The 102,084-nt window shown below is 36.2% G+C and overlaps 4 protein-coding genes, 1 long non-coding RNA gene and 2 pseudogenes across 10 annotated transcripts; 4 read left to right on the forward strand and 3 right to left on the reverse strand.

Annotated features, from left to right (window-relative positions):
* The first annotated feature begins 4,227 nt into the window (after positions 1–4,227).
* LOC133868868 (G-type lectin S-receptor-like serine/threonine-protein kinase At1g11410) lies at positions 4,228–9,188 on the forward strand (annotated as a pseudogene).
* A 6,123-nt stretch (positions 9,189–15,311) lies between these two features.
* LOC133868330 (G-type lectin S-receptor-like serine/threonine-protein kinase RKS1) lies at positions 15,312–18,911 on the forward strand. Of its 3 annotated transcripts, XM_062305178.1 has the most exons (7): positions 15,312–16,723; positions 16,993–17,121; positions 17,263–17,324; positions 17,449–17,659; positions 17,800–18,037; positions 18,236–18,386; positions 18,467–18,911. In XM_062305178.1, the coding sequence occupies exons 1-7, from the start codon at positions 15,445–15,447 to the stop codon at positions 18,767–18,769; spliced, it is 2,373 nt and encodes a 790-aa protein (XP_062161162.1). In that variant the 5' UTR covers positions 15,312–15,444; the 3' UTR covers positions 18,770–18,911. The 3 variants fall into 3 exon arrangements, with proteins under 3 accessions (XP_062161162.1, XP_062161161.1, XP_062161164.1); XM_062305177.1 differs by having other exon boundaries at positions 16,993–17,324; XM_062305180.1 differs by lacking the exons at positions 15,312–16,723; positions 16,993–17,121; positions 17,263–17,324; positions 17,800–18,037 and having other exon boundaries at positions 17,573–17,659.
* A 902-nt stretch (positions 18,912–19,813) lies between these two features.
* On the forward strand, positions 19,814–24,593 carry LOC133868869 (G-type lectin S-receptor-like serine/threonine-protein kinase At1g11410; annotated as a pseudogene).
* Positions 24,594–35,980: 11,387 nt separating this feature from the next.
* LOC133868331 (G-type lectin S-receptor-like serine/threonine-protein kinase RKS1) lies at positions 35,981–39,837 on the forward strand. Of its 4 annotated transcripts, none has more exons than XM_062305182.1 (7): positions 35,981–37,356; positions 37,636–37,764; positions 38,107–38,297; positions 38,414–38,624; positions 38,930–38,999; positions 39,205–39,355; positions 39,433–39,837. In XM_062305182.1, exons 1-7 carry the CDS (start codon positions 36,075–36,077, stop codon positions 39,730–39,732), a joined length of 2,334 nt encoding a protein of 777 aa, XP_062161166.1. In that variant the 5' UTR covers positions 35,981–36,074; the 3' UTR covers positions 39,733–39,837. The 4 variants fall into 4 exon arrangements, with proteins under 4 accessions (XP_062161166.1, XP_062161165.1, XP_062161167.1 ...); XM_062305181.1 differs by having other exon boundaries at positions 35,982–37,356; positions 38,762–38,999; XM_062305183.1 differs by lacking the exons at positions 38,107–38,297; positions 38,414–38,624 and having other exon boundaries at positions 35,982–37,356; positions 38,762–38,999.
* A 10,246-nt stretch (positions 39,838–50,083) lies between these two features.
* LOC133868870 (uncharacterized) lies at positions 50,084–70,802 on the reverse strand. The gene is made up of 14 exons (XM_062305879.1): positions 69,296–70,802; positions 68,602–68,712; positions 68,241–68,476; positions 67,936–68,146; positions 67,580–67,817; positions 67,334–67,481; positions 66,915–67,230; positions 55,670–56,956; positions 51,889–52,056; positions 51,609–51,799; positions 51,298–51,508; positions 50,953–51,190; positions 50,710–50,860; positions 50,084–50,623 (listed from the first exon to the last, which is right to left on the reverse strand). Exons 1-14 carry the CDS (start codon positions 70,575–70,577, stop codon positions 50,312–50,314), a joined length of 5,100 nt encoding a protein of 1,699 aa, XP_062161863.1. The 5' UTR covers positions 70,578–70,802; the 3' UTR covers positions 50,084–50,311.
* Positions 63,700–66,395, reverse strand: LOC133868629 (uncharacterized). The gene is made up of 3 exons (XR_009900368.1): positions 66,212–66,395; positions 65,246–65,302; positions 63,700–64,099 (listed from the first exon to the last, which is right to left on the reverse strand). It is a non-coding gene; the product is annotated as an uncharacterized LOC133868629 (long non-coding RNA).
* An 11,185-nt stretch (positions 70,803–81,987) lies between the features above and the next one.
* Positions 81,988–82,476, reverse strand: LOC133868871 (S-locus-specific glycoprotein S13-like). Its single transcript, XM_062305880.1, has one exon. It carries the CDS (start codon positions 82,474–82,476, stop codon positions 81,988–81,990), a length of 489 nt encoding a protein of 162 aa, XP_062161864.1.
* Between the last annotated feature and the right edge of the window lie 19,608 nt (positions 82,477–102,084).

Consider the following 102,084-nt stretch of genomic DNA (forward strand, 5'->3'; position numbering starts at 1 on the left):
GAGAAACTTCGAACTGCTCCAGCTTGCATCCGTTAGGACGTTTTAGCAGTACGTCCGAACGCCACTCAGTGTTCGATTAGCTATGAGATTTCTTTCCAAAATACAGATATGGGAAGATCGCTGCAACAGTCCGGACGATGTCGATTCCCGTCCGGACGCGTTCATCCATAAGGCAAGTCGCACATTCAAAATTCAGACGTCCGGACGCCAGTCCTCATGGTCCAGACACGTGAGCCACATTTATGGAAATTGCTTGCATTAGATCAACCGTTCGGACGATCATTCCTATGGTCCGAACGGGCAAAGCCTTAATATAGAAATTGCGTGCAGTGAAGGTGGGACCATCCGGACGACAGGCAACACCGTCGGGAAGCAACACCGTCCAGACGCGGCTTAATTTAGGAAAGAATTTCAGTGAAATTTTGGAAAGCAGATGGCATAGTTGTCCGTCCGGACGCCTTATGTCTATCGTCCGGACAGCACCTAGGTTTTTCAAGCGAGACACTCATTTGACTCTGCAGCCTATAAAAAATAGAGGTCCCTAAGCTTGAGAACTGCAAGAATTTGGTATTGAATTCCTTAGTGCTTAGAGAATTATATTTTAGAGTTGTTGTACTGAGTTAGTCTCTCTTAAGCTGTTGTTGTTGTTGTGTGCTATTGCTGCGCTGAATTGAAGTCTATCTTAGGGGTTAGCCCTAAGGTAAAGGATGCCATTGATGACCCCTTCAGATAGGAAACCCGGTTGGGAGGTGTTTATATTGGGTTACACGTTAGAGTTCAAAGGTATGTGAGTGCTACTGCTTTGTAACTAGTCTTGTCTTTTGAATAGTGGATATCCTAAGTTTGGCTGCCCCATAGTGGTTTTTCTCTTGACTGAGTTTCCACTTTGTTAACAAAATATCTGTCTCCTTTAATTCCGCATTTTAATATTTTGTTGCACACATTTTTGCACACACTTGTTTATATTAGAAGTCATTTGTTTCAAACAATAATGTTTATGTGATTTAAGGTGATTTGAGATATGAGTATGAAATATGTTTGATGTTTTGAGATATGATTTGAAGTGTTTTATTGCCTGCTGCGGTTGTGAATTAAATGTATGTAATTGATGATGTTTTGAGTAGTTTTAATTATGTTGAAATATGATAATAATGTTTATGTGATTTAAGGTGATTTGAGATATGTGTATGAATATGTTTGATGTTTTGAGATATGATTTGAAGTGTTTTATTGCCTGTTGCGGTTGTGAATTAAATGTATGTAATCGATGATGTTTTGAGTAGTTTTAATTATGCTAAAATATGATAATAATGTTTATGTGATTGAAGATGATTTGAGATGTGAGTATGAAATATGTTTGATGTTTTGAGATATGATTTGAAGTATTTTATTGCTTGCTGTGGTTGAGAATTAAATGTATGTAATCGATGCCTCCTGCAATTGGAAATTTAAGTTATACAAATTGTTGAGAAAATAAAAGGTCGAACTGTTTATGTTTTATGAATAAAGCATGTGTTAAAGGCATGACCATGAAATTAAATATATAATATTTGAGTATGAGCATAGAGCATGAAACAGGAAAATGCAATAATTAAGTGGGGCTTCACTTCCCATGGTACCTGGCAACATGGAGTAAATGAACTAATTAATGGTACTTGGCAACAAGGAGTAAATGAACTAATTAGGTGGGGGTTCACGTCTCACGGTACCTGACAATAGGGAGTAAATGAACGGAAACTAGCACGAGTATGCATGGCATTGTCTTTATGAGTGTGATGTTTTCATGACATAATGTATAGTAGTTTTATGCTAGACATATTAGTATGCATATAAGTTTTAATGGACAAGAGCATTTATATATTTCTATCGACGGGTTGCATAATTTAAAAGCATCGAGTTTCAATGTACTTAGATATTGACAAAAAGAAGTCGATTCTTTGCGAAAACTCAGTGAATAGTATACCTCTGAGGTCTTAGTGTATTTATTTATGCTAAGACGGTGGGCTCATAATTCAACCTATGCGGATGCGGCAACCCCCGCAACCGTATAGATATTAATGCATTGGTTGCAGGTTTTACGAATATAGGCATTGACTCTTCCACCGAGCGCATGGGATGCTATAATTGGAGCACATTGCGACAGTCATAAGTCACAAACTCATGGGTAGTTCCTTTTTTGGGTATTTAATTTATGGCTCGTGTCCTACGTGGCATATGTATTTGTTGAACCTGTGTTTTAGTATGTAATTAGTGTAATATGTTTTATAAGCCTTAAATAGATAGACTTATAAATGTCTCTTGTTGTAATTAACTGTTATGTATTAGATGTATTTCCGCTTATGATATGTGTTCTGTTGCACATTAATTATTATATTCTGCTATTCGATGTGACTCTGATAATCAGGTACATTTTATGGGGCATGTACCATATGTTGGCTAAGCGACACGTAGTCGTGCCACTATGAAAATCGGTTTGTATGTTTTTAAAAAAAAAAAAAAAAAAAAAAAGGGTCGTTACATGGATTGCATGAATTTCAGTGGGAATGGGAGGTAACTGGTGTGACTGGGTTTGTGGAAGAGGCCATTTGTGCAGCTGGGGTGTTTGGAAAAAGATGTCAAAGAAGAAAGAGCAGAAAACTAGAGGCTTCAAGAAAGGAGGAATGTTGGGAAAAAAAAAAATGACGTGTGTCGCTTGTTACAGCTCTGATACCATATAGAATAGAGGAAAAAAGTAATTCGAAGAATACGTTTCGTTGCTTTTCATTCTATTGATAGTTGGTATTTATACACATTTTTGATATTTTACAAATGGAAATAAATCATGTGATTACACAGAAAATAATATTGCTAGCCGTTGTGTTGATTTCCTTCTTGAGATTGCTAGTCGTTGGTGTTGATTGAGTTTCCTTCTTTAGATGTTGCCTGTTGTGGGTTGATTTGGTTTCCTTGTGTAGTTGCTAGCTGTTGTGTGTTGGTGTGATTTCCTTGTTGGTTGTTTTCCTTAGATGGTTTATTACTTTGTTGATATTTATTATTTTACATGGAGGAATGAAGGATTTTACAAAAGCTTGTACAACATTCCAGAGACTATCTTAACACCGCCAATCATAACAATGCAACTTATGCAAGAAACAAACCTTCTCTCAGGCGTTTCATCAAACTTGCTTCACGCTAACTGCATCATCTAGAACTCATCCCATCAAAGAACTCGAAAAGCCGTATTTGACCTATACATCTCGATAAAGTACTTTTCTCACAAAGAAATATTGAAATTGTTCAATTTGATTAGTCTTCGAAGAGAAACAGAACGTGATGGAAGCAATGAAAGTGAGAGGTTGGATTGGTATAAGGACTAACTTAATTAGGAGCCTTTAGATGTCGTTTCCTATAATGATATATAATCACGAATAGATCAATATCATTGACTGCCCATTAACGTTATCGGGTTAATTAGTCCTCAATGGTGACTAAAGATTTGGTTAAATTCAACGCAAGCATATTTCTTCTCGTTGTGTGTTTAGACATCAGTAGACAACTTTCGCAGGCATAACTTTTTTTTTTTTGGTAAGTAACTTTCGCAGGCATATCAATATTGTTTGACTCGTTCTAATCCTTCGCATGCTTGGATCATTTTGGTCTAACAGTGGTTGCCTATGAATATCCGTCTTTATATTAAAACTTTTCAAACAAGCTTCTTTCACAAATTTGTTTCGCAATTGTCAATTTAAAACCATTCTTTGGACGTTCCAATGTTCAAGTCTCTGATTCTAGTCGTTCTTTTCTTCTTCCCATTTTGCATGTCCATTGACACCTTAACACTAAACCAATCCATCAAGGACGGCCAATCTTTGGTGTCCAAAGAGAAGAAATTCGGGGTAGGCTTCTTCAGCCCCGGCAACTCTAGATATCGGTATCTGGGTATTTGGTTTTTCAGTGTGTCAGAACAAAATAAGGTGGAATTTTACATTTGGGTTATAAGGATCCATGGGTATTTCTACAATAATAAACTAAACCAACGACTTTGTCATGCAAAAAGTGAGAAATATGGGTAGATGCTATTTATCTACCGACATTGCAATTGATACTTGGCCACCCCCAATGGGACTAATCAGAGACTCCGTCAACGGGTGCCGGGGGGGGGGGGGGGGGGGGGGGGGGGGGGGGGGGGGGTGATGTTCATTAGTTGATGATGAAACATAGTATATATATCAATGTAGATATGATTAAATGAGAGTATCAACATATACTTCTTGCATCAACCAAGTCTGCCTGCAACCTCACTTGCCATGATCGTGTATTGTGCAAAGAGGTTTCTCTTTCTGCAAACGTTGCTTCACTTCCTCCTCCGGTTTGGCACATCATTGGACACCATAACTACCAGCCAAAACATTAGAGATGGACCAGACGGTGGTCAGGTTTTAGTCTCCAGCGGAGAAATCTTTGCGCTTGGTTTCTTTACTCCCGGTAAGTCCACCCACTGCTATGTTGGGATTTGGTATTATAGGCCTCCAGGAAAAACAATGGTGTGGGTTGCAAACAGAGACACTCTTATTAACGACACTTCTGGCGTTTTCTCAATTGATGTTCTTGGAAACCTGGTACTCCATGCTAGCAATTGGAGCACACCCATCTGGCCCACAAATCTTGTTTCGGAATCAAGAAACAATAGTACTCTCGCTCGGCTCAAGGACTCGGGAAATCTAGCCTTGATCAGTGACAATGGAACATGGGAGGTACTATGGGAAAGCTTTGACCATCCAACAAACACCCAGCTTCCAAAATGAAAATCGAGATTGACCGGAGGACGGATCTGAACCGGGTCCTAACATCTTGGAAGTCCAGAGATGACCCGGGGACTGGAAAATGGTCGTACAAGATCCACATCAACGGCACCCCTCAGTTGTTCTTGTACAACGAAGACATTCTGCGATGGCGTTCAGGTCATTGGACTGGCCTTGGATAGAGCGGCGTACCCACCTTGGAAGGCATTGTTCTCTTCAATTTCAGCTTGGTGGACAACCAGAGTTAGACTACCACGGCCTGGAGCATCGCCACGCGCTACTATGTAATCTTATCAATGTTAGTCTTAAATTACTCCAGTGGTCATTGCTCCGGGAAGGAGAGAATACCTGGACTCCTCTGGGATCAGTGCCTTATTCTGATGGTTGCGACACTTACGGCGAGTGTGGTGCGTTCAGTAACTGCAATTTTAGCGTTGCTAACGAGTCCAAGTGCTGTTGTCTACCAGGGTTCCTGAGAAATGCATCAGGTGGGTGTGTGAGGAAATGTGGAGAGGTGTCCCTATGCTGGAGCAGTGAAGGTTTTGTGAGGGTAGCCGGCTTGAAGGTTTCGGATACTTCAGTAGCAAGAGTTAATCTGAGTGTAAGTTTTGGAGATTGTCTAGAGGTGTGCTTGCAGAATTGTTCTTGCTTGGCTTACGCAAGTGTGGATGGTGCATAACATGGCATGGAGCTTTGATAGATACAAGAATGTTTAAGGATGGGGGCCAAAACTTGTACGTACGTGTGGATGTGCTCGAGTTAGGTACTGAGATCTCAATAATTTTCGGAGTAATTTTTTAGCTAACTTTTTCATTCCATGATCTTCTTTTTGTATGATTATTTGCACAACACTTACTGCTTTTGTTGCATGACAATGGAAGTTCTTCCAGTACTACAGGTACAGGAAAGAAGTCAGAGGGGTTATTTGCTAATAAGAGGAGGCTGGCAATTGTGGTGGTGGCCATACTTGTTACTTCAATGTTTCTTCTTCTACTCTTTGCCCACTGGTTGACAAGAAGAAGAGAAAAGGTTAGCAAGATTCTATTTTGGACAAAAATTTCCTATAACCCACATGTAAGATTGATATGTTTTCTTTAAACATGTGAGAAGCATATATTTTTTTTATTAATGCTTTTAAAAAAGTAAGTAAGAAGCACATGATATTTAAATAACATGTGCTTCTCACATGCTAAAACACATGTCATTGATGTCAATCTTATATGTGGGTTGTAAAAAATCTTCTACAAACCAGTTTGTAGAAAATTTCTGTCCTTTTATTTTATATTGGTTTTTTATTTTATTTTATTTTGCAGTGTTTTCTTTTTAGGGGTGATTGCTGAACTTCAAGTGCAAAACTGATGAAGGACAATTTGAGGAGACTCCTTGGACGGTTGACAAATGTTGTCTCGGACATCAGGATCGGCTCATAGCCGAGATGTGTCGGGATTTGTCTCAGTAACCTTGTCAAATAACTGAGATTCAGTTCGGTCCCCTCCAGAAAATAACCGAGACCCAGCTCGGTAAATCGAAGCGTAAGAATTCTGCGAAAGGAGCAGCTGAGCAGATTTTCTGGAAAGAAACAGCCGAGAGGATTTTCTGGAGATTTTGTGCGGAAATCGTGGAAGAGTTGTTGACTTCCATATTTTGTTTTGATAATCATTTTGTAGTACTTTTCCTTAAATCATGAAATTCCCCTTGTTCATCAAATCTCTCTCATTAATGAGGATTTGATGACTTCTTTTAATTATTATTTATTTCCTTTTACAATTCTTAAGGCTTCACTATAAAAAGAAAAAATGTAAGAATGATGGGGATTGATTATCATTGAATTGAAATTGTTTTCCTTTCAACTTGTGAGTTGATTGTTATGTTTGAGAACGAAGTTTCTCTTCACTGTTTACCTCTTCTACCTGCGCTACGTCAACAACATATGCACTCCCCCCCTTCACATCAGGGTGGGGTCCACACACTGGGCCCCACCCTCATGTGAGGGAAGGGAGTGCACATGTTGTGCACTTGAAGTGCAGCAAACATTTCCCTTTCTTTTTTTCGTCCATATCAAGCTGCTTGTGGGTGAACTAATACAAGTACTTTTAATAAATTGTAAGGAATCTAGGAACATGTCTATATTTGGTTGGAAATAAGAAAATAACATGATAGCTAGAATAAGATTTTAAGGGTCATAGATATCATTAATTAATCATTACACAAGACACAAGCCATATATATATATATATATATTAAAAAAACTAAATTCTTAATTTCTTAAAGCACTAGCAGCAACTTTCCTAAATCTCATTTTCTTCCTTACATGTAAAGAAAAGTCTTAGAAAACCTCATTTTCTCACCTCTTAACCTCGGAAAAAACTAGCCATTTCTTTTTCGTTCTCATACCTCATTTTGTCTTCTTAATTTATGACTGGATATTGAAAAGGAACATCATCCTTAACTATCCCTCTCCCATGTTTGTATTAACCATAAAGAAAAAAAAAAAGTTTAATTGAGTAGGTCATGTATTCTAGGTTTCCATATTCAATCATATTTTCAGTTTAATTTTCATGTAAATTAAGAAGGATGATAGCTTTTTTTTGTTTTTAATCCTAATTTTCTCTGCTGTTGAATAGGCTTCATATATAAATAATTGCTTAAAATTTTTACAACCACCATTTGTATATTGTAAATTATAATTAAGCATGTGCTTGTATGATTGGACAGGGAACAGAAGACAGTTCGCATTGTTTAATGATGTTATTAAGAAGGTTGATGAAACTGGTAGAAAACTAGATGTACAATTTTTCGATCTAAGCACCATAATTGCTGCCATAGACAATTTCTTCTTAGCTAATAGGCTTGGACAAGGTGGTTTTGGCCCGGTCTATAAGGTAATTAATAAGTTTAGTTTCTTCCTGTTATACATGATATGATGATAAGAATCTCAGAATTGTGAACTTATATTAAATGTAAATATTTACCAATATTACTATTCCTATTTCACTGCAAGTTTTATATATGTATATATATAATGAAAAAAAAAATTAATCAAATAATATATGTTAATTGGTGTAAGTCCCCATTATAAATTTATAATAAATGTCGGGTCAACTAGCCAATGGACAAGAAATAGCAATGAAAACACTCTCAAAAAGTTCATAACAGGGCACAGAAGAATTTAAAAACTAGGTTAACCTAATTGCAAAACTCCAACATAGGAATCTTGTGAAGCTTTTTGGTTGTAATTTTTGCATCAACAGACAAGAGAGAATGTTGATCTATGAATATATGCCAAACAAAAGCCTAGACTTTTTCATCTTTGGTAAATTTGATATTTTAGCATGCAACTGTTTTCAATATGTATTAATTATTGATTGAAGCTTAAATTCATGTTTGATGTTTCGATTTAGACGAAATAAGAAGGAAATTGCTAGACTGGAGGAAGCGATTTGAAATTATTTATGAAATTGCTCAAGGAGTCTTATGTCTTCACCGAGATTCAAGGCTAAAAATCATCCACAAAGATCTAATTAAAAGCGAATAATGTACTACTGGATGCAGAAATGAATCCAAAAATTTCATATTTTGGGTTGGCTAGAATGTTTGGTGATGATCAAAATGAAGCAAATACAAGAAAAGTTGTTGGCACATAGTATGTCTCTCTCTCTCTCTCTATGTGTTACAATTATATAAATTAAATTATTAAATTCATCTCTTCTTATAAACTTTTTTTTTTTTTTTTTTGGGAATGAGTAGTGATTTAACATTTTGCACACACATGAATGCACAATGCTAATTAAAAGCAAAACTTAGACGAGCTTCAATTTTTTTTTTTTTATTATTTATTTATTTTTTTTTTTTTTCAGTGGATACATGTCTCAAGAGTATGTAATGGAAGGGTTATATTCTATAAAATCAGATGTATTGAGCTATGGTGTCTTGACACTTGAGATAATTAGTGGCAAAAGAAACAATTATCATCACGTTGGAAGTGCCAGCCTAAATTTGATTGGATATGTAAGCAAAATATATTATCACTCTTCATTATGATTCAGTGATGAATTTCTCTAACATAATACTCTTCAATTTTTGAGGTATGGGACTTATGGATGGAAGGAAAAGCCTTGGAAATAGTCGATTCATTATTGGGTCAGGAATATCCTGCTTAAGAAGTATTTGAGATGTATTCAAATAGGGCTCTTATGTGTACAAGAACAAGCCATAGATCGGCCAACTATGCTTGAAAATCTCTTCATACTTGGAAATGAAGCAACTGTTCCATCTCATAACAAGCCAGCATTTATCAACATATCCATAAATTTTGATTTGGATTCCTCAGGTTCTAAAGGAGCACCTGCTTCTCTAAATGAGATGACAATCACCATGCTTGAAGGTCGTTCAAGTCTTCTCTCATGATCATTTTCATGCCTTAAACTTGTTGCAGTGTACGTGCTCTCATCAGATGAACTATATTTGACCCCTAGATTTGAAAAATTGGTCTATAAAATTATAAAAGTTGAGTACCATAGTGCTTCTAAGTTCTATCCTTCAAATGAATTATTCTACCTTGTGAGATATTTTTGCCATCTCGATCATGAGATCCTTCTTCTCCTTCGTGAGTGACTGAGGAAGTATGGAGCTTGTCTCCATTCTCCTCCCTTCCCCTTTCTTTCTCTTTTTTCCTTCCAATTTCCTAGTTTTCTTATCTTTCCTTTTTTTTTTTCCTCTTTTTTTTTTTTTTTTGTTGGTTAACAAAGTCTTAGAATTTTTCAAAATCTACAGAAGAATTGTGAGTTATTCCAAGGTTATGCTCCTCACCACGCCACGATGCAACATATGGGAATGGTCCTTTCAATGCCAATTAGTGCTAGTTTGGGGTTGTTTAGTTACAAAAATAATCTGCGATTTTAAAGAAAATTGTAAAATGTGTGGCATTTGGGAATTGCGATTTAAACTCGCATTTTTTAAAATCGTGAAAAAAAAAACCATGATCTCTAGTAGCAAGATAGGAGGTGCTTAACTGAAAAAAGTGCAAATTTAAACGAAAATCACTATTTCGCATAGCAAGCGGGAAAGAAAAATATTACAAGAATACCCACCTAAAATATGTCAAAACCCTTGTATTTTCTTCTTCTTTCTTTTTTTTTTTTTGGTTCTCCTCTTTGCCTCTCTTCTCTTTCTCATTGGCGTTGGACTGCTCTTGCCTGTTCTTGCACTTTCATTGACACTGCTCTTGCAAACTCTCTGGAGTTTTTGCTTTTGCAAAGTTGCACTTTCTTGCTTGTTTGTGTGATTTTGTATGAATAAATTAAAAGGCTTTGATAAACCTGTACACATAGTGAAAGAAGGGTAGAGAAGGGTAGTTCGTGAAAGAAAAGAGCAGATGAAAGTGCAGAAGTGTGTATATGCGTATATGTTGAAAAAGGGGAATGATTGATGCATTACTAGCATTGGGTTCCACTCCAATCTGTTTTGGAGTAATGTACAAATTGTTCTCTACTTATATTCCTAGCATTTTCCATTGAAAAATTACAGGTAAAAGGACAGATGAAAGTGCTTTAATATACGTGTAATTTGTGTTTTGCGAAAGTTGAAACTTGAATAGACAGATTTTCAGCGAACGTTGGACACATTTTTTACTGTCTTAATTTAAATTTGCAAACATCACTACAGTGCATAGTGATCAATCACTGAGCAATGCGGTGCACAGTGATAAATCATTGTGCAGTAAACAATGATCAATGCGAGTGAACAGTGACTAAAAAGATTTTTTTTTTTTTTGTCTATTTTAAAAATAAATGAAGAAAATGGAAGATTTTATTGCCAAACGCTACAAACAAAGCATAGAAAACCGTGTCTTACTAGTTTTATTTATTTATTTATACATAAAATGGTGGGTCCAAATCAATTCATCTTATTTTTGAGGTCTTAAGTGGACCGTGGGGTGGGGGTTATCTGTCTTTTGAGTCTCAGAGTTAGACTGCTCAGCTGCTATTGTCATACTCCTCTAAATGGGATGCCGACCGGCCAACAATGTTGGCAGTTATATGCACACTCGTTCTCTCAAATGGGTGGATCCCACAACACATGTGGGACCCACCCATGTGAGAAATGTGAGGATGCACATAGTGTGTAACTTGTATTTTTTTTTAACATTATTCTTATTTTATAACCACTAGAAATTTTTTATAAATTGGTTTATAATTTTTTTTTTTTTTACATGTTCACACAATAGGAGAAGGGAGAATTCAAACTAGTGACCTCCGCTTCATGAGGCGTGGTCCCTATCCAATTGAGTTACCCCTTTGAGACTATAAAATTTTTTTTTACAATTTACATATAAAATGGACATATTTTTTTAAATGTGTGAAAAACATATTTTTTTATTAATATTATTAAAAAAAAAAACATATAAAAAATACATATTATTTAAATAACATGTGCTTCTTTCCTAACACGTATGAAATTTTTGTCCCTTTCTAACTACCTAATGAGTTTTATGTTGTAACATTACACAACAATTTTTTTTTTTCTCTGTTTTTAACACAGCCATCAATGCTTCATTAAAATAGTTGTAATAACTATTCCCTTAATACCTATTCCTCAAAAAAATTAGATGAATAGTTATTCATAAAGAAATAAACTACATTTTTAAGATAAAATCACTCATTATTTTCTTAATTTGTTTCAATTTTTTATTTTTAAGAAACCCACATTTACATTGCTTGGCCGAGGCAACATATAAATCCAAGGGTGGTCACCACCCTTGGAGGATTTGTGGGAGGCACAGGCCACCCCACTCTTTTTTATTTTTTTTGTTTTTTTTTTATTAGTATTTAATTTTTTTTTTTTCAAAAAAAACTAATTATTTCATTCCACTCTCTTTTATTTTTGATAATAACTATTCAATATCTCAATAAAATACTCATTCCGTAAACCAAACGCGGATAATATTAAACACAATTATTTTCAAATCATTCCATAGTGAGTGATGGGGAGGGTGAAATAATATTTGCAATTCACAAATTTTTGTGCCATCAATTGTTGTCCATCATCCATTATAATTAAAGGGTTGTTCATTTAACTTTCATATTTTAAAATGTGTCATTTACGAAGGTAGACGTTATAATCTAATGCTAGAAGGTTGAGTGTCAAGACACTACAAAATAAGGGCATCTTGAGCCGTTTTAATTCGTTGGAGCTATTTTAACGAAAACGGCTCTAATTAGAGCCGAGATCGAGATCACTTAATCGCATTGTGTTAAATATTCCGGAGGGCACAAAATCAACCTTTAAAAAAAAAAAAAAAAAAAAAAAAAACATTTTTGCATAATTCTATAACATTGTAAGATCTTTCTTTGCTCTAATTTTATTTTATTTTTGTATTCTAATATTTTACTATTAATTTTTTAGATTAATATTATATATATAGTATCAACAAAAAAAAACTGCATCAACAAAATTAATTTTACAACATTTAACACTCGGTAAACAGCTAGCTGGAGGCCAGGAGCTTTTTCAGACGTAGTAACAATAAAAATAATTCATAGTACTTTCTCATTAATACCATCATATGTAATTAAATAGTTTTTTCCCTTGTGCAAATGAGGATACAAGGGGCAGTGACTCCACCAAAATTTTCAAAATTCCTTCAAAATTATAGGTTTTTATTATCACTATTTTTAATGAAATAAACCCTTTAAAATTTTGTTTTTCATTACTACTTAAAAAGTTTTTGTTTTTGTTTTGCCACGCTGCTGATATTCTGCTTGTCTATCACTTGAGGGTTGCTCGAGCAAAACTGTGCTAAATTTTTCACTCAATATCGTTGGTCGCTCAAGCGAGGTGTTGCGAGAGAGAAACAAAGCGTTCACTCGAGTGAATTTGTAATAACGTGAGTTTTGAAATTTTCTTTTCCAGTCTAAGTCCTTAAGTTATATTGGAGCACATTGAGGACGGCATGGTCTCCCGATTAGTGTTATTTCTCAATTTTATTAATAATAAATACATTTGAAAGAGTTTTTCTTTGTATGAAGTCCTCAAATTGCCTTTGAGTTGTCCTTATCACCTATAAATGATAAGGACAAAACTCCTACTTCTAATGCTGCACGTCGCCTTTATGTTTAATTGTCTTTTGACATTTCAAAGTTTATATAACTTTTAAATTCACAATTAAATCAATCAATCTTTTGAGTTAAAAAAAAAAAAAAAAAAAAAAAAAAAAAAAAAAGTGTAAGAATTAGAATTAGTATCGTGGGTGTTTCTGTGGCTGATATTAGATAAGTCATGAAAGACTCGGTACACATCATCTACAAAGCAGTTAATATCCCCCTGTAAATTGTTGTTCTATATATATATAAATTCTGTCAACTGCAAGAAAGCGTACAAAAGTTTTTTTTTTTTTTTTTTTTGACATGTCCACACAAGAGGAGAAGGAAAATTCGAACTAGTGACTTCCGCTTCATGAGGCGTAGTCTCTAGTCGATTGAGCTATCCTTTGGAGACGAAAGCGAACTAAAGTTGCTAAAGGTAAGGTGCTCCTGCCACACCAATTAATGGACCCTAGAGTCTACACATATACATGTGAGAGGGAGTCCTACATGAGTAAATGTCACGGGGTATTTTATTAAAATAAAGTGTCCCTTTTTCTTTACTAAATGCAAGTTCCTTTTGTACCCAAGTCTTTTTAACAAAATCTCAAGCCTCAATACAGTCTCCAAAGAGAGGCAAAGAGGAAAGAGGAGAGATAAATATTTTTTAATTTAAAAATTAAAATAATAAATAGGAAATCTATAGAGTATCTCATGCATGTGGCTTTTTTAATTTTTTTTTTTGAGATTTTTCTCTATATTTAGAAACATGAAGATATTTTGAAGAAGCTGTTGAGAGTGATCTAGCTACTTCCTAGATTTCAATGCTTGATTATTGAAAATAAAGAAGAGTATTAATTTTCAGCATTAGATGTAGCTTTTATTTCGTTATATATTAAGAAATGATTTGTTTTGAATTGGCAAATCAATAAATGGCTTTCAATGATATTTCCAAATGATAGAATTTTCTCTATTTTGGAAATGCACGGGATAATTACATGCATTTTAAGTACATGTCAATTTAACCGACTAAATTGTATGTGTGTGTGTGTATTGTGGGAGAAAAACCTTTATCCTCAAATAATTTGACTATTTTTCTCTTCACATCTTTTACCGAAATTCATCTTTGTCGATGAACTGTTTTTTGATCTTGTTTGTCATTGTCGATCTAGCTATGTTACTCAAACTGACAAAGTGGGCAACCTGAGTTAAAGAAAAATAAAATAAAATGATGGGCATCCCATTCTTAAATGCAACAATATTGCCCCTTTTTCAATCGTCGTCTAACTTCCATTGAACTCATACCATCAAGCTATGGGGGACCTTAATTTGTACCCTCATAATCAATTTTTGGTCTCATATTTAAATACCAAAATGCGCGCATTATCATACTCGATCAGTATGATTAGCCCACGACCTATATATATAATCTTCGTTAGGAAAACCATGGATCTTGCTAACGGGTTATTGAATTAAAGGGTTTTACAAGTAATCGAGTACATGAACAACAGTCCCTAAAAAAAATAAAAAATAAAAATAAAAAAGGGGGTAAAAATACAATTAATAAATGGTAAAAAATAAAAGTAAAAAAAGTGCATGATTTGGTCATCTCAATGGGCCGCATAATACGCTTACAAAAACAAAATTGATGCAGATAATGACAACCCTGTTTGAATCCTCGCATAGAAACTGCAACAGTCACCGAAAGACGGCCAAAGTTATAAAGTTACTGTCAAAGTTCAAATCAAGACCCAAAAAGAGAGAGCTAGATACCAACATAGAGATCAAATCAAAAGTTTACGCAACCCTCATGCATATTATTAATTTTTGGAAAATGATTGGGATTCCCCATGTGAGTACGAACAAAATAGAAAGAATTAAAGAGCTTGAGAGAAAAAAAAAAAAAAGAAAAAAAAAAAAAGAAAAAAAAGAGAGACAGACATGAGTTTGAGAAATGAGAAAATTGTAATTTAAAATTGTATTATTAAGTGTTTTAGTAAGTTTGATTACTATTCAAGTTCTATTGACGTATCACAATTAAATTAAAGAATATGAATTGCTATTTCATTATACATTCTTCTATTCTTAGTGATAGCTTTTTATTTTTCTAATGAAAACTCATTTCACTTACAAATATGGCTAGAAAGGGGGTAAACTTGAAAAAAGAAAAAAGAAAATAATACACATAATTCTTTACATTTCAACATATAATCAAGTTTTAAATTAATCTATAAATCTGATAGACTTAATATAAATTCCATAAATCAATAATAAATTTGAAAATGACATGTAACCGACTATAATGTGGTCTTAAATTTAAAAAAAAGTGATGTTGACATGACAACGCTAAAAGATTATCCTCAAGAGTAGGTTAGAAAGTTGAATGTGTTTCTACTATTTCCTCCCTCTTGCACCTTACTAATTAAAAACCTCGCCTACCTTTTGTCCTCCTAATTAAGATCTCGACCCCAGTGTCCCCCTATTCAAGTTGAGTTTGATCATAGATTCCTTCTCAACCCCAACACTGACACAAAGCAATCTCATTAGCAAACCAACCTATAATCTTCATCCGAAAAACCACCATGAATCCTGCCAAAGAGCTATTGAATACGTCGTTGCTTCTCTCCCTACTTGTTTTCCGATTTTGCATTTCCCTTGACACCATTTCGCCGAACGAGACCGTTAAAGACGGTGACTTCCTAGTTTCGAAAGGAGAAACTTTCGCCCTTGGGTTTTTCAGCCCGGGAAACTCTGGCCGCCACTACGTCGGAATATGGTATTACAAAGTTCCTGAACAAACCGTTGTGTGGGTAGCAAACAGAGACAACCCTCTCAATGATACCTCCGGAGTCCTCTCCATCAACAGCCATGGAAACCTCGTCCTCAACAGCAAAAACCGAAGCACTCCTATCTGGTCTACTAACGCTTCTGTCTCATCCACGAACAATTCTATGGCGGCTCAGCTCTTAGATTCTGGAAATCTTGTTTTGGTTGTACGAGACAGCCAAAGGGTTACATGGCAAAGCTTCGACTATCCCACGAATACTCTGTTTGGGTTCATGAAACTTGGGCTGGACCGGCGGACCGGGTTCAACTGGCACCTAACATCTTGGAAGTCTGAAGATGATCCGGCAACCGGCAACTGCTCATTAGAGATTGACCCAACTGGGTACCCACAATTGTTCTTAAACAAGGGTGGATCTCCATTGTGGCGGGGCGGACCTTGGACCGGCCAAAGATGGACCGGTATACCTGAAATGACTCAGCAGTTTAGTTTCAAAGATAGTTATGTGAATAATCAAGATGAGATCACGTGGGTATCTGCTGTAACCGACCCTAGAATTTTCACTAGACAGGTGATGAACGAAGCAGGAGTCCTTGCTCGGTCCACGTGGCACGAGAGTAGATGGCTCATGTTTGCGTATTTTCCGAAAGAGTTGTGTGATAAGTATGGAGAGTGCGGTCCAAATGGTTACTGCGACCCATACGATCCCATCAAGTTCCAGTGCACATGCTTACCCGGGTTTGAACCCAATTCTACCCGTGAATGGTACCTGAGAGACGGGTCGCGCGGGTGCGTGAGGAGTCAAGGAGTATCCACGTGCCACAGTGGAGAAGGGTTTGTGAAGCTGCCAGGTGTGAAGTTGCCGGATACTTCTATAGCACGTGTGGACATGAGTTTGAGTTTGAAGGAATGTGAGCAGGAATGCTTGAGGAACTGTTCTTGTACGGCTTACACAAGTGCAGATGAGACAAGGGGTGGGTTTGGGTGCTTGTCATGGCACGGGAACTTGGTGGACACCAGAACGTTTGCCAATGGGGGACAAGATTTGTATGTACGTGTGGATGCAACTACATTGGGTATTCTTCACATTTATGGCCTTTTCTTTTGTCACTGTTTGTTAAATTGGAAAATGTTATCTGAATTTAAATCAATAAAAAATAGTAAATTTAATCATTTAATTAATATTTAACATTTTATTCGTGTTTTGGCTCGAGCTCCCATGAACTCAAGACGTATGCTCTGATACCATGTTAAATCATCATACATCTTAAGAACTTAAGCTAATAAGAAATAATCAATTTAACCATTTAATCAATATAAGTTTCTTAAAATTTTTTTTTTTTAGCTCAATATTCAAAGAAAAATGACCTTATTCGGAACAAGAGGATGCTGGCAATTCTTGTGGTTTCTGTTGCTGTAACGTGGCTTCTTTTAGTCTCCATTGTGTATTGGCTGGTAATGAGGATGAAAAGAGGTAATGGGGATGAAAAGAGGATGAAAAATCTGTTTAGTAGTGTTTCCCCAACTTCAAAATACCATCAAGAAAGCTGGGAGTTTGATGAGAGTACAAGAAATACAGATTTACCATACGTTGATCTAAATATTATAGTTGCAGCCACAGATAATTTCTCTGATGCAAATAAGCTTGGAGAAGGTGGTTTTGGCCCAGTTTATAAGGTAGACTCCCTGAAAAAGTCCCAAAATTTGAGTAACTTCAGTTCATATATATATATATATGTGTTAATGAACTAGATTTGTTTCTATGCATTATGACTGAATGATATTTGTACTTTATTTTCAGGGTGTCTTAGATAATCAAAAGGAAATTGCAGTAAAAAGACTATCAAGGTATTCCGGACAAGGAGGAGAAGAATTCAAAAATGAAGTTGGAATAATTGCTAAACTCCAACACAGGAACCTTGTGAGGATTCTAGGTTATTGCGTTCAAGGAGAAGAGAAGATGTTAATCTATGAGTACTTGCCAAACAAAAGCTTGGACTTTTTCATTTTTGGTACGTATGTCTACTTTTCACATAAACTTCTTGCAGTACACCCAAAAATGGTCCTCCAACTACAAACATATGAATTAATTCCTAGTATGTAGCAAAAATACAGAAGCATATATATTCTAAGTTCTTATCTCTTCATTCAGACGAAACAAAAAGGTCATTGTTAGATTGGGGAAAACGCTTCAAAATTATTTGTGGAGTTGCTCGAGGGCTTCTATATCTTCATCAAGACTCAAGATTAAAAATTATTCACAGAGACTTAAAGGCCAGCAATATTCTACTTGACAATGCAATGAATCCAAAAATTGCTGATTTTGGTATGGCTAAAATTGTTGGAGGGAACCAAAATGAAGCAAATACAAATCGCGTCGTTGGAACATAGTAAGTGCATTACAAAATAAAGATAGTTTCCATCCTATTAGGTACCTTCCATTATTATATGTCTTTAAAGTACAAATTGAAGTGGTTTTTAAGCAAACCTTTGTAATTCTTTTTTCTATTGTGTTCTTGGAAAGTTTATATGTCACGTCAATGCACAAACATAAAGCTATCTTTGATCATTTTATTTTGCTACTGCAGTGGATATATGTCACCGGAGTATGCAATGCAAGGGCTATTTTCAGTAAAGTCTGATGTATATAGCTTTGGGGTTTTGATGCTAGAGCTCATTACTGGCAAAAAAAACAGTGCTTTTTATCATGATGGTCCCTCCTCAAACTTGATTGGGCATGTAAGAACATGGGCAAAGGGCTTATCAAATTAGCCTACTATTATTTTTTAAACCTAATATCATGAATATGTTGTTTGTAGGTTTGGGACCTATGGAGAGAAGATAAAGCCATGGAAATAGTTGATTCATCACTGGGTGAACAATATGCTAATGAAGTTTTGAGATGCATTCAAATTGGTCTTTTGTGCGTGCAAGAAGATGCAACAGATAGACCGACCATGTCAGTAGTTGTTTATATGTTGGGTAATCATGACACACATCTTTCTTATCCAAAACAACCTGCATTTATTCTGAAGAGCACTTACAAAAGTAAAGATAGATCAATTAGTGGAGGTGCTAGTTCTATAAATGAAGTAACATTTACTATGATTAATGCTCGCTAACCACATGTTGTTAGGTTTAGTGCACCAATTGCTATTACATGCAGCTGAAGCTTAGCTTCCTGTAAATCAATTGTACACTAATATATGTATATTTCTCTTTTATAGATGAATATAATATAAAACCATTACCAAGAGAATATAATTAATTATAATACTACTAATAAAATAACGGTAATTATACTTCTTTCTCCAAATTACCATCATATATATTTACAATCACCCATCAAACTTTGGAATTTGGTGATCACTCTAATTCTAAGTTTGAATTCAAAAGGTCCTTTCCATTAAAATCGATCATTCGTCAATTTGAGCGAAAAATGTGCTCCTTTGCTAAATAAAACGCCTTATAAAACTTATGTGAAAATCACATATTTTAAGGGCATATGTCAATTCGAAAGAATTTTTGTATCAACTTTAACACAAATCACTCTTGTACGTCAAGCTTCCACATAATTATCTCACTAATTAACAAAGTTCTGCAACGCAAAAGATCTACTGAAGCTAAAGTTTTAGATTGTAAAGCAGGCTATGATCAAGTTATTCTTGGCATGCTATTAATTAAACACTAAGCAATCAAGACAGCCACATATTCTAATTAATAAGGAGCCAGCCAACCGAGTCCCCAATCAAGAAACCTGGAATTGGTCTAGCGAGATAACAAGAAGGTGTTATGGCAAAGCTCTGACGATCCTACAGATACTTTACTTCCAGGCATTAAGTTTGGGTTGAATAAGAAAACAGGGTTGGACACGATCTTAAGATCTTGGAAGTCACAAGATGACCCCGGAGCAGGGGATTGCCTCTACAAGCTAAATCCTACCTGCTCCCCAAAGTTCTACTTGTATAAGGGCAGGACCCTGCATCGGCGGAGTTGGTCATGGCCATGGTGCTCATCAGTAGAAACAAGATTGATTGATTACAATATCAATTTTGTTTACAATCAAGACGAGACATCTTACTCTTACTTTTTTGATGAGCCCTCAATCATTACGAGATTATTCCTTAACAACTCTGGATCGATCCAGCTACTTACGTGGAATGATGATGGTCGTCAATGGAGCGAAATCTGGTTAGTACCTAGATACTGATGCGAGAGGTATGGACTATGTGGTCCAAATAGTGTATGTAGTCCTGACAATATAAATAGGTTTGAGTGTGCGTGTTTGCCAGGATATGAACCCAAGAATCAAAGGGATTGGTATCTCAAAAATGGTTCTGAGGGGTGTGTGAGGAACCAGCTGGGGTATTCTATGTGCGGGAATGGAGAAAGGTTTGTGGTGGCAGGTTTGAAGGTTCCTGATACATCGAATGCTGATTGGGTGGGCATGACTATGAGCAGAGCAGAGTGTGAGAAGGCGTGCTTGAACAATTGCACTTGCACAGCTTGGCATATTATGGTGAACTGATGGACAATACAGCGGATGAAGATGAAGGGTGGGAGCTAAATGTTCGTGCGGATGCGATTGAATTAGGTATTCTTTTCTTGCATTTTTTTTCTCGTTCACTTCTTTGATCAGGACGGACTTACTTTTTTCCCTTCAGCCAACTATAAAACGAAGTCCAAAGGTTTTCTTGCCAAGAATCGGAAGCTGGTTATTGCAATATTATCTATTGTTGTGCTCTTGTTTATGGTATCTTTACAAGCCTGTCTCTGGTTAATGAAGAGGAGTGAAAATTAAATATTGACTTCTTAAACAAACCAAGTGTGTGTGTGTTTTTGTGCAACAAAATATCTTAAACGCGGAATTTAAAAGATAAGATATTTGTTGACGAAGTGAAAACTTTGTGAAGAGAAAAACTACTCCAGGGCAGCCAAACCTAGGAAATCCACTATACAAAAACAAAGTTAGTTACAAGACACTCGTACTCACATACCCTTATGCAGTAGTCATACCTTTAACTCTGACATGAAGCCCATCGTGAACGCTTCCCAACCAAATCTTCTACCTGAAGGGGTTTTTGATGGATTTCTTTACCTTAGGGTCGACCCCTAAGATAGACTTCACACGAACAAGAAGCACACACCGGCAACAACTTGGGAGCTAATGGATCTTCAATTCTCCCTAAACACCCTCTCAAAGCTAAAAGAATTCAATACCGAATTCTGTACAAAATACAAGCCTAGAGCCCCCTATTTATAAGCTTAAAGAGACCCAAAAAACTACTGAGATTCGGACTATAGCTGTCTAGCTTCTAGACGGAAGTGAGCCATGTTCAGACGATTTTCTGCGATATCCTTTCAGAAACAGCGTAATTCTATCTTTATCAGGTTCACGTCCAGACGGCTTGACCGAGCGTCCGGACGATCTTCGCTAAAATCCTTTCCGCGTTCGAACAAAACTCTAGAGTATTCTGAATTACTAAATATCGTCCGGACATGTTGCCACGTCGTCCGGACGGCTTGCAGAGACTTCTCAAACAGTGTCAACTTCTAAAATTCAACTCCGTGTTGAATAATGATTGATCTGGACTTCGGATGGTGTTGCTCTGATATCCGAACATCTTCATCGTTATCTCTAAGACACTACGGGGCATCCGAACGCCTTCAAAGGCTCGTTCGGATGGATGCACATGAATCAACTATTTTGTCTTTGATTTTGCAAGAACTCTTCATGGACATCTTCTAGAAGCTTGTGATCAGTTACTTTCTTTGATTTGAACACTGTCTGAATACATGAAGATTTTGAATTGAAAAACCAACCATCCTGTTAATTTGCAACCAATACATAAAGTGCTTTTGTTATCCAAAATATTGCTAACATAAATACTAACAAACTCTTATTTGGCCATTCTGGGACAAAAAACACTTGACTGGTTTGGAAATACAGTCCCGCTCCAAAAACCAAAAACAACAAAAAAATACTCCACCTTTTTGTCACACAATAAAAAAGGGTAAACAGAGTATTAATTTTAAACCATAAGTGTTTTAAAAAGGTCAGTACAAATGTAAAATTGTTCGAAAAACTAGAAACAGGACAAAACATAAAAAAAATAAATAAAAAAATAAAAATAAAAATAAAAACTCAATCATCATCATCATTTGGCTTTGGATGATGATATTTCAAGCACTCCTATAAGATTGACTTCCCGCTGGAGAGCTGACATTAAAGACATAAGCTGTGCAAAAGCAGCTTCAATGTCAAAGGAGGGAGGCACAGCCTGTGATGATGATGTAGCTGTTATGGGAAGATCTGGTGGAGGCTGAGGAACAACGCCTTGAGCCTCATGCCGCAACTGGACATTAGACTTCATGAGAGTCTGTATTCCAAGACAATCTGGGATCCATGAGCGGGGCTCAGAGTCTCAAAGAGACCCCAAAAACTGCTGAGATTTAGACTCGGATTGTCAAGCGTCCAAACAGAAGTTAGCCACGTTCGGACGATTTTCTGCGATATCCTTTCAGAAACAGCGTAATTCTATCTTTTTCAGGTTCACGTCCGGACAGTTTGACCAAGCGTCTAGACGGTCTTTGCTAAAATCCTTTCTGGGTTCGAACGGAACTCTGGAGTATTTTGAATTACTGGATATCGTCCGGACAGCTTGCAGAGACTTCCCAAACAATGTCGACTTCTGAAATCCAACTCTGTGTTGAACAATGATTGACCTAGCGTCCGGACGGTGTTGCTCTGACGTCTGGACGTCTTCATCGTTATTTGTAAGACACTGCGGGGTGTCCGGACACCTTCAAAGACTCATCCGGACGGTTGCACAGGAACCGACTATTTTGTCTTTGATTTTGCAAGAACTCTTCATGGACATCTTCTAAAAGCTTGTGATCAATTACTTTCTTTGATTTAAACACTGTCTGAATACATGAAGATTCTGAATTGAAAAACTGACCATCCTATTAATTTGCAACCATTACATAAAGTGTTTTTGTAATCCAGAATATTGCCAACATAAAATACTAACAAGGAGGAAAGCAAAAGGTAAATAAAAGTCACTTCCAGTGTGTGTGTGTATTTGCCCAATTACGAATTTCTAGTAAGCAATATTTTCCAATGTGTTTTACCACAGACAAGAGAAAAATCGAACAATCAATCATTAGATTTTACTGGTACCAAAAGCTCTTTGGAGGGAAATCAGTTGGCGAAAAGTAATAGACATCCGGATGCACTTGTTTTTTATCTAAGCTCTATAGTTGCTGCGACTGACAATTTCTCTCCGACCAACAAACTTGGACAATGTGGTTTTGGCTCTGTTTTTAATGTACATTCGTAATTCATCTATGATATTGATGATATCTTGAACTCTTATGTTCCTTGCTCATTATTCATTACGGAGATATATAAATTAGCTACAAATTAGTTTGTAACCAAATCCTACAAACATAAAGTGACATGTGTCCCATTAGCATGTAAGAAGCACATGTTTTTTTAATAGCATGTGCTTCTCACATGTTGTTTTAATAACATTAATAAAAAAGCATATATTTCTCACATAATTTAAGAATACATGTCACATTATCAGACTGGTTTGTAAGAATTGGTTACAAACTAATTTGTAGCTAAATTTTGTCCTTTTATTGTGAAAGTGTGTTTAGTAAAGGAGTAATTTGAGCTTAATTGCTTAATAGTTACAAGTAAGCTTAAGTTTGGATGATGATTTCAGGGTCGATTGTCTAACGGACGACAAATAGCTGTTAAAAGGTTCTCAAAGAGTTCGGGTCAAGGAATAAAAGAATTAAAAAATGAAGTCAGTTGATTGCGAAACTTCAACACAGGAATCTTGTCAAAATTTTAGGCTATTGTATTGAGGGGGAAGAAAAGATGCTGATTTATGAGTACATGACCAACAAAAGCATGGACTTTTTAATCTTTGGTATGTCTGCTTTCTCAAAATCTTGCATTATTTAAAGTGCATCAAACTGCAATTTTCAACTAGAGCAAAATTTTGTTGCAGATCATACAAGAAGTGCATCCATGAATTGGAGGAACCATTCTGAAATCATCATGGGGATTGCTTGTGGGATTTTGTATCTTCATCAAGACTCAAGACTAAGAATTATCCATAGGAATCTTAAACCAAGCAATATTTTATTAGATTCTGAGATGAACCCCAAAATTTCAGATTTCGGCATGGCTCGCATATTCAAGGCAGACCAAATTCGAGACAAGACCACCAGAGTTATTGGAACATAGTGAGTACAATGCAGACTTCAAGATTACCATTGATGTTGTTCCCAGGCCATGCACTGATTTTTAAGATTACCTCATTGATATTGTTTTACATGTAGTGGTTATATGTCACTAGAATATGCAGCATTTGGGGAATTCTCAACAAGATCAAACGTTTTTAGCTTCGGTGTCATATTATTGGTGATTGTAAGTGGCAAGAAGAACAACCATTCTTACCAGCAGGAGCATTCTTCCCTGACTTTGATAGGGCATGTAAGTAACAGAAAACTAGAATATTTTCCATTTGCATTTTATGATACACGTACACCCTTTACAGATAATACTATATATGATCGAACCACACAGGTCTGGGAACTATTGGGAGAAGATAGAGTCCTAGACATAGTTGATTCATGCATAGATATTGAGTCATATGTTTCCCAGGAAGTGTTGAGAAGCATACAAATCGAGCTCTTATGCGTGCAAGAAGATGTAATGGATTGACCAACAATGTCGGAAGTTGTGCTCATGCTGAGTAGCGATACAGCTTTTCCTTCTCCTAAACAACCTGCTTTCATTTTCAGAAGACCTTCCAAGGATTTGGACTCAGTCGCAGAGGAAGGACCTCATTCTGTAAATGAGGTGACAATAACCAAGGTTGAGGCTCAATAAAACTAGAATATAATTTCTTCTATACGTACAGATTTGCGGGACTAATTAACATTTTTCTGTTTTTCGGTCCATAGAAAATTGTAATTTATTCTTCTTTTTCAGTTATTAATACTACTAATAATATTGTTAAGCGTTATATCCCTCCCATTTTAGGAGGGAGGAATTCGTTTCTTCTCCCCCCTAACCCTGCCCTTTCCTTCTTCTCTTCTTCCTTCTCTAATGGCTCCACCTTGGGTTCCTACAGCCTACAGGCTAGATTTTCTTCTAGCTCCTTATGCCACGTTTGAGGCCTTATAAATATATCCTTCGCCTTGTGCTATTTATCCCATCTCCCCCATAAATTGCTGCCTCAGCCTCCTCATGGCCGCCTCGCCGCTTCCTCCTTGCCGCTGCATCGTCTCCTCCAATTGGATGTGCTTTGTGTCTTAGCTTTGGCTTCTTTGAAGTTGGATATGTCATACCTTGGCCACTCCAACTTCTGTCACACCTCTCAACCGTCTTCTCCTACCTCCCCACACTCGGTCGCCACCTCACGCAACTCCCATTCTCACAGCTGCTAATTTATAATTTATGGGTTTGGAGATCTTTTCCTGTGTTTTTACTATTTTTTAAGAAATACTAGAGCTCATTCTAGTGTTCTTCTAGTGTCTATCTAGAATAACATAAATGTAATAAAAAAAAAATTAAAAAATTGTATCTATATTATCCAGAAGGACATAAATGTAATTTTTTTATTACATTTATGTCATTCCAGATGGAAACCAAAAAAACACTAGAAAGAACTTTACAATTCCTCTTGTTTTTTTGTTATGTGCCTCCAACATGCCTTGCCATGGCCAGTGAGGATGGGACAAAACTAAAAATTTAGGCCTCACTTTATTAAAAAGAAGTTAGAACTTACACATGATGAGGATGGGACAAAACTAAAAATTTAATCTTGGGAGGGCGAGGTTGTGCAGCAAGTTTTTATTTATTTATTTTTAGGTGTCCTTTAAAAAAAATATATCCTAAATTTTTTTTTTTAGCAAATTTTTCCAGTTGGGGCCATGGCTATCCTAGCCCCTAGGTCCAAGGGCGGAACTATATACCCATGGGTTTGTAGGACAGAAGTCCTCTCAAAATTAATTATTAAAAACCTCAAAAGAAAAATTAAAAACTCAATTTCTTACATTTATAATTTTTTTTTTTTTTTTAGGAGTTCGACTTCTCAAAATTAATTTTTTACCCTTAAAATTTCATCCCCTCTCATCTTAAATCCTGATTCCACCCCTGCCTAGGTCCACCCATACGTGAAGAGAGAAGTGTTAGAAAACAAGCATAGCCATCAACTCCATGTCTTAACAGTCGGCCAAAGTGCTTTAATCTCAATTAAATTGATTAAACGATGATGAAGACTAAGGGGGCTTGATCTCGATCTTATCTACTTAAGACAATGTTGTGGAATATTGTAAATAGCGAAGGTGCATATGGTCTCGGGTTTTTGTTTAATATATGTGAAGGAATTCTTTAGGGTTCATGGCTATAAATATTAGTAAATGCGCGCAAATTATCTTAGTTGACTAGACGCTGACATTTAACCACAAAATTAAAGTGGCCATTCTAAAATCAACCCACAATTAATGTCTTGAGGACAAAATAAAAGGGGTTGGGTTGGATATGGTTGATTTCTTTGACTTATCTTTGGGTTATATAGTCAAGGACAAATTTTAAAAAAATGCCTATCAAAATCACATCTAATTTTATTAAAAATGTATATGAGAATTATTACATACTTTAAGAACAGAGATTAATTAGTTATGCCACATGCTTTGTTAATTTTATAAAAATGCAAATCAAATAACAAATATCAATTTAATAGATTAAATTGTAAAAATTTCTTCATAATCCAATTTATAGAAGAAGAAAAAAATCTTGTGTTTCGGTACGTACCAAATTTAGTCAAGAAGTTTTGAGATGAACAAAATTTAGGGTCTAGTTGTGCAAGGACCAATCTGCAAGTAGTAATCATGCAGACAAACGAAAGCAACTTTTCTCCTAACAATTAATATTGGAAGAGCATTTAACGTCGTCGTACAGATTATCTATAGTAGTAGCTCGGATTCGTTGAACAATATTATTAATTGGAAGAGCATTCAATGGCTATATCTACATTTTTATTTAATATATCTAATTAAAAGTTTCGTTTTTTTATTTTTTATTTTTTATTTTTAGTTATTGGGGAAAATGGACTGATTATAAAAGAATGGCCAAATTTATTCCTCACCTTATAATTTCTTCCCAAACAATAGGAGGATCATCAGCCATATATGCATCTGTGTAGTACTTCTCGCTAGCTTTGGTGAAAAGATTCCAGCGCATAACAGTTGCTTGGTTCCAATATTCATCAACCCTTTTGATCAATACCCAAACCACATTCTTTTTTGGGCGAACAAACTGAATTAACTCCAAGATTGAAGTTTAGATACATGTGAAAATAACCGTAAGGGTTGGCTTAAGTGGTAAGGATCTTGGTATTTGTGGCATCCCCATCAAATCTAAGATTCAAATGCTTTTAGGTGCAAACAATTTATTGAGATCATGTATGCTGACGAAGTTAATTGGAATCTTACCTAATTCATGTGAAGGGACGCTTTGCACGGGTCCGACGTTTAGATAAAGATATTATTGCATGGACTTGGATTCAACACAAAATCTTGGACAGTAACCCCACCTTAAGATCGATTTGAAAAGCCAAACGCATAGTATATATTCATGAGATGATATTTGGAGGTTTCAACAGTTTGACGATGAGGTTCTAGTGGGACCAGTGTCATGGGAGCTTGACTTTGTTTGTTTGGATGTAAAATGTTTTCTGTTGAAAAATATTTTCAACAAAAAATGATTTCAGCTGAAAACATTCTTTAACATTTGGCACGTACAAAAAATCAGAGATAGCAATGAACTTCGTCGACGACGGATTCTGGTAACCTCTGGCGGCAACGGAAGTGAACTGCAAGAGAAAGTGCGCGCATGCAAGAAACAAAAGCCCAAACTCAAAAAATGATTTACAAAAATTAATAAATAAATGAGATAAAACCATTTTATGCAGCTTAAATGAGGTTTTCTGGTTAACATAAACTTTTTCTTTTTGACAGATTTTCGGTCGTTCTGATCACTCAAAAAAAATAAAAACTTTTTGCAAAAAAGAAAATCTAGATCAAAACAAACGGAGCCTAAGGGGCTGGGCAAATATCAATGAGCCACCAACCTCCAGGTCCTCCACCTCCCAGCCACCCACTTTAATTTTGGTATATGTTTGTCGCCTGCAAGATCGAAGGCAATTATAATGAAAAATGGGTAAATCAAGCATGTTCAATTATTCTTAACATTACTAAACGAGAATAATTTCAATAGGAATTTGGTGTAAATTAAGTTCTTTGTGTCCTCTAATAGTAGCAGAATCACAATCGAATAGCATTACTCTTACCCTTACGCGCGGCAGATAGTCATCGATCTGTTCCCCTTTCCTGATCTCATCATCAAATCGTCTCCCTAAAATCAAATGGGTGGAATTTGACATTTGGATTAGGATCCATGGGTTTTTCTACAATAATAAACTAAACCAACCACTTTGTCATGTAAAAAGTGAGAAATAATATAGGTAGATATGATGCATTTAATATCAATTGTTCTACTATATATCTACTGACATTGCAGTTGATATACGTGTTGGGAAGTCTGTCTTTCCCTACAGTTTCAGTAACCGACCAAGAAAGATTCGAGTGGCCCAAGTATCGGTAACCGACCCAGAAAGATCCGAGTGGCCCAAGTATCGGATGCACTGTTAACCGACAGGAGGTAGCACGTATAAAACTAGTGGAAGGATGCGATTAGGTGACCAAACCCCGGGAAATCCGGGATTCACCGAAAGCCCATACCATATCAATAATGAGTCAGCTTGTCAATTACTATTGGAGTGTACATAAACACTACTCAGGTCAGAGGAAGTGATGTCCCTTAAAAGCCGGAGCACCCTTACCTAGCCATAATTACAATGACCTATAAATAGCAAGACCTAGGTACAAGGTAGAGGGCTCTCTCTCTCGGTTATTTTCTCTTAATTCCCAAAAACCTCTCTTTAAAGATTATTCTGAGACTAACTTGAGCGTCGGAGGAGAACCGTGGGGAAACCCACAGCGTGTTCTTGTCTTTTTGCAGAGTATTACCCATCCTTCCTTAGCAGTTGAGGTTGTTACGCCGGAGTCGGGACTACATCAACAATACGTACTTGACCACCCACCCCCCCCCCCCCCCTCCCCAATGGGACTAATCAGAGACTCTGTCAACGGGTGGGGTGGGCAATGCTCATTAGTCGACGATGAAACATAGTACATGTATATATATATATTAATGTAGATATGATCAAATGTGAAAAAACATAGTACATGGATCATAAACTTCTTGCATCAACCAAGTCTGCCTGCAACCTCACTTGCCATGATCCTGTATTGTGCAAAGCGATTTCTCTTTCTGCAAACGTTGCTTCACTTCCTCCTCCGGTTTGGCACATCACCGGACGCCATAACTACCGGCCAAAACATTAGAGACGGACCAGACGGTGGTCAAGTTTTAGTCTCTAGCGGAGAAATCTTTGCGCTTGGTTTCTTTACTCTCGGCAAGTCCACCCACCGCTATGTTGGGATTTGGTATTATAGGCCTATTCCAGGAAAAACCGTGGTGTGGGTTGAAACACTCGGTTTCAGCGAAAAATTGACACATGCATGTTCTACAAAGCAATTAATATCCATGATAGCAACTCATTGCCATAAGGCCAAATCAGCTAACCCAAGCTACATGATTAAGGAAACAGAAGAAGGCAGGGGACCATCTGGCATCTTCCAAAGTCGTGCAGTAGAAGAAGTCTGCAGCTAGCGTTAAAGTATTGATTAAGTTGTTATTATGATTTTTTTTGTAAGTTTTAAAGTTTTTAGGATATGTGTTGAGTACTAAACATAGAATCAGAGTAAAAAGTTTTGAGTTCAAACTTTGTGTCTGTCAATTTATCTCACATTTCAGTTAAATATTTTATGTGTTATACCTTAATGAATACATTTTACTATTATTTTTTTATAACCCACCTCTTATTTCAAAAGTTTAATTAAGCTCATGAAAAAGTCAAAAACTCTTCATTTTTTGCAGGTATTGGACTTATGGATGGAAGAAAAAGCCTTGGAAATAGTCAATTCATTATTGTCAAGAATATCTGCTCATTAAGTTTTGAAATGTACTCAAATAGGGCTCTTATGTGTGCAAGAACAATTAAACCACAAATCAGTCAACCATGCTTGAAATTGTCTTCATGCTTGGAAATGAAGCAATTGTTCCATCTCCTAACAAGCCAGCATTTATCAACAAAACCCTTAATTCTGGTTTGGATTCCTTAGGTTCTAAAGGAGCACTTGCTTCTCTAAATGAGATAATCATTACCTGATGACCATGCCTGAAGGTTGATGAAGTCTACTCTCATCATTTTCATTCCTTAAATTTGTTGCAGTCTGCTCTCATCAGTTTAACGAGTGATGTTATAAGGAGAATTCATGTTCTCTTTAAGTCCTATCGAAATTAATGTATCTTTTAAAATCATTATTGGATCAAAATACAATAATAATTTATCACACATCTAATAAAAATAACATCAATTTTAGGATGGCTCAATAAGAAGACTCTCATAATTTCCATTCCTTAAATTTGTTGCAATCTGCTCTCATCAATTTAACAAGTAATGTTATAAGGAGAAATCATATTCTCTTTGAGTCCTATCGAAATTGATGTATCTTTTAAAATCATTATTCGATCAAAATACAAGAATAATTTATCACACATCTAATAAAAACCACATCAATTTTAGGATGGCTCGATAAGAAGATTACTCTTGCTTTTAGTGTTACTCCAATAGAACTATTTCATCCCTAGATTTGATAAAGTTGGTGCGCATCCTTAGATTTGATAAAGTTGGTGTGTAAAATTATAAAGTGCTTCTAAGTTATATATATCCTTCAAATTTCAAGCCATGAAATAAATTTTTGGGACCAAATCTGAGTCAGCAATGAATCAGCCATATGCTTTTATTTTATGGAAAATGATAGATTTACAACATCACCACAACAACTGCACAACACCCCCTCACATGGGGTGGGGCCCAGCGTGTGGGGTCCACCCCCATGTGAGGGGGTGTTGTGCAGTTGTTGTGATGATGTTGTGTAGGAATCAAATCCCTCATATGGGGTGGGACCCAGTGTGTGGAGTCCATCCCCATGTGAGGGGGTGTTGTGCAGTTGTTATGATGATGTTGTATAGGAATCAAATCTCTTATTTTATTTTTAAGGTAAAGTGTCAACTGTCAAGTCATCTTTATACTACTATTCAAAGTTTTGAGAACTATCGAAGTTGACGTTTTAACTTTATGCGTGCAAGAATGTGCCGCCAACCGGCCAACAATGTCTGCAGTTATTCACTGACATCAACAGTCGTGAACAGTCAACCATTCGATCTCAATCGTAAAAAGTAGAATTTATTTTCTAACCAACTGAAATTTTTTATAAACTAATTTATAAAAAAGAAAAAATTATAACTCACCTATAAATTAAAGGATATGTGTCTTTTAAATATGTGAGAAACACATATTTTTTTTTATTAATGTTATTAAAAAAGTATATAAGAAACACATGTTATTTAAATAGCATGTGTTTCTCATATTTCAAGGGACACATGTCAATCTTAGATGTAGATTGTAAAAATTTTCTTACAAATCAATTTCTAGAAAATTTTTGTCCCTTTCTAACTAATGACCCAATGAGTTTTATGTTGTAATCTTCCGCAACATTTTTTTTTCTTTGATTTTAACAAGCCATCAATGCCTCATTTGTTTTTTTTAATTATTTATTTATTTTTTTAAAGTATGCTTCATTTGTTTATCTACCGTTTTTCGTTACGTGAGTTTTAAGAAGGAAAAAAGTCAGTTATATATACCGTTTGATCATTAATATTTTTATGATCAAATGCTTTTGACCGTTAGTTATAAATCACTTTCAAGACCTTTGGATTCTCTTGAGATTTAGAAAATTAAAAAATAAAAAATATCGCCTCACGTCACACGTCTATATAGAGTTCACAAAATATTTTTTTATTATCACTTCTTTTGCTTTAAATGCTTTCTTTAGTTTGCAATATAGATCTCAGAATAATTATTTCTATGAAATAGTTATTACTTTATATGGTACGAGTCTATTCCTTATAATAGTTGTAATAAATATTCCTTTAATACCTATTCCTCTAAAAAATGAGATAAATAATTATTCATAAAGGAAAAAATTACATTTTATTATTTGAGTTTTTTTTTTTAACCCTTTTTTTAAAATAATAATAATTATTATTATTATTTCATTCCACTCTCTTTTATTGTTGATAATAACTATTAAATTTTTCAATAAAATACTCATTCCGTAAACCAAATAAGGATAATGTTAAACACATTTTCAAATCATTCCATAGTGAGTGATGGGGAGGGTGAAATAGTATTTACAATTCACAAATTTCTGTGTCATCAATTGTTGTCCTTCAACCATTATGATTAAAGGGTTGTTCGTTTAACTTTCATATTTTAAAGTGTATAATTAATGAAGGTAAACGTTATAATCTAATCCTAAAAGGTTGAGTGTCAAGACACTACAAAAAAAAGACTTTTTGAGCCGTTTTAATTTGTTGGAGCCATTTTAACGAAAATGGCTCTAATTAGAGCCAAGATCAATATCACTCAGTCGCACCGCGTTAAATATTCCGGAGGGCACAAAATCAACCTTTGAAAAAAAAACATTTTTGCATGATTCTATAACATTGTAAGATCTTTTTTTGTTCTAATTTTATTTTTTGTTTGTATTCTATTTTACTGTTAATTTTTTAGATTAATATTATATATATAGTATCAACAAAAAAAATTACACGAACAAAATTAATTTTACAACATTTAACACTCAGTAAACAACTAGCTGGAGGCCAGGAGCTTCTTAGACGTAGTAACAATAAAAATAATTCATAGTACGTTCTCATTTCCACCATCATATGTAATTAAATAGTTTTATCCCTTATGCAAATGAGGATACAAGGAGCATTGACTCCACCAAAATTTTAAAAATTCCTTCAAAATTATAGGTTTTTGTTATCATTATTTTTATTGAAATAAACCTTTTAAAATTTTGTTTTTAATTAGTACTACTTAAAAAGTTTTTGTTTTTGTTTTGTCACCCTGTTAATATTCTGATTGACTATCACTCGAGGGTTGGTCGAGCAAAACTGTGATAAATTTTTCACTTAATATCAATGCTTGCTCAAACAAGGTGTTGCGAGAGAGAAACAAATCGTTCACTCGAGTGAATTTGTGATAACGTGAGTTTTGTAATTTTCTTGTCCGATCTAAGTCCTTAAGTTATATTGGAGCACATTATGGACGGCATGGCATCCCAATCAGTGTTATTTTTCAGTTTTATTAATAATAAATACATTTGAAAGAGTTTTTCTTTGTATGAAGCCCTCAAATTGCCTTTGAGTCGTCCTTATCACCTATAAATGATAAGGACAAAACTCCTACTTCTAATGCTGCATGTCGCATTTATGTTTGTCTTATGTCATTTCAAAATTTATATAACTTTTAAATTCACAATTAAATCAATCAATCTTTTGAGTAAAAAAAAAAAGTGTGAGAATTAGAATTAGAATTAGTATCGTGGGTGTTTTTGTGGCTGATATTAGATAAGTCATGAAAGACTCAGTACACATCTTTGTAGAATATCCACCTGTAAATTGTTGTTCTAGATAAATGTATATATAAATTCTGTCAACAGCAAGAAAGCATACAATTTTTTTTTTTTTTTTGACATGTCTACACAAGAGGGGGAATTAGAACTAATAACCTTTGCTTTATGAAACATGGTCCCCAACAAATTGAACTAACCCTTATAGACGAAAGTGTACAAAATTTCCTAAAGGTAAGGCGCTCCTGCCTCACCAATTAATGGACCCTAGAGTCTACACATTTGCATGTGAGAGGGGGTCCTAAATGAGTAAATGTCGCGGGGTATTTTATTAAAGTAAAGTGTCCCTTTTTCTTTACTAAATGCAAGTTCCTTTCGTACCTAAGTCTTTTTAACAAAATCTCAAATCTCAATACAGTCACCAAAGAGAGGCAAAGAGGAAAGAGGAGAGATAAATATTTTTTAATTTAAAAATTAAAATAATAAATAGGAAATCTATAGAGTATCTCATGCATGTGGCTTTTCTAATTTTTTTTTTTTTTTTTTTTTTTGAGATTTTTCTCTATATTTAGAAACATGAAGAGATTTTGAAGAAGCTGCTGAGAGTGCTCTAGCTATTTCCTAGATTTAAATGCTTTAAGTACATGTCAATTTAACCGATTGAATTATATATATATATGTTGGGAGAAAAACCTTTATCCTCAATGAATTTGACTATTTTTTTTTTCTCCACATCTTTTACTGAAATTCATCTTTGTCCATGAACTTTTTTATGATCTTGTTTGTCATTGTCCAGCTATGTTACTCAAACTGACAAAGTGCGCAACCTGAGTTAAAGAAAAATAAAATAAAATGATGTGCATCCCATTCTTAAATGCAGCAATATTGCCCCTTTATCAATATTCATCATGTAACTTCCATTGAACTCATACCATCAAGCTATGGGGGACCTTAATTTGTACCCTCATAATCAATTTTTGGTCTCATATTTAAATACCAAAATGCATTATCATACTCGATCAGGCCGTGAAGATAACCCTAAAACACAAATAGGCGATATGATTTGGAAGATTCATCCAATGAATCCACCCCAAAGAGATTGGCATTGACTGAAACCAACAATTCACCCTCCGAAGAGGACAGACGTTTAAGGTCAATGTCAAAGTACGTACGTGCAAATTTGCAATAGAAAATTGATTTTTCCAGCACTTTTTTTTGCTTTTTTTGTTTTCCACTATATATATATATTATATGATACTGATTATTTGGACACATTTGCTCCAAGCCAGTAAGCTGAAAACTATGTCCGACTTCTTGCCCATGTGTGTTGATCAACGTTGATAATTTGATCATCGGTCTTATTAAAACAATTAAAACACGTTATATCAGTCAATAGTAAATGAATATAAAATAATAAACAAATTATATATACTACTAAAAAAACAAATTATGCCTTTTAATTAGTTTACAAATTATGTCTTTGCCATGATTTCTAACTTTCTACTTCCAAGTCCCAAGGGCGAATCTTACAAGCTACCTCCTAGCTAGATTTCAATGCTTTCGGCAACCTCATATGATTAGCCCACAACCTATATATATATAATCTTCGTTAGGAAAACCATATATGGATCTTGCTAACGGGTTATTGAATTAAAGGGTTTTCCAAGTAATCGAGTACATGAACAACAGTCCCTAAAAAAAAAAAAAAAAAAAAGGGATAAAAATACAATTAATAAATGGTTAAAAAAATAAGTCAAAAAAGTGCATGATTCAGTCATCTCAATGAGTCATATAATGCAGTTACAAAAACAAAATTGATGCAGATTAAGACAACTCTATTTGAACCCCCACATAGAAACTGTAACAGCCACTGAAAGGCGACTGAAGCTATAAATGCACTGTCAAAGCTCAAATCAAGGACCTAAAAAGTGAGAGACACCAACATATATAGAGATCAAATCAAAAGTTTACCCAACCCTAATGTCTATTATTGATTTTTGGAAAATGTTTGGGATTCACCGGGTGAGCACGAGCAAAATAGAAAGAATTAAAGAGCTTGAGAGATAACAAAAAAAAAAAAAAAAAAGTTTGAGAAATGAGAAAATTGTAATTTAAAATTGTATTATTAGGTGTTTTAGTAAGTTTGATTACTATTCAAGTTCTATTGATGTATCACAATTAAATTAAAGAATATGAATTGCTATTTCATTACACATTCTTCTATTCTTAGCGATAGCTTTTTATTTTTCTAATGAAAACTCATTTCACTTACAAATATGGCTAGAAAGGGGGTAAACTTGAAAAAAGAAAAAAGAAAATAATACACATAATTCTTTACATATCAACATATAATCAAGTTTTAAATTAATCTATAAATCTGATAGACTTAATATAAATTCCATAAATCAATAATAAATTTGAAAATAAAATGTAACCGACTATAATGTGGTGTTAAATTTAGAAAAAAGTGATGTTGACATGACAACGCTAAAAGATTATCCTCACGATCGAGTAGGTTAGAAAGTTGAATGTATTTCTACTATTTCCTCCCTCTTGCACCTTACTAATTAAAAACCTCACCTACCTCCCAGATTTTTGTCCCCCAATATCTTGAGTTCAGTTTCCCCCCATTTAAGTTGAGTTTGATCATTGATTCCTTCTCAACCACAACACCAACACAGAGCAATCTCATTAGCAAACCAACCTATAATCTTCATCCAAAAAACCACCATGAATCCTGCCAAAGAGCTATTGAATACGTCGTTGCTTCTCTCCCTACTTGTTTTCCGATTTTGCATTTCCCTTGACACCATTTTGCCGAACGAGACCGTTAAAGATGGTGACATCCTAGTTTCGAAAGGAAAAACTTTCGCCCTTGGGTTTTTCAGCCCGGGAAACTCTGGCCGCCACTACGTCGGAATATGGTATTACAAAGTACCTGAACAAACCGTTGTGTGGGTAGCAAACAGAGACAACCCTCTCAATGATACCTCCGGAGTCCTCTCCATCAACATCCATGGAAACCTCGTCCTCAACAGCAAAAACCGAAGCACTCCTATCTGGTCTACTAACGCTTCAGTCTCATCCACGAACAATTCTATGGCGGCTCAGCTCTTAGATTCTGGAAATCTTGTTTTGGTTGTACGAGACAGCCAAAGGGTTACATGGCAGAGCTTTGACTATCCCACGAATACTCTGCTCGCGTCCATGAAATTTGGGCTGGACCGGCGAACCGGATTCAACCGGTACCTAACATCTTGGAAGTCCGAAGATGACCCGGCAACCGGCAACTGCTCATTTGTGATTGACCCGACTGGGTACCCACAATTGTTCATAAAAAAGGGTGGATCTCCATTGTGGCGGGGCGGACCTTGGACCGGACAAAGATGGACCGGTATACCTGAAATGAATATTCCACATTTTTATTTCAACGTTAGTTATGTGGATAATCAAGATGAGGTCACGTATGTGTATACTTTAACCGACCCTAGAATTTTCACTACACTAGTGATGAACGAACCAGGAGTCGCTTCTCGGTCCACGTGGCAAGAGAGTAGATGGGTCATGTTTTGGTATACTCCGAAAGAGTTGTGTGATACGTATGGAGAGTGCGGTCCAAACGGTTACTGCGACCCATACAATCCCACCAAGTTCCAGTGCACATGCTTACCCGGGTTTGAACCCAATTCGACCAGTGAATGGAACTCGGGAGAAGGGTCGGGCGGATGCGTGAGGAGTCAAGGAGTATCCGCCTGCCACAGTGGAGAAGGGTTTGTGGAGCTGCGACATGTGAAGTTGCCGGATACTTCCATAGCACGTGTGGACATGAGTTTGAGTTTGAAGGAATGTGAGCAGGAGTGCTTGAGGAACTGTTCTTGTACGGCTTACACCAGTGCAGATCATACTAGGGGTGGGATCGGGTGCTTGTCATGGCACGGGGACTTGGTGGACATCAGAATGTTTGCCAATGCGGGACAATATTTGTTTGTACGTGTGGATGCAACTACATTAGGTATTCTTCACATTTATATAGCTTTTTCTTTTGTCACCTTTTGTTGAATTGGAAAATATTATCTGAATTTCAATGGATAGAAAAGAGTAAATTTAATCATTTAATTAATATTTAATATTTTACTCATGTGTTGGCTCAAGCTCTAATGAGCTCAAGACATATGTTCTGATTTGACTATGTTAAATCACATAATATCTTAAAAACTTAAACTAATACTACGAAATGATGAATTTAATCATTTAATTAATATAAGTTTCTTACATTTATTTTTTATTTTAGCTCAATATTCAAAGAAAAATGGCCTTATTCGGAACAAGAGGATGCTCGTAGTTCTTGTGGTTTCTGTTGCCGTAATGTTGCTTCTTTTAGTCTCCATTGTGTATTGGCTGGTAACGAGGAAGAAAACAGGTAAGTAAACTTGTTTTACACTCTTTAATTTATTTGAAGCAGCTTTTATTTCTTGTTTCTATTCACCTATTTCTTTGATTCTAAGGCCGGTAATAATCAGATATTAAAAAAGAATTAGTTTGGTAACTGAGGAGGCAAGAAAAAAGTCTGAATTAATTTTTACATTCATAATTATTCAATTACCAAAAGGACTATAAACCTACCAATGATAACAAATGAAAATTATAAGCTTGAATTCTACTTGTATTTCCTCAGTTTCGTTAGTGAGCTTTTTGTGTAGGAATTCATCATTGCAAAAAATTAGCACCCTGAAATAATATTTGTAACTGTGTTTGATGACAGAAAGCAGGGGAAGCAAAAATATGTTTGGTGTTACCTCAACTTCAACATACCTTCATGAAAGCAGGGAGTTAAATGAGAGTACAAGAAATTCAGATTTGCCATTCTTTGATCTAAATATCATAGTTGCAGCTACAGATAATTTCTCTGTTGCTAACAAGCTTGGAGAAGGTGGTTTTGGCCCAGTTTATAAGGTAGTCTCCCTGAAAATGTCCCAAAATTTGAGTAACTTCAGTTCATATGTGTGTGTTAATGCACTAGATTTGTTTCTATGCATTATGACTAAATGAAATTTGTACTTAAATTTTAGGGTCTCTTAGATAATCAGAAGGAAATTGCAGTAAAAAGACTATCAAGATATTCCGGACAAGGAGTAGAAGAATTCAAAAATGAAGTTAGAATAATTGCTAAACTCCAACACAAGAACCTTGTGAGGATTCTAGGTTATTGCGTTCAAGGAAAAGAGAAGATGTTAATCTATGAGTACTTGCCAAACAAAAGCCTCGACTTTTTCATATTTGGTATGTCTACTTTTCACATAAGCTTCTTGTAATATCACCCGAAAATGGTCCTCCAACTACAAACATATGAATTAAGTCCTAGTATGTAATAAAAATACAGAAGCATATATATTCTAAGTTCTCATTTCTTTATTTAGACGAAACAAAAAGGTCCTTGTTAGATTGGAGAAAACGCTTCGAGATTATTTGTGGGGTTGCTCGAGGGCTCTTATATCTTCATCAAGACTCAAGATTAAGAATTGTCCACAGAGACTTAAAGGCCAGCAATGTTCTACTTGACAATGCAATGAATCCAAAAATTGCAGATTTCGGTATGGCTAGAATCGTTGGAGGGGACCAAAATGAAGCAAATACAAATCGCATCGTTGGAACATTGTAAGTGCATTACAAAAGAAAGATATATTACAGTCTCCGTCCTATTAAGTACCTTCCATTATTATATGTCTTAAAAGTACAAATTGAAGTGGTTTTTAAGCAAACCTTTGTTATTCTATTTCCTATTGTGTTCCTAGAAAGTTTATACGTCACGCTAATGCACAAACATAAAGCTATCTTTGATCATTTTATTTTGCTACTATAGTGGATATATGTCACCGGAGTATGCAATGCAAGGGCTATTTTCAGTGAAGTCTGATGTATATAGCTTTGGAGTTTTGATGTTAGAGCTCATTACTGGCAAAAAGAACAGTGCTTATTATCATGATGGTCCCTCCTCAAACTTGATTGGGCATGTAAGAACTTGGGCAAAAGGCTTATCAAATTAGCCTGCTATTTTTATAAGCTAATATGATGAATATGTTTTTTGTAGGTTTGGGACTTATGGAGAGAAGATAAAGCCATCGAAATAGTTGATTCATCACTGGGTGAGGAATATGCTAATGAAGTTTCGAGATGTATTCAAATTGGTCTTTTATGCGTGCAAGAACATGCAATAGATAGACCGACCATGTCAGCAATTGTTTTTATGTTGGATGATGACACACATCTTTCTTATCCAAAACAACCTGCGTTTATTTCAAAGGGCACTTACAACAGTAAAGATAGATCAATTAGTGAAGGTGCTTGTTCTGTAAATGAAGTATCAATTACTATGATTAGTGCTCGCTAACCACATGTTGTTAGGTTTAGTGCACCAATATGCTATTATAGCTTGAGCTTAATTTCCTGTAAATCAATTGTACACTGATATATATATTTCTCTTTTATATATGAATATAGTATAAAACCATTACCAAGAGAATATAATTAAGTCTAAACTACTACTCATGTATTTTTAGAGTTCGTGATTGTTATACGTGAAAATCACATATTTTAAGGGTACATGTCAATTTGAAAGAATTTTTATCGACTTTCTATTACCTTGTATGGTTTAACGCAAATCACTCTTGGCAAGCTTCCAGTTAATTATCTCACTAATTAACAAAGTTCTACAACGCAAAAAAGCTTCTGAGGCTTAAGTTTTAGATTGTAAAACAGATGGCTATGATCAGGTCATTCTTGGCAGGCTATTAATTAAACACTAAACAATCAAGACATAGCCACATATTCTAGTAAGGAACCAGCCATCCGGGTCCCCAATGTCACCAGCTCTCAGTTTGACACTTTGGAAAATCTTGGTTGGATCCAAACTCTAACAAAGGTTTGTTGATGCAAAGAACATTCGCACTTACTTCAAGTCGCCTTTTCTATTAAAAAAAACCAAATGAGGTGCCACGTGGGACGAGGGTCTGACCCTCGCCCTCCGTATAAACGAGCTTGTCCTCAAGTTGCCTTTAAGTCGTCCCTATCACCACTATATGCGTGCAAGAATATTCCGCCGACCGGCCAACATTAATGTCGGCAGTTTGCCAGTTATTCACTGACGTCGACAGTCGGAAACAGTCAACAATTCAGTCTCAAACGTAAAAAGCTCAAAATTTATTTTCAAACGACCCAATGAGTTTTATGTTGTAATTAATATTACAAACATTTTTTTTTCTTTGTTTTTAACACAGCCATTGCTTCATTTGTTTATTTACCTTTTTTCGTTACCTGAGTTTTAAGAAGGAAAAAAATCAGTTATACCGTTTGATCATTAATATTAAATGATTTTGACCGTTATTTTAAATTACTTTCAAGACCTTTGGATTCTCTTGAGATTTAGAAAAGAATAAAAAATAAAAAATAAAAAAAAAATTCACCACACGTCACACGTCTATATAGAGTTCACAAATTATTATTTTATGAGTAATGCTACATATCACCCTTGTGTCCACCTTTTGTCCTCCCATAATTGATGTGACTTTTAAAATCACCATTGAATTTATGATAGACCACTAATGAATTTTGATCCAATGGTGATTTTAAGAGCCACATCAATTATTGAAAGACAAAAAGTGGACATAAAGGTGATATGTAGCATTACTCGTAGCATATTATCACTTTTTTTTTTCTCCAAAAGCATACAGTTTTGAACACTTATTTTTATTTAACTTTGATTAAAGGGATGTTCCTTTAATTTTCATATTTTAAAATGTGTCAATGACTAATGTAGACGTTATAATTAAATTCTAGAAGGTAGATCACCCAATCGCACTGTGTTAAATACTCAGCACAAAATCAACCTTCAAAAAAAATGTTTTTGCATGATTCAATAATATTGTAAGATTTTTCTTTGCTCTAATTTTAATTTTTTTGTATTCTATTTATCTTGCTTTTAATTTTTCGGATTAATATTATATATTATCAACAAAATAATTTGCACCAACAAAATTAATTTTACAGCATGTAACACTCGGTAACAGCTAGCTGGAGGAGGAGCTTCTTCAGTCTAAAAAAAAATAAAAATTCACAGTACTCGTTAATACCATCATATGTAATTAAATAGCTTTATCCCTTGTGCAAATGAGGATACAAGGGGCAGTAACTCCACCAAAATTTTAAAAATTCCTTCAAAACTATAGGTTTTTATTTTTATTTTTAATGAAATAAACCCTTTAAAATTTTGTTTTTAATTACCACTTAGAAAAGTTTTTGTTTTTGTTTTGCCACTTGATATTTTGCTTGACTATCACCCGAGGGTTGCTCAAGCAAAATTGTGAAAAAAAATTCACTTAATATCGATGGTCGCCCAAGCGAGGTGTTGAGGGAGAGAAACAAAGCGTTCACTTGAGTGAATTTGCGATAAGGTTAGTTTTGTAATTTTCTTTTTAAGTCTAAGTCATTAAGTTATATTGGAGCACAATAAGGATGGCATGGCTGCCCAGTCATTGTTATTTTTTAGTTTTATTAATAATAAATACAGTTGAAAGAGTTTTTTTTTTATGTTTTTTTTTTATGAAGTCCTTAAATTGCCTTTGAGTCGTCCTTATTACCTATAATGATTATATTGGTATTTGGTGGTAGAAGTTCAAAAAATGTGGCTGGAGTAATACTAGAAGTAAAACTTTTGTCTTTTACCCTCAAATGTGATGTGACTTTAGAAAGCAAACCTGCTTCCTCCATCTCTCACTTTTTCTTTCTACTCCCTGCTCTTACCATTTCCCTCTCATTCTAGTTTTTTCTTTTGTTTGTAGGCATTTTTCGACCATATCAATAATTTTGGCATCTCCGCTATGCATCTGTCCATCTATTTCCGTACTGTGTCATTCATCTCCTCTCTGGTCGCTGCTGCTGTTTGCTGGTTGTGGTTTTTCTTTGCATAAGAGTTTTCTTTTCTTTAAATATGCCTTCACGGGCGATCTATGGGATAAAAGTTAGTTAAGTATGAGGGGTTATCTCTTACGACCTGGATATATAGTTCGATGTAAGGGGTTATCTCTCACGGCCGGTTTAAATAAATTTTTAGGATATTTGACTACCATTGGCTTAGATCTAATCTGCTCGGAACAGATCTGTTCTTTAACTATTTTTATACATGGGTTAGTGGAAGATAAAAATCATAGATATCACTTTATTGTAAAAAATTTATTTGTATCTATGACTATGTAACCTCAAAGCATGTGCCCATGATTTTGCAAAACTTTATACTTTGTGATGTAAAAGCTTTATGCTCGTGATCTTTGATCAATGAAATACTCAGATCTTTGATTAAAAAAAAAATGTGATGTGACTTTTAAAATCATAATCTAATGATTATCTCAAATTTAATGATAATTTTAAAAGTCACGTTATTTTTTTAGGAAAAAAAGAAGGATAAAAGTCCTACTTCTAATGCTGCATGTCGCCCTCATGTCCGCTTTATGTTATTTCAAAACTTATATAACTTTTATATTCACCATTAAATTTATAATAAATTACTTTTAAAATTCGATCAAATAATACAAGAGGTGAGATTGGAATTAGTATCAGTAGTGTGTGGCTAGTATTAGATAAGTCATGAAACACTCAGTACACATCATCTATCTACGAAGCAATTAAATATCCACCTGTAAATTGTTGTTCTATAACTTGTGTCAACTGCAAGAAATTAAAGCGTACAAAAGTTGCTGAAGGTGCTCCTGCCCCACCAATTAATGAACCCTAGCTAGACATGCATGTGAGACGTGGTCCTAAATGTCACAGGGTATTTTACTAATGTTAATGTTTCCTGAACAATAGTTATGCAATTATTATGCAAAAGACAAGAGATATGGAGTGAGTTTCATATAGGACCCACGCAGTTAGACCCACCAAGTGGGTAGGGGCGGAGGGAGGAGGGTCGAGAAGGGTCAAATGCTCTCCCCTCTCCTCTCAAAAATTCCTCTTACTCCCGGTTGAATTTTTTCAAATGTCCTAGTTTGCCCACCTTTAGCCATTCATCAGGGGGCTGGGCAAATCTTTTTTTTAAGAAGAACGAGATTTACGACTCCTGCCATTTTCGCTATGTTACTGTAATTAGTTCAAAGACTCAAATAATCTGATGAAGGTTGAAAACATTCTTTTAGTTATTGAAAAAATGCACCGTTTAACTTTATCAAAACTATCGTTTTAATGTTTTGAACGCGTCGTTTAACTGACTTAAGCTTAACGCACGCAACACACCGTTTTGGCCTTTAGCGTTTGTTTTATGTTTTCTCTTATTCATTGGACGTTTGTTTTTTTTTTTTTTTTTTTGTCTTTCTTTGTTTAGATATTAAGAGGGTTTAGAAGGGGTCAAACTGTCAAAATGACCATTTTTTTTTTACTCACTTTGGCCTTTGCTAATGGCCCGGACTTTGTTTGTCAAAATGAGCCATTCTGCCTACTATCATTGAGGTATACAAACATTGATTTGCAAAACAGTTAAAGTTGTAAAAATGAGTGTATTTTGGTTATTTGCATTTGTCAAATTGTCATGCTTCAAAAAATAGGAAGCGTTCAACAATTTAACAATTTGTAATTTGGATTTCTTCTTACTTCAACAAGCCTTCCATAATTTAAATCAATTGCTTAGCTTTTTTTTTTTTTTTTTTTTTGAGCCTTAGAAGTATTTAATCAAACTTTTACATTGGTTAAGATTTTATGTTTAGATTACTCTTCTAAATTAATTATTTATGAATATATACAGTTTTTATTGCATATTTTAATTGTATGAAATATATAATTGTAGTTACATGAAATAATGGAGAATAACAAACATTCTATTGAGCTCCAATCAAATTCTAAATAAGCTCGTGCTAGTAGATCCTTTCTTAAAGAAAAAAAAAATGATTAACATCCTAATGATAGAGACCAAATTTAAAGAGCATATCTAGAGAAAAGCTAGACATTGTCAACCAGTTAACCATAATTGACAAAATAAATGGTAAGTTACATTTATATGCTTTAAATAATAATTAAAATTTATTGAATTGTTTATTTATTTAGTTAGTTATATTCTGTAATATTTTTAATCATTTTTTTTAACTTGAATTTTTTTTTTCATTCATAATAATAATAAAAAAAAAAAAAAAAAAAAATCTTGACCCCTTTGAACCAAAATCCTAGCTTTGCCACTACACGTGGGACTTACCCATGTATCTTGATTCCTGCACAACTGTTATACAACTGTTATGCAGGAATCATGTCTCTTTTACTAAACAATTACGAACCAAAAACTTTTTGGTAATAAAATAGAGTAGAGATTGGTGCACAACAAAGTTGCACAACACAAGATACATGGGGTGAAACCTATGTGGTGGGTCTTACTTACATGGATCCCACCCATATGTCTTGTGTTGTACATGTGTTGTGCAACATTGTTGTGCAAAAATCTTTTCCCAATAAAATAAAGTACCCATTTTTCTTTGTCTCATTTACACACGCATTGACCTACATATCCTCCTTTAGGAGATATAGGCCCGACCATCCTTAGCTGCTCTTTTTTTTAAAAAAAAAAAAAAAAAAAAAAAAAAAAAAAAAAAAAAATTTAAAGAAGGAAATTATTTTTTGTTTTCTTATCTAAATACATTTTCTAGTAGTTTTCATTAATTTTTTTTTCTTATATCATTAAAATATTATTTCTTTACTAAATGCAAGTTCTCTTCGTACCGTCATCTTTTTAACAAAATCTCAACACAGTCTCCAAAGAGAGGCAAAGAGGAGAGATGAGAGATACATATTTTTTATGTTAAAATAATGAATACGAAATGTAAAAAATATCTGTTGCATGTGACTTTCTGATTTTTTTTATTTTTTATTTTAAGATTTTTCTTGAGACTTTGAAGAAGCTGCTAAGAGTACTCTAGCTATGTACTTCCTAGATTTTAATGCTTGATTATAGAAAATAAAGAAGTGTTAATTTTCTGCATTAGATTTGGTTATTAAGCTCTGATTTGATTTGATTTGATTTGATTTGGCAAATCAATACATGGCTTTGGATGATATTTTCAGATGATAGAATTTTCTCTATTTTGGAAATGCACGTGATAATCACATGCATTTTAAGTACATGTCAATTTAACCGACTGAATAAAAAAAGTTATCCATATGAATTTGGAGAAAAATCTTTATCCTCAATGAATTTGACTATTTTTTCTCTTGACATCTTTTACTAAAACTCATCTTTGTCCATGGACATTTTTCTCTTTTTCTTTTTTCTTTTTCATTTTTTTTTTTAATCTTATTTGTCATTGTCTATGTTACTCAAACTGACAAAGTGGGCTACCTGATTTAAAGGGAAAAAAAAAATGATGGGCAACTCAATCTTAAATGCATGCAGCAATGCCCCTTTTTCAATCATCAAGTAACTTCCATTGGACTCATACCATCAAGCTATGGGGGACCTTTGTACCCTCATAATCAATTTTTGTGTCTCATATTTAAAGAACAAAATGCATTGTCACACTTTGGCCACATGAAACTAACCCTAAACATCACTTTTATATCTTTTTTGTGTTATTGATGTAAATTTTAAAATTATTGTTTCATCAAAATTTCATATTGATTTATCACAAATTCAATGATAATTTTAAAAGTTGCGTTAGTTTTAGAGAAACACAATGAGGTATGAGGACTTGGACAAAAGCAACTTTCGGGATTATAATGAAGATTTGACATTACTGACTTGTTTTCCCAAATCTTTAAAATTAAGGTTATTTACCCATAAATAACTTCCTTCGTATGAATGTAGCCTTATGATTTTTTTTTTTTTTTTTGACAGATTAGGATAAAGAGAAAAGGGGATAAAGTCACCCACTCGGTTGAGAGGCAAGAGGATAACCTTAATTATGATTAAACCAGTTAAATATATCTTCTTTTTTCCTATTGTTTGTTGCCTTTCCTTATATTTGTTAAATAATTGATCAGGGTTCCTCCACCGTTACTTGAATATGTCTCTCTCTATGGAGGGTGGCGTATGCCAAAAGGCGTTTCAACAAATATCTAAACACTATAAAACAATTGCTCATTAGTGTCGACACTTGGTGGACGCTAAAAGTCCTCAAGTCAACGCTATTGAGTATTAGCGTCCACAGGTTGACGCTAGACCCAAAACCCCCGATGCTGATGATGACCCACCAGTGTCAACATATGTCAACACTAATGATATATGTGGTCGATACTAAAAATTGTAGCACATATATATACATATTCAATGATGGATTTGCTCATTTCTTATATGAAGATGTACAAAAGATATTTTAAAATATCTCCCATCCATGAGTTGTGTCCTAATCGGCACTCAAACTGTCATTTAATTAGTTAGGCATAATACGTAAAATATTTAATTAAAATTGAAATTCACTACAAAAAACTTGGTTTTTAGTCACTTGCAGTTAGCTACGTGTATGAAAGTCATACACATGGCTAACTGTTAGCCACGTGCACTTAGCTACATGGGTTACGCTTAGTGAATCCAATTGTTGTTAAATGCACATTTAGCCACATGGCCTTTTATATATGTGGCTATTTAGCCACGTGACGTTTAGCCACATGCCACCCCAAGTGGCTAAATGCAATTTTATTTTCTAAAAAAATTGGGCACTTATAGCCACGTGTAATTAAAGCCACGTGGCTATAATTTCTTATTCTTTTAAAAAAAAAAAAAAAAAAAAGAGAAAAAGAAAATGAAAGAATATATATCTGTTCTGCTTCTTTTTTTTCTCCCAATATCATATATATACAATATTTCTGGCGTACATCTACCGGACCGGCAATCACCCAGTCGCCGGCTGCAGAACCCATCAAACCGAAAATACAAAAACCGAAACAACAACAATCCAGTCAACGGAAATCAATAAACTGAAACAACAACAATCCAGTGGCCGGAAATCAAACCAAAAAAAAAAAACAAAACAATTCACCGGCCATCAAACCTAACAACAAAAATCGAGTCGCCCACTCGGCCACTCGCCGGAAATCATCAAACCAAAACAACAAAAACCAAAAATCAGATTCAAAATCAGGCTGGTCCTCCGATCCCTGCATCATCGAAACTTCAAAGGATAAGAGAGAGAGATCATCACAAGAGAGAGAGAGAGTGAGAGAGATAGAGAGAGAGTACTTGTGGTCAATGGAGATCCACGGCCGGCGAGCGTGAGTCGGCCGGATCTCCTCCATCTTTGAGCTCTACCTCTCGGTCGTGACCCTCCAGACTCCAGCTCCATCGTTGACCACAGATCTATCTCAGAATCTCTCCTTCCAGCTCTCTCAGTCTCCCTCTTCCATCTCCCTCTCTGTGACTCTGTGTGAAGAAAATGAAGAAAAAAAGGAGAAGAAGGAACGACGAGCGTGGGAAAAAAGGAAAGAAGGAAGAAAATATAACAAAATGAAAAAAGAATAGTTAAAAAAGGGGGCGGGGGAACTGATAAAAAAAAGGGGAAAAATAGAAAAAAATAAAAAATAAAAAATAAGGAGAGAGATAAAGAGGAGGGAAATTAGAAATGGGTTGAAGGAAAGTTTTAGCAGTTAATGATAATTAGCCATGTGGCCAACAAATAACTGGCTAAAATTCTAAGTCTTAAAAATAAATTAAAATAATTTTAATAAATTAGTCATGTGGCTTATGCCACATGGCTAAAAGCAAAGTTTTTTTGTAGTGCCATGAGCTTATAGATTTATATATATTTTTTTTTATTAAGAGTGAAAAATGCATCGTTATTTTATTGGCGCTACTGTAGCACCAAATAAAATCTGTCAAACAGAATTTGACTCTAGAGAGCTCTAAATTCACTTTGATACGATAATATACGATTTGTAATTAAAGTCAACTACACAGAACTAATTTTACATTTATCCCGAATTATTAACCAAAAGTGATATTAACCCATTTGAGTCCATTGACAGTGACCCTGATTGCGCAGTAGTGATTGAGTAGTTTCTGTTGGCCACCCAGACGATAGTGAGAACGATATTCTTGTACCAAATGCCCAAGTACCTGCGGCTAGAACTGCCTGGGCTAAAGAACCCAAGCTCAAAGCGTTGGCCAGAGGAGACCAAGCCCCAAGGTTTGACCATCTTTAAGCACCTGGTTTGGCGTCAAGGTGTCTGAAATTGTTGCTGCGGTTGAAATGGGTGAGGCTGAGATCGAATAGCCAAATGTAACACAAAGTGAGAAACAAAGAAAAACCCATTTTTTATTATGGGAAAATGGAGTACGTAGTTGTTGTAGAAACACTAACAATGTTAGAAAAAGTAAAAGAAAGCAGAAAAATGAAATATTTATAAGGTGCGTTACAATGTAGCTTTTTTTAAGAAATTATTTGTCTCCACTAAAAGGGTATGCAAAGAGTTACCGCAAATATTTTTCCACAATACAATGAAACGTACACAGAATCCTTTGTTTAATTGAATTTTGCACAAACGAAAATTAACCCGGACACTTTCAGATTTTTCTATTATATCGAGAGACAAACAAACACTTCTAATTTTAAATACAAAAAGTATAAAAAAATAAAAAATAAAAAAAATAAAAAATAAAAACAATAAAGAACAAAGACATTTTGTTATCTTTTTATTAATAACAGGATAGTAGTTACTTCTATATTTTGTTGATAATTGGACATCAGTTACTGTTGTATTATGTTGATAACTGTTAATCCAACCGTCCATAATTGCTTAAGTAACAATCATAAACTGTTATTTTAACAGACACTTCATTCTGACCATCAGATCAAATAACTGTCAATGATTATTTAATAATAACCATTAGATCGTTATTAATTAATCTCAACCGTTAGATCAAATGTGATTTGACCTTACAATTTATTATAGTGATGGTTCAGTAAATCCAACCACTAGATCTACCAAATAAGTATCATATGGTTTAGATCAAATCACCAGATCGATCAATGATCATAACCATCCAAAATTGAAAGGTCGTGATTAGATCTACCTAAGAAGCATTCAAGTGCGTCATCAAAGCGTCACTAGCGCCTTACAGCCCACTACCACACGCGTGCATGCATGTGGCAATGAGACTATCTCTTTTTTCCACGTGAAACCATCTTCATTTAATGCTCTTTAACGCCTTTCTTTTAAAACATTTCCAAGACACAAAATATATATATATATAATTTTGAAAATGCTTTAACAAACAATAACGAAGTCTTGATGGTCTACATGCAAATTCGGCTTGGCCGCTTGGGTGTCGAGATAGACGGAGACCGTTTGACAAACTCGGCCTCAACCTCCCAAACGTCAGATACGTCACCTGAGCTTCATCGGAGGTAATCACGGATGTGATGAGCCACTCCAGCCCAACTTCTATGGATCCCCTGATTTGAAGCTTTTTGTCGGCCTTTTCATCAGTCAAAGTTAAGGAAATTCTTTCATGTTTATTCAACTGACAAAATATATATACTTAATTTTGCATGTATTTAATAGAGTAAATCTTTTATATATATATATATTTTAAAAAAAAAATGCACGTAACAATGCGAAAAACCTGTTGTTTTATGAAAGTTGATTTGCTATTTTTGTTGCGCAAAAGCATTCAAAATCAAGTACGGCAAGATGAGAGTGGGATTTTAGGTTTGTTTCCAAATGGAGATGCTAAACCAGATGAAAGAAGAGCATTACTAATAACTACTGCTACTATAACGTACTGAAGTTGATTGTCTTGCAATTATATCAAAGTTTGCTTTCAAGATATATGATATTGTAGGTTGTGTTATGTGATATCAATTGACAAGGATATCTCTCACTACTTACACAAAGAAGATGATCAACCAATACCCCTAAAGCTATGGCAAAAATCACAGACGAAGATTTACACAAAATTTCAGAAGTTCGAAAATATACAAACATGCCAGATGAGGCCCTTTCTTTCACTACCTAGCATCTAACATTGTAACCGTAACCTGGTTTACGGTGCATGATTCTTCTTGCTTACTAGATGAAGAGCTAGTTTCAGCAGGTTTCCTTCCTAGGCAGAAACCAGGCTGCTTAGGCTGGGGCATTGTTGCAGTGTCACTACTCAACATCAAGACCACAGTCGACATGGTCGGCCTATCTTCTGCACGCTCCTGGACACACAAGAGGCCAACTTGTATGCATCTCATCACTTCAGACGGGGAATATAAATCACACAGAGATGAATCAGTTAACCCCAAACCATTTCCTTCTCTCCAAAGCTTCCATGCCTGCAGTAATGTAAGTTCAGATTTTTGGTCAGTGATACAGTGCGTGAGATGAAATGGGTTTGAAGAAAAATCACTTCTTCACTTACATGTCCAAGAAGATTTAGGTCATTGTTTGCGTAATAAAATCCTCGGTTCTTTTTACCACTTATAATCTCCAAAACCAGAACACCAAAGCTAAAAACATCAGATTTAACTGAGAAATGTCCATCCATTGCATATTCAGGAGACATATAGCCACTGCACAACATCAATATAATGGAACAAGTATTATGAAGAAGCTGGAGTTTAGTCTAAGAAAGACTGCAGAGAAATCTTATTTTGGTACTTACTATGTTCCAACAACTCTCCTTGTATTTGCTTCTGTCTGATCCTTACCAAAAATTCTAGCCATGCCAAAGTCAGATATTTTTGGGTTCATTTCTCCATCTAGTAAAATGTTGCTTGCCTTTAGATCCCTATGGATGATTCTAAATCTAGAATCTTGATGAAGATAAAGAAGTCCCCGAGCAATCCCGCATATAATGTCGAAGCGCCTTGGCCAGTTCAATAAGGAGCGTTTTTCTTTATCTGGAACCAATTATTTTGTTTTTCAGTGTTATTAATACTGTGAATTTATATCATACCTGTACTGGGTTTTGTTAAGCCAAACTCATAGTATTCAAGGAGGAACTTACCGAATAAGACAGCATCCAGGCTTTTGTTTTCCATGTACTCATAAATGAGCATCTTTTCGTCCATATCAATGCAGCAACCCAGCAATCGAACAAGATTTCTGTGCTGAAGCCTTGCAATCAAGCTAACTTCATTCTTGAATTCTTCGACTCCTTGCCCAGAGTTCTTCGAGAGCCTCTTTACTGCTATATCTTGATCTTCTACAACCCTACCCTGGCAATGCCACCCATATATACTATTGTCAGCATTATATATTGAGTGCCTCTCAGTGATATTGATTTTATATGGTAGCGTTTATTAACAGAGAAATTACCTTGTAAACACAGCCAAAACCACCTTGTCCCAGTTTATTTTCATCAGAAAAGTTGTTTGTTGCCATTGCTAGGGTACCAAAATCAAACAATGGCAATTCTACCTCATCTATGTTACTCTCACTCGAGTACTCTTTTTTACTTGAAATGACCACTTCATTTAACAACAAATCCTGGCTTCTTTCACGAAGACCTGGTTTGGAGAAAGTAAAAAGAAAAATCATTAGAATTTGTGATTTCATTTCACAGACATTTCTCTAACTGACGATAAATTTTCTATACCTTTTTGCTGTGTCTTTCCATTGCGTATCGCTTGCAGTCCCTTCCTCTTCCACACAAAGTATACCGTCAATCCTGATAGGAAAATGACAATACCAACAGTAATTCCTATAACCTTTATTATTTCTTTTGTCTTGTCAGAACCTCCAGAGCCTACACTTCCAGCATCATCTGAAACAAACAAATTTGTATTGATGCTAAATGTTATTTAGGCACAATAGAGGGCATTTATACATTCTTGATCCTACTTAGTTTTCAGAAGTTTCTAGTATGAAAATAGGCAGGTTCATAGCAATGCAATAAGAGAAAGGAATGCATAGTTACAACAACAAAAACACTGCTGCATTGATGGAAAATTTACATGAAATTTATCCCTCAAGTGGAGCAGATCAAGAACTTCAACCAAGCGAAAATAACACCGTTCTATAAGAGAACGTTAGACTAAGCTCATGACACGATTTTGGACGAGGCCAACTATTCCTATGCTTCCCATTAAGAAATTCGCCGATCAGTCACTGACAAAATATAAACTCAGACCTTGAAAACTAGTGAAAATTGTAAGGCTCATTATACCAAAGTGAACATGGAACCTCAGATGACTAGTACTCCTACAAATTGCAGTTGTAATGTCAGGCCCGTTATTGCTACATGGATTGAGATATGGTGAAATACCACCAGCACCAGGTGCAATACATTTTATTTGGGTCAAACAAATGATCTAAATCGTGATAGCAAATACCAAAAATAAAAAAGCAGCAATTGGTGGGGCCCAAGCACCTCCTATGGCCGAGGGAATGGTTTGGTTACTCTCAATAGCAACCACCCCCTTTGGCCACATGGGTGGCCGAATCACCTCGTTAGGCTAAAAGGGGTGGTTGACCCAAATAAGCTATTGGGTATGGCCAAAGGGAGTAGTTTGTCCACCCTCAAACCGGCCATCGAGGGTGGTCAATCCACCCCCTTAACCCAAATCAACTGTTGAGCAATGGTCAAGGAATCGGTTCAACTATCCCAAACCAGCCAAGAAAGTGGTTCGGCCACCCCAAACCGGCCATTGAGAGTGGCCAAACCACCTCCTTTGACCAAGATGGTGGATTTCGGCCACCCCAAACCGGCTATCGGTAGTGGCCGAACCATTCCCATAACCAAGGGGTGGTTTTACTAGTTTGGCCACCCCAAAATAAAATGTATTGCACAGTATTTACACCGGATTTCAATCCATTCCACATAATGACCCCTATGTTTTCCAGTTCAACAAAGTTTTCACGCGAATGATTCCACATAAACCATTAATACTGCATGTTAAACCCAACTGCCAATATAAATGACTTAGTTCGTACTTCGTAGGGACCCTTCAAGTTCTATTGTAATAATAGCAATTGGCTAGTTAGGACCTTGAATAACAGCGCAATAAATTTTTTTGATAAGTAACAGCTAGCGCAATAATTACACAAGGATCATCTAGAAGAAATATATAGTTTTTGTAGTATTAAAGTTATATCTTCAACTACGGTAGGATGATGCTACACTTTCCATTGGACATGCATGTAAAAATGAAGATTAGATTCCTTGGAATTCCTATCCGAATGAGAGAAAGAATCCTGGGTCTAAAGCGTCGAGGTCTGACTGGTACCTTGGGGACAAAAAATTTCAGAAAAATCCCAATCGAAATGATTATGACAAAAGCAAATAACCCATTAGAAGTGATAAGAAGCAATATGTAAATAGTCCTATGAGAGTGACTTTCAAAAGTGGTAGATACCTAACACAAACTTTAGTTTGGTAAGCGAAAGAAGCCACTATAGTACAATATTGTAATTTGTGCCTGCATAGAGAAAACAGTTCTGCAAATTTCTTTCCATACTGTTAGGCAGAGAAACAGAAATTTAGACACACAGGAAGAACGCTAAGATGATTGTGGTAGCAAAACGAGGAACTGGAAATTGAGTGCTTTCACACCAAAAAAGATAAAAGCAAATAAAAAAGGAGGTGACCGCTGGGGGTGGAAAGGTAGATCTGCTGCTTGTTTAGAAGATGGGTTCAGTTCAGACCCAAAAAAAACAACAAAAAAAACAAAAAAAAAAAAAAGAAAAGATAGAAAAATATGTTGGTCCCACTCTGCAGTGATGGACGGTCCCAGCGCGCGGGGCATGGTCCCACTCATTGATCTTCTTTTTCTATATTCTTTGTTCCAATTGTTCCACAAGAAAGGGAAATACAGAGCAGCCCTAAATTTTGTTTGCATTTACATCCTTTTGAACCGCTCAAAGAGGTACTAAATTGATATTTCTAACATTTCTCCTCAAAGATTCATCTTTAATTTTCTTTTGGCACCAAAATCGTAGTGGTTCCCACAGAATTATTAATTATTGTCCCGCCTGTGAAATTTTGAAAACTTTCTTAATAACCCCCCATTCGCTGGCACATTAATCTAGCAAAGCAAAAGAAAATTTTAATCTTTGTCAAGAAAAATAAAATAAAATGTCAAAAACGACGGCCTCCTACCGTCGGCGTTTCGGGCCATGCAATTAATTATGTTGGGGGGCCACGTGGGCCACATGGCCGCCCGAGAATCCTAAGAATGCTTTTGTTAAAGTATGCTATTAAATCACGCAACTAATCTAGGAAAACCGACAGCAGGGTTTTGAATTTATCTTAACAGGAACCAACAAGTGCAGGCCATCACAGACACGTTGATCACCGCTGGATCATGGATGATTCATCTGAAAGCAACATCGGAATCTGCCACACATGTTTGGAAACAGATGGGACCCGCACCGCACGCACAAGAACACGTGGTGATGGTGTGATGAGTCACCCCCTCTGTGACTGTGACTGTGACCGTGACTGTGACGCACGATTTCTTTGCATTCCACGACTTGTGTCATGGAAAATGCTACTGTATTTTGAAAGCACTTTTTAGGTGAACGGAAAATGCTAATACTCTACTGACTTGGGTGACTTGGGTGCACCGATGGTGTACACATCATCCCATCTGTTTCGTCCTATCTATTGGCCCCACCAACCATTCCTACCTTTTTTCCTTCTTTTTAAATTTCTTTTTTTCATTTAAACTGACACTTATTCCACTATAATTAAGGCTAATGTAGTATATTAATGAATAGTAAGGACCATTTTTTTTTCTTATTTTAAAAAAATTAATCACTTTTAAAAACCCAAACAATTATTTATCAAAAAACATCAAAAACACACTTACTAAAAATTCATTTATTTATTATTTATAAAAAAAAAAAATCATTTATTAATAAAAAGATGCCTTATGTTTCAAATTGGATGACAATGACTGCTTTGAAAAAAGGGGAAAAAAACAAAAATTTGATGACAATAACATTTATGGTACAGGCAGATCCAAGCATTTGTTGTAAGCACTCACACCTTTCTTATATTCTCTTTCCTTTTTATAAAGATAGAAATTTTTTTTAAAAAAAAAATACAAAAATTTAAATGCAGCAGCTTTTTTATTATTTTCCTAAACATTAGATGTGCTTTTCGCTCTTCAATTCCTTCTTTATCTATTATTTTCACACAAAATATTTCTCTGTCATCTTTTCTATCGTGTGAAATTCATTTGAATAAAGAAATAAAAAATAGTTTTAATCCGTAAATTAGAGAAAATGAAAAGAATCTACTCGAAGGCTGAAGAAAATAGCTATGGGAAATTTCAGAACATGTGCACCTTCTAACTGAACATCAAGGAACGCTTAGAGGAGCAGTAAAAAAAGAAGAATTGAAGAGGGAAGAAGGGAAATTTCAACGTACGTACCTATTTCAGAAGCTGCCAATCGAACGTAGAGATCTTGACCACCGCCTTCTGTATACACCCTCACGTCCAGAAGATCACCAGTCCATGCCACACACCCTGATCCTCCGTTGTTAATCTGATAGTTAGCATAAGCAGTACAAGAGCAATTCTTCAAGCACATTTCTTCACATTCCTTAAGATTCATGGTCTTGTCCACATAAGCAGTCGTCGTCTCCGGCAATTTCATATTATTCAACGGCAAGAATTTGTCGCTCGCACAACCCAGCGTCGTATTCCTCACACACCCATCGGACCCATCTCTCAAATTCCATGCCTGTAGATTCTTGGGTCCAAAACCTTTCATACACCGGCATACCGGCGACGCATTTGTGTCGCAGATACCGTATGGACCGCACTCTCTGTAGCTGTCACACTGATCTTTCGGAGCATACCAATATAAGTTCCACTCCTGGCTGCTTTCAATCCACGTAAATCGTTGAAGATAACCGTTCGTTGCATTCACAACCAACCGGGAAATGAGAGACGCATTTGTTATCGAATATGAATAATATACCTCATGTTGATCCATAACAAAATCAAAGCCGAGATAGTTTAAAGGCGCCATTTCTGGTACCCCGCTGAACCTTATCCCGTTCCAAGGCCCGCTTCGATATTCTACTTCTTGTTTGTTCCACAAGAAAATTTCTGGGAATCCACGGAAATCTAGCTTGAATGAGTAGTCTCCCGTTGAAGGGTCCACCGAGCTCCTCCACGACGTTAAGTGCCGGTCGAAGCCGGTGTCTAATTCCCATCCCAGCTTCATATCTGGTAACAAAGTGTCCGTGGGATAATCAAAGCTCTGCCACAGATATTTCCCCGGGTCGTTCTCGTTCATCTCTTTGACAACAAGATTTCCTGAATCCAAAAGCTGCACAACAGGTTGAACTGCCGTCGTTTCATTCGAAGACCATGATATGTTCCCAACTTGATCGACAACAACGACGTTTCCATGGTCGCCGATCTTGAAGGTTCCCGATGAGTTTGAAAGTGGGGTGTCTCTGTTTGCAACCCAAACAATTGTTTTGTTGGAGATTTTTTTGTACCATATTCCCAGGTACCAGTCTGAGTTGAGTGGATTGAAGAACCCCAGTTCAAACACCTGGCCGGCGGACACAAGGGTCTGGCCATTCAAGAGCGACTGAGTTGCAGTTAAGGAGTCCAAAGAGATGGATATTGTGGGGAAGAAGGTGAGAAAAGTGAGGCACAAAATGGTGAAACAATGGAGCTTAGAGAAATCTCCCATTGTTCACTTGGAGGCTTCTCTCTGTAAGCATGTGGGGGTATTTGTTTTCTTGAATGTTGTTGAAGCCAATTGGTTTTGTCTGATAGGTAGAGAGGAAAGCAGAGCATGTTGACCTTTTGCCTTCTTAATTTCCGTGGTCTGCGTTGTTTCTTCTTTGAAAAACCCAATTCCAAAATGGCAAAATGTGACAACATAAAAATTATGAGATTTAGACTTGGATGGGCTTTAAAGAACAACTTGGGCCTACACATGGGGAAGATATCCTTTTCTTTCTTCTTTCTTTTTTCTTTCTTCTTCTTTTTTTTTTTTTTTTGTTAAAAATAAATAATAAATAAAAAATTGTACTGTAACTATAAGTATCTTTATCTATATAACATTGATTTTGAATTAAAATAAATATATATAAAATTCATGGTATAGATGAAATATATGTACAAAGAAATACACATAAAAGCATATAAACAACATTATCGAATGATAGCATTCGTTGGGCATGCATTATGCATAAAGGCTTTTTACCTGCCCACATTGACGCTAATTTTAGGCATAGACTTTTGAGGGTATGTGATCCAAATCTCCATTCAAGGTTTAATAATATATTCTGTTTTTAGTACTCTTCCACTATTAGATAAAAATCACCTATTAATGTAGGAGACCGACCTTTATCCCTCGACCATTCACGTCCCGTAAAATTTAACTACTCACTTTTTTAAAGTATCTATATTTTACTTTATTTTAACTATTTAGACCATGGAAATAAGTACGTCAAAATCGTGCCCTATTAGTGCTGGGTTTTGGCGCAATCAACAGACTAGGCATCTCAGTCTCGGTATGTGATTTATGCACATTATTAGTCAAACACAATTGATCTGAATCAAGCCGGGCTACCTTGAGTTAAGATCCATTTCAAGCTTACGGAAGAATCAAATGTCACTAAAGTTTATTAGAGCGCGAGGAGGAATTCTATTTTATAAAAAAAAAAAAAAAAAAATTCAAAGCACATACATTTCAAATTCATGTGTATGTCTTGTCCCAAGAGTCTTCTTTTTTTTTTCAAAGCTTTGTAAGCACTATAGTAAAGAATAACGTCATTAGCGAGATCTAATTACATTTTTATCCAAATTTATATTCGGCCTTTCAAAATAATCTTTGGCTAGCCAAGTTTGAACACTCTCGAGAAAATAAATCAGCCGATCAACCTGAAAGTATGTTGCATATGATGTCATTTCATGAGACTAGAAATCATGATGCCTGGTTTCTTTGTCATTCACCCAAGCATGCTTTATTTTTTATTTATTTATTTTTATTTTTATAAGTCTCAAGCATGCTTTAAGAAGTACATATTAAATTATTCTCTTAAGCCTATGATCAAGTGTATTTAGTGTAGTATAAAAATGTCACACGCCAACCATTCAAAAATATCAACTTAAAATGAATAAATAATTTTAAAACATTCCACCAATGAACTCTCTTCATGTAATGGTTAATTAAGAGGTAATTTTTATTTTATTTTATTTTATTATTATTAATTTTTTTTATAGAACATGGACTAGGACGGAGTTCATGAATTCTGAGTATTCTTATTTGGCTAGTCAAAACAATCTATCGCAATGTTGAAATGAGCTGCATCTGCCTTACCAAATTAAAAAAACATTTGGCGAGCTACTGCAGTATTTAATATATACCAAATTTAGTGTACATTATTCACACACCAAATGTGAAGAAAAACATTAAAAAAAATCTTTAATATTATCTAGCTCTCTTCTCAAAGAAATAATAAAGAAATTTTTGAAAAAAAAAATATTGAAATTGAAAAATGAAAATAAACAAATTAATTATTTATGCCTAAAAGCTAGCTTTTTCTCGAGGGGATGTATCACACTTTCACTTCAGCAAATAAACCCCTCACGGCCCCATATTGCTGTTAAGAGCTGCCAAGATCACCCAAAAAAAAAAAAAAAAAAAAAAAAAAAAAGAAGAAAGAGTAATCCTATAATGGAAGATATGCTGATCAAGTCAAAGGATTTTGCTTGCACTAAAAAAAGCCAGGGGCGGCTTTTCTTTAGGATTTTTTTTTTTTTTATTTTTTAGTGGTTTTCGTTAGTTAAATTAGGCAGTCTCTTAACACCCCCAATAAAATAAAGTTTTCACACAATAATTGTAATAAACGTTATTTATATATATATATATAAAGAAAAAAAAAAGAAAAAAGAAAAAGAAAAAGGACTTTTAAGGCTTAAAATATGACAAAAAAAAGTTACTAAACATGCTTCAATTATGGTAAAAAAAGTTAATAAATGTTTTAGGCCCCCCGATTATGGTAAACTAATAACAACCAATCGAAAGATAAAAAATAAAAAATAAACAAGTTCATACCTAAGATATTAAGATTTTTTTTTGGGGGGGGGGAAGAAAAGAAAGAAAGTTTAGAAGTCAATTAAGCAGTTGTTCAATTCGATAGCATTTTTTTTTTCCTTTTTTCTTTTTTTTCTTTTCAAAAAATAAAAATAAATTCCCTTTGTTCACATTCATGAGAAGTCTCCAATGTCCATGAATTCTTCTCGATCAATTTGAATGTTGCATTGTTCAAAACAGAAAAAACAATAATTAAATGCTCAGAAGAGGCAAAATCTCCAACTTTACATAAAAATGAAATATTTATTCTTTATTTAATATTTCAATATAAGAAAATATGTCACTTAAACTTATCGTAGTTTAAGTTTTAAAATCTATCAAGCCGGCCAATGACTTTTTACCAACCATGCATGGGAACATCTATTTCAGTTAGTGCTTCCTCAGTTTGGCCTCTCCATTTGCCAATAAGTTTACTTGCTCACCATCAGCTCATTCAATTCAAAGATAATATATATTTCAATCATAGTCGATCAAGAAATGAGAATGATCAATAAATTTGATTCTTTAATTGCCTGTAGCCGGGACACAACATTTAAATACGGCTAAAAACATTATTCAATCTAGTTATCAAGTAGACAAAGACCATTATTCCTAATTAATGAAGACAACCTTTTCGAATACATAAAATAATTAATTTATCATTTATACTTGGAATATGAGCCTATTTATAAGCAAAGAGATAGGGTCAAACCTGATTTGAGTTAACTACTCCCACTTAAACAGGTTTGTAGGAAATTTCCTACAACCCACCTATAAATTGACATGTGTCTCTTGACATGTGAAAAATACATGTTGTTTTAATAGCATATACTTCTCACATGCTTTTTTAATAGCATTAATAAAATAACATGTGTTTCTCACATGCTTAAATGACACATCCCAATATTTTATGTGGGTTGTAGAAAATTTCCTACAAATCGGTTTGTAGGAAATTTTTGTCGAACTAGAAGTGCCTGAAGTTTTGATTTGGTGTGGGAGTCTTATCCTCATTCAATTGGGAGTTAGACTGTTGATCAAATCCTTCAAAAAATCCTTAATGAACTTGAATTAAGACTAATACCCCAATTAAACTTAGAGTAGAATTGTCTCCAAGGGGTAGTTCAATCGGCTCGAGACCATGCCTTATGAAGCGAAAGTCGCTAGTTCGAATTTTTCCGCTCCCCTCTTGTGTGGACATGTCAAAAAAAAAAAAATTGAAGTAGAATTATTCTCAACAACCCCCATTTAAGATATTAGTAAAAGCTAATAGAAAAATTGAGTTTATGGGTTATGAAACTGCCTTTAAAAGATATGAAAATGAATACATATATAGGATGTCCTACATATAGTCTTGTTTTTGGGGTCAAAATAATCAATTGCTGTTACTTTTTCAAAATTGGTAGTTGGACTTCATATTCATACAAATGAAGTGTAGTTGGGGACATGCGGCTGCCACAAGCATGAGGTTGGTGGGGGCGGGGAGGAACAATCTTTAGTGTTGTTTTCAATTGTTGAAAGCAACAAATCAGAGAACAATGACAAGCAAACAGACAGAGGTCCTTTCTGGTAGGTGACTTTTTTCGAGTAGGAGAGAGCACAAATGTTTGATAAAATTCCTCTTTGAAGATTTCTTTATTGATCATAATCCTTCAATAAGCAAAGCTACTGCAATTCTAATATAAGTTATAACACTAATCCCAAGCCAACAAATACATCATAATCCTCTTCAACATGCAAATACATCAACTGCAATTATATTGACAGAATGAATCTCAACTTTAAGCCAATGCATTATATTGAATTTTCTGCAGCCTTGGTGGTGCCATGCCTGATTATAAACGAAGCATAGAAAGCAAAGAGCCCGTTAATTTATTGCACCAAACAATCATTGATACGAAAAGCCATCTCAAAAGGCACGTATATATGCCACTGCATGTTCGTGAACCCTTAAAATAATCTGTTAAAATAGGTAACAGCCATTGCTAAAAGGTTGGCCTTTGGTGAAGATACGTAGACAGTTTCAAGGGATAAGTTGCTCTGATATAGAAATGCCTGGTTGTGGTATGCGCATTTGTTTTTCTTTTTTGCTCTACTTTTCGACCAAAGAAACTTATAATTAAATGGAAAGTAAAGAAAATAGAGAACGATTTATGGATGGTTCTGTGTAGACAATTATGTCCAGAATAGCCCAACAGGGTTAAATTTTTCGTTTTTTTTTAGACTCCTATTTGTAAGTATGGTTGGTAAGGATAATATCAAATCAGATTTGATTGATTACCTAAAAGAAAGGAGATGATATGGAATCAGAATGTTTGAATCCAATGATATATTCTAACATCAACAACCCATACAATAATTTCTCAAGAATGAAGTTGTTCAGACCGAGATTACTAGCTTCCTAAAACAGAGTCGCCTGGACTTAGTCGAACATCCATGTTCAGTTTCAGGACATTAGTTGAACATCTTCTTAACCACTTCTTAGATGACACACTTGGTGTTTTTGAATAACAGTAAAATTGTCCACCCTTTCATGATTTGGATAACTGATGGACAGTAAATGTAACACCCAGTCGTATATTGGGAAGAAAAATAGCCTACATTCCTCATCGAGCTCACTATTCGTAGATATTTCTGTTATTTTGAAGAACTAAGGCAGTACCAAAATAAAGGCTAATAGCTAGTGGAAGGCATGTTTACATGTTACCATGATACGTCTGAATTGAAGTAGCATTCAATGTTCAATCCAAAAATTTCACTGAGACGCATTCAATGCACCCTTGCATATTGGCTTCTATCAAAACAGCAAAACAAGACATTACAAAGAATAATGACATTAAATAAATATGTTCAAAACTTGGGCTTCGTCACAACCAACTATATATTGTTATTCAGACCAAGTAAACAATGGGAACACATAAAATACAATTAAACTACAGAATGGGGTAAAATAAAAAATGTTTCGACAGGGTACAATTAAACTATAGAGTAATACTCGATCATAATTTTCGGTATGAGTACTTCGCCCAATACGCGACTTGCGGCTAATAGTAAAACACCGACTCCTGCGTTGAGACCTAATTCGATCTTCATAGATTTCTTGAGATAGTTTTTCACGAAGTTTTGTTATAGCAAATAGACATCTACAGGAATTAGCTTATTGACTCTCCAAACAGTACTATAAGAATCAGTAATGCTTGAAAAGTTGTGTTACTGGAAAAATCTATTTCACTACTTAGCAATTAGCATGAGAATGACATGGTTGGCCTAGCTATCACAAAGAAGCCCAACTTGCTAATACAATATTCTTCTGCCTTTAGCATTATATAATGCATTTTTAGACCTTCCACGTGCTTAATTATACAGATAAAACAATGAATTGTAAACCTTGGACTATCATCAACGATTTGCTAAGTCAATCATGCAGAGGATTCAACGCATAGTAGTTAAAGTATATCTTTCATCGACTGCATACCGAAGAAAGAAAGAAAATACGTGAAGAAGCTTCTACCTCTTCTGAATGAAAGAAATTCAAAGAACTCAAACTTTGATAAGACAGAAATTGATTCTTGATTAAACGTGTCCTGTTACGCTAACTTCAATAATAAAATAGTAGAGATCTAAAAGGGAAATTAACCACCTAAATGGAGATTGGTTAGGAGAAGAATTTCTACCTTCCTATTGGACTGTGCTTCATCATTTGACCAACCCATGATTTCGTCACCCTCTTACGTTTTTTCTTTTTTTCCTCCCTCTTCCATTGGGGAAATTCTCAAGATTTTCCCCACCTCCACCTCTTGTTTTTCCTTTCATTTTGGGAGAAGTACTCCCTCTCTGACAATATTTCAATTCTAGAAGCATCTTTGATTACTTCTGACCCTGCTATTCTTTTCTTTTGGATATTGATTGGAAAAATGAGAGACTATGATCAAACACTACCTTTGAAGTGTAGTAAATACTCTCAACCATTCTAATGATAAAACACTTCATGGTTGCAAATTCAGAAGTCTGTACACAAGCTTACAACTATTCAGACCTCACTGGCACATGGAGATCAGCTTTTAGAATAAAATTTTTGGGCCTAAGCTGTTCCTGAGCCAATTGAATCTCAGTTCATTTCCCCTTTAATTATGAATGAACTTTTTCTAACCAAAATCATAATCAATGGAATATACTTCTCTTTATGAATCATCTGTGTTAAAAAAAGAAAAAAGAAAAAGAAAAAGAAAAAGTATACACACTGCCTGAAAAAAAAAAAAATAAAAAAAAAAATGACTCTATCTTCCAAAAATCATTGTAACTGTGACGACCTGTTTTTTTTTTTTTTTTTTTTTTTTTTATTGAAAACATACAAACGGATTTTCACAGTGGCACGACTACTTGTCGCTCAGCCAACATAACGTACATGTTCCATAACATGTACCTGATATTCAAAGTTACACCTAACACAGCGGAATATAAATATCAATGTGCAGCGGAACACATATCAATAGCGGAATTACATCTAATACATAACTGTAATCAACAACAAGAGTCATTTACAAGTCTATCTATTTAAGGCTTATAAAACACATTACACTAATTACATACCAAAATACAGGCCTAACAAATACGTGTGCCACGTAGGACACGAGCCATAAATATAATACCCAAAATGCGGACTACCCATGAATCCGTAACTTATGACTGTCGCGATATGCTCCAATCATAGCATCCCATATGCTAGGTGGACGAGTCAATATTTATATCCGCAAAACCTGCAACCAAAGTATAAATGTCTGTACGGTTGCGGGGGTTGCCGCATTCGTACAGGTGGAATTATGAGCCCACCGTCTTAGCATAAATAAATATACTAAGACCTCAGAGGTATACTATTCACTGAGTTTTCGCAAAAAACCAACTTTTCTTTTTCTAGTCATGCGTACACTATAACAGCCACCAATTTTATAAACTTTTGTTTGAAATACCCCATAACTGATATAGCAAACACCGACTAATAGAAAACATTTAAACATACTAGGCATCTAAGATTATACATAGAAGATTTGTTATAGGAAACAATAGCATTTAAATCATGCAACTATCCGATAGAAATATACATAAGTTCTTTTCCATTGAGACTCTTATGCATACTAATACGTCTAGCAAAACTACTCATAGTATAAAAACATCACACTCATGAAAACAATGCTATACATGCTCATATAAGTTTCTGTTATATTCCTATGGGGAGTTGGTCCCCCCAATACTAGTTCATGCGTATGTTCCTAAGAGGCGTAAATCTCCCAATACTAGTTCATGTGTACGTTCGTATGGGGAGTAAATCCCCCTGGGGCGTCGGTCCCCCCATAGTTCATGCATGTGTTCGTATGAGGCGTATGTCCCCCCACTAGTTCATACGTAAGGGGCGTATATCCCCCACTAGTTCATGCGTTTGGGGCGTAGATCCCCCTGGGGCGTATATCCCCCACTAGTTCATGTGTTTGGGGCGTAGATCCCCCTGGGGCGTATGTCCCCCTTCTAGTTCATGCCTATGGGGCATAGATCCCCCTAATAGTTTGTTTATGCGTTCATGTTTCATGCTCAATGCTCATGCTTAAATACTATACATTTAACTTCATAATCATGCTTTTAACACATGCTTTCTTTATAAAACATAAACAGTTCTACATGTCATTTCTTAGACAATTTTCATAACTTAAATTTCCAACTTATACTTGCTCTAAAATCACATATCATATTCATATTTCAAAACATCATCATAATTTCAATATACTCAAAGTACTCAAAGTATCCAAAACAGATCATAATCAACATACAGTTGATTCAGGTTTGTAAAACACTATACATTTTACAATTCATCATATATGAAAATAATACTTCTCAGTGAGTAGAATACTCACCTTGACTGCGCGAATATTACGCACTAGGCCTCTTAAACACCACCATGCAATGCATTACTGTAAAAACAATACATTGCACATTATTGATAATTTCTAATATTTGACTCACAATTAGCTTCCTAAATTGCTCAAGAGCTAACCCATGGAAAACCCATAACATTTTAAGGGTTCCAAACATCTACCCATAAATCCTATACACTAACTATAACTCAAACAATACTAACCCAAAGTATTTACTAAGGGTTAAATATTAAAATTATCATTTAATTATCTACTCATAATATTAATTACTAACCCATAATTAATTTTACAAACCCATAAATTATTTTCACTAATACTTATAATAATATTAGCCCTAAAATTATATTCACTAATCTCTAAATTATTTCTCACTAACATTTTCTCAATAATATTAACTCTTGAATTATATTTATTAAACTTTTACATAAAATACTAGTGTATTTAAAATAACATTAACCCATAAGAAAATCTTAGGGTTAACCTCACAAATACTATTTAAACTAAATACACATAACTATTTATTTTTACTAACATTAGAACCTATTCTCATAAATACCTATTTTTTATAAAACTCAAAACTAATTTGGGGATTAATCATCACTATAATCATAATTAATTCACAAATTAACAATATAGGTTTTAAACACTTAAAAACCCTAAATTAATTTAACCCTTCAAATTAGAGTTTCCAATGTTATACCAAAATTAACAAAACGCTACCCCAATCATAATATTATTAACCCAATAACATTAACTCTACATAAAAACTCAATTAAAATTAAATATCAAAAAGTTAGGATTTTAGAAAACTTGCCCAAACGAAATCCAATACTAGAAAAGTGTTAGGGAGGCTCTAAACCGTGCAAATCCTAATAAATTAACAAAATTAAATTCCACATTTCAAGATTTAACTCAAAATCTAAAATGACGAGTTTAACGTTTTACCTCAAACTAATCGGTAGAAACGTAGATCGAGTTTTGTAGATCACGTTACCGAAATCGAATTTGAATTTGGACGAATTGATCTTCGTGGATCATGAATTTTGTAAGAAAATCTCAAAGAGAACAAGAGAGAGAGAGAGAGAGAGAGAGAGAGAGAGAGAGAGAGAGAGGCATTCTCTCTAGTTTTTTTTTCTCCCACCGAGAGGCCTTATTATCCTTTTCTTTTTCTTTTTTTTTTATTATTTTTGTTTTTCTTTGGGAAGGGCCTCCATTTTTCTTTTTCGTGAAGGGCCATCTGGCCCTTCACTTTTATGCATGTGGGGGCGCATGTCGCCCCAAAAGTATAATTATTACTATATTATTTTATTTTATTTTATTTTGACTTTTTAACTTACACTTTTTTTTTTTTTCCTAATAATTCTTTAATTCATTAATTCTCTTCTTTATTTTATTTTACTCATTAATTCCATTTTTTATTTTATTTCTTTAGACTTTGAAAATATTCTTTTATATATATATATTTTGCTACCATTTACAAGTCCATGGAATAACTTTATTTTATTTTGTTACGCTAAATAAATTTATTTTTATTTAATCCTGATAAACTCATTTTATAAATTTTGGTCTTTTAAAAATATTATCTTGCATTTTAAATACACCTAATTAAGCTTAATCAATTATTTACTCAAATTTATACTTTAATTACTAAATAATTTTTCGGACATTACAGTAACAGTCATATCGTTTGAGGATAATTTGTCAGGGCCAGATGTATAGGATTCTGTTTCTTCAAAGCTGCCACTCATCGAAGTAAAAGTAGGTTGTCTAGGCAATGGAAGACTTGCGGCTTCACTCTCTAGCATTAACACAACATTTGACATAGTTGGTCTGTGAGCTGCAGAATCTTGGACACACAGCATCCCCACTTGTATACATCTCAATGCTTCATGGCGAGAACACGAATCCCGAATAGAAGGATCAATGAGGTCAGTTATTTTTTCTTGATTCCAAAGATGCCATACCTAATACCATTCCAAGACATTATGTCATTAAAACATCTAATCAATGATTACATGCTTAGTTTTTAGTCTCATAGTAAACTAGAAGAACAATAAATGTACTTACATATCCTATAAGGCTCAAGTGTTCGGATAAGCGAAAGCTAGTGTTCCTCTTGCCACTTACAATCTCTAGGAGTAATACCCCAAAACTATAGACATCTGATTTCACTGAAAATAAGCCTTCCATAGCATATTCAGGAGACATGTAGCCGCTACATTTGAGCAAAGATTGTGAAATCGAGATTAATAAGATGTAGACAACATATGAAAGGCAGACATATAATGTACATGTATAGACATGCCAACTTACTAGGTGCCAACAACTCTGATTGTATTGGCTTCATGTTGGTTTCCCCCAAATATCCTGGCCATGCCAAAGTCCGAAATCTTTGGGTTCATGTCTTCATCCAACAAAATGTTGCTGGCCTTTAGATCCCGATGAATTATTCGCAACCTCGAATCTCGATGAAGATAAAGGAGTCCTCTTGCAATCCCTTCAATAATTGTGAAACGTTTCCACCATTCTAGTAGTGATTGCTTGGTTTTGTCTGCACAAGTTCAATAGAAAATGGAGACAGTTATAGAAAGAAACTCTTTACTATGACAACCTCTATAAATTTATTGCTAGCACACTAGCAAATTGTAGATTGGGAAAAGGGAAAATACCAAAAAGAAAGCAATCCAGGCTTTTGTTTGGCATGTATTCATAAAGCAGCATCTTTTCTTCGCCTTGAATGCAGCAGCCTAAAAGTCTCACAAGATTTCTATGTTGTAATTTAGCAATCAGTATAATTTCATTCTTAAATTCCTCCAAACCTTGAGTAGATCTTCTTGAAAGCCTCTTTACAGCTATTTCTTGTCCCCCTGGAAGCTTCCCCTGGTAATGGAAAAAAGTAGTAGTATCTTTAGGACAGTTTTAACTACGTACCCTTCTTTGAACTTTAGAAGACAAGCTTAGGATAAATATTCACCTTATAGACATGACCGAATCCCCCCTCCCCAAGCTTGTTTTCTTCAGAAAAGTTGTTTGTAGCAACGACTACACAATTGAAATTGAACAATGGTAATTCTGGTCTATTTGCTTGATCTCCTTCAATGGCAAGATCAGCTGATCCTGAAAGATCTGCAGAAAATTCTCCACTTCTGCTCACTTCAATAATTGGTATTTCATTGCTGTTCTTGCTACGTGCAATTGAGGATATAGATACTGTGGGCAAAAAAATAAAAAAGATAAAAGTGAGAAGTAAAAATCATGAATAATTACATTTCTCTGAAGCTTTCTTGAAAATTATTACTTTCATCATGAGCCTAATGGAAAAATTAAGGCATTACCTTTCAGTTTTGTTTTGAACCTCCAGAGTAGGAATATTAATACACCTAGGAGGACTACTCCCGCTACAGAAATTATTATTATCACAGGGGTGGATAATTTGCTCTTGCCACCTATATATACAAAGAGACAAGAATGTCATGATATACAAGATTTCATATATTTTCTGTTTTTCTTGCATCTTCTACGCAACCATAGGGAATAAAAGAAATACCAGTTTGAATTGATTTATTAAATTGGTCAGCAATTCTCCACTGCTAGCCTTTGCCTTTTTCGGGATTATGTTTTACATTTTGAACAGTTTGAATGGACATGAAAGAATAATCAAGTGTTAGTTTCATACCCATCTGCCCGTTAGTATTGGCAAAAACAAGAACTTGGTGAAGCACTATAACACATTGAAAATAATGGGAATGACTATAGAAGAATTTCCATTACAGATCTGGGCAAATGGAGATGCAATTTAGCACATTATTGTTCAAAACAAAAATACAAACTATTATGTCTGTTGTGTTTAGGGAAACAACAAGAAACAGATGTCATAATGGTATTTGGAAATAAATATGAGAACTACTGATCCAATTATTTCAGTGACATCTTAGAAAAATTCCCATATTTAAGGATTCTTCTGTTTGAATAATTATGATAAACTTCCAAGTCAAGAACAATAACAATGACAATGGGATTTTAACTTACCTCCTAAGTCAGCATGCGCAAGACGGATAGATATGGTATTCCCACCTGTTGCAAAATGCTGAATATCAATCAAGTCCCCATTCCATATCATGCATCCAATCCCCTTAACTTCTGAATATGCAACACAAGAACAATTCTGCAGACACTTATCCTCACAACTCTCATTGAAATGCAAATTCGTCAAATCCGTAAAATCTGGCAACTTCATACACTTCAAATCAAAGAACCCATCTTCTCCATCATTTCCCACTGTCACATTACTAACATTCCTCTGACACTGCAATTGAGTCCTCCTCAGACACCCACCAGACCAATTCCCCCTACTCCATTGATCTGGGTACCTTGGATCAAACCCTTTCATACAAGTGCATATAGGTGAATCCGATACACTACAAACCCCAAAATCACCACACTTATTATAGTGCTCGCATTCGTTAGCGGGCTGAGATTGAAGAACACCCCACTTTACCTTATCTTCTTCCCAAATTAACTGCTCTTCATATCCATCCCAACCGATCCGAAACCTCAACTTATCCCCACTCTTAATTGGGGTATATGTAAAATAACTGCTTGCATTATTATCTTTCTTAGAAAGTCCAAAACCGTACATATAGTTTCCTGTCATATTTGGAACACCTAAGAAAACTCTTCCATCCCAATGCCCGCTTCTCCACCGCCTATTCACCCCCTCCCATATCACTATCTGTGGTGAGCCACGAGGATCAACCCCCATGGTGTAGCTTCCTGTTGAAGAATCATTAGCAGATTTCCATGAAATGAAAGCACGGTTCTCACCCATTTGATCATTCACTTCCACTCTCATCCCGGGCAAAAATGTGTCCGTTGGATCATTGAAGCTCTGCCAATAGTCCCGATTGTCACTGCCGGAGAGGAGGAGATTTCCGGAAATTTCAAGTCTTGCTGTTGTGTTTCTCGATGTGATTGAAGCATTACTTGACCACACTTCACTGTTATTCCCATCGAAAACCCTCAAATTACCGTCATCTCCAATCCTTAAGACCCCGGATTTATCAGAGATTGGACTTCCTCTGTTTGCAACCCATATGACCGCTGGGTCCGTCATGTTATAATACCATATTCCAACGTATCGTGACGATGAATTTCCAGGGCTGAAGAATCCCAGCTCGAAGTTCTGACCCTCTGATATCACAGTTTCGCCGTCTCTTAAAGATTCGCCTTGTGTGATTGTATTGTTGGCTGCATGGCAAAACAATGAAAGAAAGCAGGAAATGAAAAAGAACGCGAACAGAGGGATGCCCATCTCACACTAGGTGAGGGTTGTTGAGATTCACCTGCAGGAAGAGATCTGGAAGTAGTAATATTAATGGTGTCTGATATCAAAGAACAAGCTTCATTAATGGCCGCCAATATTTGCCATCTTGAAGATGATGCGATCATGTGAAAAGGAGAAGTTGGACTCTCTTCTATTGGATGAATCGAAGCAGTTACACTTGAGAAACTTCCATTTGAAAAATGTATACTGACCAGCTCTAGTTGGTGATCCACCGCTGTTCTACGCCAAAATATCCAAACTTGTGGACGAATATCGGTTAGGTAAAAGCCACAAAGTTTTCAAATTTTCAATCCTACACGCCATTGACACGCTTCCAAAACATCTGCTTAGTAAGTAGGATTTTGCTATTCAGCATTTTTTAAGTAGGTAATGATATGATATTAAACTCACCCATTGGTTCCCCGTTCCCACCAAAAGCCACTGGACCAGGTAATGGGAAAGTTCCTTCTTTTTAGCTTATACACATGTTGGCCCGTTTAGTAATCTCCCTTCCCTCCTCTCCCCTTCTCTTATGGGAGAATTATATTTTTGAGTGTAAGTAAAAAGTGATTGATGTGATATAAAGTAGAAATAATTTATATAAAAAGTAGAAAAAATTTAGATTGTAGTTAATTTTTTTATTTAAATAATAATAAAAAAATTATAAAATTAAAAAAATTAAAAATGTTTTGAGTTGATATTTTTTAAGAAAGGTAAAAATAAGGAGAAGGGGGAGGGGAGGGGTTATTATTGCTTTTCTAGACTAATTTTTCTGCAATATTTTCAACTCAATAATTCTTAATTACGATGTGATGGGTACTTTGTAGTATACTTTTCTTCTTTTCTTTTCTTTTTGGGTTTCCCATTTCTATTCTTCGGACTTAGATAGTTAGATTCGGGGTGATCCTACTGTACCGCGATAGGGCAACTCATGTGAAAGCCTTTGGGCCATATTTGAATATCTGTCCGAGCATGTGGGATTCAGGACAAGATTTGTAACGTTCAAGAAAATAATTAAGTTTAATATTAGTAACCTCAGAGCATTTGAATTAATTAATGGAATGAATTACGCTTAGAGTAATTTATAATAATAATAATAATAATAATAATGAATTTATCTTAGTTAAAATAGAGAGAGATCAAAATAATAAACCGGTAGGAATACGTTTTAAGGTGTTAAATAATTAATTGTAGGTGGTAAATTGTAGTTAGATTAAATAAGGGATCAAATATATAATTAAAATGAGGTAAAGATATACGGTAATTTATAAAAAATGATGCCTTAAAATAAAAAGGAAATTTAATCCAGTCACATGTCTAGCTATAGTTGGCAATGGAAATATCTTATCACTTACCACCTCCCTCCCTCTTCCTTTCCTTTTCCTTTCCTTTCTCTGACCCTCTTCTCCTTATGTCGTGATATACAAGTTTACTTAACATTATATGGCAGTGACTTTTACATTGGAGTAGTAATTTAAGATATTATTGATATCGAGTAATGATATAGACGCTTGGTTAGTTTTGTTTGATATGTTTATTAGGTCAATTCAAAGGCTAAAATTATTACAAGTATTTCCAGTGTGTTAATCATTTTAAGAATGTAGAAGTAACACATTGTGGATAATTCAAAAAATTTCACACTTCACCCTTGAATTTTAGGGTGGGACATTACAAGTTTTCATATAGAACAATTCTCCACGAGATCCCATCCCTATTGCTTGACATCATGTATGTCGGTGAGATATTGAGCTCAAGTTTGACACATGGAGGGGAGAATCACAATTTTTGCACAAAAAACATGTTTGGGCACATAATCCCTTCTTAGTAATAGGAAGACTGAGACTCATAATTTACTAAAAAACTAACTCGTAACCCGTGCTATGCGCGAGATTCTTTCTTATAATTTAGTTTCATAATAATAATTATAAAAAAAAAAAAAAAAAAAAAAAAAAATGGAAGAAGAGAAGCATAGAAAATATAGATAAAAATGAAAACTGAAAAACACTAATATAATATAATAGGGACAAAATTATTTTATAAACTGGTTTATCGGAAATTTTCTACAACTCACATTTAAAAAAGACACGTATCCTTTAAACATGTGAGAAATTTCTCACATGCCAAATGACACATGTCAATCTTATATGTGGATTGTAAGAAATTTCCTACAAACCAATTTGTAGGAAATTTCTGTCCATATAATAGTGTTATTTTTTTTATATTACACAAAGTAATAAAAAACTACTCAACAAACATAATACGCTAAAAAATTATCATACCCCATACAAAAAACAACCATAGGAAACTTTCTCTCACCATCATTTTCTTGAATTTAGTGTAAAATTTACAAAAGATAAAATAAGCAATTTGAATGAAAAATAATATATTAATTACATAAAAAAATAATAAATAAATAAATAAATAAATAAATAAGAAGAAGAAGAAGAAGAAGAAGAAGAGAGGAAACAAAATAAGAGAATCATAGAAAATATAAACAAAAAATGAAAAATAAAAAATACTAATAGAATAAATTAGAGTTTTCTTTTCCATATACTTTTCTGGTTCATATAAAACCTTGAAAATCAATATTGTCTATCAATTAAGCACGTTAACAATGTGCATTATACAAGAAAAAAAAAATCAGTGAACAATGTAAATTAAAAAATCGTCATATTTCGTACTCAAAACAACAATTAATGTAAACTCTCTCTCTCCATGGTTTCCTTGAATTCAATGTAAAATTTAGAAAAGGAAATAGAAAAAAGAAAAAAAAAAAAAAAAGGAAAAAAAAAAAAAAGAGAGAATAAAAGAAAAGAAAAGTAATTTGAACAAAAAAATAATATAAATAGGGAAATAGGGACAAAAAAAAATGTAAAGAAAGAACAAAATCATAGAAAATAAAGTAAAAAAAAAAAATGTAAAATGATAACCACTAATGTAAAAGAAAATAACTATTTTTTTATATACTTTTTTCAGTTCCAAAGAAATTTGTAGGAATAGGAAGAAACTACGGTTAGATAGATATTTTTTAATTCGACCATCATTCTTATATATAGCATAAAAGAAACTACTTTTCCAACAAAAAAATAATAATAATAATATAAATTATCAATGCAAAAATAAGGATAGAAAATCAAATCAAAAAAAATAGAAGCACATAAAATAAATACAAACATATTATTTACAATTCTATTGAACAAAACCCCGATAAATTTGAAAGGCAAACTAAAAAAAAAAAAAGGCTATAGTAGTATTACAAACAAAAAGGTTCCAACAATAGTAAAAACTTCGCCCTCTTTGCTTTGAGCACCACTCTCTGGTAATGTAAGCAACATTGCAGTTTTGCATAGTCACAAACCATTACTTCTTCATATATTTATTTGAGAAAGCAAGAGATATTGGAGTGACTTTTGACATTTCCAAAAGAAGAAGAAGAAAAAAAAAAACTTATATTTGACTCTTTGAGGTTTAGTTTGTAACGGACATTTAGTGGGAGGGGAAGCGGTGTTGGAGTAAAAGATTTTACTTAAAGGAAGAGAGAGAGGTAGAAATTAGTGAGAATTTAATGACAACAAAATTAAATGTTTTTATTCATTTTCTATTCAATGGAAAAGATTTGATTAGGAATATTAAACGCACCGTTTATTTCACTTGAAATATATGGAGCAGTTCAATTTTACTTTTTTTTTTTTTTTTTTTCTTCCAGTCTTACTTAAAGGAAGAGAAAGAGGTAGAAATTAGTGATGATTTAATGACAAAAAAATTTGACGTTTCTATTCATTTTTTATTCAATATAAGATAGTTAATTAGTCATATTAAATGCACCATTTATTTTACTTGAAATACACAAACCGGTTTAATTTTACTTAAATTACCAGTTTTTTTACTCAAATGGCCGGTTCAATATTTAAAAAGTGTGAATTCATGCCACGTGTCCTAATTCTAGGCCAACTCTAAATTGGAACTTGGCTTATATATATATATATATATATATGATTTGATTTAAATTGATTATGAGATTTTTTTTTTTTTTGGTCACCTCAATCAAAACCAACAAAATAGTAACTACTCGATTCAACTAAACTTGTTATTTTGTTCTATCTACATAATATATACAAGAACAAAGAAAAAAACTAGAGCAGTTGTATGGCTATTTTTAAACCCAAAAAATGTTTCTCTTTCATTGATAAACAAATATAGTTTAAAGGCAAATTGATGAGATTCTCCACCGCAAAGCAAAAACAACACAGCTTAATTGGCCCCTCCGAACACCAAAGTTGACCGGTTTAGACCCCACCGGCCACACCCATGCACGTGAGAGTTGAAATAATGGAAGACGTTGAATTCTCCACGTGAAACAAAACAGGCTGGCCTCAATTGATTACAGAATTAACAACCTAGAAAAACAGTGGCTTATTATGGTTAAAGTCACCTTGAGCTAAGTTTGGACGACCGCCGTAATGCCCTGGATTTGGACTGTCTGCGCGTAAGGGAATCTTAGGGAAGGGACCCCATTGGTCATCGGGTTTTTCCCTCTAGAATATGGTCCAACGGAGTCGTTTTGTTCTCTTCAATTTCTTTAAACGCCATTTAGCTGTACGCGAGTCGGAGTCCAAAAGAAAAGGCAAACATATAGGCTTTGTTTGGTTTGTAAAATAAGTTTTTGAAATAGAATGACTATTCTATTAGAATAACTATTCATTTATTTGGTAGGGATCTATTTATAAGAATAGCTATTCCATGAGAATAACTTTTCTTGAGAGAATAGACAATATTTTTTCAAAGAAAAAAAAAACAATATTTTTAAACTAAACTTTAAAAGAAAAATTAAAAATTAAAAAAAAAAATAAAGAATTTAGATCAGATCTGTGGGTGGTCGCCACTCACAGATCTAAGGTCCAATATTTATATAAGAAATTGTGTGGATTTTTTTTAATAATTTTGGGTCAAATCCAATTGTGATATATGTGTTGTCACCAAACTAAAAAATTGGAATAATTATTTCATTCCACTATTTCTCATTCTCAGTAATAACTATTCATTTTCCTAATGTAATATTTATTTCGCGAACCAAACAAAACCATATAGTTCAGAGGATTCACATGCGTTGTACCAAACATATATATATAATTTCATGTACTGATGAGCATAGTTTTGGTTCAGGCTCCAAATTATTTCTTAAAAAAAAATGATTATTTTAAAATCTTTTTGCACAACTTTCACACAATCAAAACACGTTAGTGGAATCCACACATAGTAGGAACCACATGCATAGATCTCACTAATGTGTCTTGAGTGTGTGAAAGTTGTGTAAAAGGGGTTGTACAAGATTCACTCCCCTTTCTTCAAAGGAAAATGTATGGATATATCCTCAAATTACCATTCAAGTGTCAATGTCTTCAAAACTACCAATTATGTTAATGTCTCCTCTCAAATTATCAAAAATTGCAATGTCCCCCCTAAGACCAACAAAAAAAAAAATGACCCTAATTTTTTATAAGACAAAAATGTCCTTACGAATTTTTTTTTTTTTTTAAAAAAAAAAAAAAAAAAAAACTAAAAACTAAAAACTAAAAACTGAAGATAAAAATTAAATAGAAAAAAAAAAAAACTAAGAAAACATATTTTTTTAAAAAAAATAAAGAAAAAAAAAACAGAAAATTATATAAAAAATTTTAATTTTTTTTTTTGTATAACTTTTTGTCATTTTATATTTTTTTTAAAATTTTATTAACTTTATGAAGGGTATTTTTCTCATTAGGGAGAATATTGACATTTTTTTTGTAGTTTGAGGGAGGACATTGACATAATTTGTAACTTTGAGGGACATTAACAATTGAAATGTAATTTAAAGGGGTTTCTATACTTTTTTTCTTTGTCAAAAGCTTTCTTTTCTTTTTCTTTTTCTTTTTTTTTTTTTTCCGTTTATTTCATTTTTTAATGGAAGAATTGGCAAAGTTTGTGTAAGCCATTGAGGGTTCTAGTGATGGAAAACGTACGGTTGAGATACAGTTTAAATTTGATATAAACTAATTAAGTATTATGTATGTATAAAGGTTAACAAAAGTAATCATAATAAAGAAATGAATTGGACAGGACAAGGTGGTAAAAAGGGTTATAAATTTCAAAATTGGACATTGCAACACACTATAGGGTGTGGCCAGTGGTGGAAATTTCTCCCGCCAAAGCCCTAAGCAAAGAGAGTTGGCATACAGGGCGACCGTAGAGAGAAGTTGAGCGGGCCAATTTTCTTGAGATGGTTGATTTTGAAAGAAGTACAACCTATGCTCTAGGGGTTCAACAGAGCACACAAGCATAAGAGGAAAGGAAAAGTTTAACAATGAGAAAATAAAGTATAGCAAAGAAAAGAAAAGAAGCCCATATGCCACCCATTTTTAAAGTTTATAGTAACATGTAGTGTTTCTATGGATGATGTAAGTTTTATTGAATACTTTCATGATAAAAAGAAATGTATGTTTTGCAAGTCAGGTTTTATTAATGGAGTTAGTCAAAGTTAATTACAAGAAAATATTTAGCCAAAGGTTTTTAAGGGTTTTCAAAAAAGGGTGACAAGAATGAGAAATGAACATTTTCAGAATTATGAATTTTAGCAAGCTGTTTTATGTACCTATGGTATGAAATGCGCACGAGTCGCACACTACGATTAGATTGATTGCTTACTGATTCTTTGACTCATAATTTCATCAAATAATAATTAAGATGTTCACAGTCAAATATTAATCATTCATAAATTATAAATAAGTTGCTTATCACCAATACCTAAACCCTCTGTCATATTTCATCATAAAAATATTATATGTCGCATTGGTAAGTCAATACCTCTCTAGATCGACAATAGAATTCACTTACAAAATTTCACATGTAAATTTCACGATAGTACCCACTATATTAATATCACATTTTGCATCAATCTTATCAAAATATAGCTCGACTCTTTATTTGCGAGATTTTTTCAAAAATTAATTATTTTAAAATTTCATATAATACGACATATGCACACATATATACATCCAACTACACTTTATTTTAAAAAACTTTGCTTTTGAGCGTATTATTTTCATAAACACTTTTACTTACCTTAAACTCCTGCACTGTTTCCATGGGATTTTACCACGCCTTTAGCCTATGTCACTCGTTTCTAAAAGCGAAATAATTAAATGTTAACACCTAAAATAAAAATACATATTCATCATTCTATAAAATTCTTAAAAGTCAATTAAAATATAGCAAAACGAGGAACTGGAAATTGAGCGCTTTCACACTAAAAAAAGATAAAATGTAAATAAAAAAGGAGGGTGACCGGCGGAAAGGTGGATCTGCTGCTTGTTTAGAAGATGGGTTCAGACCAACCAAAAAAAAGGGTTGGTCCCACTCTGCAGTGATGGACGGTCCCAGCTGGGCATGGTCCCGCTCATTGATCTTCTTTTATATTCTTTGCTCCAATTATTCCACCAGAAAACGAAAAACAGAGTAGCCCTAAATTTTGTTTGCATTTACATCTTTTTGATCCGCTCAAAGATAAAAAAATGTTATAAGTATTAATTTTTTTTTATTACAAGATGAGTACTAAAATAATATAAAACTTATTTATTAAAAATTATCAAAATAATTAATAAAAAAAATATTACAATAAAAATGAAAAAACTCCACATCATCTTAATAAAAAATTTACTACTTACGAGTTCATCTGTAATTTTCTTTTGGCACCAAAATCATAGTGGTTCCCACAAAACTATTAATTATTGTCCATTTGTCCTGCCTGTGAAATTTTGAAAACTTTCTTAATAACCCCCACTCGCTGTCACATAAGAGGGCTTTTACACAGGGGACAGTCATCCGTCTCCTATAAGCCAATTATAATAAAAAATAATTTTTTTATTAAAAAATGGCTGATGGAGGACGGATGAGTGTCCCCATCAAGCATTTCCAGTCACATAAATCTAGCAAAGCAAAAGAAAAGAAAATTTTAATCTATAAAATTTGTACGGAAGTCAAAAACGACGGCCTCCTACCGTCGGCGTTTCGGGCCATGCAATTATGTTAACAACAATTAACAAGTGCAGGCCATCACAGACACGTTGGGCTTGTTTAGCAAGTGACATTACAAAACAGAACAGAGCAGAGTAGTGGGTGGTTAGTTTTTGAAATTAGTAAAAAGTGATGATGTGATATAAAATAAAAAGAATTTGTATAAAAAAGTGAAAAAGTTTTGTATTGTAGTGAATTTTTTTATTTGAATAATAATAAAAAATTATTGATGTGATATAAAAAAGTGAAAAAAGTGAGAATGTTTTAATGTTGATTGATAGTGAAAAGTAAAAAAAAAAAAAAAAAGTACATAAACAGTACTGTAATTTATTGTTCCCCGGCAAACAACCCCAACTGATCACCGCTGGATCATGGGGCGATTCATCTGAAAGCCACATCGGAAACTTCCAAACATGTTTGGAAACAGATAAGACCCGCACCGCACGCACAAGAACACGTGGTGATGGTGTGATGAGTCACTCCCTCTGCGACTGTGACCGTGACCGTGACTGTGACGCACGATTTCTTTGCATTCCACGACTCGTGTCATGGAAAATGCTACTACTCTACTGACTTTGGGTGACTTGGGTAATTGGGTCTACTGATGGTGTACATCATCCCATCTGTTTCGTCCTATCTATTGCCCCCCCCCCCCCCCCAATCACGCACGATTTCTTTGCATTCCACGACTCGTGTCATGGAAAATGCTACTACTCTACTGACTTTGGGTGACTTGGGTAATTGGGTCTACTGATGGTGTACATCATCCCATCTGTTTCGTCCTATCTATTGCCCCCCCCCCCCCCCCCCCCCAATCATTCCTGCCTTTTTTCCTTCTTTTTTAATTTTTTAATTTTTTTTATTTAAACTGACACTTATTCCACTATAATTAAGGCTAATGTAGCATATTAATGAATTTTGTCAATTTTTTTAACAGTAAGGACCATTTTTTTTTTCTTATTTTAAAAAAAATTAATCACTTTTAAAAACCCAAACAATTATTTATCAAAACATCAAAAACACACTAACTAAAAATTCATTTATTAATAAAAAGATGCCTTATGTTTCAAATTGGAGGACAATGACTGTTTTGCCACCTCCATCCCACCAATCTTAAGCGCAAAAAATTAAAAATAAATTTATTAAATAAAAAAATAAAATCACTTAGGGTTGGTGGAATGCTTGCGGGAACACTAGCATTTTTCTTGTCGTAAGCACTCACACCTTTCTTATATTCTCTTTCCTTTTTATAAATATAGAAAAAAAAATTCAAAAAAAAATACAAAATTTAAATGCAGCAGCTTTTTTATTATTTTCCTAAACATTAGGTATGCTTTTAGCTTTCCAATTCCTTCTTTATGTATTATTTTAACACAAAATATTTCTCTATCATGAATAAAGAAATAAAAAAAAAGTTTTAATCCGTAAATTAAAGAAAATAAAAAGAATCTACTCAAAGGCTGAAGAAAATAGCTATGGGAAATTTCAGAACGTGTGCACCTTTCTTTTTTTTTTTTTTTTTTTTTTGAAGTTACGTGTGCACCTTCTAACAGAACATCAAGGAACGCTTAGAGCACTAGTAGCAGTTACCCTATATTGGTTCCCTTCCCTATATTTAAGAAAAATTTCATGAAAAACATCAAAAAACCTCTCACAACAGATACCTTATATTTAGATAAGGGGGTTCGAAATAAATAGTGATTCCCTATGTATGCATGTTTATTATTCATTCTCTATGTATTATTTTAATATAAAAAAAAAAGTATAATTAATTGATATAGAGAAGAGAGAAAAAGTAGGAAAGAGAAAAAAAATAATAAAATAAGATTAAAAAAATAATATTTAATTGATATAGGAAAAAGTAAGGAAATCTTCTGGAATATTTTTTTATAGGGAAGTAAAAAATAATTTTGTTCCTTAAATATAGAGAGAATGGTTGAAAATCTACTGCTAGTGCCATTAGTGGCGCAGCAAAAAAAGAACTCGAGGGAAGAAGGGAAATTTCAACGTACCTATTTCAGAAGTTGCCAATCGAACATAGAGATCTTGAGCACCGCCTTCTGTATACACCCTCACGTCCAGAAGCTCACCGGTCCATGTCACACACCCTGATCCTCCGTTGTTAATCTGATAGTTAGCATAAGCAGTACAAGAGCAATTCTTCAAGCACATTTCTTCACATTCATTAATGCTCCGTTTGTTTCGGCGTAAAATGATTTCTGGAAAATGATTTCGACATTTTTCGGTGTTTGGTAGGGGCGAAAATAATAGTCAACCGAAAAATGATTTTTGTTTGACAAAAAATGCTTAGTAAATTTCGGAAAATGATTTACGCTTTTAAAAAGCGTAAATCATTTTCCGAAGATGCCAGACGCAGTCGATCTATTTTAAACGGCACAGTCGACCTTCACGTTTAAGCAGCCGACCACCATCGAAATATTGCCGGTATCGAAATCCAACATCCGGTTAATGTCGCCGGAATCTGGCGACGGAATCCGGCCACCTTCGCCGGAATCCGGTCAACCAGATTCCGGCGACCAATCTGACCGGAATCCGGCCATCTGGCCGGATCTGGCCTTTTGTGCCGGAATCCGGCCACTTTCGCCGAAGTCCGGCTATCCCAGATTCCGACGAAACTGTCCGGATTCCGGCCTTTATCTCGAATTCTAGTTATATTAGCCGGAATCAGGTGAAAATAGTCAGAATCTAGTCGGTCAGTGACCGAATCTTGTCATCGATGATTTTTATATTATTTTACATTAATATTTTTATGTTGTGAATAAAAATTGATTTTTATAAGTTAATATGATTGAATAAAAATATTTGCGATTTTCCGTATGCTCCAAACACCGAAAAATGCTTTCGACGGAAAATGGTTTCTTGAAAAATGACTTCCCTGAAACCATTTTACGACGGAAACCATTTTACGTCGAAACAAACGGAGCATAAGATTCATGGTCTTGTCCACATAAGCAGTCGTCGTCTCTGGCAATTTCATATTATTCAACGGCAAGAAATTGTTGCTCTCATAACCCAGCGTCGTATTCCTCACACACCCATCAGACCCATCTCTCAAATTCCATGCCTGTAGATTCTTGGGTCCAAAACCTTTCATACACCGGCATACCGGCGACGCATTTGTGTCGCAGATACCGTATGGACCGCACTCTCTCTGTAGCTGTCACACTGCTCTTTCGAAGCATACCAGTAAAAGTTTCACTCCTGGCTGCTTTCAATCCATGTAAATCGTTGAAGATAACCGTTCATTGCATTCACAACCAACCGGGAAATGAGAGACGCATTTGTTGTCGAATATGAATAATATACCTCATGTTGATCCATAACAAAATCAAAGCTGAGATAGTTTAAAGGCGCCATTTCTGGTACCCCGCTGAACCTTATCCCGTTCCAAGGCCTGCTTCGATATTCTACTTCTTGTTTGTTCCACAAGAAATTTCTCACGGAAATCTAGCTTGAATGAGTAGTCTCCCGTTGAAGGGTCCGCCGAGCTCCTCCACGACGTTAAGTGCCGGTCGAAGCCGGTGTCTAATTCCCATCCTAGCTTCATATCTGGTAACAAAGTGTCGGTGGGATAATCAAAGCTCTGCCACAGATATTTCCCCGGGTCGCTCTCGTTCATCTCTTTGACAACAAGATTTCCTGAATCCAAAAGCTGCACAACATGTTGACCTGCCTTCGTTTCATTCGAAGACCATGATATGTTCCCGACTTGATCGACAACAACGACGTTTCCATGGTCGCCGATCTTGAAGGTTCCCGATGAGTTTGAAAGTGGGGTGTTTCTGTTTGCATCCCAAACAACTGTTTTGTTGGACATTTTTTTGGGTAATGATTGGGAGAAGCAATATTTTCGAAATTCATCCGGTAGCACTACTCCAGTTTAATGTACCATATTCCCAGGTACCAGTCTGAGTTGATTGGATTGAAGAACCCCTGTTCAAACACATGGCCGGCGGACACAAGGGTCTAGCCATTCAAGAGCGATTGAGTTGCAGTTAAGGAGTCCAACGAGATGGATATTGTGGGGAAGAAGGTGAGAAAAGTGAGGCACAAAATGGTGAAACAATGGAGCTTAGAGATGTCTCCCATTGTTCACTTGGAGGCTTCTCTCTGTAAGCATGTGGGGGTATTTGTTTTCTTGAATGTTGTTGAAGCCATTTGGTTTTGTCTGATGGATCCGGCTTATACTACCGCATGGATGCTGTGAAAATTTTTGTGGTCCATATTTAACCATGTGTCCTACAACGTGCTCTTCCCTAGGTCTCTCCCCGCAGTCGGCATACAATGTAAAGGCTCTACTCTTGTAGTTAGTTTGCAGCTGTTTCCCAAAAAGTCCCTAAAACGAAAATAATACTAGAAAATATTAAACGACAATTTGTTTCTTATTTTTGATTTGAAAAATACGTACATCCTGATGTAATAATGTAAACGGAAAAAAAATTATTTTTGTGTTTTTAAAAGAGAGAAACCAAAGGATATAAGGCTTGTTTGGTAAGTAATTATTGTATTGTGGAATATTTGTTTGAACAGTAATAAAAAAAAGATTAATATAATATAAAATTTTAGAATGTTTTATACAAAAAAAAAAAAAAAAAAGTTTTGTTTTGTAGTGAATTTTTTTTTATTTAAATAGTAATAAAAAATTATTGATGTTATATAAAAAGTTTTAAAAAAGTTTAGAATGTTTTTAATTTGTTATTTTTATAAGAAGTGAAAAGAAATAGAGGGAGAATGAAAATAGCTTGCCAAACTAGCCGATAAAATAAAAATTTTAACAAACATGAGCGAAAATCCTCTGGTTTTTTATTGTTTATTTGGCTGTCAAAGTATTGTAATGATCAAACCCCACCACCCCTGCCATCCATGCAAGTAAGGTTGTAAACAAGTCAAGTTTGATTGAGTAATGCATGTGTAAGTTTTAGTCATTTAAATTTATCATGAACCTAAGCCTAGCTTAAGCTCATTTATCACGAACCCAAGCCGAGCTTGAGCTCGTGATATTTGAGCTCATGATGGGTTTTAAAAATTAAATTCAAGTCGTTTAAATGAGCTCTAGCTGAGCTCGAGCTTATGACGAGTTTTAAAAATAAAGCTCGATTCGGCCGAATTTGTTGTAAGTTATATAATTTATTTAACATACAAAAAAGATGGATGAGCTCATTTAAAAATTAATATTACATTATATAACTTATAAACAATATATATTTATATTGTATGTTAAATAAGCTATATAACTTACAAATAAATAAATGATGTAATGATTATTAAATATCCTATGATAATTCTTAATTATAACATATAATAAAGTAATTACATGTCATATGCCATAATGTTATATTATTATGTGATCATATAGTCCTATAGTCTTATTATATTATATTAATAATATGATTAAGTATCCGGATTGTCATTATATCATATAACTAACAATTAAGTATATTAATATTATTCACTTTTACTATTTTATATACATAAACCAATAAATTATAACCAATTAATATATACTGACCAATAACCATTATTATTTGTTACTTAATTTATGCTTGTATATAGTATTTTTTTTATTAATATACTATATTATAAAAATGTTATATACTAATAAATTAATACACACACACACACACACACACACATGAGTCGTTTCTTAATAAATGAGTTGATCCTTATATGAGCGGGTTCATGAACTTTAATCGAGTCGAATTTATACGAGTTTGTATTGTTTAATCATCGAGCCTAATTCTATATTCACGAGTAATTCATTTAATAATCAATTCAAGCATGAGTCGAATTTATTCAAGCCAATTTCAAATAAGCTCACGAGTAAATCAACTTATTTACACCCCTATATGCGAGTTTCAGGAAGAAGCATAATACAATTATTCAGTGACAAGCAGGGGCCGACATACATATTTTTCAAACCAAAAATAAGAAACAAATTGTGTTTAATATTTTCTAGTATTATTTTCGTATCTTCTTTATTTTGTAGGGACTTTTTGGGAAACGACTGCTAATTAACTTCAAGAGTAGAGCTTGTATACTGTACGCCGACTGGGGTGAGAAACCTGGGGAAGTGAGCATGTTGTAGGACACATGGTTAATATGGACCACAAGAATTTTTCACAGCATCCGTGCAGTAGTTTTTACTACCGCATGGAAACTGGATCATTGTCTGATAGGTAGAGAGGAAAGCAGAGCATGTTGACCTTTTGCCTTCTTTATTTCCGTGGTCTGCGTTGTTTCTTCTTTGAATAACCCAATTCCAAAATGGCAAAATGTGTTTGGGCATTAGGCGATTGACTAAGTTGCTTATGCATTGAGCCGATTGCACAGAGAAAAAAAAGAGAGAACCTTTCAATGAGATTTGTTTCGGCCGGAGGAGTCGGCTGTGTTTTTGTCCCATTCTCAGCCATTTGAGCTGTAGAGTTTTTGTTTCCCCAATAGATCCAGTTGTGGTTGATCTTTCACTAGTTCTTTTGGGCTATAGTGGTATGTGTTTTTTGTTTTTATTTGTTCTTTCTTTTGGTTCTGGCAGGGAGATTCAACTCAAGAAGTCCAGTTTGGGAAGTGGCCGGCTTCTTGTGTCATTGACTTTGTGCTTTGGCCAGATTTTAAGTGTTTTTTCCTCAATTTTTGAAGCCATTTCTACACATATTTGTCAACTTTTGCTAGACACACGCCACCCAGCCGCGTTCCCCGTCGTCTTCCGCCCCTACTGCCGGAAGTATTGGTCGTGTGGATCACCGGAGCTCGGCGCATGGTCCTCACGCGCCAGGGAGTCTTTGCTCCCTAATTGCACATGAAGGCCACGCTCCGCCTTTTCAGGCCGTACTTGGCGACGCCTGGGGTCTACGGCGCGGATCTGCTGTTGGGTGCTTCCGGTGTCAGTGCGAGTTCTACACGCGCCGCCACTCCGGCGAAGTCTTCCATTTTCTCCACTGTCGGCGACTTGTATTTGGATTATTTTGCCATTTGTGTTTGTGTATTCCCCTTGTTTCTTCGGTACAGTCTGTCTTTGTATTACTTAAACTTTACTAAAATTTTGTTGTCTAAATTCTAGATCGGCCATCTTTTATATTGAGAGTGTGCGTTAATGTAAAGAGAGGTTCAAATGTAATTCTTGTAAGGTTTGTGTTTCTGCTTAGGCAACTGTTTTTTAAGTAAGATCTTTCTGGTTTAGAGTTGTAGGGGTCTTGTACCTCTTTCTCATGATGTAAGCTTTCGGGTTTTTTTAGCAATATATTTGGTAGCCCGTGCTACTTTGTTTGAAAAAAAAAAAAAAAAAAGAAAAAAAAAAAGAAAGGGCAAAATGTGACAACATCAAAATTATGAGATTTAGACTTGGATGGGCTTTAAAGAACAACTTGGGCCTACACATGGGAAGATATCCTCTTTTTCTTTTCTTTTTTCTCTTTTTTTTTTTTGGGGGGGGGGGGGGGGGTGCTGGAAAGATTTTTCAACTTTTTGTTAAAAAAAAAAAATGTACTGTAACTATAAATATCTTTATCTATAACATTGATTTTGAATTAAAATAAATATATATAAAATTCATGGTATAGATGAAATATATGTACAAAGAAATACACATAAAAGCATATAAACAACATTATCGAATGATAACATTCGTTGGGCATGCATTGTACATAAGGCTTTTTACCTGCCCACATTGACGCCAATTTTAGGCATAGACTTTGAGGGTATGTGTTCCAAATTTCCATTCAAGGTTTAATAATATATTATGTTTTTAGTATTCCTCCACTATTAGATAAAAATCACCTATTAATGTAGGAGACCGACATTTATCCCGTGACCATTCACGTCCCGTAAAAATTAACAACTCACTTTTTTAAAGAATTTATAGATTACTTTATTTTAACTATTTAGACCATGAGAATAAGTACGTTAAGGCCGTGCCTTATCAATTTTGTGTTTGGGAGCAATCAACAGACTAGACATCTCAGCTTTAGTATGCGACTTATGCACATTATTAGTCAAGCACAATTGATCTGAATCAAGCCGGGCTACCTTGAGTTAAGATCCATTTCAAGATTAAGGAAGAATTAGATATCACTAAAGTTTATTAGAGGGTGAGGAGGAATTCTATTTTATATAATTATTTTTTCAAAGTATATACATTTCCAATTCATGTGTATGTCTTGTCAGGAGTCTTTTTTTTTTTTTTCAAAGCTTTGTAAGCTCTATAATAAAGAATAACGTCATTAGTGAGATCTAATTACATTGTTATCCAAAGTTATATTCGGCCTTTCAAAATAATCTTTGGCTAGCCAAGTGTGAACACTCTTGAGAAAATAACTCAGCCGATCAACCTGAAAGAATATTGAATATGATGTCAGTTCATAAGACTAGAAATCATAATGTCTGGTTTCTTTGTCATTCAATGAAGTTGTTTCGACGAGAATATAATAGGCCTCCTTTCACCTTTTCACTCAAGCATGCTTTAAGAAGTCCATATTAAATTATTCTCTTAAACCTATGATCAAGTGTGCTTATATAGTGTAGTATAAAAATGTCACATGCCAACCATTCAAAAGCATCAACTTAAAATGAAAAATAATTTTAAAACATTCCACCAATGAACTCTCTTCACGTAATGGTTAAGAGGTAATTTTTGTTTTTTATTTTTTTTAGAACATAGACGATAACGGAGTTCATGAATTTTGAGTATTCTCATTTGGCTAGTCAAAATAATTCATTGCTATGTTAAAATGAGCTACATCTGGCTTATCAAATTGAAGAAACATTTGGCGAGCTGCTGCAGTAGTTAATACCAAATTTAGTGAACATTGTTCACTCACCTAATGTGAAGAAAAACATTAAAAAAAAAAATCTTTAATATTCTCTAGCTCTCTTCTCAAAGAAATAATAAAGAAATTTTTGAAAAAAAATATATTGAAATTGAAAAATGAAAATGAACAAATCATTTATGCGTAAAAGCTAGCTTTTTCTCGAGGGGATGTATCACACTTTCACTTCAGCAAATAAACCCCTCACGACCTCATATTGCTGTTAAGAGCTGATATGCTGATCAAGTCCAAGGATTTTGCTTGCACCAAAAAAAGCCGGGGGGCGGCTTTTCTTTGGGTAATATATATATGTTTTTTTAGTGGTTTTCGTTAGTTAAATTAGGCAGTCTCTTAACACCCCCAATAAAATAAAGTTTTCACACAATAATTGTAATAAAGGTTATATATGTTAGGGATAAAATCAACCCTAGAGACACGTGGATCCAATGACACCTCGGAGTTATGTCTCGGCTGCTTGTTCCGCATGGTTCCATCCAGCGAAGGGAAGGTCGTTTATGACCGAAGACATCTCGGAGATATGACGATGTCTCGGTCTTGACATTCCAGGTTACGGTATGTAAAATATCCCGAGATCTCCCAGCTAAGATGGAGTAAACATATCTCGGATATTTGTGCCTCGGAGTAATAACACCTCGGTATGATATCGAGTCGGTGCGGTATCTCCTCGGGATGATATTCATTGGATGAGTCAACATCTCGGAGTATAAACATCTCGGACTTACACAACCCTGTTATGATGCGGATATATCCCGAGATCTCCAGGTAAGAGTAGAAACGTCTCGGATATCATCACCTCGGAGGTCAGCTGAAATGTGCTACAGTCTCCTAGGAAGGTGCCATGCGCCACACCCGTCTCAGAATTCGATAAGGATAGAATCCCAGGAGATCAGGGATAAACTACAGATCCATGATTTATGGGATAAGATGATTATTGACATGGAATCGAATTTAAAGAAGTACAAACGCAATCAACTGCGGATTCAACACTCCTACTCAAATTCCCAGAAGATATGATTAAAACTCAAACCGGGCTAGGACTCCTCAAACTCCTAATCCAACTCAATGTCAAGAAGGTCCGGCCTATAAATAAAGACCGTCACACCAGGTATAAGATACGAATTCTCTAAGCTCTTGAGATTAAGATTAAGGATTCTATACAGAAAACCTTTTAGACTGACTTAGGCATCGGAGTGGGCGTGGTCGGCACCCCCGACGAGTTGTTTGTTCCTTTTTGCAGGGTTGAAGTGTTCGGTAAAAAATCAGGCAGCGAATCCTTAGGCGACACGTCACCATACCGGAAACTGTACCAACAGTTTGGCGCCGTCTGTGGGAACGATCAATTGTTCTTACGAAAAACAAATCCGCAATGGTGACGACGAGACGTTCCAAATCGATCTTAAACGAAGTGCCGCCAATCAGCCGAGACGATGCTCGTGGAGAAGCAGAATCTGCGGATCCAGAGGCCCGGATAACCCAACTGAGTCAACAGTTAGCCCAGGCGCAGAAGAATGTGGAGGATTTGTTGGCTCAGAACGCTGTGCTCCTAGCTGCACGAACTCCGCCGCCCAATCATGACGTAGCCGATGGGACAAACCATGAAGGTTCAGGAGAGAGAAACGGGCGGAACGAGAATCATGACGGGCGGAACGAGAATCATGACGGGCGGAACGAGAACCATGAAGAGAGAGCCGGGCGGAACGAGAACCATGGAGAGAGAGCCGGGCGGATCGAGAATCGTGGAGAGCCCATCAATCCGGTTCCACCCACGGAGGCAGAAAGGAGGTTGCAGAAGATGGTCCAGGATCTGGGCGCGAAATATGATATGCTGTCAAAGACGATTGACCAGAGGCGTGATGGGAAGGAGTCCCTTGTTGACAACCTCTTCCAGCACAAGGAGTCCATATTCACCGAAGAAGTGTCCAACTACGACTTACCTGGAAGATTCAAGGTACCTGACATTCCTGTCTTCTCAGGCAGCGAAGATCCAGTGGAGCATTTGGACAATTTCAGGTCCCATGTCTCCCTGCACAAGACACCAGATGCTGTGGCATGCCGAGCTTTTCCTCTCACCCTGTCAGGAAAAGCCCGAGACTGGCTCAGGAATCTCGCACCAAGGTCGATTGATTGCTTCGACACCCTTGGACGAAAATTCCTGGCCCAGTTCGTATCCGGGAGAGCTAGAAGAAAACCCCGAGGGTACTTACTCTCTGTGCAACAGGGACCAAATGAGTCTCTAAAAGACTATCTGTGGAGGTTCAACCAAGAGAAGCTGAACACAGAGAGTGCACCAGACGACTTCATTTACGGTGCAATTTTTCAAGGCTTGAAAAAAGATGGACCTCTGATGGCGGAATTGGCGTTGAAACCGCCGAAGGATCTCCAAACCTTTATGGTGAAGATGGACAGGTACATCAACCAGGAAGAAACGCTCCGAGCCCTCCTCAGTAATTCCCAGCAACAACAGCAGCCGTCCACCGAGAAGCCTAAGAAAAAGAAGAATCCTGAGCCCGTACAGGATGCTGGTCCCACAGAATATAAGAAGGTAAAGAAAAATTTCGGAGATTACAAGTGGACACCGTTGAACACCTCCATCACCGAGGTGCTCATGGAACTCAAGAAAGATCCGAATTACCAGAAACCGAGACCCATTCAAGGAAATCCCCCTCCGTACTTGGCTCACAAGTACTGCGCTTTCCACGATTCACACGGTCATCTGACCGAGCAGTGTGTTTCATTGAGGCAGTTGATCGAGAAATTCATTGAGAATGGGAAGCTAATCCGATTCCTCGCCAATGAGAGGAATCAACAGGAGCGAGATCACTATCCGAGGCCTAGAAGGGAAGAAGATCGGGATAATAGAAGAAATTATCAACCGAGACAAGATGAAAGAAGAGAAAGAAGCCGAGAGCCAGCACCTCGGCCTCGGAGGGACGAAAGAAGAGAGAGAAGTAGAAGCAGGCCTCGAGGGGCGCAGCAAGGCAATATCCCTATCATCCACACCATCTCGGGAGGATTCGGAGGAGGAGGCGAGTCCAACTCGGCTCGGAAAGCATACGCCAGGCAGCTCGATGATTTTGAAGTTTACTCGGTCCAAAGGCCCCCAAAGTCTCGGAAATATAACCCTCTGGTTATAGGGTTTTCTGATGATGATTATGCTGGAGTCTCGCTTCCACACACAGACGCTCTTGTGGTCACCTTGACCATAGCAAACTATCAGACCCGGCGGATCCTCATTGACACTGGGAGCTCGGCTGATATTCTGTTTAAATCAGCTTTTGATCACATGGGTGTTCCATTAGAGAAGTTGGTTCCGGTCTCGTGCCAGCTACAGGGTTTTGCCGGAGAGAAGGTGTTGCCTCTCGGTTCTATCGATTTACCTGTGACAGCCGGGACCTACCCAAGGCAAAAAGTCATTATGGTGAAATTCCTAATAGTTGATAAGGTCTCGGCCTACAATGCAATTATAGGACGTACGGCTCTTAACGATTTCAAAGCGGTGACTTCAACACCACATCTCAGCATGAAGTTTCCAACAGAAGAAGGAGTTGGAGAGGTAAAAGGAGACCAGAAGGAGGCTAGGAGATGCTACAATCTGTCCTTGAAAGATATCCCGAGGCAGCACGGTCGGGGGGAGAAAACTAAGGAGGATGGAAAATAGCAATCACCGTTGGGGGAGCCTGTGGAAGCCTTGGAGGAGTTCGAGATAGGCGACTCGGGAAACAAAATTCATATAGGCTCACAACTCCCTCAACCCATGAAGGAAGATCTGGTGGCGTTCTTGAGGCGCAACAAAGATGTATTTGCTTGGAGCCATGAAGACATGCCGGGGATTGATCCCTCGGTTATAGTCCATAAGCTGAATGTGGACCCAAATTATCGCCCTGTGAAGCAGAGAAGAAGAGCTTTTGCTGCCGAACGAAATATGGCAGTTGCTGAAGAAGTAGAGAAGTTGCTGAAAGCTGGATTCATCCGAGAGGTGGATTATCCCGAGTGGCTGGCTAATGTAGTGCTGGTGGATTCGACGGCTGGGCATGAGCTCTTGAGCTTCATGGATGCCTTCTCGGGGTACAATCAGATCTGCATGGAAGAAACAGACCAGGAGAAAACTGCTTTTATTACAGACCGAGGACTTTACTGCTATAAGATGATGCCATTCGGATTGAAGAACGCTGGAGCCACATATCAACGACTGGTGAACCGGATGTTTCAAAGTCAAATTGGCCGAAACATTGAGGCATACGTAGATGACCTGCTGGTTAAGAGTGTTCGGGCAAACAAACACATAGAAGACCTCCGAGAAACTTTTCGGACTCTAAGAGAATACAACATGAAGCTCAACCCCGCAAAGTGCGCTTTCGGAGTTTCTTCAGGCAAGTTCCTGGGGTTTATGGTGTCACAAAGGGGCATTGAAGCTAATCCAGAGAAGGTCAGAGCTGTCCTCGAGATGGAGGCCCCGAGAACAACAAAACAACTTCAACGACTGACAGGGAGAATTGCAGCCTTGAACCGTTTCATATCACGGTCGACAGATAAGTGCCTTCCCTTCTTTAAAATTTTACGAAAAGCATTTATATGGAGTGAGGAGTGTGAGGAAGCTTTCGAAAAATTGAAGGAATATCTGGCCAACCCACCACTGTTGAGCTGCCCAACCGAAGGGGAGATTCTTTATCTCTATCTGGCAGTCTCTCCCTCAGCAGTAAGCTCGGTGCTAGTCCGAGAAGATTCAGGGGTTCAGAAACCGGTCTACTTTACAAGCAAAGCACTTCATGGTGCGGAGGGGAGGTACCCTCGGATCGAGAAGTTGGCGTTCGCTTTAATCATTTCAGCTAGAAGATTGAGGCCATACTTTCAAGCTCACGCTATCCGAGTTTTGACCGAGTATCCAATGAAGAAGGTGTTGCAAAAGCCTGACCTCTCGGGAAGGTTAGTCAACTGGGCGGTGGAGCTCGGACAGTTTGATATCGAGTTTCATCCTCGGACGGCTATCAAAGGACAGGCTTTAGCAGATTTCCTGGTAGAATTCTGTAACATTCCTGAAGCAGAAGAACTTCCTAAGGAGTCAACCTGGATTGTGTTTGTAGATGGCTCCTCTACACAGAGCAGAAGCGGAGTAGGAGTCCTCCTCAGGAATCCCGAAGGGCAAGAATTCGGTTTTGCTGTGAAACTGGACTTCGTTACAACAAACAATGAAGCTAAGTACGAAGCGGTGATAGCAGGTTTGGCATTATCCCGAGAGATGGGGGCAACCAATGTCGAAATCCGGAGTGACTCTCAGGTGGTCGTAGGCCAAGTCCAAGGGCAATTCGAAGCACAAGAAGATAGAATGGCCAGGTATTTGGAAGAAGTACGGAGATTCCAGTCCTATTTTGAAAGGTTTGTCATCACAAAAATACCTCGGGAGGAAAACATTCGAGCTGATGAATTCTCAAAGATCGCGTCGGGAACAGAGGAAGAGATGGAAGCGTCAAGAAGGCAAATTATTGTTCTGACCGAGCCTTCGATAGCCCCGAGGACCAAGGTTATGGAAGTAGACTCAGCACCGGAGGAGCCAGAGTGGGCTAGGGACATTATCCAGTTCCTTAGACATGGGTTGTTGCCCGAAGATAAGGTTGCAGCTCGGAGGGTGAAGATACAAGCAGCACGGTTTTGCCTCCTCGGGGATACACTGTACAAAAGGGGATATTCCGAACCCCTTCTCAAATGCCTCTCCAAGGCCGATTCGAATTATGTCCTCAGGGAAATTCATGAAGGAGTGTGCGGAGGCCACTCAGGAGGAAGGATGCTGGCGCAAAAAACCATCCGAGCAGGTTACTATTGGCCCACGATCAAAAAAGACTCAGCTCTTCTTGTCAAAGCCTGTGATAAATGCCAGAGATTCGCAAGAATCATGAAAGCAAGTCCCGAGAAGCTCATCCCCCTCACTTCTCCATGGCCATTTGCAAAATGGGGGGTGGATATAGTTGGTCCGATGCCGGTAGGAAAAGGTGGACGGAAGTTCTTGATTGTAGCTGTAGACTACTTTACTAAATGGGCGGAAGCAGAAGCATTAGCAGCTATAACTACTGCGAATGCCATAACCTTCCTCTGGAAGTCAGTGGTGTGCCGGTTCGGGATTCCCCATGCTTTCGTCACAGATAATGGGAAGCAGTTTGACTGTGAACCGTTTCGGAAGTGGTGTTCGGAGCTCCGTATCCGAAACCATTATGCTTCGGTACAATACCCGAAGGCAAATGGTCAAGTAGAGGCGACAAACAAGACCTTGGTAAAGATCCTGAAGAAAAAGCTTGATAAGAAGAAAGGAGCATGGGTTGATTACGTTCCAGAGGTGCTGTGGTCGTACCGAACCACCAGAAGAACTCCAACGGGCGAGACACCATTCTCACTTACATACGGAACCGAGGCGGTGATTCCTGTGGAAGTAGGATCTCCAAGCTTCCGGGTGGCTCACTACAATCCAGGACTCAACGACGAGAATGCTAAGGTACACCTGGACCTGTTGCAGGAGAAAAGAGACGACGCTCATGTCACATGGGCGGCATATCAGAATCGAACGGCTCGGTACTTTAACAAACAGGTGGTGCCCAGAAAGTTCCAAATCGGAGATTGGGTACTCAGGAAGGTGAGCTTGATGACGAAAGATCCAACGGAAGGCAAAATGGGACCCGGATGGGAAGGCCCCTACAAGGTAATAGGATGCCATCAGAAGGGAGCTTATCGCTTGATGACCGAGACCGGAAAGATACTTCCAAGATCATGGAATGCCGAGCACCTGAAAAAATATTTTATGTAGTTCATTGTTCTCTTTTTTCAGTTTTTTACAAACAATTTCATATTCAATAAAGAATGTCTATTCCCAGTATCTACTGACAATCGCAGAAATCCAAGAATCAATCCGATTTACATACTTAGGAAAAGTCTCTCGGTCACCCAACACCAAGAGCAGGAAAAGTCTCTCGGTCACTCAGTACCGAGAGCAGGAAAAGCCTCTCGGTTTGTCCAAAACCGAGAGCAAGAAAAGTCTCTCGGTCACTCAGTACCGAGAGCAGGAAAAGCCTCTCGGTTTGTCCAAAACCGAGAGCAAGAAAAGTCTCTTGGTCATTCAACACCAAGAGCAGGAAAAGTCTCTCGGTCACTCAGTACCGAGAGCAGGAAAAGCCTCTCGGTTTGTCCAAAACCGAGAGCAAGAAAAGTCTCTCGGTCACTCAGTACCGAGAGCAGGAAAAGCCTCTCGGTTTGTCCAAAACCGAGAGCAGGAAAAGTCTCTTGGTCATTCAACACCAAGAGCAGGAAAAGTCTCTCGGTCACTCAGTACCGAGAGCAGGAAAAGCCTCTCGGTTTGTCCAAAACCGAGAGCAAGAAAAGTCTCTCGGTCACTCAGTACCGAGAGCAGGAAAAGCCTCTCGGTTTGTCCAAAACCGAGAGCAAGAAAAGTCTCTTGGTCATTCAACACCAAGAGCAGGAAAAGTCTCTCGGTCACTCAGTACCGAGAGCAGGAAAAGCCTCTCGGTTTGTCCAAAACCGAGAGCAAGAAAAGTCTCTTGGTCATTCAACACCAAGAGCAGGAAAAGTCTCTCGGTCACTCAGCACCGAGAGCAGGAAAAGCCTCTCGGTTTGTCCAAAACCGAGAGCAAGAAAAGTCTCTTGGTCATTCAACACCAAGAGCAGGAAAAGTCTCTCGGTCACTCAGTACCGAGAGCAGGAAAAGCCTCTCGGTTTGTCCAAAACCAAGAGCAAGAAAAGTCTCTTGGTCATTTAACACCAAGAGCAGGAAAAGTCTCTCGGTCTTTCCAAAACCGAGAGCAAGGAAAACCTAAAGGTCAGTCCAATAAAGGCTATCAATGCAGGATTGCAGGTTTTCGGAAGGACAAGAGCATCCAGGAAAGAATCTGCCCACGTCCTTTCTTTAGACAACCCGAAGTGGTTATGAAGAGAACACTAAGACAAGAAAACCTCTCGGTTGGAGGTCTCCAAATGTTGAAAGATTGAAGCCTTCAAAGATAAAGAAGTTAAAAGGTGAATATTTCAAGTTATGATTTCATTTCAGTAACATATGAGGTCTCTTACAGGTTACAAAGATTTCCGAACAGAAAGGTAAAGCTCAACAACCTTACTACCTACCCCGAACGAATTAGCCTGCGGTCGCAGACTAAGGTTATGGGGGGTAGCTCTTTAAGGTGAGCAGAAAAGTCTCTCGGTTTGTCAATCACCAAGAGCAGGAAAGGTTTTTCGGCTTGTCCAACACCAAAAACAGGAAAAGTCAATCCCTCAGAGAATACGAAAAGACCACGGAAAAGAAAATGCCTAAGTAAAAGGCTTCTTTGAACACCATGATCAGAAAGGAAAGAATTAAAAGATAGAAATTTCATCCAAAATATATCATATTCAAAGTTTTGTACAGGTAAAGGAAAAAGAAGATAAAATTCAAGACAAGAAACAGCGTCTAGCTGGCAGGATCGTCAAGACGGTCATCCTCGGGATTTGGCGCGTCAAGACCCCAATTCGGGACGTCAGGCATGAACTCCTTACCAAACTCCTCCATCTCCTGGATGGCTTCTTCAGGAAAACCCACCAGCATCGGACCAACCGTCTCAGGATCAAATTTGTATTGGGGATTCATCACCAAAGTTCGAAAATTTTCGAAACCCCAATGACAACCCCGACACCAGCTCTGATCCCGAAGATGTGGTGCATAGCTCAACTGCTTCTGGTAACGCTTGAGCTTTACCCGATCGGCGTCATATCTGGTCCTGAGCCGAATCAAGAGACTCTCCGAGTGATCCTGCGCTTTGAGAGCTTTATCCCTCTCGGCTGTTAGTCTTTCAACTTCATCTTTGAGCTTGTCCTTTTCAGCTTCGGCACTCAAAGCATTCTTGCACGCCTCGGAGCATTCGTTCTGCACAGCCGACAAACGGGTAGACAATTGATCTGCGCGATCCAGCTCGGAAGAAAGACTTTCAACAGAGCGAGTGTATCGATCGTTGGCCTCCAGTACTTCTTTCCTCAAACGAGCGTTAGCAGAACGCATCTCGGATATAATCGAGTTCCAGGAGGCGAGTTCCTCGTCCTTGGACTGAAGAAGAGACTTCAGCGTCGCAACTTCATTCTCTAAACCCGAGATACGAGCTTGCACTTCGGGGGCAGGAGTAGGCGAAGGCGCAGGACGATTCTCGTACTTCTGCCAGAGGGCTGTCATCTTCACAAGGAGCTGTAAAAAGAAAAGTAAGCAAAGTCAGAATCAAGATGCAAGCGGAATGAAAAGGCCCAGCTCCAGAAACTTACTTGATAATGAGAGATAAGAATGCCTTGAGCAATTTTCTCGGGAGAAGACACCCCTGCACTCCCCAGATATCCCTCGGGGATTAAGTTCTTTATGGCCTCCATCGGATGACCCAGAAGACCCCTGCCCAAAACATCGAAACCGACCGAGACCCTAGGGGAAGGGCTGGGACCCGCATGAGGTTCAACCCCTACATTTGGAGCCGCTTCAGACCCGACAGATCTTAGTCCAGAAGGGCCAGCCTCGGCACGAACAGAAGTCTCGGGAAACATACCTGCTTCAGGGATAACGTTCTCGGGGTCGATCCGAGGCTCCTCAGGCACTTCGCTATGGGGAGTTATTTCGGGCTGACCAGAACCTTGAACTTCAGAAACAGAGCCCAGCACCTCCTGATCAACCGCTTCCTGAAAGGTGCTAGGCTCTTCGACATCCTCAGCCTCGGGTACTCCAGTAGGAGTCTCAGTTTCTATAGGCGCAGAACATGAAGCTTGGGGGGTGGAGTGCCCCGTTTCACGATTTTCTTCAGGGGGTGGTGGCGTCTCTGGACGTTCTGAAGAAGGAGTTCGGGGAGTACTTTCTACTTCAGACTCTTCAACCAGAGGCTCGTCTCGGGGGGTACCAGTTTCCTCATCCATCTCTTCAAGAGAGTCACCACTTGAAGCGACAGGATCGGAAGGTATTATAACCGCTTTACCCCACAAACGCCCGGCGTCCGCGAGTCTTTGAGCCATTCGATCCTGGCCTGTGAGTTTCCGCTTCTTGGCCAGATGTTTCACCCTACGCACGACTGGGACGTCTCGGGCCTCAGGTACATTTCCTTCTCCTTCTCCAGAGCCCTCAGGCGCCGCACATTGTTCACCATGGAATGAAGCCTCAGAGCCAGATTCATCCCGTAGAACAAAAGAAGGAGCGGGGCTAACCTCGGGAATGAAATCCCGAAAGCTGGCAGACCCCTCTTCAACGCTCACCCTAGGTGATGGAGCCGAGGAAGAAGTCCTCCTGGCACCCGAAGCGGCCAAAGGAATCTTCTGTTTCTTTTGTGCAGGAACATCCCCGAGAACTTCCTCAGAATTTTTGAACGATCTCTTCTTAGTAGCAGGCCTCGGAGATGAAGGGGCGTCATTCCTCTTCTTGACAGCTCCCCTCTTGGTGATTAGCTGTTTATCTCTCGGAATGTCGTATCCGAGAAACTGCCTCAGATTCTCCTCGGTGACGAGATTATCGAAATCAACCTCTTCAAACTTTTCGGCTTTGACCCTGGCAGCGGACCACCCACTTATCTCCTTAACGTCCTCCAGTTCGGATACAGTGAGTGAAGGGGGGTCGCTTCGGTCAGACCGCAGCAATTGCCAAGTTCGAGGCATCATACGGTCTTCAGGAAGAAGAGTACCTTCGGGGCATTCCCATTCCCCGGAAACTCTGAAGAATTGCATCTCCCAGAACTTATTGTTCGTCAGCCCACTCTTGAGCTTGATGAAGACAGGCGGGTGACGAACGCAGAGTTCTATCATCCCCTCTGCAGTCTGCCTCGGCCTGTAGATATTGAAGAACTGCGGAATAGTCATCTCCTTCTTCAACACAAGCCTCCACAGAATGTAAGAGGCAAACAGATATCGCCAGGCATTGGGCATTACCTGACTGGGCGCGATCATCAGAAAGAGAACGAAGTCTCGGGCAATCTCCGGAAACGGTAATCGGAGCCCGGCAAGAAACATCCTCTCATAAAGGGTAATGTCGCCGCCATTAATGGACCGAGCTCCAGGCGCCTGATAAAACATCTTCACAGTTGGAGAAATTTCATAGTTCGAGCGAAGGACACCCTCATGCTTCGCGAAGATGAGGGAATCGACCCTGTTCTCCAAAGGAGAAAGATCCACAGAGCCGTCGGATCTCTTTGTCCGAGCCCGAGACGAGGCTGAGACAGCTTTCTTGGGAGCCATGGAAGAAAGAAGAAAGGCAGAAACAGAAAAATACAGAGAAAGGAAAAGTTTGGGGAGGAAGACGACAATGGAGTATCGAGAAAAGGAAGTATCAGTGAATGAACAGTAAAATATCCCAACTTTAAATGCCCCCACTACCACGTGTCCGAAATGCCAAAGGGCGCTGTCGATTCAAAATTTCCGAAGGTGAAAAGGCGCGCCTTCCGTAAATTCAGCATTAAATACGCTGCCTCGACAATACCATTTAATGATGACAAAAAGGCGGCTGTGCAGAGATGACGTCGACACTGAGAAAAGGAGCGGTCAAATTTAAAATTTGAACTGTTGAAAAGACGCGCCCTGCACAGACATCAGATACAGACTGGCAGCCGGAAAGTAATTCTCTTATTTCCGTTTATTTCTGAAATTAGAGAATTAGGGGGGTAACTGTTAGGGATAAAATCAACCCTAGAGACACGTGGATCCAATGACACCTCGGAGTTATGTCTCGGCTGCTTGTTCCGCATGGTTCCATCCAGCGAAGGGAAGGTCGTTTATGACCGAAGACATCTCGGAGATATGACGATGTCTCGGTCTTGACATTCCAGGTTACGGTATGTAAAATATCCCGAGATCTCCCAGCTAAGATGGAGTAAACATATCTCGGATATTTGTGCCTCGGAGTAATAACACCTCGGTATGATATCGAGTCGGTGCGGTATCTCCTCGGGATGATATTCATTGGATGAGTCAACATCTCGGAGTATAAACATCTCGGACTTACACAACCCTGTTATGATGCGGATATATCCCGAGATCTCCAGGTAAGAGTAGAAACGTCTCGGATATCATCACCTCGGAGGTCAGCTGAAATGTGCTACAGTCTCCTAGGAAGGTGCCATGCGCCACACCCGTCTCAGAATTCGATAAGGATAGAATCCCAGGAGATCAGGGATAAACTACAGATCCATGATTTATGGGATAAGATGATTATTGACATGGAATCGAATTTAAAGAAGTACAAACGCAATCAACTGCGGATTCAACACTCCTACTCAAATTCCCAGAAGATATGATTAAAACTCAAACCGGGCTAGGACTCCTCAAACTCCTAATCCAACTCAATGTCAAGAAGGTCCGGCCTATAAATAAAGACCGTCACACCAGGTATAAGATACGAATTCTCTAAGCTCTTGAGATTAAGATTAAGGATTCTATACAGAAAACCTTTTAGACTGACTTAGGCATCGGAGTGGGCGTGGTCGGCACCCCCGACGAGTTGTTTGTTCCTTTTTGCAGGGTTGAAGTGTTCGGTAAAAAATCAGGCAGCGAATCCTTAGGCGACACGTCACCATACCGGAAACTGTACCAACAATATATATATATATATATAAAGGACTTTTAAAGCTTAAAATATGACCAAAAAAAATTAGTAAACATTCTCTAATTAAGGCTTCAATTATGGTAAAAAACTTAATAAATGTTTTAGGCCCCCGATTATGGTAAACTAATAACAACCAATCGAAACATAAAAATAAATAAATAAATAAAAGATAAAAAAAAAAACAAAAAAACAAAAAATTCATACCTAAGATATTAAGATTTGGACAAAAATTTCCTACAAACTGGTTTGTAAGAAATTTCTATAACCTACATATAAAAACGACATGTGTTCTTTAAACATGTAAGAAGCACGCATTTCTTTTATTAATGCTATTAAAAAAGCATGCAAGAAGCACATGCTAATGCTATTTAAATAACATGTGATTCTCACGTGTCAAGGAACACGTTTCAATCTTATATGTGGATTGTAAAAAAATTTTGTAGAAAATTTATATCCGTAAGATTTTGGGAGGTGAAAAAGAAAAGAAAGAAAGTTTAGAAGTCAATTAAGCAGTTGTTCAATTCGATAGCATTTTTGTTCAATTCGATAGCATTTTTTTTCTTTTCTTCTTCTTATTTTTTTTTTAATAAAATTTCCCTTTGTTCACATTCATGAGAAGTCTCCAATGTCCATGAATTCTTCTCGAACATCAATTTGAATGTTGCATTGTTCAAAACAGACAAAAAATTATTAAATGCTCAGAAGAGGCAAATTCTCCAACTTTACATAAAAATTAAATATTTATTATTTATTTAATATTTTAATATAAGAAAATGTGTCACTTAAACTTATCATAGTTTAAGTCTCAAAATCTATAAAGCCAGCCTATGACTCTTTACCAACCATGCATGGGAACATCTATTTTAGTTAGTGCTTCCTCAGTTTGGCCTTTCCATTTGCCGATTTGCTCACCATCAGCTCATTCAATTCAAAGATAATATATATTTCAATCATAGTCGATCAAGAAATGAGAATGATCAATAAATTTGATTCTTTAATTGCCTGTAGCCTGGACACAACATTTAAATACGGCTAAAAACATTATTCAATCTAGTTATCAAGTAGACAAAGACTATTATTCGAATACATAAAATAATCTAGTTAATTAGGAATTCCTAATTAATGAAGACAACTTTGTTGAATACATAAAATAATCAGTCTGTTGTTTACTTTTAGGGTATGAGCCTATTTATAAGTAAAGAGGTAGGATCAAACCTGATTTGGGTTAACTACTACTTAAACTATGAGTATTTGGAGTTTGATTTGGTGTGAGAGTCCTATCCTCATTCAATTGAGAGTAGGATTGTTAACCAGATTCTTCAAAGAATCCTTATTGGACTATACCCTAATTCAACTTGGAGTAAAATTATTCTCAACAACCCATTTAAGATATTAGTAAAAGCTAATAGAAAAAATGAGTTTATGGGTTATGAAATTGCCTTTAAAAGATATGAAAATGAATACATATATAGGATGTCCTATATATATAGTCTTTTGTTTTTGGGGTCAATCCTCTCTCTAAGACGCCTTGAGAGAGGAGGGGTGTCCATAGCTTATAAAGTCTACAAGACAATGATCTCTTAGCAATGTGGGACACTTTAACACGCCCCCTCACGTGTGGCATTTTTGACCAAACACGTGTTCAACAACGAGAGGGAAAGACTCATCATTGTCAAAGGAACCTGCTCTGATACCACGTAAATGTCCAAAGGCTTTACTCACTCTCAAAAGACGTCTTGAGAGAGGAGAGGACACCATAAATTATAAAGTGCCAAAGTGAAGGAAATCTTAGTTGAACATCTTCTTAACCCTTTCTTAGATGACAAACTTGGTGTTTTCGAATAACAGGAAAATTGTCCACCCCTTCATGATCTGGTTAACTGATGGACAGTAAATATAACACTCGGTCCTATATTGGAAAAAAGAATAACCCACATTCGGACATTCCTCGTCAAGCTCACCATTCGTAAATATTTATGTTATTTTGAAGAACTGAGGTAGTGCCAAAATAAAGGCTAATAGC

Source organism: Alnus glutinosa, chromosome 5 (assembly GCF_958979055.1).
Source record: "Alnus glutinosa chromosome 5, dhAlnGlut1.1, whole genome shotgun sequence".
NCBI classification, from domain to species: Eukaryota; Viridiplantae; Streptophyta; class Magnoliopsida; order Fagales; family Betulaceae; genus Alnus; species Alnus glutinosa.

What these genes read in the sequence shown, in the direction of transcription:
- LOC133868330 (XM_062305177.1), top strand. Translation starts at nt 15,445, where the DNA reads ATGAATCCTGCCAAAGAGCTATTGAATACGTCGTTGCTTCTCTCCCTA. An exon ending in TGTGGATGCAACTACATTGG is followed by an intron (nt 16,724 to 16,992) that starts GTATTCTTCACA and finishes TTTTTTTTTTAG; the next exon opens with CTCAATATTCAAAGAAAAAT. An exon ending in CTTGGACTTTTTCATTTTTG is followed by an intron (nt 17,660 to 17,799) that starts GTACGTATGTCT and finishes CTCTTCATTCAG; the next exon opens with ACGAAACAAAAAGGTCATTG.
- LOC133868870 (XM_062305879.1), bottom strand. Translation starts at nt 70,577, where the DNA reads ATGGGCATCCCTCTGTTCGCGTTCTTTTTCATTTCCTGCTTTCTTTCA. An exon ending in TGCGCATGCTGACTTAGGAG is followed by an intron (nt 68,713 to 69,295) that starts GTAAGTTAAAAT and finishes TTGTATATATAG; the next exon opens with GTGGCAAGAGCAAATTATCC. An exon ending in GTTTTGGCTGTGTTTACAAG is followed by an intron (nt 51,509 to 51,608) that starts GTAATTTCTCTG and finishes TGGCATTGCCAG; the next exon opens with GGTAGGGTTGTAGAAGATCA.
- LOC133868871 (XM_062305880.1), bottom strand. Translation starts at nt 82,476, where the DNA reads ATGTCCAACAAAACAGTTGTTTGGGATGCAAACAGAAACACCCCACTT.
- LOC133868331 (XM_062305181.1), top strand. Translation starts at nt 36,075, where the DNA reads ATGAATCCTGCCAAAGAGCTATTGAATACGTCGTTGCTTCTCTCCCTA. An exon ending in GGTAACGAGGAAGAAAACAG is followed by an intron (nt 37,765 to 38,106) that starts GTAAGTAAACTT and finishes GTTTGATGACAG; the next exon opens with AAAGCAGGGGAAGCAAAAAT. An exon ending in CCTCAAACTTGATTGGGCAT is followed by an intron (nt 39,356 to 39,432) that starts GTAAGAACTTGG and finishes TGTTTTTTGTAG; the next exon opens with GTTTGGGACTTATGGAGAGA.